Source organism: Saccopteryx bilineata, chromosome 3, assembly GCF_036850765.1.
Source record: "Saccopteryx bilineata isolate mSacBil1 chromosome 3, mSacBil1_pri_phased_curated, whole genome shotgun sequence".
Classification (NCBI taxonomy): Eukaryota; Metazoa; Chordata; class Mammalia; order Chiroptera; family Emballonuridae; genus Saccopteryx; species Saccopteryx bilineata.
The window spans coordinates 254,959,084-255,071,311 of record NC_089492.1 but is presented as its reverse complement, the minus strand read 5'-3'; the positions used below and the strand labels follow the sequence as shown (position 1 = coordinate 255,071,311).

Below are 112,228 nucleotides of genomic sequence, written 5' to 3'. Positions count from 1 at the left end.
TCCAAGAACAAGGAATATTTTTCCATCTCATTGTATCTTTTTCGATTTCCCTTAACAATGCTTTGTAATTTTCATTATATAGGTCCTTTACGTTCTTTGTTATGTTTATTCCTAGGTATTTTATTTTTTTTGTTGCAATCGTGAAGGGGATTATTTTTTTGAGTTCGTTTTCTAATATTTCATTGTTGGCATATAGAAAGGCTATGGACTTTTGTATGTTAATTTTGTATCCTGCGACCTTACTGTATTGGTTTATTGTTTCTAATAATCTTTTTGTGGAGTCCTTCGGGTTTTCGATGTATAGGATCATATCATCAGCAAAAAGTGATAGCTTTACTTCTTCTTTTCCGATATGGATGCCTTTTATTTCTTTGTCTTGTCTGATTGCTCTGGCCAGAACTTCTAGCACCACGTTGAATAAGAGTGGAGAGAGTGGACAACCCTGTCTTGTTCCTGATTTAAGGTAGAAAGTCCTCAGTTTTATGCCGTTTAATAGGATGTTGGCTGATGGTTTATCATATATGGCCTTTATCATGTTGAGATATTTTCCTTCTATACCCATTTTGTTGAGAGTCTTAAACATAAAATTGTGTTGTATTTTATCAAAAGCCTTTTCTGCATCTATTGATAAGATCATGTGGTTTTTGTTCTTTGTTTTGTTGATATGGTGTATTACATTAACTGTTTTGCGTATGTTGAACCATCCTTGAGATTCTGGGATGAATCCCACTTGATCATGATGTATTATTTTTTTAATATGTTGTTGTATTCGGTTTGCCAGTATTTTGTTTAGTATTTTAGCATCTGTATTCATTAGAGATATTGGTCTGTAGTTTTCTTTCTTTGTGCCATCCTTGCCAGGTTTTGGTATGAGGGTTATGTTGGCCTCATAAAATGTGTTTGGAAGTATTGCCTCTTCTTCAATTTTTTGGAAGACTTTGAGTAGAATAGGAACCAAGTCTTCTTTGAATGTTTGATAGAATTCACTAGTATAACCGTCTGGGCCTGGACTTTTATTTTTGGGGAGGTTTTTAATAGTTTTTTCTATTTCCTCCCTGCTGATTGGTCTGTTTAGGCTTTCTGCTTCTTCCTGACTCAGTCTAGGAAGGTTGTATTGTTCTAGGAATTTATCCATTTCTTCTAGATTGTTGTATTTGGTGGCATATAATTTTTCATAGTATTCTACAATAATTCTTTGTATATCTATGATGTCTGTGGTGATCTCTCCTCTTTCATTTTGGATTTTATTTATTTGAGTCCTGTGTCTTTTTTCCTTGGTGAGTCTTGCCAAGGGTTTGTCAATTTTGTTGATCTTTTCAAAGAACCAGCTCTTTGTTTTATTGATTTTTTCTATAGTTTTTCTGTTCTCTATTTCATTTATTTCTGCTCTGATTTTTATTATCTCCTTTTTTCGGCTGGTTTTGGGTTGTCTTTGTTCTTCTTTTTCTAGTTCCTTAAGGTGTGAAGTTAAGTGGTTTACTTCGGCTCTCTCTTGTTTGTTCATATAGGCCTGAAGTGATATGAACTTTCCTCTTATTACTGCTTTTGCTGCATCCCAGAGATTCTGATATGTCATATTTTCATTTTCATTTGTCTGTATATATCTTTTTACCTCTGCGCTTATTTCTTCTTTGACCCATTCATTTTTTAGAAGTATGTTGTTTAGTTTCCACATTTTTGTGGGTTTTTCCCCCTCTTTTTTGCAGTTGAATTCTAGTTTCAAGGCTTTATGATCAGAAAATATGCTTGGTACAATTTCAATTTTTCTAAATTTGCTGATATTGTCTTTGTGGCCCAACATATGGTCAATTCTTGAGAATGTTCCATGTACACTAGAGAAAAATGTATACTCTGTCGCTTTGGGATGAAGTGTCCTGTAGATGTCTATCATATCCAGGTGTTCTAGTATTTTGTTTAAGGCCACTATATCTTTATTGATTCTCTGTTTGGATGACCGATCTAGAGCCGTCAGCGGTGTATTGAGGTCTCCAAGTATGATTGTATTTTTGTTAGTTTTTGTTTTAAGGTCAATAAGTAGCTGTCTTATATATTTTGGTGCTCCTTGGTTTGGTGCATATATATTAAGGATTGTTATGTCTTCTTGATTCAACTTCCCCTTAATCATTATGAAATGACCATTTTTGTCTCTGAGTACTTTTTCTATCTTGTAGTCAGCATTATTAGATATGAGTATTGCTACGCCTGTTTTTTTTTTTGGGTGTTGTTTGCTTGGAGTATTGTTTTCCAGCCTTTCACTTTGAATTTGTTTTTATCCTTGTTGCTTAGATGTGTTTCTTGTAGGCAGCATATAGTTGGATTTTCCTTTTTAATCCATTCTGCTACTCTGTGTCTTTTTATTGGTAAGTTTAATCCATTTACATTTAGTGTAATTATTGACACCTGTGGGTTCCCTACTGCCATTTTATAAATTGCTTTCTGTTAGTTTTGTATCTAGTTTGATTCTTCTCTTTTGTTTTTCTATCATTTGTTTTTGTTTGTTTGTGTTCCATACTTCTTTCCTCTGTTGCTACCTTTTTTAAGTCAAGTGTTTTTGTGGTGGTTTTTTTTAAGGGTGGTTACCATTAAGTAATGAAAAGGGTACCTACCATATTCATTGTAGTACCCTATCTTATGAGTATTTCTGCACTTCATCGTCCTTTGCTACTGTTAATCTTCATCCTCTCCCCCCTTTTTTTCCTTTGTTGTCACAGTTTAAGTTTGGTTTTATTGTGTTCTTGGTGGAGCTGTTACTTGTGGTGTTGTTTTCTTTTGTTCTTTGAATCTGGTTGGAAAACCCCCCTTAGTATTTCCTGGAGTGGGGGCTTTCTGTTGATAAATTCTCTCATCTTTTCTGTATTTGTGAATGTTTTTATATCTCCTTCATACTTGAAGGATAGCTTTGATGGGTATAGTATTCTTGGCTGAAAGTTCCTCTCTTTCAGGGCTTTAAATATTGGGGTCCACTCTCTTCTAGCTTGTAGAGTTTCTGCTGAGAAATCTGATGATAATCCAATAGGCCTTCCTTTATATGTTGTACTCTTCTTTTCCCTGGCTGCCTTGAGAATTTTTTCTTTGTCATTGGTTTGTGTCATCTTTATTATGATGTGCCTTGGAGTGGGTTTGTTGGGGTTAAGAAAACTCGGTGTTCTGTTTGCTTCTTGAATTTGAGGCTTTAGTTCCTTCCACAGGCTTGGGAAGTTCTCGTCTCTTATTTGTTTGAGTATATTCTCCATTCCATTTTCTTTCTCTTCTCCCTCTGATATACCTATTATTCTTATGTTATTCTTTCTGATGGAGTCAGACAATTCCTGTAGAACTTTCTCATTTTTTATTATTTTTGAGTTTCTTTCTTTTTCTCTCTGTTGTGCCTCAAGTTGTTTGTCTTCTATTTCACTAATCCTATCTTCAATCTGGGCTGTTCTGTTAGCTAAGCTTGTTACCTCGTTTTTCAGCTCGTGAATTGAGTTTTTCATTTCTGTTTGATTTGTTTTTATAGTTTCAATTTCCTTGGTAATATATTCTTTGTGTTCATTGAGTTGTTTTCTGATCTCCCTATATTGCCTTTCTGTGTTTTCTTGTATATCTCTGAGTATTTTTAAGATTTCTATTTTAAATTCTCTGTCATTTAGCTCCAAGGCTTCCAATATGTTAAGTCTTTTCTCCATAGATTTTTCCACATCTATTTGTGTTACCTCTCTTTCTTTTGTATCCATAATATTCGATTTCCTCTTTCTTATCGGCATCTGAGGGTGGTCTTATTGATAGCACGCAGGCGCACTCCCTCGCGGCTTGAATGAGCGTCGCTGCTGTGGTAGCTTCCTCCACACCCTCGTCTCTCAGATTCAAGTGATAACAGTCCTTTTGCTTTCAGTTTGTGTGGAACTCTGGAATGCTCCGAGGATAAATTTTTCTGTTTCTAGTTGATAAATTTGTTGTGATTTAGGGGAGAGCTGTCGGACGCGCTGCTCACGGCGCCATTTCCATGACGTCACCGGGAGTTTTTTTGATAACTGTTTCAATTTCATTTGTTGTAATTGGTCTGCTTAGGTTTCCTGATTCTTCTATATTAATTTTTAAAAGATTATATGTTTCAAGGAATTTGTCCATTTCACCTAGGTTGTTTAATTTTTTGGCATACAGTTCTTCATAGTCTTTTCTTACAATATTTGTATTTCTTTTGTGTCAGTTGTTACTTCTCTTCTTTCATTTCTAATTTTATTTATTTGAGTTCTCTCTCTTTTTTCTTGGTGAGTCTAATTAAAGGTTCATCAGTTTTGTTTACCTTTTCAAAGAACCAGCTCTTGGTTTCGTTGATCCTCTGTATTGTTTTTTTAACCTCTATGTCATTTATTTTTCTTTCTGATCTTTATTATTTCCTTCCTTCAAATTCCTCTGGGTGTTACTTGCTGTTCTTTTTCTAGTTCTTTTAGATGCAGGGTTAAGTTGTTTATTTGAGCTTTTTCTAGCTTCTTAAGCTATGCCTGTAGTGCTATGAACTTCCCTCTCTGGACCGCTTTTGCTGTGTCCCATAAATTTTGAGTTACTATATGTTTGTTTTCATTGGTTTCAAGGAAATTTTTAATTTTTTCTTTGCTCTCATTGTTAACCCATTTGTTGTTTAATAACATGCTATTTAGTTTCCAAGGGTTTGAGTGTTTTTTAGTTTTTTCTATTGTAGTTGATTTCTAGTTTCAAGCCATTGTGATCTGAGAAGATACTTTGTATGATTTCAATTTTCTTAAATTTGTTGAGACTCATTTTGTGTCCTAGCATGTAGTCTATCATAGAAAATGTACCATGAGCACTCGAAAAGAATATATATTCTGCTGCTTTAGGGTGAAAGGTTCTGAAGATACCTATTAAATCCATTTGATCTAGTGTGTCCTTTAAATCTATTGTTTCTTTGTTCATTTTCTTTCTTGAGGATCTACCCAGTGATGTTAGTGGGGTATTAAAATCCCCTACTATTATAGTATTGCTGTTGATCTCGCTGTTTATGCCCATCAAAATCTGTTTTATGTATTTAGTGCTCCTATATTAGGTGCATAGATATTTATAATGGTTATATCTTCCTGTTGGATTGCTCCTTTTATCATTATGTAGTGACTTTCTTTATCCTTTACTATAGCCTTTGTTTTAAAGTCTATTTTGTCTGATATAAGTATTGCTACCCCAGCTTTTTTTTTATTTCCATTTGCATGAAATATTTTTTTCCATTCTTTTATCTTCAGTCTATGTGCATCTTTTGTTTTGAGATGTGTCTTTTGTAAACAGCATATGTATGGGTCCTGTTTTCTTATCCACACAGCTACCCTATGTCTTTTGATTGAAGCATTTAATCCATTTATATTTAAGGTTATTATTGATATGTAGTTGTTTATTGCCATTTTATTCTTTAAATCTACATTCCTCTTTTACTAGGTTTTTCCCCCCTTTGTTCTGTTTACAGAAGGCCACTTAACATTTCTTGTAGCATTGGTTTGGTTGTAATAAATTCCTTGGTTTTTTTTGTTTTGTTTTGTTTTGTTTTGTTTTGTTTTTGCCAGAGAAGCTTTTTATTTCTCCTTCAATTTTAAATGATAGCCTTGCTGGATAAAGAAATCTTGGTTGTAGGCTCTTATTTTGCATTACTTTGAATATTTCCTGCCATTCCCTTCTGGCCTCTAATGTTTCTGTTGAGAAGTCAGATGTCATCCTTATGGGGGCTCCTCTGTAGGTAATAGACTGCTTTGCTCTAACAGCTTTTAGTATTCTTTTTTTATCTCTTAGTTTTTATATTTTAATTATGATGTATCTTGGTGTTAGCCTTTTTGGGTTCATCCTTAATGGAACTCTGTGCTTCTTGAACTTGTGTGACTTTTCTTAGGTTTCATTTCTTTAACCCTGCCCGTAAGTCTGTTTCAGGGCTCACAGATGACCAACTGCAAAGGAATGTCTGACAAGCTGAAAAGTCCTGGCAAACTTCCATAAAAGACCCTCCTTTGTTCAGCAGCCAATCAGCTGAATGCCCATGACCCTTCTCACTCCCCCTCCCCAAAACCCTTAAAAAAACCCAGTCCCAGGTTGTGCCTGCCATGCAACTCTCTCTTATAAGTCAGCCCAGCGGGGTTCCTTTCTTCCTTTCAATAAAGCCTGTTACTCTGGTCTTTTCAGATTCCCATGGATTCCAACATTTGGTACTGGAATCCGGGATGGCATATCAGTTGCCTGGATGATCTCTCTTTGCTGTCCAAATAAAGCCTGGACAAGCAAATGTAGGTTGATTGTCCAGCAATCTAACCCTGTCCTGAACCCCTGCTGGACCAGAAGGTAAGCCATTTTCTCCCTTCCCCTTCTCCAGTTGGCTTCTCTTTTTCCACAAAATTTTCTCTGGTCAGACGGTTTTCTCTGACATGCCTCAGCTTTTGAGGAGTTTGACTTTCAGTCTCAGTAGACTGCACGGAAGACTAGGTGCCTAGCCAAACCTCTCCCCTCCCCCTCGTGGAGCTCCCTGACAGGTGGTGACAACCTCTATCAGGGACGACTCACCCATGCAAAGATTTTCTGTTCTTGGGACAGTGACAAAAGGCAGGGACGCCCCCTCTTGCTCACCTGTCTCCACTATGGCCTCTTCAGAGTCTAAGCTTCCAACCAGACCCCTCTAGGATGTCCCATAAAAAAACCTCACCAAGTTGGGCCTCTCTGACCTTAAGCCAAAACAAAACAAAACAAAACAAAACAAAACTCATTTTCTTCTGTAACATGGCATGGCCCCAATACAAATTAGACAATGACTCCCATTGGCCTGAAAATGGGACATTTGATTACACTATCCTAAGAGATCTTGACAATTTCTGCCACCGGATGGGGAGGGCATCAGAAATTCCTTATATGCAGGCTTCCTTCTACCTTCACTCCTGTCTTTAATCTCTGTGCCGCCTGTTCTACACGCAGGCTGTTTTTGGCCAGATAAGCCTCACCTAAAACCTTCACTCCTAATCTTTCCTTCTCCGCAGACTCCCAACTCTCTCCCCCTCCTGCCTGACCCCTGGGGGCACCCCTCTCTCGGGACCCCTCTCTGGTCCTTCTGAAAATGTCTTCCATTTGAGTCTTTTCCCTCCAGAAAGCCCCCTCTCCTCTCTTCGCTGAATCCTCTTTCCCATTCACCTGCAAATACCATTCTCTCTTTCTCCTCCCCTGCTGGCTAGAGGCCCCTCCCTTCTCCACTGTGTTCTTAAACCCTTCCTCCCTCCTTACAGATGGGCGGCTCTGTCTCTTTTTCTTCTTTGACCCATTACCCCCTCCCCACCAGCTTCGGCTGTATTTTACCCATTCCCTCCACCCCATCGGCTTTGGCTATATCTTACCCATTCCTCCCTCCCCACTGGCTCCAGTGGTGCCTGTCTCTCCTTCACCCCAACCCCATCCTCACAAGCTCTGCCTCTTTCTTCTTCAACCCCTCCTCCCTCCTTATAGGCTGCAGCAGGGTGCCTTTCTTTCCCTTGCCCCCTCCCCTCTCCTCAGAGCTCTAAATCTTTTTTACTCCTCTCACCATGTGGCGCCATCACCAGCACTTTAATCTCCTCTTTCTCCTCCTGCAGATTCTGACCCTCCTTCTTCCCTTAAAACAGGGCTTACTCATCGCCACAGACTCTCCCTGCAATACCCACATCCTTCCTGTTCGAAAACCTTCAGGGGCTTATCACTTCACCTCATACAAGATTTACACCTAGTCAATGAGGCAGTAATTCTCCTCCATCCAGTAGTCCCTAATCTCTACAAGTTACTGTCACACACTCCCTCAAACACCACTCACTTCAGGGTCCTAGACCTCAAGAATGCCTTCTTTACCATTCCTCTACACCCTGACTTTTACTTTCTGTTTGCATTCACCTGAACTGACCCAGACACTAATGCAGCCCAGCAACTTACATGAACTGTCTTACCCCAGGGGTTCAGAAACAGCCCACACCTGTTTGGGCAGGCACTAGCTCAAGGTTTAGCAGCATGCAATCTCAAAACTAGTACTCTCTTACAATATGTAAATAACCCCTCCCTCAAAGAGATACACCTCCACCCTCCTTATATTCGTCACCATAAAGGTATATTGTGTCTTCTCTGCTAAGGCTCAACTTCACTCTTAGTCTGTAGTCTATCTGGGCCTCGCCTTAACCCCCACCACCTGAGGTTTCACCCTAAATCAAACTCAGACCCTCCGCAGCCTCCAACCACCTACCACTGCAAATCAAATCCTTTCCTTCCTTGGTCTAATAGGCTTCTTTAGACACTGGATTCCCAATTTTGCTCTTAGTCAAGCCTCTCAGTGAGATCTTCTGAGCATGGCTTTTAAGGTCTATAATGGCCAAGGGAGTAACAGAAAAGGCAAATAAGGCCCAAAAGGAAATACCAGCTTTTGGCATATGCTCTTAAAGGCTCCTGCACCCTAAAGGGCTTCATAGATTCCATCAGGGCCCTGCTTCAAGAGTGGAAAGAAAGGTCATTGAACTGAAGCCTGCCAGGCTTCCTGGCCCCACTGGTTTACACGTCTTTGCTGTGGAAAGAGGGACATGAGAAGGTAAGCTGCCTCCTTGCTCCATGGAGGGAGAGTTCAGTCTCTTCTAGCCCTGCTCCAGCTACCTGTGACCTGACCTCACCCAGTGTTTATGTGCCCAGGTTGCAAGCCTTGGCTGGCCCAGCCTCCACACCTCCCCCAAGGGCAGGTCTGTGCTCATGTGCCTGGGCTGCAAGCCCTGTTCTGCTCCCAGCCTTCACCTTGCCCCCCAGGTGGGACTGCATTCACGTGTTTGGGCTTGAAACCCTGGCTGGCCACCTGCCTCCACCCCACCCCCCAAGAGCAGGATGTGCTCACACACCAGGGCCACAAGCCTTGGCCCTGCAGGCGGGGTTGCGCTCCTGCTTCCAGCCACAGGTCTCAGCTGGTTCCCTGGCTTTCGCCTTGCTCCAGCAGGCAGTACCACAGGCGGGACCACTCTCACTCGCCTGGCCTGCAGTCACGGGTCAACCGCTTTCGTGCGCCCCTTCCCCTGCCACGGCTGTCCTTGGCCTCCCCCTTTCCTGGAGGGACTGTGCTCGCGCTGGGCCTCAGTCACAACTGGCCCCGGCTTTCGCCCCCATGGGCAGGACTGTGCTCGCACCCATGCTGCAGCTATGGTCAGCCTCTGGTTTCTGCCCCTGCTGACGGGACTGCACTTCCACGTCTTACTGCCACCTGCCCTCCAGTGAGCACTAAGCAGTGTGTGTGGGGGAAATGCAGCTCAGACCTTAGCACTCAGTACTGTACCCCTGGTGGCTCCCTCCTTCTAAGCGACTCTGCTCTGAGTGCAGTAAGAGAGTTTCTATTTGTCTGGTGACTTGCTTCCCTTTGCTGGTATTGCTGGTTCCAGGAAAAATATTCACTTCAGATTTTGGGAGTGACTCAGCCCAGGGGTTAGGGTGGCTGTCCCTCAAAGTGTTTCTCCCTGTGCCTCCTAGATTACACTCTCTTCCTGCTACTCTAGTCCTCTCCTCTCTCCCCTTCCCCCAGATACCTGGGTGAGTGGTTGTGAAAGAGGTTTTCTGCACAGTCCCTTTAAGAAGAATCCTGGGTTTGAGAAATCTGTCTCTTTCTCGCAAACAGTATACTGGCTTGTTTTGCAGCTAAATACTGTCCATACACCTCTTCTAGGCTCTGGGGCTGCAGGCTGGGGCTTTGTTCCTGGGACCCAGGACCCTCCCCTCTCTGCGAAACTCAATTCCCACCATGCAAGTCCCTCCAGGCTGCCATTCGCTCCCGGGAGCCGGCCAGCCCTCTCCACATTTCCGCTTTTCCTACCAGTCTCAGTGTGGCTTCCTCAGTGATCCTTGGTTGAAGAGTTCTCTTAGTTTAGTCCAAAGTTGGTTTTTCCAGATGATGGGTCTTAAAATTAAGTTGTAATCCACTTTGGTTCTGGGAGGTGGAAGTTGGTACGTCCGCCTACTCCATCGCCATCTTGCCGCCGCTCTGTTTGTTTCCTATCTTGATTTTTATGTTTCCTGTCTCTTTTTGAAGTTCTCACTAAATTTATTTACTCTGGCCCAAAGTTCATTGAACATCCTTATAATCAGTGCTTTGAACCACATTCACATCTGGTAATTGCTTGTGTTCATTCTGTTTAGTTCTTTTTCTGGTTTTGTTCTGTTCTGTTCTTCATTTGGGACATAATGTTTGTCTTTTCATTTTGGCTGTCTCCCTGTGTTTGTTTCTGTGTTTTCTCCCTGTGTTGTTTCTACTAGGTAGAGTTTCTACATTTTGGCTTCTGTAGAGTGGCCTTACATAGGAGATGTTCCTTAAGCCCTAGTATCTCAGTTTCCCCAGTCACCTGAGCAGGGTTCAGCATTTGCAACTTTTGGGTGGGCTGTGTGCATCCTCCTGTTGTATTTGAGACTTGATTGCTGTTAGTACATTAATGGAAGGGACTAATGTCCAAGCTAATTAGCTACAAGCTGTGACCATGACCCAAGTGGAGGATATTTTGTGAAGGGCTAACCCCACAGAGCAGGACTTGCTTCAGCAGGGCTCTTGCGCTCGATGAGTCCACCCTTGAGTGTGTCACTTGTGGGTGTAGATGGTGGTGCTAAGGAGCAATCTAAAGCTTTCTACTGGATGTGCTGGCTCTGGGGCCTCCTGGAAGGTGCAAAGATTAGCCACTGCCTGTGCCCTGCCCAGGGACACACACTATGAGCTATAAAGCAATATGAAGATGGCCACTCTTTATGCTGATCTTGGAGGTGCTCAGGAGAGGCCAAACCTTGAACCAAAGCCAGATACCACTAGTATGGGGCCTGAGGCCACTTAGTAAGAGGTACTGGGCAAGCCTGACCTGTGTTGGCACAGTGGATAAAGCGTTGACCTGGAAATGCTGAGGTCGCCGGTTCAAAACCCTGGGCTTGTACGGTCAAGGCACATATGGGAGTTGAAGCTTCCTGCTCCTCCCCCCTTCTGTCTGTCTGTCTCTCTCTCTCTCTCAATCTCTCTCTCTCTCCTCTAAAATGAATAAATAAATAATAATAAAAAAAAGAGGTACTGGGCATACCATCACCAGATGAGATTTGTTTGGAGTTTGTGAACCTTTGAGAAATTTTAGGAAAGTTCAGAGTATGAGCCACCACAGACTGTTAATATGGAAAAACCACTGAAGGTTGCACAAGTTAGGTAGGGCAGTGTCCCAGGAAATCATGAAGGGGGTGAGATGAGCAGTATTACTTGGCTGATGGAGACTCAGATATGGCACCTGTCAGCTGGTTCTGTGGGGAGAGGTCTCAGCAAAGGAACATTGGTTTCTGCCAGCATTTGTCTCTGTCAGAAAGCTGCCCCTCCGGCCCTGGTTCTGAAGCCAGACAATGCAGTTCTTTTCTGTAGCTCCCTGGACCTTTTTTTAACTGCTGCATCAGCTCTGAAGCTTAGAGCAAGTGCTACTGAGTATGTCTGTGTGTGGGCTTTTTAAATGGTTCCCTGGGGATCCAATGGCCTTCTGTCTCAATCAGCCACAATCCTTACTGGTTTTCACAGTCAAAATTAATGGGGGCTTCGCGAGCCCCGCGAACCGCCACCGAGAGCGGCCGCCACGAGCCGCCGCACGCGCCCGGTCCGGTTGAGCACCGCTGACGTTCCCAGCGGCCCGCACACTGCGAGTGGGGGTCGCCGGCCACCAGTGCCCGGAGCACCCCATTCGCGCGCGTGCCTTGGGCATTCCACACGCCCAGGGCGCCCTACTGGCCCGCACACCCAGGGGGCTCCATTATCCTGCGCCTGGTGCGGTCCAGCCGCCAGCGGCGGGGCGAGCGGGAGAGGCTTGGGAGATTCTCTCCGTGGGCGGGGCACCTCACCCAGCCATTCAAGCTAACAATCAAGCGTTGGGGGAGGGGCGCACGCAGGCAGCCTAAAATACCTTCGGAAACACAGCTGCGACCCAATCACTGAAATTAGCTTAACCCATAAAATCTGCGCACCCTCGGTTCTAATTGATAAGATCTCTCTCAGTTCAGCGATCCAAGACAAGAGGCGTGATATTTTTTAGTGCCTCTCGCTAAAGGGGCGAGGGCAACTTCTGATTGATAGAGCCTCCATATTCAGGGATAAACGCTAACAAGAAGGACTTGGCAGATAATAAGGTCTATACTACACTAGTCGTAAGCAGAGACTAGTGCCTCTTCTTCCCTGCAAAAACAGGCTACAAAGTGTGGAAAGCCTGGGTTGAGAGGTCCAACTAAATGATAGGCGCTGAACAGTCACCTTGACAACAATTGACTCCCACCCCCGCCTGATTACACTGGAGGCCCTGACTACCAGAGCCTTTCCCAAAGCCTTGCACTGAGTGGGGATAGAGTGGGGATTTCCCAGCTCTTTGAGCCTCTTACTCCCCAGGCAGAAGCAGTTGCAGCCTTATAGCTGGATCACCAGGCTGCTAATTCAGAAAGGGGGGACTAGGAGAGAGAATCCAGGAAAGCAAACTCTCTCATCATTGGACCCTGCAAACACCAACAAGCCTTTACTTCCAGCAAGACTAAAGCCAATTATATGACATTGCCATAGAATCCCATCAACTGCCAATCCCTACCTAAGAGTGACACAGGGGCAGAGCCTGGGGTACAGAGTCACCGACTAGGAAGAGGGAGAGAAAAGAAAAAGGAAGAAGTTAACCTCTCAAAATCAAGAAAAACCCACAGACTTTACAACTTGATCCACTAATTTTTTTTTGTTGTTGTTGTTTGTTTCTTCTATCTTTTTGCCTTTATTTCCTCCACCTCGGTTCTTCTATTCTCTGCCCATCTTATGCTTCCCCTTTCTTGAACTACACTACCCATGAGTGTTGCATTTTATTTTTCTTCTTCATCCTCACCCTCCTTTAAGGTTATACTCCAAAACACTTAACTCTCACTCTCTCCTCTTTTGTTTTTTTTTTTTGTCTTGCTTTATTTTGTTTTTTTCTCCTCCTATTTTATTTCTTTCTTCGTTTTTCTCTTTTTCTTATTTTTTCCTTTCTATTCGTTTTTTCTTTTCTCATTTTACTTTCCTCCCATATAATCCTCAATCACAAACAAATTAGTTAATTTGGGACTCAAGGCTTTTTTTTGGCTTTATTTCTCTTTTTTGCTTTTGTTTTTATTTTTTTTTCTCTTGTTTGTTTATTTTTGTGGCATTTTGGGTCCTCCCAACCCAAGGTCTCCATTGTATTTAGTCTTCGCTCCACTTAATACAACAGATTTTTACTTATTATTTTTATTTTTTCTACTTTATTATTCTTTTTTGGTCCTTTTTTCTGATTCCCTCTTATCCTTCTCATTATATCTCTTAGTTGACCATCACTTACAAGCAAATCATCTTATGCTTGTCTAAGATTTTCTTCCTTTTTTTTTTTTTTTTTTTGCATTTAGTAGGTCCCTACTCCCTTTTTTTGCCCCTTGAACTCTTCACCCCAAATCAGGCCCTCCATTATAGGCACGATATTTCCCTGAGGAGGGGAGAGGAGGGAAAGAGAAGAGAGAAAAAAAGGGGGAAATAATAAATTATTACTGTATTTTTTGTGGGGTGTTTTACCCTTTTTTTTCTTTTCTTTTTACTCTTTATTAATTCTAATTAGTGCTATCAATAAGACCACCCTCAGATGCCGATAAGAAAGAGGAAATCGAATATTATGGATACAAAAGAAAGAGAGGTAACACAAATAGATGTGGAAAAATCTATGGAGAAAAGACTTAACATATTGGAAGCCTTGGAGCTAAATGACAGAGAATTTAAAATAGAAATCTTAAAAATACTCAGAGATATACAAGAAAACACAGAAAGGCAATATAGGGAGATCAGAAAACAACTCAATGAACACAAAGAATATATTACCAAGGAAATTGAAACTATAAAAACAAATCAAACAGAAATGAAAAACTCAATTCACGAGCTGAAAAACAAGGTAACAAGCTTAGCTAACAGAACAGCCCAGATTGAAGATAGGAATAGTGAAATAGAGGACAAACAACTTGAGGCACAACAGAGAGAAGAAGAAAGAGACTCAAAAATAATAAAAAATGAGAAAGCCCTACAGGAATTGTCTGACTCCATCAGAAAGAATAACATAAGAATAATAGGTATATCAGAGGGAGAAGAGAAAGAAAATGGAATGGAGAATATACTCAAACAAATAAGAGACGAGAACTTCCCAAGCCTGTGGAAGGAACTAAAGCCTCAAATTCAAGAAGCAAACAGAACACCAAGTTTTCTTAACCCCAACAAACCCACTCCAAGGCACATCATAATAAAGATGACACAAACCAATGACAAAGAAAAAATTCTCAAGGCAGCCAGGGAAAAGAAGAGTACAACATATAACGGAAGGCCTATTGGATTATCATCAGATTTCTCAGCAGAAACTCTACAAGCTAGAAGAGAGTGGACCCCAATATTTAAAGCCCTGAAAGAGAGGAACTTTCAGCCAAGAATACTATACCCATCAAAGCTATCCTTCAAGTATGAAGGAGATATAAAAACATTCACAAATACAGAAAAGATGAGAGAATTTATCAACAAAAAGCCCCCACTCCAGGAAATACTACAGGGGGTTTTCCAACCAGATTCAAAGAACAAAAGAAAACAACACCACAAGTAACAGCTCCACCAAGAACACAATAAAACCAAACTTAAACTGTGACAACAAAGGAAAAAAAGGGGGGAGAGGATGGAGATTAACAGTAGCAAAAGGATGATGAAGTGCAGAAATACTTATAAGATAGGGTACTACAATGAATATGGTAGGTACCCTTTTCATTACTTAATGGTAACCACCCTTAAAAAAACCACCACAAAAACACTTGACTTAAAAAAGGTAGCAACAGAGGAAAGAAGTATGGAACACAAACAAACAAAAACAAATGATAGAAAAACAAAAGAGAAGAATCAAACTAGATACAAAACTAACAGAAAGCAATTTATAAAATGGCAGTAGGGAACCCACAAGTGTCAATAATTACACTAAATGTAAATGGATTAAACTTACCAATAAAAAGACACAGAGTAGCAAAATGGATTAAAAAGGAAAATCCAACTATATGCTGCCTACAAGAAACACATCTAAGTAACAAGGATAAAAACAAATTCAAAGTGAAAGGCTGGAAAACAATACTCCAAGCAAACAACACCCAAAAAAAAGCAGGCGTAGCAATACTCATATCTAATAATGCTGACTACAAGACAGAAAAAGTACTCAGAGACAAAAATGGTCATTTCATAATGATTAAGGGGAAGTTGAATCAAGAAGACATAACAATCCTTAATATATATGCACCAAACCAAGGAGCACCAAAATATATAAGACAGCTACTTATTGACCTTAAAACAAAAACTAACAAAAATACAATCATACTTGGAGACCTCAATACACCGCTGACGGCTCTAGATCGGTCATCCAAACAGAGAATCAATAAAGATATAGTGGCCTTAAACGAAATACTAGAACACCTGGATATGATAGACATCTACAGGACACTTCATCCTAAAGCGACAGAGTATACATTTTTCTCTAGTGTACATGGAACATTCTCAAGAATTGACCATATGTTGGGCCACAAAGACAATATCAGCAAATTTAGAAAAATTGAAATTGTACCAAGCATATTTTCTGATCATAAAGCCTTGAAACTAGAATTCAACTGCAAAAAAGAGGGGGAAAAACCCACAAAAATGTGGAAACTAAACAACATACTTCTAAAAAATGAATGGGTCAAAGAAGAAATAAGCGCAGAAATCAAAAGATATATACAGACAAATGAAAATGAAAATACGACATATCAGAATCTCTGGGATGCAGCAAAAGCAGTAATAAGAGGAAAGTTCATATCACTTCAGGCCTATATGAACAAACAAGAGAGAGCCGAAGTAAACCACTTAACTTCACACCTTAAGGAACTAGAAAAAGAAGAACAAAGACAACCCAAAACCAGCCGAAGAAAGGAGATAATAAAAATCAGAGCAGAAATAAATGAAATAGAGAACAGAAAAACTATAGAAAAAATCAATAAAACAAGGAGCTGGTTCTTTGAAAAGATCAACAAAATTGACAAACCCTTGGCAAGACTCACCAAGGAAAAAAGACACAGGACTCAAATAAATAAAATCCAAAATGAAAGAGGAGAGATCACCACAGACATCATAGAAATACAAAGAATTATGGTAGAATACTATGAAAAATTATATGCCACCAAATACAACAATCTAGAAGAGATGGATAAATTCCTAGAACAATGCAACCTTCCTAGACTGAGTCATGAAGAAGCAGAAAGCCTAAACAGACCAATCAGCAGGGAGGAAATAGAAAAAACTATTAAAAATCTCCCCAAAAATAAAAGTCCAGGCCCAGACGGTTATACTAGTGAATTCTATCAAACATTCAAAGAAGATTTGGTTCCTATTCTACTCAAAGTCTTCCAAAAAATTGAAGAAGAAGCAATACTTCCAAACACATTTTATGAAGCCAACATAACCCTCATACCAAAACCTGGCAAGGATGGCACAAAGAAAGAAAATTACAGACCAATATCGCTAATGAATACAGATGCTAAAATACTAAACAAAATACTGGCAAACCGAATACAACAACATATTAAAAAAATAATACATCATGATCAAGTGGGATTCATCCCAGAATCTCAAGGATGGTTCAACATACGCAAAACGGTTAACGTAATACACCATATCAACAAAACAAAGAACAAAAACCACATGATCTTATCAATAGATGCAGAAAAGGCTTTTGATAAAATACAACACAATTTTATGTTTAAGACTCTCAACAAAATGGGTATAGAAGGAAAATATCTCAACATGATAAAGGCCATATATGATAAACCATCAGCCAACATCCTATTAAACGGCATAAAACTGAGGACTTTCTACCTTAAATCAGGAACAAGACAGGGTTGTCCACTCTCTCCACTCTTATTCAACGTGGTGCTAGAAGTTCTGGCCAGAGCAATCAGACAAGACAAAGAAATAAAAGGCATCCATATCGGAAAAGAAGAAGTAAAGCTATCACTTTTTGCTGATGATATGATCCTATACATCGAAAACCCGAAGGACTCCACAAAAAGATTATTAGAAACAATAAACCAATACAGTAAGGTCGCAGGATACAAAATTAACATACAAAAGTCCATAGCCTTTCTATATGCCAACAATGAAATATTAGAAAACGAACTCAAAAAAATAATCCCCTTCACGATTGCAACAAAAAAAATAAAATACCTAGGAATAAACATAACAAAGAACGTAAAGGACCTATATAATGAAAATTACAAAGCATTGTTAAGGGAAATCGAAAAAGATACAATGAGATGGAAAAATATTCCTTGTTCTTGGATAGGAAGAATAAATATAATCAAAATGGCCATATTACCCAAAGCAATATACAAATTTAATGCAATTCCCATCAAAATCCCTATGAGATTTTTTAAAGAAATGGAACAAAAAATCATCAGATTTATATGGAACTATAAAAAACCCCGAATAGCCAAAACAATCCTAAGGAAAAAGAATGAAGCTGGGGGCATTACAATACCTGACTTTAAACTATATTATAGGGCCACGATAATCCAAACAGCATGGTATTGGCCAAAAAATAGACACTCAGACCAATGGAACAGAATAGAAAGCCCAGAAATAAAACCACATATATATGGTCAAATAATCTTTGATAAAGGGGCCAACAACACACAATGGAGAAAAGAAAGCCTCTTCAACAAATGGTGTTGGGAAAACTGGAAAGCCACATGCAAAAGAATGAAACTCGACTACAGCCTGTCCCCGTGTACTAAAATTAATTCAAAATGGATCAAAGACCTAAATATAAGACCTGAAACAATAAAGTACATAGAAGAAGACATAGGTACTAAAATCATGGACCTGGGTTTTAAAGAACATTTTATGAACTTGACTCCAATGGCAAGAGAAGTGAAGGCAAAGATAAATGAATGGGACTACATCAGAATTAAAAGTTTTTGCTCAGCAAGAGAAACTGATATCAAAATAAACAGACAGCCAACTATATGGGAACTGATATTTTCAAACGACAGCTCAGATAAGGGCCTAATATCCAAAATTTACAAAGAACTCATAAAACTCAACAACAAACAAACAAACAATCCCATAAAAAAATGGGAAGAGGACATGAACAGACACTTCTCCCAGGAAGAGATACAAATGGCCAACAGATATATGAAAAGATGCTCAGCTTCATTAGTTATTAGAGAAATGCAAATCAAAACTACAATGAGATACCACCTCACTCCTGTTAGATTAGCTATTATCAACAAGACGGGTAATAGCAAATGTTGGAGAGGCTGTGGAGAAAAAGGAACCCTCATTCACTGTTGGTGGGACTGTAAAGTAGTACAACCATTATGGAGGAAAGTATGGTGGTTCCTCAAAAAACTGCAAATAGAACTACCTTATGACCCAGCAATCCCTCTACTGGGTATATACCCCAAAACCTCAGAAACATTGATACGTGAAGACACATGTAGCCCCATGTTCATTGCAGCACTGTTCACAGTGGCCAAGACATGGAAACAACCAAAAAGCCCTTCAATAGAAGACTGGATTAAGAAGATGTGGCACATATACACTATGGAATACTACTCAGCCATAAGAAATGATGACATCAGATCATTTACAGCAAAATGGTGGGATCTTGATAATATTATAAGGAGTGAAATAAGTAAATCAGAAAAAAACAAGAATTACATGATTCCATACATTGGTGGAACATAAAAATGAGACTAAGAGACATGGACAAGAGTGTGGTGGTTACCATGGGTGGGGGGGGAGGGAGGACATGGGAGGGAGGGAGGGAGAGAGTTAGGGGGAGGGGGAGGGGCACAGAGAACTAGATAGAGGGTGACGGAGGACAACCTGACTTTGGGCGAGGGGTTTGCAACATAATTTGATGACAAAATAACCTAGACATGTTTTCTTTGAATATATGTACTCTGATTTATTAATGTCATCCCATTACCATTAATAAAAATTTATTAAAAAAAAAAACAAAAAAAAACTAACAGAAAGCAATTTATAAAATGGCAGTAGGGAACCCACAAGTGTCAATAATTACACTAAATGTAAATGGATTAAACTTACCAATAAAAAGACACAGAGTAGCAAAATGGATTAAAAAAGAAAATCCAACTATATGCTGCCTACAAGAAACACATCTAAGCAACAAGGATAAAAACAAATTCAAAGTGAAAGGCTGGAAAACAATACTCCAAGCAAACAACACCCAAAAAAAAGCAGGTGTAGCAATACTCATCTCTAATAATGCTGACTACAAGACAGAAAAAGTACTCAGAGACAAAAATGGTCATTTCATAATGATTAAGGGGAAGTTGAATCAAGAAGACATAACAATCCTTAATATATATGCACCAAACCAAGGAGCACCAAAATATATAAGACAGCTACTTATTGACCTTAAAACAAAAACTAACAAAAATACAATCATACTTGGAGACCTCAATACACCGCTGACGGCTCTAGATCGGTCATCCAAACAGAGAATCAATAAAGATATAGTGGCCTTAAACGAAATACTAGAACACCTGGATATGATAGACATCTACAGGACACTTCATCCCAAAGCGACAGAGTATACATTTTTCTCTAGTTTACATGGAACATTCTCAAGAATTGGCCATATGTTGGGCCACAAAGACAATATCAGCAAATTTAGAAAAATTGAAATTGTACCAAGCATATTTTCTGATCATAAAGCCTTGAAACTAGAATTCAACTGCAAAAAAGAGGGGGGAAAACCCACAAAAATGTGGAAACTAAACAACATACTTCTAAAAAATGAATGGGTCAAAGAAGAAATAAGCGCAGACATCAAAAGATATATACAGACAAATGAAAATGAAAATACGACATATCAGAATCTCTGGGATGCAGCAAAAGCAGTAATAAGAGGAAAGTTCATATCACTTCAGGCCTATATGAACAAACAAGAGAGAGCCGAAGTAAACCACTTAACTTCACACCTTAAGGAACTAGAAAAAGAAGAACAAAGACAACCCAAAACCAGCCGAAGAAAGGAGATAATAAAAATCAGAGCAGAAATAAATGAAATAGAGAACAGAAAAACTATAGAAAAAAATCAATAAAACAAGGAGCTGGTTCTTTGAAAAGATCAACAAAATTGACAAACCCTTGGCAAGACTCACCAAGGAAAAAAGACACAGGACTCAAATAAATAAAATCCAAAATGAAAGAGGAGAGATCACCACAGACATCATAGATACACAAAGAATTATTGTAGAATACTATGAAAAATTATATGCCACCAAATACAACAATCTAGAAGAAATGGATAAATTCCTAGAACAATACAACCTTCCTAGACTGAGTCAGGAAGAAGCAGAAAGCCTAAACAGACCAATCAGCAGGGAGGAAATAGAAAAAACTATTAAAAATCTCCCCAAAAATAAAAGTCCAGGCCCAGACGGTTATACTAGTGAATTCTATCAAACATTCAAAGAAGACTTGGTTCCTATTCTACTCAAAGTCTTCCAAAAAATTGAAGAAGAAGCAATACTTCCAAACACATTTTATGAGGCCAACATAACCCTCATACCAAAACCTGGCAAGGATGGCACAAAGAAAGAAAACTACAGACCAATATCTCTAATGAATACAGACGCTAAAATACTAAACAAAATACTGGCAAACCGAATACAACAACATATTAAAAAAATAATACATCATGATCAAGTGGGATTCATCCCAGAATCTCAAGGATGGTTCAACATACGCAAAACGGTTAACGTAATACACCATATCAACAAAACAAAGAACAAAAACCACATGATCTTATCAATAGATGCAGAAAAGGCTTTTGATAAAATACAACACAATTTTATGTTTAAGACTCTCAACAAAATGGGTATAGAAGGAAAATATCTCAACATGATAAAGGCCATATATGATAAACCATCAGCCAACATCCTATTAAATGGCATAAAACTGAGGACTTTCTACCTTAAATCAGGAACAAGACAGGGTTGTCCACTCTCTCCACTCTTATTCAACGTGGTGCTAGAAGTTCTGGCCAGAGCAATCAGACAAGACAAAGAAATAAAAGGCATCCATATCGGAAAAGAAGAAGTAAAGCTATCACTTTTTGCTGATGATATGATCCTATACATCGAAAACCCGAAGGACTCCACAAAAAGATTATTAGAAACAATAAACCAATACAGTAAGGTCGCAGGATACAAAATTAACATACAAAAGTCCATAGCCTTTCTATATGCCAACAATGAAATATTAGAAAACGAACTCAAAAAAATAATCCCCTTCACGATTGCAACAAAAAAAATAAAATACCTAGGAATAAACATAACAAAGAACGTAAAGGACCTATATAATGAAAATTACAAAGCATTGTTAAGGGAAATCGAAAAAGATACAATGAGATGGAAAAATATTCCTTGTTCTTGGATAGGAAGAATAAATATAATCAAAATGGCCATATTACCCAAAGCAATATACAAATTTAATGCAATTCCCATCAAAATCCCTATGAGATTTTTTAAAGAAATGGAACAAAAAATCATCAGATTTATATGGAACTATAAAAAACCCCGAATAGCCAAAACAATCCTAAGGAAAAAGAATGAAGCTGGGGGCATTACAATACCTGACTTTAAACTATATTATAGGGCCACGATAATCAAAACAGCATGGTATTGGCCAAAAAATAGACACTCAGACCAATGGAACAGAATAGAAAGCCCAGAAATAAAACCACATATATATGGTCAAATAATCTTTGATAAAGGGGCCAACAACACACAATGGAGAAAAGAAAGCCTCTTCAACAAATGGTGTTGGGAAAACTGGAAAGCCACATGCAAAAGAATGAAACTCGACTACAGCCTGTCCCCGTGTACTAAAATTAATTCAAAATGGATCAAAGACCTAAATATAAGACCTGAAACAATAAAGTACATAGAAGAAGACATAGGTACTAAAATCATGGACCTGGGTTTTAAAGAACATTTTATGAACTTGACTCCAATGGCAAGAGAAGTGAAGGCAAAGATAAATGAATGGGACTACATCAGAATTAAAAGTTTTTGCTCAGCAAGAGAAACTGATATCAAAATAAACAGACAGCCAACTAAATGGGAAATGATATTTTCAAACGACAGCTCAGATAAGGGCCTAATATCCAAAATTTACAAAGAACTCATAAAACTCAACAACAAACAAACAAACAATCCCATAAAAAAATGGGAAGAGGACATGAACAGACACTTCTCCCAGGAAGAGATACAAATGGCCAACAGATATATGAAAAGATGCTCAGTTTCATTAGTTATTAGAGAAATGCAAATCAAAACTACAATGAGATACCACCTCACTCCTGTTAGATTGGCTATTATCAACAAGACGGGTAATAGCAAATGTTGGAGAGGCTGTGGAGAAAAAGGAACCCTCATTCACTGTTGGTGGGACTGTAAAGTAGTACAACCATTATGGAGGAAAGTATGGTGGTTCCTCAAAAAACTGCAAATAGAACTACCTTATGACCCAGCAATCCCTCTACTGGGTATATACCCCAAAACCTCAGAAACATTGATACGTGAAGACACATGTAGCCCCATGTTCATTGCAGCACTGTTCACAGTGGCCAAGACATGGAAACAACCAAAAAGCCCTTCAATAGAAGACTGGATAAAGAAGATGTGGCACATATACACTATGGAATACTACTCAGCCATAAGAAATGATGACATCAGATCATTTACAGCAAAATGGTGGGATCTTGATAACATTATAAGGAGTGAAATAAGCAAATCAGAAAAAAACAAGAACTACATGATTCCATACATTGGTGGAACATAAAAATGAGACTAAGAGACATGGACAAGAGTGTGGTGGTTACCAAGGGTGGGGGTGGGAGGGAGGACATGGGAGCGAGGGAGGGAGAGAGTTAGGGGGAGGGGGAGGGGCACAGAGAACTAGATAGAGGGTGACAGAGGACAATCTGACTTTGGGCGAGGGGTTTGCAACATAATTTGATGACAAAATAACCTAGACATGTTTTCTTTGAATATATGTACCCTGATTTATTAATGTCATCCCATTACCATTAATAAAAATTTATTAAAAAAAAAATTAATGGGGGCTTCTTTTCCCAACATTGGGACTCTGGACTGGACAGTGTAGTGTGGGGCTAGGACCCCTTGCTAATTTCTAAGCACCACTGGTGGGTGTTGGACCAGCTTGTTCTGCATCTCTGCTTTCCTACTAGACTTGATGTGGCTTCTTCTGCACACATCCTTAGTGATAGGACTTCTGCTTGGCTATTCCAGGTGGTTCTGAATGGCAGTTGCTCTATATTTTAGTTGTAATTTTGATGTGGTTATGGGAGGTTGCAAGCACTGTACTCACCTCCTCTACCATCTGGACTAGAAGCCCTGGGTATAGATTTTGAAAAAAAATTTACAAAAGTCTAAAAGTCTTTTTGTCTCCAATGTAAGCCTCTTTATCTGAAAAAAAAAAAGTATTAGTCTTTTACTTAATATTGTTATCTAACTCATTTCTTCATATTTGAACATCTTTTTTTCTCTTAAAAATGTTTTGACTATGTTTTTTAGTTTTTTAGCAGCACATGAAATAATGTTCAGCTTTCAGCCTCATTCTAAGAGAAAGGCCACCCCACTGTTGTCTCAATGCTGGGCTGCTGTAGCTGGTTCATTCAGAGTTTTTGAAAATGTAGGGATTAAGGCATTTATGAAAATATTTGAACCATGGTTAATCATTCACTTAATATACAGTCACTAAGTGGAAATATGTGGTAGATGATTAAGTTGCATGACAGTGTCTCTAGTCGTTTGCATATTTGTTTATTGATGGAATATTTTTATTTACTATACATATTCTTTGTTTTATGTACATTTGTTTATGACTGAATGGTTGAATGACATACCCCTTATTTCACTTCCCTTGGTTTCCCTGGCTGGAGCCCCTGTTTCTCTGGTAATTACAATATTGAATATATGTATGTGCTCACTGCTTCAGCACAGGGCTCAGTGTTATGCATTTGTCACCTCATTGAATTCTCACAATAAGTGATGGTGGTAGGTACTATTGTCATTCTCATTATTTTGTTATTAGGAAAACTGAGGTTTGGAGAAGTTGCCACTTGCTTCAATACCACATGAGTCCAAGGGTTATATTCTATTCACAGAGATAGCACATTGCAGGAAGCTGGTCAGTGGTTTCATTTCTAGGTAGGACTGAAACAAACAGGATAATTTCTGCAGACATTAATCCACATTTCCCTTTCTCCTGCCCCCAATTATTGGCTCCATGATTTCTTGTCTTGGGAAGGTTTCATGCAGGGCAGTTACAGGGCAGAAAAGTCAGTTTTCCCACTGGCTGAGTATATCCAGATTCATATGCTTCCAACTCTGAGCATATTTTTAGGCAAAAGGGTTATAACATCATTTTTGCAATGCAGTTGACAGAGATTTCTTTCTTTCTTTTTTGTATTTGTTTTGTGACAGAGACAGATAGAGATAGAGAGAGGGACAGATAGGGCCAGACAGTTAGGAAGGGAGAGAGATGAGAAGCATCAATTCTTTGTTGTGGCACGTTAGTTGTTCATTGATTGCTTTCTCATGTGCCTTGACCGGGGGGCTACAGTAGACTGAGTGACCCCTTGCTCAAGCCAGTGACTTTAGGCTTAAGCTGGTGAGCCTTGCTCAAACCAGATGAGCCCACACTCAACCTGATGATTCCAGGGTTTCTAACCTGGGTCCTCTGTGTCCCAGTCCAGCACTCTGTCCACTGCTCAACCACCTGGTCAGGTGACAGAGGTTTCTTTTTTTTTTTTTCCTTCTCCCTTTTTTTCTTTCTGAAGCTGGAAATGGGGAGAGACAGACAGACTCCCGCATGCGCCCGACCGGGATCCACCCGGCACGCCCACCAGGGAGCGATGCTCTGCCCCTCCGGGGCATCGCCCTGCCGCGACCAGAGCTACTCCAGCGCCTGGGGCAGAGGCCAAGGAGCCATCCCCAGCACCCGGGCCATCCTCGCTCCAACGGAGCCCCGGCTGCTGGAGGGGAAGAGAGAGACAGAGAGGAAGGAGGGGGTGGGGGTGGAGAAGCAAATGGGCGCCTCTCCTATGTGCCCTGGCCGGGAATCGAACCCGGGTCCCCCGCACGCCAGGCCGACGCTCCACTGCTGAGCCAACCGGCCAGGGCCGACAGAGGTTTCTTAGCAATTATATTTTAAGAACTAAACTTCAGATGCTGGTATACTTGTATTTCTTTCTCCAAACCAGTTATTTCAAGTGGATGAGACACTATTGTAAAAAAAAATATATATATATATATATATATATTGCAAAAAATAAAATCAAGTGACCCATCGGAACTATTACCAATACAATTAAATCTTTAAATAAAATAAGTAAAAATAAAATTGAAATATTAATACTTCTGTAAATCTGCTGAGATCACTATCATAAATGCAATATGAATGCAGTTTTTGCAAGACAGGTTCTTTATTAATTTTATTTTGATAATCCCTATTTTTGTTGTAATAATAAAATGTCTTTCCCTGCTTTGTTTTTTTTCAAGTGAGAGGAGGGGAGCCAGAGAGGCAGACTCCCACATGTGCCCTGAACAGACTTACCCCAGCAGTCTCTGTCTGGGGCCAATGCTCAAATTAAATGAGCTATCCACAGCGCCTGGGACCATTGCTTGGACCAACCAAGATATTCTCAGTGCCTGGGGCTGACATCCAAACCAATCAAGTCACTGGCTTCAAGAGGGGAAGAGAGAGAGTAAGGGGAGAGAGAGTAGAAGAGAAGCAGATGGTTGCTTCTCATGTGTGCCCTGATAGGGGATCAAACCAGGGATGTCTGCATGCTAGGCTGATACTCTATCCACTGAGCAAACTAGCCAGGACCATCTTTCTTTGTTTTAAAAAATAAAAATTGTTAGGTTATACAATGCAATAACAATGCTTAATTAGGCTACTGCTATTTATCATTGGAGTTCAGCAACTGAAAAAAAATACAAGTAGTAACACTTATTTATAATTTTGCTAATGTGAAATCACAAAGAAGTATGTTCAAAGTTTACTAATATTTTAAATGTGCTTGTAAGACAAAGCATTTTCTTTACTTTATTCTTTGCTAAGTTTATTTTAAAGTTTTCAGTTTCCCAACCAAAAAGCCCTTCAATAGAGGACTGGATAAAGAAGATGTGGCACATATACACTATGGAATACTACTCAGCCATAAGAAATGATGACATCAGATCATTTACAACAAAATGGTGGGATCTTGATAACATTATATGGAGTGAAATAAGTAAATCAGAAAATACCAAGAACTACATGATTCCATACATTGGTGGGACATGAAAACGAGACTAAGAGACATGGACAAGAGTGTGATGGTTACCGGGGGTGGGGGGCAGGGGGGGGGCGTGGGAGGGAAGGAGGGAGAGTGGAAGAGGGAGGGGGAGGGGCACAAAGAAAACTAGATAGAGGGTGATGGAGGACAATCTGACTTTGGGTGATGGGTATGCAACATAATTGAATGACAAGATAACCTGGACATGTTTTCTTTGAATATATGTACCCTGATTTATTGATGTCACCCCATTAACATTAATAAAAATTTATTTATAAAAAAAAAGTTTTCAGTTTCCATATTTGTTTATATAAGGTTTTGGTTTTTCAGAATATATATCATTTTATTAATAATAAAATGTCACATGGTATTTATATAGAGAAAAATAGGTTCATTTGTTGTCCATAAAGGAGTTTGGGTCCTGTTTCACATAAATGTAGGACTTGGGTTTATATTTCTGATTATGAGTAAGGTCCAGATTTCATTTTAGTTTGAGTAGATAACTCTCCTCTACCCTTCAGGAGTTTAAATAATTTAAGTAAATATGAGTAGTGGTCATGTGGAAAACTAGATAGAAATAGATTATCTCAATTTGATAATATTGAACATTTCAAACTGTATAATTCAGGCAGGTTATGTTTTGTATTTCCTACCATGGTAAAATGTTAATAGTCAGTAATGAATGCAGATTAATATTATAACATTTTGGTAAATTTATGACTATGTGTGTCTGTGTAATGAGAAGACCTGGCAGGAGAGGGTCTTATAATACCTTGGTGGCACCATGTGATACAAAGACAGACCTAAATCAAGTAATTTAGCTTCCTTAGACTTCAGTGTATTCATCTACAATGTGGGTAAGGTAATGCCGACCTGGAAGAAGGAAGACATATATGTATAGGTTCAATATTATTTTAGTGTTATTATTTTTCCAGATGAGAGCATATCTTAGCAGAGGCTATTATGCCCTATAGTTATGTTACTTATTGATTCTCAGATAAAATTATTTTTAATTGCACCCAATTCAAACAAAAGTGAGAGATTGCTAAAGGCATTTGTTTAACTTACTGTTGAGAATTTGTTTAACCTAATATTGTACAAGTTGAGCAAAGGAGTGAAAAAAAATTAAGTTACTACAGTCAAGCTACTAAATTACTAAAATCAAGTAGTTTAAGGCATGAGGAAATGATTCTACATTTTGCTTGCCTGGGAACTTAAACTTTTGAAATCTAAATATCTAGATCTATCTATTTTTATTTCTATATCTATATGTGTATACATATATCTATATTACCTCTATAGATAACACTCTGATTACCCTTTGAAGGACTAAGGAAAAACGTTCATATTTCCAGACAATCTGACATCCATTATCCAGACCACTGGACATCTGAAAGATTATTATCACAGACAAATCCAGAGGCTAGTAATGCAGGACAGATTATTTCCAAATATGTACTTTTATGAGAACTCTTAGCTTTTCTTTCTTCTTTGGGACATTCTGGGTATTGCCTAGTTGCAGTTCCGGTTTGCAAACCCTAAATCCCTTGAATAAACTTTGCTGTTTATTTCTAGCCCAAGCCTCCTAATTTCTTTATGGTCTATCAATATAGTATATTCTTGACCTGGTGACTTCAATGTACCATTCATTTTAAGTATTTTGAAATGGTACATTTATATTAAAAAGAGAAAGCCTGGATATTGAAGTTGTAAAATTGAGTTAGTGTAATTCACAACTGTCTATGAAAGGAAAATTTTTTAATGGAATTTATATTTTGTGCTGTTCTCTGTTTTGGTACAAAATACCACAAAATGTGAAACAACACCTGCTCAACATTTATTTCTTCCTTCTATAAAAGGCAAAGGACTGCACTGCAGAATCTAACCAAACACATGCTTCAAGAAATGGAAGGGAGAGCGAAAGAGAGAACTTAATTTCCTCTCACACTCAAGTCCCCATCTGGCTAACAGCCTAACTCTTCTTTTTCATAGCCAAACTTTTCAGAGGTGTTCATAGTTTCTCCATAGTTTCAATTAATTGCCATCATTCTCACTTCACAACCAACTTTATTTTGGATTCTATAGCTATTATTTGTACAGTACTTTCTATAGTTACAAATGACCTCCATGTGGCTCATAGGCAACAAGGAGGTAGGGAGAAAGGACATTGAAATTCTCAGTCTAGAGAGAAGAGACTTAGGGCAAGCTGCTTTTATTATTTTGGATTTAATTTTCATATTTGTAAAACAGAACAAGTTCTAATTAATTCATACTGACCCTTCCTATTGTAGCATTCATGGTACTGTATCTCTTTGTTTATCCATCACTCCCTCCACCAGATTGTGAACCGTCCCAGGGCAAAGCTTACCCTCAGACTTTCTTTGTTCCTGGCATCATCCAGCACTGGCCAGTGCACAGGAGGCAGCAGTGAGAGCGGGGCCAGGCTCTGTGCCTCCTTCCTGCACATTTCCATTCTCTTACCTCCAGGCAGTTGAGGAAGAAAATGAAGGAACCATGTGTTCTTGGATGTTTGCATGGAACCTGCTATGTAAATTTCACTGCTTCTTCAATATTTTAACAACTTGCTTGCCAATGCCCTCAGCATTGATTGTAGCAGTTGTTCCAAATCCCTGCTCTGCTCAGGCACTCAATCTTCTCAGCCCCTCCCAGGGCAAAATGTGCTTCAGAATCCTCTAAAACTGAGGGTATACTACATCAGAGACAGAACTGCCCACTGTCCCACTCTCTCCCTTTATCCTGCCTCTTACGCTTCAAACATGTTGGTCTTTCCAGTTAAAACCCTTCAAAACTACAACTGCTGTGTTAATTAAGAGCAGAATAAAGTGATCACTACCCAGCCTCTCTGTCCCATGACACTCTCCCAGTCCAGGCCCCCATCACATCTTATCTGAATTATTGCAAAGAGCATTAGAACTGGTTTCTTAGTTCCAGTCTTATACCCCTTTACATAAATGTTCTCAGAAATGTTAAGATCCTGGGATTCCCCAGACTGCCGGGATACAAATCCTAATCCCATTTCTTACCGTCTGAAGGGCAAATTACATAATCTTTCTGTGTCTCAGTTCCCATACTTCAAATATTCATAATGAGGACTGAGTCACTACATATATATAAATCACTTTAGAATAGTACTTGGCACTTAGCAAGCACAATAAAAATTGACCTATTATTAGTTTCCAAATAGCTGTCAGAGTGATTTACTTACCAACCATGTCACATTTCATCTTAAATCCCTCCAGTGGCTTTTTCATGGCCTTAAATAAAGTCTGAACCTCTACCGTGGGCCTACTATTATCTATGTTCCTGGGGCTTTTGCAGTGTGCCCTATCTGCTGTACTGCAGCAAAGGAAATTCAACTCAGTGGAATACATTTAAAATATATATATTACTCACTTTTAGAAAGCATTGTTCAGAAATAATCATGAATTGCTTAGTTCCTAGATAAACGGTAATAGCTAACATTTACCAAGCACTACTATGAGCTGCATGCTTCCAAATGCTTTCTATGTTTTATGTTTTCATTTTTATATCAGGTCCCTGGCTGGTTGGCTCAGGGGTAGAGCGTTGGTCTGGCGTATGAAAGTCCTGGGTTCAATTTCCGGTCAGGGCACACAGGAGAAGTTTCCATCTGCTTTTCTACCATTCCCTGTCCTTCTCCCTTCTCTCTCTTCTTCTCTCATAGCCATGGTTTGACTAGTTCGAGCAAGTTGGGCCCGGGTAGTGCAGATAGAACCATGGCCTCACCTCAGACACTAAAATAGCTCAGTCTCTAAGCAACGGAGTAGAGGCCCCGGATGGGCAGAGCATCACCCAGTAGGGGGGTTGCCAGGTGGATCCCAGTCCAGGCACATGCAGGAGTCTGTCTCTCCACCACCCCAACTCTCACTTAAGAAAAAAAAACTTTTTTTACATCAGAATTCCCCAAAAGCAGATATAGTTGTTATCTCCATTTTATAGATGAGGAAACCGAACCTTAGAGAAGTTAAATAACACTGGGGAACAATTTTGTTTTCATTTTCTGTTGCATGAGGTTTTAGAACTGTTTCTATATATTTCTGCATCGCTGATTCCAAATCTGAAATTTGTTTTTTGGTACATGCTCTAGTTTTTATGGAATTTTAATTTCTTTTTGTTACAGTTAATGGCATGCATTGGTTTTTAAATTGGAGTTAAAGGGCAACGACTCTTGGATTGAACATAACCACTAGGCAATTAATGTTTTACAAACATCCTTTTGCATAATTGTAGTTGTTTTTTTGTTTTTTTGTTTGTTTGTTTTTTGTTTTTTTTTTAGTTCAGAATAATTTTACATTTACCAAAAAGTTTCAGACAGTACAGAAGAAAGTACAGGGAGTTCTCATACACCCTTTGCCCAGTTTCCTCCAACATTCACATCTTTCATAACCACGGTACACTTGTCAAAAATAAGAAATTGACATTAGCACATTATTATTATCTAAACTTTAAATTCTATTCCGATTTTACCAGTCTTTCTTCTCATGTTCTTTTTCTGTTCTAGGATCCCATCCGGGATCCAACATGATATTTAGTCATCATGTTGCCTTGGTCACCTCTTGTCTACACAACTTTCTTTTTTTTTGTTTTTTTTTTTTGTTTTGTTTTGTTTTTTAATTTTTATTTTAATGGGGTGACATCAATAAATCAGGTTACATACATTCAAAGAAAACATATCCAGGTTATCTTGTCATTTAGTTCTGTTGCATACCCATCACCCGAAGACAGATCATCCTCTGCCACCCTCCATCCAGTTCTCTCTGTACCCCTCCCCCTCCCCCTCTCCCTCCTTCCCTCCCCCCACCCCCATAGCCACCACACTCCTGTCCATGCCTCTTTGTCTCGCTTTTATGTCCCACCAATGTATGGAATCCTGCAGTTCCTGTTTTTTTCTGATTCGCTTATTTTACCCCGCACAATGCTACCAAGACTCCACCATTCCACTGTAAGTGATCCAATGTCATCATTTCTCCTAGCTGAATAGTATACCATGGTGTATATGTGCCCCATCTTCTTCATCCAGTCCTCTATTTTTTTTTACAGTGATTAAAAGCCTTTAAGCAAACTCTTGGCCAATACAGCAAGAATCTCTAAAAGAGTAGTGTCCTTAACATGTTCCCCAAGTCCAAGTTGGCCCCATCACCATGCCAAATCCCTGAAAAATGCAACCCAACCACAGTTCAGTCTTTTAGGAGCTGTCTCAGGGAGCAGGAGTCCAGGAAAGTTCCCCACAGGAAAAGTCCGCATGGCTCTGGAATTGTTGTCACCATTCTATACTTTGCAGCTCATGTCCAAGTCCCAATGACCGCTGCTTCTAGCTGGTAATAATTCAGGTAGATTGGAAAAAGCCATTTGCAGCATGCATGGATATGGAGCTTCTGTTCTCCTCTGCCTGGAGAGTTGAGACCAGGTTGCTTTTCCCTGGAGCTCTGCGACTGTGGCCTGGTAAAGAAAACCTTGGGATACACTAAGCTGGGTGGCAAAGGTAAATTCATAATACAAGTTGGCAAAAGGAGGAAAGAGAGCTCTAAATTAGGAGTAGGTCCCAGCCTGAAATATGAGTGGGGCATTGAGGTAGGAGGGATAAAGGAAACACTATATATTAAGCAAAGCAGCAGAAAATAGGACTATCAACACCCACAACAGAGATCTTTGAGGGAAGAATAAAAAACCTGACTATTCAGGCAAAACATAATTAAGTGGCCCTTGTGCGAATGAGATCAGTTTACCTGCTTCTTGGAAGAAATACCCTAGGCTCGTCCACAGTGTTGTAGATGGGGCCGACAGCCCTGGGCCCCTTCAGCCTTCAGTGGCAAACCCCAGCTTTCTGGGCAAGGTTAGGTCATAGGTGGCTGGAGCAGGGCTGGAAGAGACTGAACCCTCCCTTAGAGGAGCGAGGGGGAAGCCCACCTTACAGTGTCCCTGTTTCCTTGCAGCAGAGGCATGTAAGTCTGGCAGGCTTTAGCTCAATGACCTTCCTTTCCACTATTGAAGCAGGACCCAGATGGCATCCTATGAGACCCCTTTGGGGTGTTGGAGCCTTTAAGGGTGTGTCCTAAAAGCTGGTAGTTCCCCTGATCTCTATTGGGCTTTTTCTGCCTCTAGGTATCTTAAAAGCCATTCTCAGAAGATCTCGCTGAGGGGTTTGAGGATCCCCATCCGCCTATATAAATCTTTTCCATATATCTGGAGCTATTTGGAAAAAAGACAGAATAGTGTTATTAGCTAGATCTAATAAAGAAGGTAGTAGTTTGCAGGAGAAAAAGATTTGGTGTCTCCTGTTCATCAGTAATCAAAAGAAATGTAAATTTTTTTTTTTAAGTAAAAAGCATGATATGGTAGACCTGTCAGAGTCATTGGCCTGGTGTGCAGGATTCCTGGGTTCGATTCCTGGCCAGAACACACAGGAGAAGCGCCCATCTACCTCTCCACTCCTCCCCCTCTCCTTCCTCTTTGTCTCTCTCCTCCTGCCCACAGCCAAGGCTCCACCGGAGCAAATCCACCCTGGGCACTAAGGATGGCCCCATGGTCTCCACCCCAGTCGCTAGAATGGCTCCGGTTGTAACAGAGCAACATCCCAGATGGGCAGAGCATTCCCCCTGGTAGGCATGCCAGGTGGATCCCAGTCAGGCACATGCAGGAGTCTGTCTGACTGCCTCCCCATCCCCATCCTCAGAAATATACAAAAAATAAATAAATAAAAGAAAAAATACTAAAAAAAAGGGGGGGGGAGGGGCATTCCCTTGTGCTAAAGCTCAGGGAGCATGGAGTGAGCTTGAGTATGTCCTATGAACCATGGAGCTCTATGTTTACATACAAGTCTTTGAAGAAGGAGGAACTGCTGAAATAGTTTATCAGCATTTGTCCCTAAGACAGCAGTCTTTATAGTGGGAACACCATACGTAATTATTTGCTGTCTGTCTATAGATTAAGGGGGGAATATGGCAAATGCTGAAAAGCCATGATCTTTGTGCCCCTCCCTTCCCCCAACCCCCTCCCTCTCCTCCCCCCACCCTGTAACCCCAACACTGTTGTTCATGTCTCTGAGTCTCATCTTTATGTCCCACCTATGTATGGAAACATATAGTTCTTAGTTTTTTCTGATTTACTTCTTTCACTCAGTATAATGTTATCAAGGCCCATCCATGTTGTTGTAAAAGATCCTATGTCATCATTTCTTATGGCTGAGTAGTATTCCATAGTATATATATACCAAAGCTTTTTAATCCACTTGTCCTCTGATGGACACTTGGGCTGTTTCCAAATCTTTGCTATTGTGAACAATGCTGCCATAAACATGAGGGTGCATTTCTTCTTTTCAAACGGTGCTATGGTGTTCTTGGGGTATATTCCTAATAGTGGTATAGCTGGGTCAAAAGGCAGTTCGATTTTTAATTTCTTGAGGAATCTCCATACTGTTTTCCACAGTGGCTGCACTAGTCTGCATTCCCACCAGCAGTGCAGGAGGGTTCCCTTTTCTCCACATCCTCGCCAGCACTTATTCTGTGTTGTTTTATTGATGAGCGCCATTCTGACTGGTGTGAGGTGATATCTCATTGTGGTTTTAATTTGCATTTCTCTAATCATTAGTGATGTTGAACATTTTTTCATATGGCTATTGGCCATCTGTGTGTCCTCTTTGGAGAAGTGTCTATTCATTTCTTTTGCCCATTTTTGGATTGGATTGTTTGTCTTCCTGGTATTAAGTTTTACAAGTTCTTTTTTTTTTTTTTTTTTTTTTTTTTTTAATTTTTCTGAAGCTGGAAACAGGGAGAGACAGTCAGACAGACTCCCGCATGCGCCCGACCGGGATCCACCCGGCACGCCCACCAGGGGGCGACGCTCTGCCCACCAGGGGGCGATGCTCTGCCCATCCTGGGCGTCGCCATGTTGCGACCCTCCTGGGTGTCGCCATATTGCGACCAGAGCCACTCTAGCACCTGGGGCAGAGGCCACAGAGCCATCCCCAGCTCCCGGGCCATCTTTTGCTCCAATGGAGCCTTGGCTGCGGGAGGGGAAGAGAGAGACAGAGAGGAAAGCGCGGCGGAGGGGTGGAGAAGCAAATGGGCGCTTCTCCTATGTGCCCTGGCCGGGAATCGAACCCGGGTCCTCCACACGCTAGGCCGATGCTCTACCGCTGAGCCAACTGGCCAGGGCTAAGTTTTACAAGTTCTTTATAAATTTTGGTTATTAACCCCTTGTCAGTCGCTGTGTCAAATATATTCTCCCATTGTGTAGTTTGTCTTTTTATTCTGTTCTTATTGTCTTTAGCTGTGCAGAAGCTTTTTAGTTTGATAAAGTCCCATTTGTTTATCCTGTCTTTGATTTCACTTGCCTGTGGAGACAAATCAGCAAATATATTGCTGCGAGAGATGTCAGAGAGCTTACTGCCTATGTTTTCTTCTAAGATGCTTATGGTTTCACGGTTTACATTCAAGTCTTTTATCCATTTTGAGTTTATTTTTGTGAGTGGTGTAAGTTGGTGGTCTAGTTTCATTTTTTTGCAGGTAGCTGTCCAGTTTTCCCAACACCATTTGTTGAAGAGGCTGTCTTTACTCCATTGTATTATCTTACCTCCTTTGTCAAATATCAGTTGTCCATAGAGCTGTGGGTTTATTTCTGAGCTCTCTGTTCTGTTCCATTGATCTATGTGCCTGTTCTTATGCCAGTACCATGCTGTTTTGAGTACAATGGCCTTATAATATAACTTGGTATCTGGAAGTGTGATACCTCCCACTTTTTTCTTTCTTTTCAGGATTGCTGAGGCTATTCGTGTTCTTTTTTGGTTCCATATAAATTTTTGGAATATGTGTTCTATGTCTTTGAAGTAAGTCATTGGTATTTTCATTGGTATTGCATTGAATTTATAAATTGCTTTGGGTAATATAGACATTTTAATGATGTTTATTCTTCCTAACCATGAGCACGGTATATGCTTCCACTTATTCGTATCTTCCCTGATTTCTTTTATCAATGTTTTATAATTTTCCGAGTACAAGTCTTTAATCTCCTTGGTTAGATTTATTCCTAGGTACTTTATTTTTTGGGTTGCAATGGTAAAGGGGATTGATTCCCTGATTTCTCTTTCTGACAGTTCATTATTAGTGTATAAAAATGCCTCTGATTTCTGAGTATTGATTTTATATCCTGCCACCTTGCCAAATTCTTTGATCAGGTCTAGTAGTTTTTTGACTGAGACTTTAGGGTTTTCTATATACAATATCATGTCATCTGCAAATAATGATAGTTTTACTTCTTCTTTTCCAATTTGGATGCCTTTTATTTCTTTTTCTTGTCTGATTGCTGTGTTGAGGACTTCCAGAACTATGTTGAATAAGAGTGGTGAAAGTGGGCACCCCTGCCTTGTTCCTGATCTTAAGGGGATTGCTTTTAATTTTTGCCCATTGAGTATGATGTTGGCTATGGGTTTGTCATAGATGGCCTTTATCATGTTGAGGTATGTTCCCTGAATTCCCACTTTGCTGAGAGTTTTGATCATGAATGGGTGCTGGACTTTATCAAATGCTTTTTCTGCATCTATTGAAATTATCATGTAGTTTTTCTCCTTTCTTTTGTTTATGTGATGAATCACATTGATTGATTTGCGAATATTGTACCATCCTTGCCTCCCAAGAATAAATCCTACTTGATCATGGTGTATGATTTTTTCCATATATTGCTAGATCCGGTTTGCTAATATTTTATTGAGGATTTTTGCATCTAAGTTCATCAGGGATATTGGCCTATAATTTTCTTTTTTTGTGTTGTCTTTGCCAGGTTTTGGATAGTTGTTTTTAAATGTAAAAAATTATTATCTGATAAAAAACACCCTCTTATTTTGTTTTAAGATTGAATCATGGCTTCTTCAAGTAGGCGTAAATGTAAGAATAATCCTGACATCTTCTGTTATATATGTGGCTGTTACACACTTCAATGTCAAAGGTGCAATATTTCATCATTTGTGACACGTGCATATATTGCCTATTTTCAGCGGTTCCAATTGGTTATTCAACTCATCTGCGAGAAGATTATAATGACATAAAAATTGTCCTTGACTTTCTGAAGTATGAGGAGCATAACTGGATCATTTGTGTGGATCTTAAAATGGTAAATTTCCTGCTAGGACAACAGAGAGGTTTCACGAAGTATCCTTGCTTTCTGTGTTTGTGGGACAGCCAAGCTCGGGAGAAACACTGGACACAGAAGGAGTGGCCGAAACCTGAAGCTCTGGAAGTAGGGATGCAAAATATTGTGAATAAACCTGTAGTTAATCGAGACAGGATCATTTTTCCCCCACTTCACATCAAACTTGGCTTAATAAAGCAGTTTGTTCAGGCTTTGAGTAGAGAAAGTGAATGCTTTCAACATGTTATTTCTACTTTTCCTGCCTTGTCTTTTGAGAAGATAAAAGCAGGTGTATTCAATGGACCTCAAATTCGAACCCTCATAAGTAACAAAGAATTTGTCAGGAAGATGAATAAGGAGGAGAAAGAAGCACGGCAGTCTTTTGTGGCAGTTACAAGGAACTTCCTTGGCAACAAAAAAGCAGAAAACTATGAACTTCTGGTTCAAAGGATACAGTCGGCTTTCTGAGACATTGGATGTAACTAACATGAGCATTAAGATTCACTTCCTGAATAGTCACCTTCATAAGTTTCCCGAAAATCTTGGAGCTGTTAGTGATGAGCAGACTACTGCTGGAGCATCAGACGAGATTGTCCTCAACAAGTACACAAATGCAAGAGCTACAAACACAAACTTTTGCCTGAATAGAATTTAAATAAGTTTTGCGCAAATTTTACAATTAAAATAAGTGTTTTAATATGTTCTATTTTGAAATTGTAGACAAACTCTGATGCAATCATATCTTTTAGTGTATTAGTGTATTTACTGCATTATATAAACTATTATATTTTCACAAAGATGATGCCCAAGAAGACATTCTACTTCATTATGTTAAACTAAATGTTGAAAATTTTACAATAAGATGGAAACCTAATATCTTGAATTGCAAAAAAACTGTAGCTTACAGAGAAAAACTAATGTCAAATTTGAGATCTGCGCACTCAAATTAGGTAAGAACAAGTGTTTTCATGGATGGAACAAAAATTTTGTTCCCCAATATAATCTGTCCAATGTTGTGCAGCTGCAACTAGGTGTAAAGATTCAAATCCAGGTTGAACTCTGGAGCCCAGGTTTTTTACTTTTTAGCTACACACACTTTCCCTTAATTACGTACAACACACTAGGTCCCACACACTGGCTGGGATTCATTGGTCTACTGAATAAGTGTCAATCTACCTGGTTTATTCTTTGTAGTCAATAGATCTGGGAATGAATGAATTTTCTTAGCATCTACTCTGTGTGGATTCAACAAAGTAGGTATTAAGCACCTACTGTGAAGCAAGAACTGGGCTGATAGTGGTGACCTTCCTCTCACAGATTGTGTATTCTAGTGGGGAGGAAGGGAGAATATAGATAGTAAAAGAGTATATAATATGTTGTCAGGGAGTGATAAGTGCTATGATAATAAAAACAGAGGATAGAGAGCATTGGAGGTCCTATTTTAGTTCGAGGGGTCAAGGGCAGGCCTCTCAGAGGAAATGGCATTTGTTCAAAGGCCTGAATAAAGTGCAGGAAGAGCATTCCAACCAAAGAAGAGCATATCCCCAGCCCTGAGGGAGGAATGTGCTGGCACCTTTGAAGAACAGCAAGAAGACCAGCACGACTGGGACAGAGCAAGGAATGAAGTCTCTTATCTTGCAGGGAATTTCCCCTACACACTCATTTCCTTCTGGACCCTAAAATATTTTACAATACAAAATATTTTTATCCTTTTATTTTGACTATCTGAATGATGAATCATCAAAAGGAGCACAAAGAGTTAAAAAAGGTAAATAAGTAGGGTTGATACTACTAGCTAACTCAATATATCAGCCATCTCCAATCTGCAAAACTCATCTTGAGGCCTCTCTAAAGCAGAAAAAGTGATTTATTGATAGTCAAGATGGATATGGACTTTAAACCACCATGGGGGTAATGAACAATCTGAAAAAATAAAGTAAAACCACTCCACTCATGACTATCAAATAGAAGAAAACATTCAGAACAAATTTAACAAAAGAAGTGTAAAACCGAAATTGAGACTCATGGACTCAGACAAGAGTGCAGTGGTTACCAGGGGGAGGGGAAGGGAGGAGAGGGAGGGGGTGGGGGAGGGAAAGGGCCATAAAGAAAACCAAATGAAAGGTGACAGAGGACAATTGTATTGTATACCCATCACTTTGGGTGATGGGTATACAATATAATCAAATGTCAAAATGATCGGGAAATGTTTTCTCTGAATCTATGTACTCTAATTGATCAATGTCACCCCATTAAAATTAATTGTCTAAATAAAATTGAAAAAAAGAAGTGTAAAACATGTACTCTGAAAACCACAAAACCTCATGGAAAGAAATTTAAAAAGACAAGTGGAAAGACATCCATCAAGATCATTTTGACTAGGCCCTGGCCGGTTGGCTCAGTGGTAGAGTGTCGGCCTGGCGTGCAGAAGTCCCGGGTTCGATTCCCGACCAGGGCACACAGGAGAGGCACCCATCTGCTTCTCCACCCCTCCTCCTCTCCTTCCTCTCTGTCTCTCTCTTCCCCTCCCGCAGCGAGTCTCCATTGGAGCAAAGATGGCCCGGGCACTAGGGATGGCTTCTTGGCCTCTGCCCCAGGCGCTAGAGTGTCTCTGGTGGCAACAGAGCAAAGCCCCGGAGGGGCAGAGCATCGCCCCCTGATGGGCAGAGCGTTGCCCCCTGGTGGGCGTGCCGGGTGGATCCCGGTCAGGCACATGCAGGAGTCTGTCTGACTGTCTCTCCCCATTTCCAGCTTCAGAAAAATACAAAAAAAAAATCATTTAGACTACTCTGGATGCTTCCAGCTTCCATATAAACTTGAGCATCAGCTTGTCAATATCTACACAGAAGCCAGCTATAATTCTAATAGGGATTGCATTGATCTGTTGACCAATTTGGGAAATATTGCCTTCTTACTTCATCTCTTAATAGGTCATAAAAAAACCTCATTATTTTCTAACTACTTCACTATACTTTATTATCTATATACTCTTTGGGCATTTATGTCTCCTGTGTTCAGGGCTAGCTTCATGGGCATGGATCCTGAGCAGTCACTCAGGACCCTGCACTCAGAAGGGCTCGTGCATGGTTTAATGCTCTGCTATCGTCATCTTGTTAATATATTTTTAACAAGGAGGCCTGTATTTTCATTTTGCTTCGTGATTTACAAAATACGTTGTGGGTCCTGCTTGTATCTGTGTGGTGGAACTACGATACAACGCTATGCTTCTTAGCTCCTCTTTCCAATTCAGGGTTCAAGGCTCTCTGTTGGCAGCTTGAAATAAGACATGGTGGATGTTAGCAAACACTAGAAATCAGCATGAGCACCAGTTTAAAACATTTACCAGCACACCGCTGGACAGGCCACACTGTACAAATACACTCCCACCACCAGCCCACAGACTACTGTGGGTTTTGGTAGAATTTCAGAATGGGAAAGAAGGTCTTTTTGGATACCAGTTTACCAGTTATTTATGGCAATGAACAAAAATGATGACTTCTACCTTGGCATTCTTTCAAAACCTAAATTCAAACCTCCTTTGATTGAAAACTGCCACACTTGAAATCTGACACTCCAGGAGAGTACAAGAAGTCGTCCTGAAGGCAGGTTTGCATCAATTGATAAAGGGTTAGAAATCCGGAACTTGCTCCTGCCTCCTCTGGCCAAGCTTGAGATTTGGGTTTATTGTTGCCACTCCCACCTCCACCCGTGGAAGGAGGGAGCTTCCCGGAGGGCACAAAGACGCAGTGGGCTGGGTGATCCTCCCCAAGCTCCAAGCTTTTGAAAGCTCACCCTCTCCCTGGGCCCCGGAGACTGTCAGGAGTCGGCAGCGCAGAGTGATGGATTCCTCCTGGCTTGAGATTCTCTGGGCGAGGCCCTTTCATCTGGCATTCGTGTCCTTCCTGACCCTGGGGCTGCTGCAAGCCATCAAGCTCTACCTGCGGAGGCAGAAGCTGCTGCGAGCCCTGCGCGCCTTCCCAGGGCCATCCCCGCACTGGTTTAAAGGGAACCAGCAGGTAGACGGAAGGGAGGGGCGAACGAGGATGCTGGAAACCAGGCGGGCAGAGAGGCTGCTACTTCTTTGCCTTCCTCCCTCCCATCCTCCCATCCTGCACAGACCTCTCTGGGCCAGCCTGTGGCTCTCCTCATCTTTTCATTATTCTAGATTTGCTCCCTACAGCTTTGTTGGCTGGGAGGGCGCTATTTCAAAAGACTGAATCCGGAAAAAGAGAGTGATGTAACTCAGATCTGTGTCTGCTTCACCAATCTCTTGCATCTATGTACAACATTTAAAGAAATCTTCCACATATATTGCTAAAATTATTTAAAAAGTATTATCCTAAATAATATTTATTAATTGCAGAAAATGTGCAAAATTGGACACAATAGTTGCTAACCTTAGTCCATTCCGGCTAGAGAAAGTTAACTGTCTTTTCCTATGATTTTTGTGATGCAGGAACCACCTCCAGCTAAAAAAAAAAAACTGAATGATTTAAAGTTGTAAAGTAGAGGACGCCTGTTTCCTTTTGGTTGCTCCTGTCCTCTATATCCACTCCCACCCCTGATTTCTTGTTTTATTAAAAATGTAAAGTACTAATTCTTTTAAATGCATTATTTTCTAAAATTATATAGAAAACAAAAAAGTGAGGTACAAACCACTATTACAATAATAATACTAGCTTTTGTAATTGCCCATGCATTTACCTTTACTGAGATCTTTATTTCTTCACATGGCTTTGGGTTACTTACCAGTGTCCTTTCACTTCTCCTCTGAGCATTTCTTACAGGGCAGGTCTAATGGGAATAAGCTCCCTCAGCTTTTGTCCATCTGGGAATGTCTTGATTTATCCCTCAATTTTGAAGGACAGTTTTGCTGGATATAGGACTCTTAGCTAAACACTTTTTGTGGTTGATGTGTGTATGTGTGTGTTTAGCACTTTGAATATGTCAGCCCACTGTCTTTTGTCCTTCAAAGTTCCTGATGGGGAATCTGATCATGATCTTATTCAGAATCCCTTGTATATAAAGGGATATTTCTCTCTTTCTGCTTTCAAGGTTCGCTTTTTGTCTTTGTCTTTGAAAAGTTTGAGTATAATATGTCTCAGGATGGATCTCTTTAAGTTCCTCTTACTTGGAGGTCACTGATCTTCTTAGGTGTCTATATTTATGTATTTCATCAAATTTGGAAAGTTTCAGGCCATTACTTTTTCTATCTTTCTTTCTTTCTTTTTTTTTTTAGAGGAGGGGAGACAGAGACAGACTCCTGCATGTGCCCCTACCAAGATCCACCCAGAAAGCCCACTACCAGGTGATGCTCTGCCCATCTGGGACTTTGCTGTGTTGCTGAGCTACTGAGCTATTCTTAGCATCTGAGGCAGAGGCCTCAGAGCCATCCTCAGCAACCAGGGCCAACTTGCTCAAACCAATAGAGCCATGTCATTACTTTTTAAAATATTCTCTTTATCCTTTTCTCTCTCTCTCATCTCCTTCTAGACTGTATGTTTGTCAATTTGATGGCGTTCCATTGGATTTTTTGTTTGTTTTGCTTTGTTTTAGTTGGGTTTTTTTTTGGTGTTTTTTTTTTTTAATTGTTGTAAGCTCTCTCTGTAACAAGGATCATCATGAGGTATAAACTTAAGATCTTCTCGGTGTTTTCTGACTCTACCTTTTCTTGAACATGTGTGGTCAATGTATAATTTTTCTCATATATACAATTGCTTTTGAATGTCCTAGTCTTGAATGTGTGGTTTTCAAATGAGAAAAAAGAGAAAAATGAACAGGAGAAAAAGGCACAGGTCTTTTAAGTTCACTTTAGCTGATGAGAGCAGAGGGGCTTGCAACAATGGAAAGAGGTGTGATAACAATTGCCACTATCATCTTTTTGTGGCCCTCTCTAATCAGAAGAAGTAATCAGTAATTAGAACCCTAATATCCATTATTTGTAAGACAGGATGCTTCTTCCCCCACCCTCACTCCCTAGTACTGTGTCCATGGTATTCCAGGAGCACTTGCAGCTGCTTGCCATGGCACTGGAGATGGGGAATTGGTAGCTACTACTGTGTGAAGAGCTAAAATGGACAAAAATTAACTGAAGTATACAGTCCAAGCTTTCCCCTAGAAGTTGCAAGCCTTCAATAGATTTCAGAGTTCTAAAATAGGTACATCAGACAAATTCTGCAAGTGCAATGGTTGACTAGGAGGAGAGATAGATTACTGGTGCTTCCTAATCCACAATAATTTCAGAATTCTCTCACCTTTCTGATCATTAGTATATTTTACGTACCCCTTTTTCTCCCTCTCGCTAACAGATTTTTACCTCTGGTGTTCTGAAATTCAATTAGGATATATTTAGGTATGGCACTTAAGTTTTTGTTACTGTTTGTGTTTTTAGTTATTATGCCTGATGCTTTGGTTGGCAATCTTTTCAATCTGAAAACGTCTTTATCAGATCTGGGAAATTTTTTGTATACTATTTGTCTTATTTTAGGTTTTCCCAGAAGGCTGTGAGACAAGGATTCAAGAGCATCTCCATTATTTTGGAGATGATGCCAGGAAACTTTGACAAAGGTTTAGGCAGGTGAAATACAGATGAGAAGGCAATCAATGAAGGCTCGGTTCTCCAAGAATTTTCCATTGTGGATAACTGTAGTCCCACAGGTGCATATTCTAGTAGCCAATGTATGTAACACAAAGTTCTGCCTGAAGTGTAAGAGAACTAGGGCATTGTTAGACTAATTTCTGACAGTTGTTGCCGGAAAATCGTTCCTAGGGGGTGTTAAATTTCCACCACTCTAGACTGTTATGCAGGTAGCAAGGGCTCCAGTGGCCAGGGACATCCCTTAGGTTAATAAGGATTCTAGTTATGATATGCATTAAAGTGATAAAGATGAAGAGTTATGGACAAGACACTAATAATGAATTGTACAAATTCTTTCACACCTATTTCCTATCACCCTCTCAATTTTTCTCTTTCTCTTTTTTCTCTCCCATCTTTCCAGAACTCCTGTTGGTTGGATATGGACCTCATGGATGGAGCCTCTATTTAAAAACACATACTTTTTAAAAATTGTATCTTTCTATAATTTTTAAAACTTTGGCTATCATAATTTTAATTTCTAAGTGTTATCTCTTATTCTTCATTTATTCTTGTATCAATAACCTTGTAATGCACTGTAAAAATCCTAAAACTTAGTGGCTTAACAGAACAAGAAAATCCAATTAGATTTTTTTCTTTTGTTATTTGTGCTTTTGTTGTCATATCTTAGAAACCACTGCCAAATTCAAGGTTTTTTCTTCTAAGAGTTTCAGCTCTTTTATTTAGATCTCTGACCTATTTTGGGTTTTGTATATTGTGTGAGGTAGGGTACAACTTCATTCTTTTGCATGTGAATATCCAGTTATCTCAGCACCATTTGTTGAAAAGACTGTTCTTTCCCCCATTTAATTGTTTTGGGGCCTGACTAGGAAAAACCTAGTGTATCATTCTATGTATCTACTTTACTCGCACAAAACTACCACACCCACAACATTTCTGACACTACAGTTCTTACAGTTTTCCCCACACCAAACAGTTCTGTGACACCAATGCATATCATACAAATTAACTCAATCCTGATACTGTCTACCAGAAGATAGTATCAGATATCACAGTTTAAGGGTTCAGTCCTCACCCTGACTTCAGATGCCAATTGCAAGTCCGGGTTGTTACCAGTGCTTCTGACCAATCAGTTATAAATGAAGGTTCCTGTGACCCTCTCCTCAAGTTGGATTAATTTGACAGAAAGCCTCAGAGAACTGAAAAAGCAGTTTACTTGCTGATTACTGGTTTATTATGAAAAGATATAATAAGGGAATCAGTGAACATCCAGACAGAAGAGATGCATAGGACAAGATATGTGGGGCGGGATGCAGAGCTTCCATGTCTTTTCCAGGTGTGTCACCCTCCTAGCTCCTCCGCGTGCTCCCCAGCCAGGAAGGTCTCCAAACTGCACCTTTCAGGTTCTTATGGAGGCTTCATCATATCAGAATGATCAGTCAGTAACTCCTTTTCTCAGCCCTCTGCCCTCTTGGAAGAATGGGAGGTGGGACTGAAAGTTCTACACTTCTAATCATGGCTTAGTCTTTCTGATGACCTGCCTCCATTCAGGAGCCCACAAGAATCACCTCCCTGGGACAAAGACACTGCCATCACCAGGAAAGTGCAAGGGATTAAGAACCCAGTGTCACGAACCAGGCTCAAAGACCAAATGTTAGAACAAAAGATGTTCCTAATACTCTTATCACTTAGAAATTACAAGGGTTCTGGGAGCTCTGTGCTAGGAACTTGGGGAATCTATCTATCTATCTATCTATCTATCTATCTATCTATCTATCTATCTACCTACCTATCTATCTATATTTCTACAATCTCAGAGCACCTTGTAAAAAATAAATGGACTGTAAACTTGAAGTTTTATTTCTGTATTCTCAATTGTAAATAACTGGTCTATGTGTCTATCCTCATGCCATTACCACACTGTTGTACTGTATTTAATTACTGTTGCCTTGTGGTAAGCTCTGAAATCAGGAAGCATAAGTTCTTTTACTTTGTTCTTTTTCGAGATCATTTAGACTACTCTGGATGCTTCCAGCTTCCATATAAACTTGAGCATCAGCTTGTCAATATCTACACAGAAGCCAGCTATAATTCTAATAGGGATTGCATTGATCTGTAGACCAATTTGGGAAATATTGCCTTCGTAACAATATTAAGTCTTCAGATCCATGAACATGGATGTCTTTCCACTTGTCTTTTTAAATTTCTTTCCACTAGGTTTTGTGGTTTTCAGAGTACATGTTTTACACTTCTTTTGTTAAATTTGTTCTGAATGTTTTCTTCTATTTGATAGTCATGAATGAAGTGGTTTTACTTTATTTTTTAAGATTGTTCATTGCCATCATGGTGTTTTAAAGTCATATCCCTCTTGACTATTAATAAATTAATTTTGTATTTTAGAGAGGCTTCTAGCTGGGTTTTGCAGATTTAAGATGACTGATATATCAAGTTGGCTAATATTACCAACCCTACCTATTTACCTTTTTTAAATCCTTTATGTTCCTTTTGATGATTCATACTCAGATAATCACAAGAGAAGAGTGGAAGTATTTTGCTCTTTAAAACAGTTTAGGGTCCAGAAGGAAATGAGTGTGTAGGAGAAATTTCCTACAAAACAACAGACGTCATTCTTTGCTCTGTCCCAGTTGTGCTGGTCTTCTTGCTGTTCTTCAAAGGTGCCAGCACATTCCTCCCTCAGGGCTGGGGATATGCTCTTCTTTGGTTGGAATGCTCTCCCTGCACTTTATTCAGGCCTTTGAACAAATGTCACTTCCTCTGAGAGGCCTGCCCTTGACCCCTCAAACTAAAACAGGACCTCCAATGCTCTCTATCCTCTGTTTTTATTATCATAGCACTTATCATTCTGACAACATACTATATACTTTTTTACTATATTGTCCACTCCTTTCTACTAGAACACAAAATGTGTGAGAGGAAGATCACCACTATCAGCCCAGTTCTTGCTTCACAATAGGTGCTTAGTACCTACTTTGTTGAATCCACAGAGTAGATACTAAATAAATTCATTCATTCCCAGATCTATTGACTACAAAGAATAAAACAGGTAGAGTGACACTTATTCAGTAGACCAAGGAATCCCAACCAGTGTGTGGGAACTTGTATGTTGTACGTAATTAAGGGAAAGTATATGTAGCTAAAAAGTAAGAAACTTGGGCTCCGGAGTTCAACCTGGGTTTGAATATTTCCTGCTAGTTGGAACTATACAACCTCAGACAGGTTATTTAACTTCTCTAAGGTTCAATTTCCTCATCTGTAAAATGCAATTGTATCGCTTCATAGGGTCCCGATGTAGAAATGAAAGAATATAAAACATGAAAACACTTGGAAGCACCCCGCTCATAGTAACGCTTGGTAAATGTCAGCTGTTGGGAAAACACTGCTCATGTTGTCAGTGTTTGCTTAGTCTCCTGGGACTAAACAAATTCCGAATTTCTGAACAATGCTTCCTAAATCTGTGTAATATGAATTTTCAAATGTATTTAATGTTGCTATGGGAGAAAAATATAAATTCATATATTACAGAATTCACAATAACTTCTGTCCTTATTGTCTGGACAAGAGTTACTAAAAGTATAACCAAATGTTTGTGCCTGAGGGTGTCCATGGTCATTTTTAACCTAAAGAGATAATCCTCATACTAGGCTATAATTGCTATAAGGACAGTGACCTTGCCTTTCTTATATTTCTCTGCATCTCTATCACTTGGTGCATATATTAGGCAGTTAGTAGTCATCAATTTTTATTTTGCTAATTTTTGAATATTAGCATTGTTAGAAAACATCACTCATGTTGTCAGTGGGTGTTTGTCACTGGCTTGATTGTCAGAATAACAGCAAATCAGAGTCTGCAGGAACTAATGTCAACAGTCTCAATCTTTTAGGGGTGCTGAACTATCTAGGGAGCACTTCATAAATTAGAGGTGCTAGCTGATAACAGATGAAATTAGGAGCCAAAGTTTTCCACTTCTTCTGAGGGTAAGAACAAATATTTGTCGTGGTCCAGCCACAACAAGTCTGTTACGGGGTCCTCGAACGGGAAAAGGTATGGAATTAAATAAATGATAGACAGAGAATTAAAGATATATACATAAAGATGGGTTCGGGAGGACCACACGGCAAACAGTCTCTACTGCTCCTAAGCAGATGCAATGGCCACCCCCAGAAGCACAACCATCTTAATTCAGGAAAAAAACGTGGTCCATTAGCAATTCAGTTGTTTCCAAGACCACTCAAAGACAACCCCCACCATAACATTTAGATCTAACTTTACACCAATAAGAAACTAGCTTCCAGCCTCCTCCGGAGAACATGGGTGGAACAAGCAATAATCAGGTATAGCTCTTTGTTAACTGGGCAGATGAGATGGGTGGTTAGGTCCAGCACCTGTCCCCTGGATATAAAAACACTCTGTTTATATTTTGGTCCCCAACAGATCCCCTTTTTGTATTTATTAAAACTTCAAATTCACGTGTTGTGATTCATACTCATCTGAATTCCCATGGTCGGTTTTGGAGGCAGACTGGAAAAATATAAAATAAATAACAATATTAAAACAGCCAATGCTAATAGATACTATAACAAGTGTCCTAATACAATGAAGTGATTAAAGCCTATTAGATTATCAAGCAAAGTCTTAATAACTAATACAACAGGATCTAAAATAAAATTCTTAGTCTTAAATGACCTTAACATGTTAATGTAATTTCACCAAGTCCATGTTGACACCATCACCGCTTCATATTATTTGTAAATGTAACCCAATCCTATTTTAGTCTGAGAAATGTCCCAAGGAGCAGGAGTCACACACATTCAGGAAAAGTCCACAAGGCACTGGAGTTGTGGTCACATTTCCATGCTTTGCAGCTAGAGTCCAAGTCCCAATGACCACTGCTTCTAGCTGGTAATGATTTGGGTAGACTGGAAAAGCTGTCTGCAGCACGTATGGAGATGGAGCTTCTGTTTTCTTTAAACTGGAGAGGTGAACCCAGGGTGCCTTTCTCTGGAGCCTTGCAACCATGGCGTGGTGAAGAGAACCTGGGGATACACTATGCTGGGTGGCAAAGGTAAATTCGTCTAAATTAGGAGCAAGCCCCAGCTTAGAATAGGCATGGGGCATTGAGGCAAGCGGAATAAAGGAAACACTAAGTATTAAACAAAGCAGCAGAAAATAAGACTATCAACACCCACAACAGAGACCTTCGAGGGATGAATAAAAACCTGAATATTCAGGCAAGGCATAGTAAGTAGCCCTTGAGTCCATAAGAAATGAGATCAATTTACCTGCTACCTGGAAGAAATAACCAGGCTCATCCACAGCGACGTGAAATGGGGCCGATGGCCCTGGGCACCTTTAGTCTTCAGTGGCAAGCCCCAGTAGGCTGGCAAGGTCAGGTCACAGGTAGCCGGAGCAGGGCTGGAAGAGACTGAACCCTCCCTTGGAGGAGTGAGGGGGCAGCTTACCTTCCAGTGTCCCCTTTTTTTATAGCAAAGGCATGTCCCTGGCAGGGGCAAAGAAGCTCAATGACCTTTCTTTCCACTCTTGAAGCAGGGCCCTGATGTCCTATGAAGCCACTTCGGGGTGTTGGAGCCTTTATGGGTGTATCCTAAGAGCTGGTATTTTGCCTGATCTCTTTTCTGTTCCTCTCTTGGTCATTATAGACCTTAAAAGCCATGCTTAGGAGATCTCTTTGAGGGGTTTGAGGGTCCCCATCTGCCTATATAAACTTTTTCCGTATATCTGGAGCTAATTGGAAAAAAAACAAAAACAGCGTTATCTGGATAACAGATTTGACAGAGAAAGGGATGAGAGCAAAGTAAAACAAGCCTTATACAATTGCTCTTGTGAAGTGAGTCTCTCATCCAGGGTCATGGTGTCTCGCCAACCATTCAGGAACCCACCGAGAAGCTTCAGCAGACCTAGGAAAAACACACACATATCCTCAGCCCTGTAGAGAACAGGATCTGGCCCTTGCCAGATTCCTGTGAGTGGGTCCCTCCATTGCACCTCAGGGAAGGCTTTCCTTGCAGGGTTCCAGAGTCTCTCTGCTGCTGAATGACCCTGTACATCAATATTCAGAAAATTTAAAGTAAAAAGAGCATGACAAAGAAGATTTGCAGGAGTTTGAGGGTATAATTTCCCCTTTTTAATTTTTTCTAATTGATTTTTAAGCGTTTGATGTGCACGCTCTACAGTGCCTTGACCCTGGGGATTGTAGGGAATTCCCGTCTTTAGGTCAATTCCAAAAGTCTGACAAAATGTAGTAAATGCTTTTCCTACATATGCAGGAGTATTATCAGTTTTAATCAGTTTAGGAAATCCAATAATAGAAAATGCATACAGACAATGAGCTATAACATGCTTAGCAGCCTCTCCTGTTCTGGCAGAGGCTACTATAAATCCAGAATAAGTATCCACTGTAACGTGGACAAAGGATTGTTTGCCAAATGAAGGTATATGAGTAACATTCATTTGCCAAAGCTGTCCTGGTAGGAGACCTCGAGGGTTAACTCCAAATGAAAGGACAGATTGTAGTATAGGACATCTTGGGCAGGATTTAACAATCTGCCATGCTGCTTCCCAAGAAAGTTGAAACTATTTACACAGGGCTGCAGCGTTCTGGTGATGAATAGTATAAAACTGAATTGCTTGATCTGTCATGGTTACTCCAATAATTTTCTTTTGGGTAACTTGATCGACAAGGGCATTCCCTTGTGCTAAAGCTCCAGGGAGCATGGAGTGAGCTCGAATATGTCCTATAAAACATGGAGCTCTATGTTGACATACAAGTCTTTGAAGTAGGAAAAATTACTGAAATAGTTCCTCATTAGCAGTTGTCCCTAAGACAACAGTCTCTATAGTGGAAATAACCATAAGTAAATATTTGCTGTCTATGTACAGATTAAAGGAGGAACATGGTAAATGCTGAAAAGCCATAATAACGGCATGTAATTCTACTCTTTGAGCTGATTTTAAGGCAATGGTTTCAGTATAAACTTGTCCATCGATTATTAAGCCTGCTATTCCTGAGCAGGACTCATCAGTAAAAACTGTAGATACTTCAGGAATGGGCTTATTAACAATTGTCTTAGGAAATACAAATGTAGTAATTAATGAAAATTGAACTATTTTATCAGCTGGGTAGTGAGAATCAATCTGGCCTGTAAAATTTGCAAAAGCAATTTGCCATTTAGTGGAAGTTTCCCAAAGCCATTGTTGTTGATCCTTTGAAAAAGGAACAAAAATAATTTGAGGCTCAAAACCTATAAGTTGTAAAAGTCGCCTACACCCCTTGATAATCAAGGAGGCAACAAGATCAAAATATGGAGATAAAACTTTTTTAGGAGTAACAGCCAAATGAATCCATTCAATAGGACCTGAAGCTTGCCACAATAGTCCCGTTGGAGTGTAACTCGAGGGACAAATTAATAAGGCAACTGATTCTTCAGGATTTATGCGTTTTAGTTGTGCTTGTTGCAAGGCTTTTTCTACAAGCTTTAAAGCTTGCTGTCCCACAGCTGTAAGTAACCGAGAAGCTGGTTCAGCCGAGCCTCTAAGAATATCAAAAAGTGGCTTCAGTTCTCCAGTAGTTAATTTCAAGGAAGGTCTAAGCCAATTAATATCTCCTAATAATTACTGGAAATCATTCAAATTTTACAAATGATCTGTCCTGATTTCTAATTTTTGTGGACGAATTTGTTGTCCCTTAATAATTTATCCTAAATAAGAGAAAGGCAAAGATTGCTGTACCTTTTCAGGAGCTATATAAAGTCCTGATTCTTTCAAAGAATATTCTAGTTGTTGTAGAATAGTCAGCACAGTGTCTTTATCTGGATGAGCAGTAAGAATATCATCCATATAATGAATTATGTATGCCTTAGGGTGCTGCCTTCGTACTGGAGAGATAGCTTGAGCAACATATTTTTGGCACAAGGTAGGACTATTAGCCCTACCTTGAGGCAAAACTCTTTACTGGTATCGCTCCATTGGAGCCTGAAAATTAAGTGAAGGAACACTGAATGCAAAATGCTTGCAATCATGAGGGCTTAAAGAAATAGTAAAAAAGCAATCCTTCAAGTCAATAATTACAAGGTGAAAATTCCATGGAATGGCAGTAGGAGAAGGGAGTCCTAGCTAGAGAGGACCCATAATTTCCATAGTCTTATTTATTTCTCTCAAATCTTATATTAGCCTCCAGTTTCCTGATTTCTTTTTTAATTTTATTTTTTTAATGGGGCGACATCAATAAACCAGGTTACATATATTCAAAGATCAACAAGTCCAGGTAATCTTGTCTTTCAATTATGTTGCATACCCATCACCCAAAGTCAGATTGTCCTCTGTCACCTTCTATCTAGTTTTCTTTGTGCCCCTCCCCCTCCCCCTTTCTCTCTCTCTTTCCCTCCTCCCCCTGTAACCACCACACTCTTATCAATGTCTCTTAGTTTCACTTTTATGTCCCACCTACGTATGGAATAATGCAGTTCCTGTTTTTTTCTGATTTACTTATTTCACTTCATATAATGTTATCACGATCCCACCATTTTGCTGTAAATGATCCGATGTCATCATTTCTTATGGCTGAGTAGTATTCCATAGTGTATATGTGCCACATCTTCTTTATCCAGTTATCTATTGACGGGCTTTTTGGTTGTTTCCATGTCCTGGCCACTGTGAACAATGCTGCAATGAACATGGGGCTGCATGTGTCTTTACGTATCAATGTTTCTGAGTATATACCCAGTAGAGGGATTGCTGGGTCATAAGGTAGTTCTATTTTCAGTTTTTTGAGGAACCACCATACTTTCTTCCATAATGGTTGTACTACTTTACATTCCCACCAACAGTGTATGAGGGTTCCTTTTTCTCCACAGCCTCTCCAACATTTGCTATTACCTGTCTTATTAATAATAGCTAATCTAACAGGTGTGAGGTGGTATCTCATTGCAGTTTTGATTTGCATTTCTCTAATAACTAAATAAGATGAGCATCTTTTCATATATCTGTTGGCTATTTGTACTTCCTCCTGGGAGAAGTGTCTGTTCATGTCCTCTTCCCATTTTTTTATTGGATTGTTTGTTTGTTTGTTGTTGAGTTTTATGAGTTCTTTGTATATTTTGGATATTAGGCCCTTATCTGAGCTGTTGTTTGAAAATATCATTTCTCATTTAGTTGGCTTTCTGTTTATTTTGTTATCAGTTTCTCTTGCTGAGCAAAAACTTCTTAGTCTGATGTAGTCCCATTCATTAATTTTTGCCTTCACTTCTCTTGCCATTGGAGTCAAATTCATAAAATGCTCTTTAATACCCAGGTCCATGAGTTTAGTACCTATGTCTTCTTCTATGTACTTTATTGTTTCAGGTCTTATGTTTAGATCTTTGATCCATTTTGAGTTAATTTTAGTACAGGGGGACAAACTGAAGTCCAGTTTCATTCTTTTGCATGTGGCTTTCCAGTTTTCCCAGCACCATTTAATGAAGACGCTTTCTTTTCTCCATTGTATGTTCTTGGCCCCTTTATCAAAAATTATTTGACTATATATATGTGGTTTTATTTCTGGACTTTCTATTCTGTTCCATTGGTCTGAGTGTCTATTTTTCTGCCAATACCATGCTGTTTTGATTGTTGTGGCCCTATAATATAGTTTGAAGTCAGGTATTGTAATGCCCCCAGCTTCATTCTTTTTCTTTAGGATTGCTTTGGCTATTTGGGGTTTTTTATAGTTCCATATAAATCTGATGATTTTTTGCTCTATTTCTTTAAAAAATGTCATTGGAATTTTGATGGGAATTGCATTAAATTTGTATATTGCTTTGGGTAATATAGCTATCTTGATTATATTTATTCTTCCTAATCAAGAACAAGGAATATTCTTCCATCTCATTATATCTTTCTCGGTTTCTCTTAACAATGGTTTATAGTTTTCATTATATAAGTCCTTTACATTCTTTGTTATGTTTATTCCTAAGTATTTCATTTTTTTGTTGCAATTGTGAAGGGGATTATTCTTTTGAGTTCGTTCTCAGTTGTTTCATTGTTGGCATATAAAAAGGCTATTGACTTCTGTATGTTAATTTTGTATCCTGCGACCTTACTGTATTGGCTTATTGTTTCTAGTAGTCTTTTTGTGGATTCTTTGGGGTTTTAGATGTATAGGATCATATCAACTGCAAAAAATGATACCTTTACTTCTTCTATTCCGATATGGATGCCATTTATTTCTTTGTCTTGTCTGATTGCTTTGGCTAGAACCTCTAGTACCACATTAAATAAGAGTGGAGAGAGTGGACAACCCTGTCTTGTTCCTGATTTAAGGGGGAAAGCCTTCAGTTTAGTGCCATTTAATATGATGTTAGCTGATGGTTTATCATATATGGCCTTTATCATGTTGAGATATTTTCCTTCTATACCCATTTTGTTGAGAGTCTTAAACATAAAATTGTGTTGTATTTTATCGAAAGCCTTTTCTACGTCTATTGATAAGATCATGTGGTTTTTGTTCTTTGTTTTGTTGATATGGTGTATTACATTAACCATTTTACGTATGTTGAACCATCCTTGAGATTCTGGGATGAATCCCACTTGATCATGATGTATTATTTTTTTTAATATGTTGTTGTATTCGATTTGCTAGTATTTTGTTTAGTATTTTAGCATCTGTATTCATTAGAGATATTGGTCTGTAGTTTTCTTTTTTTGTGCCATCCTTGCCTGGTTTTGGTATAAGGGTTATGTTGGCCTCATAAAATGTGTTTGGAAGTATTGCTTCTTCTTCAATTTTTTGGAAGACTTTGAGTAGAATAGGAACCAAGTCTTCTTTGAATGTTTGATAAAATTCGCTGGTATAACTGTCAGGGCCTGGACTTTTATTTTGGGGGAGGTTTTTAATGTTTTTTTTTATTTCTTCTCTACTAATAGGTCTGTTTAGGCTTTCTGCTTCTTCTTGACTCAGTCTAGGAAGTTGTATTGTTCTAGGAATTTATCCATTTCTTCTAGGTTGTTGAATTTAGTGGCATAAAGTTTTTCATAGTATTCTACAATAATTCTTTGTATATCTACGGTGTCCGTGGTGATTTCATTTTGGATTTTGTTTATATGAGTTCTTTCTCTTTTTTTCTTGGTAAGTCTTGCCAAGGGTTTGTCAATTTTGTTGATCTTTTCAAAGAACCAGCTCTTTGTTCTATTAATTTTTTCTATACTTTTACTGTTCTCTATTTCATTTATTTCTGCTCTGATTTTTATTATCTCCTTTCTTTGGCTGGTTTTGGGTTTTCTTTGTTCTTCTTTTTCTAGTTCCTTAAGGTGGGAAGTTAAGTGGTTCACTTGGGCTCTCTCTTGTTTGTTCATATATGCCTGAAGTGATATGAACTTCCCTCTTATCACTGCTTTTGCTGCATCCCATAGATTCGGATATGTCATATTGTCATTTTCATTAGTCTGTATATATCTTTTGATCTCTGCACTTATTTCTTCTTTGACCCATTCATTTTTTAAAAGTATGTTGTTTAGTTTCCACATTTTTGTGGGATTTTTTTCCTCCTTTTTGCAGTTGAATTCTAGTTTCAAGGCTTTATGATCAGAAAATATGCTTGGTACAACTTCGATTTTTCTGAATTTGCTGATGTTGTTTTTGTGGCCCAACATATGGTCAATTCTTGAGAATGATCCATGTACACTGGAGAAAAATGTATACTCAGTCACTTTGGGATGAAATGTCCTGTAGATGTCTATCATATCCAGGTGCTCTAGTGTTTTGTTTAAGGCCACTATATCTTTGTTGATTCTCTGTTTGGATGACCGATCTAGAGCCGTCAGCAGTGTATTGAGGTCTCCAAGTATGATTGTATTTTTGTCAGTTTTTGTTTTAAGGTCAATAAGTAGCTGTCTTATATATTTTGGTGCTCCTTGGTTTGGTGCATATATATTAAGACTTGTTATGTCTTCTTGATTCAGTGTCCCCTTAGCCATTATGAAATGGCCATTTTTGTCTCTGAGTACTTTTGTTGTCTTGTAGTCAGCATTATCAGATATGAGTATTGCTACACGGGTTTTTTTTTTTTTTTTTTTGGATGTTCTTTGCTTGGAGTATTGTTTTCCAGCCTTTCACTTTGAATTTGTTTTTATCCTTGTTACTTAGATGAGTTTCTTGTAGGCAGCATACAGTTGGATTTTCTTTTTTAATCCATTCTGCTACTCTGTGTCTTTTTATTGGTGAGTTTAATCCATTTACATTTAGTGTAATTATTGACACTTGTGAGTTCCCTATTGCCATTTTATAGATTGCTTTCTGTTAGTTTTGTGTCTTGTTTGATCCTTCTCTTTCATTTTTCTATCTTTTGTTTTTATTTGGTTTTATTCCATACATCTTTCCACTGTTGCTATCTTTTTTATCTCATGTGCTTCTGTGGTGGTTTTTTCAATGGTTGTTACCTTTAAGTAATGAAAAGGGTTCCTACCCTGTTCATTGTAGCGAACTATTTTGTGAGTACTTTTGCACTCCATCGTCCTTTGCTACTGTTAATCTCCATCTTCTCCCCCCTTTCTTTTTGTTGTTGTCACAGTTTAAATTTAGTTTTATTGTGTTCTTCTTGGAGCTTTTACTTGTGGCTTTATTTTTTTTTTTGTTCTTTGTATCTGATTGGAGAACCCCCTTTAGTAATTCCTGGAGTGGGGGTTTTCTGATGATAAATTCCCTCATCTTTTCTGTATCTGTGAATGTTTTTATTTCTCCTTCATATTTGAAGGATAGCTTTGATGGGTATAGTATTTGTGGCTGAGAGTTCCTCTGTTTCAAGACTTTAAATATTGGGGTCTACTCTCTTCTAGCTTGTAGAGTTTCTGCTGAGAAATCTGATGATAATCTAATGGGCCTTCCTTTATATGTTGTATTCTTCTTTTCCCTGGCTGCCTTGAGAATTTTTTCTTTGCCGTTGGTTTGTGCCAATTTCATTATGATGTGCCTTGGAGTAGGTTTGTTGGGGTTAAGAAAACTCGGAGTTCTGTTTGCTTCATGAATTTGAGGCTTTAGTTCTTTCCACAGGCTTGGGAAGTTCTCACCTATTATTTGTTTGAGTATGTTCTCCATTCCATTTTCTCTCTTTTCTCCCTCTGATATACCTATTATTCTTATGTTATTCTTTCTGATGGAGTCAGATAATTCTTGTAGGGCTATCTCATTTTTTTAAATTTTTGAGTCTCTTTCTTCTTCTCTCTGTTGTGCCTCAAGTTGCTTGTCTTCTATTTCACTAATCCTCTCTTCTATCTGGCCTGTTCTATTAGCTAAGCTTGTGACCTCATTTTTCAGCTCGTGAATTGAGTTTTTCATCTCTGTTTGATTTGTTTTTATAGTTTCAATTTCCTTGGACATATATTCTTTGTGTTCATTGAGTTGTTTTCTGAGCTCCCTAAATTGCCTTTTTGTGTTTTCTTGTATATCTCTGAGTATTTTTAGGATTTCTATCTTGAATTCTCTGTCATTTAGCTCCAAGGTTTCCAATATATTAAATTTTTTCTCCATAGATTTTTCCTCATCTATCTGTGTTACCTCTCTTTCTTTTGTATCCATGATATTCAACTTTCTCTTCCTTAATGACATCTGAGGGTGGTTTTGTTGATAGTATTAATGAGATTTAATAAAAAATAAAAAGTTAAAAAAATAAAAAATTGAAAAAAGTTGTTTTTTTAATTAATAATGAAATAAAGAAAAATAAAATAAAATTAAAATTAAAAAAAAGGAAATTATTCCCCCCCTCCTTTTTTCCTCTCCTCTCCTCTCCCCTCTTTCTTGAGAAAATCTTGTGGTGAACTGTGAATTATATTGTATTTAATAGAACAAACAATGCCTGCAATGGAGGGCCTGAATTGGGGAAAAGTAATAAAGAGGCAAGAAAAAAAAATAAAATAAAAAATAAAAAAGGGGTGTATGGACCCACAAAAAGCAAATAATGAAAAAATTTGGATCAAGAATAAAATGATTTGCGTTTAGGTGTTGGTTGACTAAGAGTTATGATGAGAGGAGTAAGAGGGAAACAGGAAAATGGGGGGACAAATTAAAAAATTACTATTGTATTTAGTGGAACAAGAGCTTGATAAAATGGAGAGCCAGGGATGGGAGCACTGCTAGTGAGTTAAAAAGGTGAAGTAAAAAAAAACCAAAATGCCACAAACATAAGTTTGAGTTCCAGATAAAATAATTTGTTTGTTATTGAGGTTTGAATGAGAGGAGACGTAAAGGAGAAAGGAAGAAAGTAATATAGAGGGAGAAAAGAAAGAGAGAGAGAAAAAAAAAGAGGGAACCACTAAAAGAAGAAAAAAGAAAAAAGAGGAGAGAGAGAGTTAAGGGTTTTGGAGTGCAACCCTCACAGAGAGAAAGGAAGAGGAAAGAAAAGATAATGGGAGATGTAACACTTATGGGTAGTGTAGTTCAAGGAGAGGAGAGAGTAAGACCGGTAGAGAGTTAAACGACCAAATTGGAGGAGGAAAAAAAAAATCAAGGATGAAGATAAGAGAAACAAACGAACAAATATAATAAAATGGGATAGGTTATAAAGTCTGCGGATTATTCTTGATTTTAAGAGGTTATCTTCTTGCTTTTTCTTTTCTCTCCCTCTTCCTGGTCGGTGACTCTGTACCCCGGGTTCTGCCCCTTTGGCATGCTCAGGTAGAGGTTTGCAGTTGATAAGTCTCTATGGCAATGTCATGTATTGTGCTTCAGTCTCGTTGGCAGTCGAGGCTCATTAGCATTTATAGGCTCCGACAGTGAGAGAGTCCGTGTTCCTGGAGCCTTTCTCCTAGTCTTTCCTTCCTCAATTAGTAGCCTGATAATCCAGCTATGGGGTTGCTGCTGCCTCTGCCTGGATAGTAAGAGGCTCAAAGAGTTGGCAATTCCCCACTCTATTCCCACTCAGCACAGGGCTCTGGGTAAGGCTCAGTCAGTCAGAGCCGCTAGCATAATCAGCCAGGGCTTCCGCCCACTCAAAGACTTCTGACTCTGCTACTCTGTCTGGTAACACGGGTGGGCACCCACTACCAGGGTGCTTGGAGGAAACTCTCGTTCACTATCTGCGCGCGCAGACCAGGATGTTAGACCGGAAGTCTCGCCCTCTGAGTGAAACCCCCCGCCCGCACTAAAAAGTTCCAGCGTTGGAATTGGCCCTCACTCCGTCCCCGTGTGCGGCTTTTTCAAGGTGCTGGGGCGGCCTGAGACTCCGCCCTCGGCCCACACAAAGGCCCCCGACTCTGCCCCTCCATGGGACAACATGGGCTCCCACTCCCAAGGTGCTGTGAGGAGTCTCCTGCCCACTCTCCATGCACGCAGACCAGGATGTGAGGCCGGAGTCTTGCCCTCTGAGTGAAACCTCCCGCCCGCACTGAAAAGTTCCAGTGTTGGAATTACCTCTCACTCCCTCCCTGTGTGCAGCTCTCCCAGGGCGCTGGGGTGGCCCAGAGGCTTTCGGCCCACACAAAGGCCTCTGACTCTGCCTCTCTGTGGTACAACACGGGCGCACCCTCCCGGGGCTTTGGAAGGAATCTCTCACCCACTATCTGCGCGCGCCGACTAGGAGATCAGGTAAAATGGCTGCCCCGCTTGTCTTTCTTTGTCTGGGTTTGGCGCGAGTGTTAGCTGTATTGCCCGGGTTGTCATAGGAACAGTTTTTCCTCGGCTTGGATCTCCGTGCCACAGCCTGGTTCAGCCATTTGTGCCACGGCCTGGATCTATTCACCCCCTTTGCCCGCCTTAGTTTCTATATTCTCAGTTTTCAGTGAAAACTGCCCTGTTTAGGTTAGTGAGGAAGGCGGAGCATTTCTTACTTTCTATTTCCTTCGGGGTTTGGTTATATATTTAGCCAATTTTTCGCTCGATCATACCTTTGGGTGTATTGTGAAACATCTGGAGGCTCCAAGGATAGGTTTTTCTGTTTCTGGTTGAAGAACTTGTTGAGTTTTGGGGGAGATTTATCGGTATCACTTCCTACCCCGCCATTACTCTGACGTCATCTCCTGATTTCTTTTTAATGACAAATATAGGCGTATTCCATGAACTATTATGGTTCAATGTGCCCAAGCTCTTGTACCAATCGAGCAGCTGCCTTAAGTTTCCCCTGAGAAAGGGGCCATTGGTCTACCCATACAGGATTTCCAAGTAATTGGGTCTGCACAATGCATTATTGGGGTAGCAGGAGCTACCAAGGCCCCTATGCTAAATTTTGATATTCTAACCCTTAGTGGGCAAAAATTCCTGGTCAAGCATCTGAGTACTAACTAAACTATTAGGACTGACAAGCAACACTCCTATATTTTTTAAAACATCTCTACCTCACAAATTAACTGGTAATCCAGGGAGCACATAAGGCTGAAAAAGTCCAGAATGACCTTCTTTATCTTTCCATTGTAAATAACTAGAGCTTTGTTCAGGGGATTTACTCTGCCCTATACCTTGTAATTCTGTGGTTGATGCATGAGTGGGCCAGGAAGGAGGCCAATGTAGCTTAGCAATAACAGATACATCAGCTCCAGTATCTAAAAGTCCTTTAAATTTACATCCTTGTATTATTAGTTCCATTTCAGGGCGTTCCTGACCTATTTTTCTAATCCAATAGGCAGCATCAGTGGAACCAAATCCTCAATTCTTTCAGGGTTTCTTTTGCAGGGTTTGGCCCTGTCTTAAAAGAGGTAAAAGGATTAATTGAGCAATTTTCATGTCAGGGGAAATAGTGATTATATTCCTCAGAGTGTGAGCCATTACTTTAATTTCCCCTGTATAACCTGAATCAATTACTCCAGGGAGAACAAAAAATTCTCTCATAGTTAAACTACTTTTGCCTAATAAGAGTCCTACTGTGTTACTGGGAAGTGGCCCAAAAATTCCAGTGGGTATGGCTTGAGGTCCCATTTCTGGAGTTAATACGAATTGGGAGGTGGGACTGAGGTCCAGTCCCGCACTGCCTGTTGCTGCCCAGGACAGTTGGGCAATGTTTGGCCTGCTGGAATCAGAATTTGCTGAGGAAACACCGGCATCGTCCCTATTGTTTGATGGGGCTGGGGAGGGCCCCACTGTCCATTTCCCTGAATCACTTGCCCTTCGGCAGTATATTTAGACTTACATTCATTTGCCCAATGTTTCCCTCTCCTACAGAGTGGGCAGAGGTCTGGAGTTTTAGGAACTGGCTGCCCACAAATAGGAGGCTGAGGCTGATATCCAGGGGGGTAGGGCAACTTTTAGCAAAATGTCCCACACCCCTGCATTGGAAACAAGGTCCATGAGCAGCAGTACTTTCCTGGCTTTCCTTTTTTCGTTTGTTTTGCCTTTTATCAAAATATTCTGGAATTCTTGCCTTAGCGTCTGTGGTAAAAGCAAGACCTTGCATGTGTGAAGTCCCAACATCGGCGCATATTCTGATATAGTCCTCTCTATCTCCCCTCTTGCGGTGAGGCCGAAGTGCAGCCTGACAAGCCGAATCGGCATTCTCATACGCTAACTGCTTTATTAGAATCTTTCCTACATTTTTATCCTCTACTATTCTTTCGACTGCTTGAATTAGCCATGAAAGAAATTCTTGAAATCGCTCGTCTGCGCTTTGTCTAATTTTACTAAATTCTTCCGTTTTTGCCCCTGGAGTAGGCGGGCATTTCCATGCCTTTGTGGCTATCTGATTAATTATATCATAAGTAGTTAATTGATACTCTAATTGAGTTGCCATATGGGCATACTGTCCTTCTCCAGTTAACATCTCTATAGTAAAAGCAACCTCCTCTTGCTGGTTTTACTTATCCTGCTCCACAGCCTTTTCATGAAAGTCTGACTTCCACAGCAAATAATCACCTCCAAGAGACAAGCACAAGCAATCGCCTTCCAGTCATTTGGCCGAAGAGCCTTTGCACTAATAGTATCTAATAAACCAAGTGTAAAAGGGGAAGTAGGCCCATACTGAGCACAAGCAAGTTTAAGTTCTTTCAGAGTTTTAAAATGTACAGGTTCATGTTCTCGCACTAATTTTCCTTCATCATTCTGTCTTTCTACAACAGGAAAACAGGTAAAGCCATTTATTGTTTCCCCTGTATTTCAAGCCTGGTCTATAGATAGTTGGAGTGGGGATTTTCCAGATTTTGAGCTATAGACTCTGGAATTAACCCGATAAGGGTACGGAGGAGAAGAGGGTTGAATGTAGGAAGGAGCAGAGGGTGGCAGAGACTTCGCAGTTAAGGCAGCCATAGCCACAAAATTTTTATCCGCCTGGTCATCCTCAGACTCCAAGTTGTTCTCATATTCACATTCCTCTGTGTCCGGCTCGCCCTGATACTCTTCAGACGTCGATTCATCCTCATATGGAAACATTTCTACAAAAAGGTCCCTTATTTTTTATCCTAGTATTCCCATAGTTATTTACTCCCAAATTATTACTATACTCTCCCCCCACACTGTACTTAAAAGCTCCACTCTAAAAGCTTTAACTCACTTTGTGTGCTCACTTCTGGGGGAGTTCCATTACATCTCCTCTTTCCCTTTTTCGATGGCCACACGTATGGGCGCCAATTGTCGCAGTCCAGCCACGACAAGTCTGTTACGGGGTCCTCGAACGGGAAAAGGTATGGAATTAAATAAATGATAGACAGAGAATTAAAGATATATACCATAAAGATGGGTTTGGGAGGACCACACGGCAAGCAGTCTCTACTGCTCCTAAGCAGATGCAACGACTGTCCCCAGAAGCACAACCATCTTTATTCAGGGAAAAAAACGTGATCTATTAGCAATTCAATTGTTTCCAAGACAACTCAAAGACAACCCCCACCATACCATTTAGATCTAACTTTACACCAATAAGAAACTAGCTTCCAGCCTCCTCCGGAGAACATTGGTGGGACAAGCAATAATCAGGTATAGCTCTTTGTTAACTGGGCAGGTGAGATGGGTGGTTAGGCCCAACACCTGTCACCTGGATATAAAAACACCCTCTATATATTTTGGTCCCCAACAAATATTTACATGGCAAATTCTGTATGTTTGTTCGCACAGAAAGAATTTCCAGCCTTAGGGTTTATCACAGGTCAGGATCCCTGCGATTACACTTAAATGAGCAGACAGGCACACACAGAGACACACACATAGGTTGCACCAACTTCTCCAACCCCACGTTATCCAAGAAGCTGATATAAATTAAACTTATTGTCAGCGATTTAGTGGAACTATTTAAATAATCCATTAATCTGCTTATCAGGAAAAATGTTCATTTCTAATGGTAGTACTTGTAGTCTGATTTATAAATATTGGTAGCTGAGAAGACTTTATGTTTATATATGTTTTAGTTTTTTGCATATGAGTTTGTTCTTTATTGCTATAATGCAAAAAATAATTATTTGTTTCTTGTTTTTACACTACTGAGAGCCATATTTTGGGGCATCAAGAAGGCCTAGATGGCAAATTTTTTTTTGTGACAGAGACAGAGAGAGGGTCAGATAGGGACAGACAGACAAGAAGGGAGAGAGAAGAGAAGCATCAATTCTTCATTGCGGCACCTTAGTTGTTCATTGATTGATTTCTCATATGTGCCTTGACCAGGGGGCTACAGCAGACCAAGTGACCCCCTGCTCAAGCCAGCGACCTTGGTCCCGAGCTGGTGAGCCTTGCTCAAACCAGATGAGCCAGTGCTGAAACCAACAACCTCAGGGTTTCAAACCTGGTTCCCAGTCTGACACTCTATCCACTGTGTCACCGCCTGGTCAGGCTAATGGCAATTTAACAGACATTAGAAGTAGACAAATTTGTTCGAAAAGAAGACTTCATATTCAGGAAAAGCAGTGGTATATTTTAGATATATTCCCTACATCATGTCAGCACACAGCTGACACAGTTATCTGAACTAGAGTGAGAACACAAATTACATGCGTCACGACACAGGAAATCCTGTATTTCATTTTAGACAGTAGAATTGACTTCTTCCTTTTTGAAACCTTTCACTAGTGTAAACTCACATCAAACACATGAGTCTTTCATACGAGACTGAGGCATCCGGGCTGACTTACGGCAGATAGGAATCACTGGCTAAAAGGAATGTTGTCAGTTGTCAGCATCGGGGAGAGATCAGATTGGCCATGACGCAGTTATTTCAAACACTCTGCTTCCCTAGCTTTCTACTGATCAGCAGGGCAGCACAGTCATGGTTTGGCAGTTTATTTAGCGTGAGGAGGTGATGCTTGAATAAGGGCTGCACAGGGGCAGGTGGAGCAGCGTATGGGAAGAGATAGTGGTAGCTGACATGTTTGCTGTTAGGTTTGCTTCACGATTTACACACCTGTTTAAATGAAACTTCTCCTATTAGAAGAATTGGCTTTTTTTTTTTTTTTTTTTTTGTAGATGAAGTTTGCAGGTTTTTAGAGAGAAGTATTCACTATTAAGTTACTAGAGGGAAAAATTAGAGGGAATGTTGAACTGGATGGTGGGTATTACTCACCCCACTAAATGTTAGTTAGCTTTTTACACAGGATGCCACTCCTAATCCCAGTGTGTGACCCTGGCAGATGAGGCTGGTTGTGAATTACCTCCCTTCACTCTCTCAATTGGGAAAACAGCTCAGAGTACATATCATTTGAAAGTGACTTGATTTGGGGATACAATATATATTTATATTGAGAAAACAAATACCCTATTCTTCTGTAAAATATTATACCCCAAGCTTATAAATCCTACAGAAAGCATGTCCACTCATTTCCAAAAAAAACTCATGCCCCTTTGCATGGTGACCTTATGCAGGCCCTGAATTCAGCTCAGGTCGGTATGAGGGATGAGTCTAGACTGGCTGGCATCTCTAAATTCCTTCACTTTTTCATTGCAGTTACTTCAGGATGGTGATTTGGAGAAACTTGAGGAAGTTATGGAAAAACACCCATGTGCCTTTCCTGCCTGGATTGGGCCCTTTCAAGCATTTTTCTTCATCTATGACCCAGACTATGCCAAGACATTTCTGAACAGAACAGGTAAGGAAAGGAATGACTCTCAGGAACCTCATTTCCTAGGGGTGACATGCACAACCCACAGGCACGGCTCTAAAGGAATTCTGAAGCGAAGACGGGTCTTTGAGACACTGGAGGAGGTGTGAAGAGGCTTCCCTTCAGTCCTGAAGGGAATTTCCCCCCACACACACCTGTCTAGTTCAGTCCTCTATGGCCCTTTTAGGTCACTGTATCTTTTTTTTTTTTAATATATATTTTTTTTATTGATTGATTTTTTAGAGAGAGAGGAGTGAGAGAGAGAGACAGAGAGAGAGAGACAGAGAGAGAAGGGGGAGGAGCAGGAAGCATCAACTCCCATATGTGCCTTGACCAGGCAAGCCCAAGTTTTCGAACCGGCGACCTCAGTGTTCCAGGTTGACGCTTTATCCCACTGCACCACCACAGGTCAGGCCTAGGTCACTGTATCTTAAAGCCCATTGGCACCACCAGATCACCAGGCCCTTTCTTTGCCTCTTTTGTTTTGTGAGTGCAGGGTCAGTGACACTCCCCACGCCAGCCCCTTTCCTGAGTGGAGTCTTCAGAGGGATTCAGAAGTAGCTGTGCCTGTGTGGGTTCAGTGTGTAACCTGAAGACTAGATCATTCCTTTACCCAGTCTGACCTCTTCACTGTGGCCCAAATTATGTTTTTGTCTTTTGCACACTTCTCACCTGAGCTTCCATTTGGGGATTGAGTTCTGTGACTCCCCATCAAATCTTTGTCAAGGCTTCCATGGTACATTATCTCATAGCACAAATTAAAATGTCCAGTTTTAACTCTATCAACTTTGTAAATTAAGGTCTGATTCTCAAATCTTTTTAAAATTTAACTTATTGAGGTGACATTGGTTCATAAAACTACAAAAGTTTCATCTGTACCGTTCTATGACAAATCAACCGTATTTTATATTGTGTGTTCGCCACCCAAGTCAAGTCTCCATCCTCACCATTTACCCCCTTACCCTTTCCTGCCTCTGCCCATCCCCCTTTCCCTCCTGTAATCACCATGCTGTTGTCTGTGTCTATAAGTTTTCTTTTTCTTTGCTTCTAAATTCTGGCTATTGTAAATAAAGCTGCAATGATCATAGGGGTATATTTTTTCAAATTAGTGTTTTAGGTTTGGGGGGGATATATTCCCAGAAGTCAGATCACAAGGTCAAAATGCAGTTCTATTCTAAGTTATTTGAGGTAACTCCATACTGCTTTCCACAGTGGCTGCATGAATCTGCATTCCCACCAACAGTGCACAAGGGTTCCTGCTACTTCCCCACCCTCATCAACAGCTGTTTTTGGTTGATTTTTTTCAGGACAGCCATACTCACACTGAAAGGCATGATGTGATATCTCACTGTTTTGGTTTTTTTGTTTTGTTTTGCTTTGCTTTTGTATTTTTCCGAAGTTAGAAGTGGGGAGGCAGTCAGACAGACTCTCGCATGTGCCTGACCAGGATCCACCTAGCATGCCCACCAGGGGGCGATGCTCTGTTGCAGTCAGAGCCATTCTAGTGCCTGAGGCGGAGGCCATGGAGCCATCCTCAGCGCCCAGGCCAACTTTGCTCCAATGGAGCCTTGGCTACTGGAGGGGAAGAGATAGATAGAGAGGAAGGAGAGGGAAAGGGTGGAGAAGCAGAGAGCTGCTTCTCCTGTGTGCCCTGACCAGGAATCGAACCCAGGACTTCCACACGCCAGGCTGATGCTCTACCACTGAGCCAACCTGGCCCGGGCCTGGTTTTGTTTTTGTTTTTTTAGGTTAGAGGAGGGGATAGTGAGGCAGACTCCTGTATATGCCCCAACCAGGATCCACCTGGCAATCCCATCTGGGGCTAATGCTTGAGTTCAGAGCTATTTTTAGCACCTGAGGCCAACACTCTCAGACCAATAGAGCCATCATCAGCACACTGGAACCAATTAAGCTACTGGCTATGGGAGGGGAAGAGGGAGAAAAGAAGGTTAAGAAGGGGAGAGAAGCAGATGGCCACTTTTCTTGTGTGCCTTCATTGGAAATTAAACCTGGGACATCCATATGCTGGGCAAACACTCTATCCCTGATCCACCAACCAGGGCCTCATTGTTGTTTTAATTTGCATTTCTATGATGACTAGTGACATTGAGCATCTTTTCATATGTTATGTTGGCCACCTGTATGTCCTCTTTGGAGATGTGTCTATTCTGGTCCTTTGCCCATTTCTTAATTGGATTATTTTTGGTGTTGATTTTAATGAGTTCCTTATAAATTTTGGATATAACCTCTTAAATGCATCAATGAATCTGCTCTTCCTTTCAGTCATTTGTCTTTTCATTTTGTTGATGGTTTCCTTTGCTATGCAAAAACATTTTAGTTGGATGTAATCCCATTTGTTTATCTTGTGTTTTCCTTGCCCAATGTGATATATTAGAAAACAATATGGTTCCAAAAAGTGAGATATTTTTGCTATGTTTTCTTCTACAATTATTATGCTTATATATCTAATATTTAAGTCTTTAATCCATTTTGAGTGTATTCTTTTTTTGTGGTATAATAAGGTGGTCTAGTTTTGTTTTTGATTTTTTGCATGTCTCTGTCCAATTTTTCCAGCACCATTTATTGAATAGACTGTCTTTACATCATTGTATGTTTTTGCCTCCTTTGTCAAATATTAATTGGCTCTGAAAAGCATGGGTTTACTTCTTGGCTCTTTCTTCTGTTCCATTGATCTATATGTCTGTTTTTATGCCAGTATCATGTTCTTTTGATTACTATGGCCTTGGAGTATAGTTTGATATCAGGTAGCAAGATTTCTCCAAACTTTATTCTTCTTTCTCAAGATTGCTGCAGGTATTCAGAGTCTTTTGTGGTTTCATAAAAATTTTTGGAATATTTGTTTTACTTTTGTGAAATATGCCCTTGTTACCTTGATAAGAGTTGTGTTGACTCTATAAATTGCTTTGGGTTAATATGGGCATTATAATGATGTTCATTCTTTCTATCCATGAACACAATATATGCATTCACTCCACTTAATTGTATCTTGTTCATTTATTTCCTCAGTGACATAAAATTTTTTGAGTACAGGTCATTTACATCTTATTCCTAAATATTTCATTATTTTTGAAGTAATTGTGAATGGTATTTCATTAGTTTCTGTTTCTGATAGTTCATTGTTAGTGTATAAAAATGCAAATGATTTCTGGATGTTTAGTTTGTATCTTGCTACTTTACTAAATCCATTTATCAGGGGTTTTTTTGTTTGTTTGTTTGTTTGTTTTTTGTATTTTTCTGAAGCTGGAAACGGGGAGAGACAGTCAGACTCCCGCATGCGCCCGACCGGGATCCACCCGGCACGCCCACCAGGGGCGACGCTCTGCCCACCAGGGGGCGATGCTCTGCCCCTCAGGGGCGTCGCTCTGCCAAGACCAGAGCCACTCCAGCGCCTGGGGCAGAGGCCAAGGAGCCATCCCCAACGCCCGGGCCATCTTTGCTCCAGTGGAGCCTTGGCTGCGGGAGGGGAAGAGAGAGACAGAGAGGAAGGGGGGGGTGGAGAAGCAAATGGGCGCCTCTCCTATGTGCCCTGGCCGGGAATTGAACCCGGTCCCCCGCACACCAGGCCGACGCTCTACCGCTGAGCCAACCGGCAAGGTCCAATCCATTTATCAGTTTTATTGTTTTCTTGGTGGAGACTGTGGTTCTCAATATTCAGTATCATGTAATTTTCAAGTAATGACAGTTTTACTTCTTTCTTTTTAATTTAAATGTCTTTTATTTCTATTTCTTGTCAGATTCCTATGGCAAAACTTCCAATACTATGTTGCCTAAGAGTAGTGATAGCAGACATCCTTGTCTTCTTCCTGATCTTAAAGGAAACACTTGTAATTTTTGCCCACTGAGTATGATATTGGCTGTGGGTTTGTCATATATGGCTTTATTATGTTGAAGTATGTTTCCTTTATTTTCACTTTGCTGAGAGTTATTATCATAAATAGGTACAGAATTTTATCAAATACTTTCCTACATTCATTGATATGGTCATATCATTTTTATCCTTCATTTTGTTTATGTGATATATCATGTTAATTGATTTGCAGATATTGTACCAACCTTGCATCACTTGATCATGGTGTATGACCTTTTGTAGTGCTGGATCAGGTTGGTAATATTTTGTTTTGGATTTCAGCATCTATGTTCATCAGAAATATTAGCATATAATTTTCATCCTTTGCAGTGTCTTCATCTGGTTTAGAAATTGGGATAATTCTGGCCTTGTAAATTGAGCTTGGGAGTCTTCTCTACTCTTGAATTTTTGAAAGATTTTGAGTAGGATAAGTGTTAGTTCTTTGAGTGTTTGCTAAAATTCACCTGGGAAGCCATCCAATCTAGGACTTTTGTTTGATTAGAGATTCTTTATTGCTACTTCAGTTTTACTAGTTGTACTCTTTATATTGAGATTCTCTGATTCTTCTTGATTCAGTTTTAGATGCTTGTGTGTTTCTAGGAATCTTCATCCAGTTTTTCCAGTTTGTTGGCATAGATTGTCAGATCTTTCTTCTGTGTGCCATTGTCTCTGTTACTCTTAGCAAAACCGAATAAAAGAAAACAGACTTTCCTGTGTTTCCCATTTCCCCAGTTCTCTCAGAACTGGGGAAATGGGTCATGTTCACCTCTTAAAAGACAAGAGCTGTAAAACAGCTCCACGTTACGGTTAACGAGAACCTCAACAGGCATTTGTACCTTGCTTTTTTATGTCTCCCCAACTTCTGTTGTAATAAATAGTTTCCTCCTCATAAAGTATATAACATGTTGTCCCAAATCCTGTTCTCAAAACTTTCTAACCTGTGGTAATCTCTGTGTCTGATGTAAGAAGTGGAAACAGGGAAAGAATCTGGGTTTGTGTGCATGTCCGCCTCATAGAGCTTGCTGTTCTCTTAATCCTGAACCAAGACTTGTGCTATCCCCCACAATGCCCACAACTGCCAAGGGCTGCAGCAAATGACCTCTGGGCTCCCTTTTGCTGACTGTTTGTGGTTAATGCAGGCAAATAAGAGAACCTCCACCAACTGTGATAATGTTGTGTTTTGTTTCCTTTGCTTGACTCTGCAGATCCCAAGTCCAACCTCTTTTACAAGTTCTTGATTCCAGTTATTGGTATGTATGTGCAAATGAGAGGGGAGTCCAACTTTCTTTCTAGGAGAGCCTTTTCTATAGTAGAACATTACAAAGAAACACAAATCAGAGTTAAAATAATTAAGCCTATGGTAGACATACACTGCAGTTTTTCTGGAGAGAAGACCAAGAGGAATGCTAAGCATAACACAGCACAAATTCTTAAGAACCCTCATTGTCCATTTCTCTCTCAAGGTAGGATATGTGTGTATTTGTCTCATCTCTGTCTTTAAAATTTCAGCATTGCCATTCATATTCTTTATTTTGTTCTTACCTCATTTTCTTTGCTCTTTCCCTTCATTTTTGGAATTCCTCTATTTCCATATGGAAATCAGTAAAATTTTGCCCCAGAGTACAGCTTGGAAATAGTCCATGGACACATAAATTAAGGCTGTTAGTCACATATTGGTATTTACATTAGACAATGGAGGAATTAAATGAAAGAATATAGGTTTGGGGTTTATAACTACTTGTATTTGAATTCTTCCCCACTCTAAGTTGTTGAGGGTGGCCTTGGGGAAGTTAATTAATCTCTTTAAGCCTCTGTTTTGTCATCTTTGAAAGGAGGAAGAGAGTTATATTTCTAGACTGTTGTGAGGATTACATGAAACACATCATTTCAGTGCTGAGTGCAATGGTTGGCACTGTACAAGTGCCCAGCCATGCATTGCAAGCCTGGTATGTAAGCCCTCCATGATTGAAGGCAAATTATATATTGATGAGCTTAAGGTTCTTTTAAAAACAAATCATTAATGATCTCCTTGGTAACAGAAGGTTGGAGCCATTACCCTTGATGAATGTTTCCAATTTGTAACATTTGTGACTGGAAGCACAGAGTAGGGCTCCAGGAGGGGATATGTGGGGACATAATGGACATTCTTGTCTAGTGCCTTGTGAATTCTGTGTTGCGGTTTAGTTCATGGATTAGTTTAGAATGAGATAAGATGAATATTTGCTGTATTTCGACTGTCAGCTAGAGACCAAGCCGGGTGCCTTATATATACACCTTGACTTAGTCTGTACAATGACACAGTGAAGTAGATACTTATCACACTTGATCATTGAGGAAACCAAGCCTCAAGAAGTTTAAGTGACTTACTCAATTATTACACAGGAAGTAACTGATAATTTCAGGGTAAGCTCTCTCATAAGGCTATCTAAAGTGGGTTTTTTCAGACAATACTAAATACATTCATCCCAGATGTAAGCATCAAAACTCTCCTTGATCTTAATATATGAGCACTACTTTCTTATTCCCCTATGTCATGACTGTGTCGCAGTCACTCCAGGGTGTCTGTTTCTACCTCTCTTTTATCATCTCATATAATCAAATGCTTTTGGGCCTCTTATTTTTTAAGGAGAAGGACTACTGAGTCTAAATGGACCCAAGTGGTTCCAGCACCGACGCCTAATAACTCCCATGTTCCATTTTAATATCTTGAAATCCTACATCAATGTGATGGCCCAGTCTGTGAATGTAATGCTGGTAAGTGAAGGGATAAAATATTCTGATGTGTTGCAAAATACTTCCAACAGTGAATGGATCATACATATGTTTAGTAGGTAGTGAAAGTCAAACAGGGATCATTTCTAGAAATTAACTAATGTACAAATACCTAAGCTATAGGTATCTATGTGAGCCTTCACTATGTGTTTTGGGGGGTGATAAAAATGATGAAGATCTGGTTGTCTTATTTTTTTTTAATTTTTTTTATTTATTCATTTTAGAGAGGAGAGGGAGAGACAGAGAGAGAAAGAGAGAGAGAGAGAGGAGAGACAGAGAGAGAGAAGGGGGGGAGGAGCTGGAAGCATCAACTCCCCTATGTGCCTTGACCAGGCAAGCCCAGGGTTTCGAACCGGTGACCTCAGCATTTCCAGGTCGACGCTTTATCCACTGCGCCACCACAGGTCAGGCCAGAAGATCTGGTTGTCTTAGATATACTTTGTGACCCTATGGCAGTAAATCCAAGAAGTAAGATTCAAATGGTAAATGTTATATGTGAGGTAAGGAAACCTGGAGCAGCTTTCATAGATTCAGATTCAGAGGAGACTCAAATCATGAAATCTAAGCTGGACTTGAATGTGTGGATAATATGGATGAAGAAATTTAGGCAGATTGAGTTAGCATGAAGAAAGGTTTGAAGGTTGAAATGGATTTGCTGATGGCCTTAAATGACCTGGCTAATGAAAAGTGTCTACATTAAAGTTGCAGATGTGAGCTTCCTCATGTAGATAATGGAGGATCATTAGGAGCCAACCACTCTTCCAAAGGGGCAGGAGAAGCTTGCAGAGAAATATCCCCAGAGGCAGTACCTGATTTATAAACATGTTCTATTCTAAAATTCCACTTGTAAATGATAAGTTTTTTATTTTATTTTATTATTATTTTGTGCAGAGACAGAGAGAGTCAGAGAGAGAGAGAGACAGTTAAGGACAGATAGACAGGAAGGGAGAGAGATGAGAAACATCAATTCTTCGTTGCGGTTCCTTAGTTGTTCATTGAATAATTTCTTATATGTACCTTGACGGTGGGGCTACAGCAGACCGAGTGACCCCTTGCTCAAATCAGCAACCTTGGGCTCAAGCTGGTGAGCCCTGCTCAAACCAGATGAACCTACGCTCAAGCTGGCTACATCGCAGTCTCGAACTGGGTCCTCCACATCCCAGTCTGACGCTCTATCCACTGCACCACCACCTGGTCAAGCCATGATAAGTTTTAAATGGTTCATATTTAAAAATCAAACAAGTAATGCACTAATACAGTTTAGTTATAAACACTTCCAGCACTACAAACAAAGCCAAAGTTTTTTTTCCAACTTTATCTGCAAGCCTATCCTTTCCCCAAGAGAGAATTCTCACTGACTGGTTGGGTTCTCAACCAGGCTCAGAGAGGCGATTTTAACCTCAAGTCTGCTGCTACTCCGTTAAAGTAAGTACTGGTGCGAGTCATGGAGGCAGAGAGCTTGCGGTGCAGGTTAGAGTGAAAGGGGGCATGCTCTTCTGATTGTGGAGCTGTGCAGCTTTACATACAGTTGCCTATCAGCCAGTGGTGCTATTTGAGTTTATCATCATGTCAATAAACCATTTCTGTCTCCCTCACTTCTCGGTCCCACATTTCCCTGAGATTCCCCTCACAGCTCTTCCCACTGCTGAATTGTGCCAAAGTGCCTGCAGCTTTAAGCTTCCTTCCCCTTTGCTCTCATTTCTTCTAAACTCAGTTTTATACTCAGTAATACTTACATAATTCAGGATGAAAGCAATTGAATAAATGGTTGACACTTTAAAAACATCTCTTTGACTTTTAATTCACGGCCTCCAAATCCTTAGCACCTAGCTATGTTGGCAGAGGTGCTCAACAAATGTCAGTGATCTGAACTGAAACATTTGGATTCATTTGTATTTTTATTCTTAATGTTCCAAGTTTATTTTAAGTGTAGTTACGATGGTTGAGAGTAGTGATTGGGTAGGGTGTCTAACAGTTTGGGAACTGAATATGGAGAAAGCCTTAGTGACACCTCAAGTAATTATGGGTTTTGTATCAGATTATCTATTTTTCTGGAACTCTGATCTGTTTTAAAGCAGTTATGGTAATAACTAAAAGGTCAACAATACTTAATTGAGTCATTTACTGGGTACCTGGTTTGCTCTATGCTCTTTGTCTAACAGTTGGGTGCATTTCTTCCCTTTCTGATGCCTAGTAAACATTTGATTTATTTGCTTGCACACATTTTGGCTGCTGTTAACTCAGGATTTTCTCCCCAACATCATAAGGGCAGGGTCAAGGAAACCTCACTAAAGACACTTCGATGGTGATGTTGTTGATCTTGACTTCCTGTGCAGGGTAAATGGGAGCAGATTTGCAGCACTCAGGATACACCTATGGAGGTCTCTGAGGACACCACCTTGATGAGCCTGGACACACTCATGAAATGTATTTTTAGCCGGGAGACCAATTGTCAGATAAACAGGTCAGTGACAGGAGGGCAAAAAATGCTTTATTTTTTTTGTGTTATCTATGTCACTTATTGACATATTATCCCCACTTCTCTCTAGCACCCATGATCATTACGTAAAAATGTTGTCTGAAGCCGTCAAAATAATTATTTCCCGCGCATACAGTTTCTTATTTCATCATGACATAATTTTCAAGTTGAGCCCTGCAGGCCGCCGCTTACAGAAGATAAGCAACAATCTGAATCAGTATGGAGGTATTTCTTGGGTTTGGGTTGCCAGAATGCATACATTGTCTTAACTGTATTGTATCTGTGTAGAAGAGTAAGCCTCAATGTGAAGGAGAAAGAATTATTGTTCTTAGTGGAGCTTTTATATAGACACTGGTCAAATGAAATGCAAGTTCTTTGAAGAGTCTGCTACATACATAGTAGTGGTCTTATGAGAAGTGTTCAACATATATAATTTTTATTATACATAATTTTACTAGTACAAATGTAAAATAAGAGGGTACTTAATATTTCTTTTTTGTGACAGAGATAGAGAGAGACAAAAAGAGGAACAGATAGGAAAAGAACAGACAGACAGGAAGGGAGAGAGATGAGAAACATCAGTTCTTCGTTGTGGCATCTTAGCTGTTCATTGATTGCTTTCTCATATGTGCCTTGACTCATATGGGCTACAGCAGACTGAGTGGCCCCTTGCTCAAGCCAGCAACCTTGGGCTCAAGCTTGTGAGCCTTGCTCAAACCATATGAGTCTGTGCTCAAGACGGTGACCCTGGGGTTTCGAACCTGGATCCTCCATGTCCTAGTCTGACGTTCTATCCACTGCACCACCACCTGGTCAGGCAATACTTAATATTTCAAAGCATAAATGTCATTTGGCTTTTCATACCATGATTGCAGTAATAATGACAACTGAAAAATATTCATACTAAATAAAAATGACTAGGGAATAGAGTAAATGTGGGCATACACTCAAAAAAAGGAGGAAATGAAATGGAGAGTTGTCCAATGGCTATAAAGTTTTAGTTATACATGATGAATAAGTTCTAGTAGGCTGCTCTACAACATAGTGCCTACAGTTAACAACGTTGTATTGGACACTTAAAAATGTGTTATATAAGTAATTCTCAGGTTGAGTGCCCTTACCAGAACAACAAAATAAATAAATTTAAAGTAGAAACTTTTGGTTCAGAAATAAATATTTTTAATAAAATATAAATGTAAAAGTTGAAATAGATTAAGCTTTCTAACTAATTAAACATTACTTCTAATGAACCACAAATTAGAGAATGTTTATTAATTGGTTAGTTAATCCCCCTTTTGCTCCACTACTTAGTATTGGTATGACATTGGACAAATTACTAAATAGCTTTATCTTATTTTCATCTGTAAAACAGGGATAAAAAAGCACCCAACTCATAAGTTTGCGGTAATGATTAATATCTTAATGTATGTAAAACACTTCAAATAGTTTTTGTAACTGAATAAATGTTAAATATAAAATATCTTTGCCCTCTAGGAAATTTGCAAGACACACTTATGCATGCACACCCACACACACATATATATATACACACACACACACACATACACACACACACACATGAGCATAGGTATTGCTAAGAGGACACAGATAAGCAGATAGAAGCAATTTAAGAAGTGATATCAGGGCAGTGGTGGAGTAAGACATTACCTTCATCTCTTCCCTTGAACTTCTACAATTTGAACAGCTATACCTCAGCAAAAGAACTTTAGCTGAGTGCACAAAGACAACTGAAATGACTGTGCATTGAAACATCTAAAGGTGGACATAGAGGGCCCGGGGGTGCAAAAGTTAAAGACACAACCCCATAACATAGCTCTAGAGTGATGAGAAACTAGTGTGTCTGCATTTCCTCTAGCCCAGAGGAGCCAAGAGATTTGGGAGGCACTCTCAGAAGTTGAAAACCAGAGTAGTAGCTAAGTGCAGGGACAAGGCAGAACCAGGGGTACTGCTGGCACTCCCATGATCAGCCTATAGCCCACATTAGAGACAGAGAAAGGAAATCACAAGCTGCTGTGAACCCCCAACCTCCCAGATACTGCCCCTCTTTGTTCTTAGTGTCAGGGTGCAGAGAATACCTTAGAACTACCTCTGCAGAACCATTGTTTCCTCTGAAGAATAAGAATACTCTTTGCCTCGTTACCAGTCTGTCAGGAGACAGGGAAGAACATGCAGCATCTGAGATTGCCACTACAGTACTGGGAAAAAGAAACAAGAAGGCAATAAAGCCTTCTCAGCTCACCCAGCCCCCATCACAGCTGCAGCATCACAGCAGAGGTCAGTCAGGGGATTTCACAAAGCTAAAATTTATAATCCAATGCCACCTACTGGAAAATGATGGTGATGATGATGATGATGATGATAATAATAATAATAAACCTCTTGTAAATACACAATTAAGAAAGAGCCATTCAAAAGTGTCTGCTAGATAGAGAAGGAATACATCAAATACCATGAATTACCTAGAAAAAATACAGTACAAAAAGGAAATGGAATCTCCAAAAAGCAATCTCAATCACATGGAAACTAGGGATTTGAATTACAGATAATTCAAAATTGATGTTCTAAAAATATTCAATGAGATATAAAAAAAACCACTGATAGACAATTTAATGCACTCAACAGACAAATTAATGAACAAACAAGTACTTTACCAAAGAGATTGAAACCTTAAAAAGAACCAAACAGAAATTCTGGAGATGAAGAATCTAATATGTGAACTGAAAAATGAACTTACAAGAATAGCTAACAGAACTGGCCAAAGAGAGGGTAGAATCAGTAACATCGAAGACAGGTAACTAGAGATGATGCAGTAGGAAATAAACAGGGACTCAAGAATCAAACAAAATAATGATAGAATCTACAAGAATTATCTGATTCCATCAGAAAGAGCAATATAAGAATAATAAGTGTGCCAGAAGAAGAGTGGAAAAAGAGAGTGGAAAGCCAGCCTATTCAAACAAATAATTGATGAGAACTTTCTAAACCTATAGTAAGAGTTACATTTTCAAATCTAAGAAGCAAACAGAACACCCAAAGAGAGCTTCTCCAAAGCACATTGCATTAAAACTTTCAAAATTTCACGACAAAGAAAGGATACTCAAGGCAGTCAGGGAAAAGACAAAAGTAACATATATGAAGTAATGTATGGCAGTTCCTCAAAAAATTAAGAATACAATTACTACTATATGACCCAGCAATCCCTCTCCTGTGTATCTGTCCCCAAAACTTGAAAACATTGGTACAGAAAGACACATGTACCCCCATGTTCATCAAAGCATTATTCACAGTGGCCAAAACATGGAAACGACCAAAGTGTCCCTCAATAGAGGATTGGATAAAGAAATTATGGAACGTATATATACAATGGAACTACTCAGCCATAAGAAATGATATCATAGTGACATTTATGAGAACATGGATTGACTTTGAGAACATTATGCTGAGTGAAATAAGTAAATCAGAAAAAGTTAAGAACTGTATGATTTCACACATAGGTGGGCTATAAAACTGAGACTTATGGACATAGATAAAAGTGAAGTGGTTTCTTGAGGGAAGGGAATGTGGAGGAGGGGGAAGGGGACTTGAGTGAATGGGTGTGGGGGAGGGGGTGGGGAGAAGTGTGTAAAGAGGGACAAATATAAGATGACAGAAAATGATTTGACTTTGGGTAATGGGCATACAACATAATCAACAGTTCATATGCTACAGAAATATTCATCTGACACCTATGTACCCTTATTGACCACTGTCACCCTGTTAGAGTTAATTTTCTATATAAAAAATTTTTAAAAAGTAACGTATAAAGGAAAGCCATTCAGGGTATCATTGGACTTCTCAACAGAAACTCTATAAGCCAGAAGAAAGTGAACCCAACCATGCAAAGTACTGAAAGAAAGAAAATGTCAGCCAAGAATAATATACCCATCAAAGTTATTCTTTAAATATGAAGGACAAATAGAAACTTTTCCATATATACAAAAGCTAAGGATATTTATCACCGGAAATTCCCCGCTACAGGAAATACTCAAGGGGGTCATTATACCTGCTACAAAACCCCAAAATGTCACAAAACAACATGTAAAACCTTCAAAAAGCTTACAGTATAAACAGGAATAATTTGTGACAACAAAAACATTAAATGGGAGAGGATAAAGGTCTCAATTAACAAAGAAGGATGGTGGACAGAAGCAATCATAAGACAAAAGACTATTGTATTTTTGAAAAAATGTTTTAAGCAGTCTAGTGGTAAGAACTCACAAAAAACTAAAACTGAATACATAGCTTAGGAAGAAAGGAAACAGAGGAAATAAGCATGGAATACCACCAAACAAAAACAACTCAGAAACACAAAAGAAAAGAACCAAAAGAGATACAGAACTACCAGAAAACAAAAGATGAAATAGCTATAAGAAATCATCATACATCAATAATTAACCTACATATAAATGGACTGAACTCACCAATAAAGAGGCACAGAGTAGCAGATTGGGTCAAAAAACAAAACTCAACCATATGCTGCCTTCAAGAGACACATCTCAGCAGCAAGCACAACAGTAGACTCAAAGTGAAAGGCTGGAAAGCAATTCTCTAAGCAAATATTACCCAAAGAAAAGCAGAGTAGCCTAGACATACACATATCTGAGAATGCTGACTTCAAGAAAATAAAGGTAACCAGAGATGAAGATAGACATTTCATAATAAGAGGACATTGTATCAAGAAGTTTTAACACTTCTTAATATATATGTACCAAATCAAGAAGCACCAAAATATATAAAAATAGAGTTGGAGATCTCAGTACTCCATTGACAGCTCTAGATGGATCATCCAAACAGTAAATCAGAAAAGAAAAATTGGCCTTAAATGACACACTAGACCAAATGGACAATTGACATCTACATAGCGTCTTACTCCAGAATATCAGATTATACATTTTCTCCTGTGCACATGGAACAGTCTTAAAGATAGACCATATGCTGGGCCACAAAACTAGCCTAGGCAAATTTAAGAATATTAAAATTATACCAAGCCTAATTTCTGGCCATAATGCTCTGAAATTAGAATTCAGCTGCAAAAGAAAAGAAAAGAAATCCACAACAATGCGGAATTAAACAACATACTTAAAAAAAAAAGACTGGGTCAAAGAAAAAATAAAAGCATAGATTAAAAGATAATATGGAGACAAATGAAAATGACATCATGACATATCAAAACTTCTGGAATGCAGCAAAAGCAGTATTAAGAAGGAAGTTTCTTCTATTACAGGCCTATCTCAAGAAACAAAAGAGATCCCAAATAATCTAATGCAGTGGTCGGCAAACTCATTAGTCAACAGAGCCAAATATCAGCAGTACAACGATTGAAATTTCTTTTGAGAGCCAAATTTTTTAAACTTAAACTATATAGGTAGGTACTTTGTTATTAATTTAATTAGGGTACTCCTAAACTGGCCTTTGCTAAAAACGTCCTCAATCTGATTGAGCCGCATGTGGCTCGCAAGCCACAGTTTGCCAACCACTGACCTAATGTTACATCTTAAAGAACTAGAAGAGGAAGAACAAAGGCAACCCAAAGTTAATAGAAGAAAAGAAATAATTAAAATTAGAGCAGAACTGAATAAAAGAGAAAACAAAAAACTATAGGAAAAAAATAATACAACAAAAAGTCGGTTTTTTAAAAAGATTAATAAAATTGAGAAATCCCTGGCTAGACTCACTAAGGAAAAAAAGAAAAGTTGTATATAAACAAAACCCAAAATGAAAGAGGAAAAGTTACTGCAGACTTCATAGATATAGAAAAGATCATACTAGAATACTATATTCCTTTTAGCAACTTATAAAAAGTGGATAAGTTCCTAGAACTATACAATCTTTCTAGATTGAATCGTGAGGAAATAGAAAACCTAAATAGATCAATAAAGAGTAAGAAAATAGAAACACCTGTCAAAAACCTCCCCCAAAATGAAGGTCCAGGACCTGATGGCTTTACCAATGAATTCTATCAAATATTTAAAGATGATTTGGTACCTATCCTTCTCAAAGTCTTCCAAAATACTGGAGAAGAGGCAATACTTTCTAACACATTTTATGAAGTCAACATAACCTGATACCAAAACCTGGCAAGGACAACACAAAAAAAGAAAACTACAGATCAATATCTCTAATGAATACAGATGCAAAAATTCTAAACAAAATACTAGCAAATGAAATACAACAATATACTTTAAGAAAACATATCACAAGCAAGTGAGATTTATTTCAAGAGCACAAGATGGTTCAACCTAAGCAAATTGACAATTAATTAATGTGTAACACATTAACACAAGAAAGGGAAAATAACATTATCATATCAATACATTCAGAAGAGGAATTCAATATGATACAAAACCCATTTATTATTAAAAACTCTAGAAAATAGATATAACAGGAAAATACCTCAATATAATAAATGCCATATAAGACAAACCTCAAGCAATAATATATTCAATGGTGAAAAACTGAAAGCTTTTCCTCTAAAATCAGAAACAAGACATGGATGAGCTCTCTCACTGCTCTTATTCAACATAGTTCTTGAAGTGCTAGCCAGAGCCACCTGGAAAGAGAAAGAAATAAAAGGCATCTATATTGGGAAGAAGAAGTCAAGGTATCACATTTTGCAGATGGCATAATTCTGTAAATAAAAACCCAAAGATTTCATAAAAAACTATTAAAAACAAAAAATACAGTAAAGTCATAAGATAAAAAAAACTACTGCTCTCCTATATCCTAACAATGAAATATCAGAAAATAAATTGAAAAAAAATTACTCTCACAATTGCAAAAATAAATAAATAAAATACTTAGAAATAAACTTAACAAAAGATGTGAAGAAACTATATACTGAAAACTACAAAGCATTATTAAGAAGAAATTGAAAAAGACACTATGAAATGAGAAAATATTCTGTTCATTGATTGGAAGAATCTACTTAGTTAAAATGGTTATATTATTTAAAATAATTTACAGATTTAATGCAATCACCATTAAAATAAAATGTATTTTTTAAATAAATAGAACATTGAATTTATAAATTGCTTTGGGTAATATAGTCATTTTAATGATGTTTATTCTTCCTATCCATGAGCATGATATATGCTTCCACTTTTTTGTATCATTCTTGATTTTTTTTTATCAATGTTTTATAATTTTCTGAGTACAAGTCTTTAACCTCCTTGGTTCAATTTACTCCTAGGTAATTTATTTATTTTTTTGCAATAGTAAAGGAGATTTTTTTCTCAATTTCTCTTCAGAGAGTTTATTGTTGGAGTACAAAAATGCCTCTGATTTCTAAATATTAATTTTATATCCTGCCACCTTGCCAAATTCATTTATCAGGTCCAGTAGTTTTTTGACTGAGACTTTAGGGTTTCCTTTGTACAGTATCATATCATCGACAAATAATGATAGTTTTACCTCTCTTTTTCAATTTCAATGCCTTTTATTACTTCTTGTCTGATTGCTGTGGCTAGGACTTCGATCAACGATCGAAATGCAAGATCAGAAACAATAAATTACACAGAAGAAAACATAGATACTAAACTTATGGACCTTAGCCATAGGGAACATTTTATGAATTTGACCCCAAAGTCAAGAAAATTAAAGGCAAAAATAAATGAATGGGATTATATCAAACTAAAAAGCTTCTATACAGCAAAAGAAACTGGCAACAAAACAGAAAGTCAGCCAACCAAATGGGAGATGATATTCACAAACAACAGCTCTGACAAAGGGTTAATATCCAAAAATATATAAAGAACTCACAAAGCTCAGCAACAGTCTAATTTCAAAATTGGGGAAAGGACCTGAACAGATGCTTCCCTCATGAAGATAAATACCAACAGATATATGGGTAAAAAATGCTCATTTTTGCTAGCTATTAGAGAAATATAAATCAAAACTACAATGAGATACCACCTCCCACCTGTTAGATTGGCTATCAACAAGGCAGGTAATAACAAGTGTTGGAGAGATTGTAGAGAAAAAGGAGCCCTCACTGTTGCTGGAGATGTAAACTGTTAAAGCCACTATGGAAGATATTATGGTGGTCTCTCAAGAAATTAAGACTAGAGTTACCATATGACCCAGCAATCTTTCTACTGGGTATCTACCCCCCAAAAAATAACTCAAAAACACTTGTACACAAGGACACATGCGCCCCCATGTTCATCACAGCCTTATTCATGGTGGCCAAGACATGAAAACAACCAAAGTCTCCCTACATAGAGGATTGGATAAAGAAGATTTGGCATATATATATTATACAATGAAATACTCCTCAGCTATAAGAAATGAAATATTGCCATTTGCAACAACATAACTGAACCCTGAGAATATTATGCTAAGCAAAATAAGTAAATCAGAAAAAGCTAAGAGCTATATGATTTCACACTTGGATGGGATATAAAACTAAGACTCATGGGCATAGATAAAAGTAAAGTGATTACCAGAGGGCAGGGTAAGGGGCAGGAGAGTAAAAGGGGCCAATTATACAGTGACAGAAAGTGTTTTGATTTTGGGTGATAGGCACACAATGCAATGAATAGTTAACATGCTATGGAGACGTATAATTGAAACCTATGTGTTCTTATGACCAATTTCACCTTATTAAATTTAATATCGAAATAATAAAAGAGAAACAATTTAAGACAAAATAGACATTATACATAGCAGTAGTTTTCAAACTTGTTTCCACCATGGCCCACACAGAAAATGTTAACATTTGTATGTTTTAGTGGACTAAACAACAGTGGACTTTTGGCATCTACATAGGACTTGGTGAAAAAACATTTTTACATTTTTTTCTATTTAATAATTTTGATTAAAAACCAAAATTAATAGGGAAAAGATAAAATGTTAAATTAAAATTTTTTAATTAGCCTGACCAGGAGGTGGCGCAGTGGATAGAGCATTGGACTGGGATGTGGAAGACCCAGGTTCGAGACCCCGAGGTCTCCAATTTGAGCACAGACTCATCTGGTTGGAGCAAAAGCTCACTGGCTTGAGCTCAAGGTCGCTGGCTCGAGCAAGGGGTTACTCAGTCTGCTGAATGCCTGCGGTCAAGGCATATATGAGAAAGCAATCAATGAATAGCTAAGGTGTTGCAACATGCAACGAAAAACTAATGATTGATGCTTCTCATCTCTCCATTTCTGTCTGTCTGTCTCTGTTTGTCCCTCTCTCTGACTCTCTCTCTTTAAAAAAATAATTTAAATTATAGTTGACACTCAATATTATATTATTTTCAGGTGTACAGCATTCTGGTCGACATTTACATGACTTACAGAGTAATCTCCCTGATAAGTCTAGAGCAGGGGTAGTCAGCCTTTTTATACCTACCACCCACTTTTGTATTTCTGCTAGTAGTAAAATTTTCTAACCGCCCACTGATTCCACAGTAATGATGATTTATAAAGCAGGGAAGTAACTTTACTTTATAAAATTTATAAAGCAGAGTTACAGCAAGTTAAAGCATATAATAATAATTACTTACCAAGTACTTTATGTCGGATTTTCGCTAAGTTTGGCAGAATAAATCTTTATACAACAACTTACTATAGTTAAATCTATTTATTTATACTTTGCTTGCCCCACTACTGCCCACCTTGAAAGCTGGATTGCCCAGTAGAGGGCAGTAGGGACCAGGTTGACTACCACTGGTCTAGAACCTACATAACACCATACATACTTATTACAGTATTATTGATTATATTCCCTAGGCTGTACTTTACATCCATGTGACTATTTTGTAACTACCAATTTGTAATTCTTAATCCCATCATCTTTTTCACTCAGCCCTTTCCAATCTGGAAACTGATAGTGCTATCTCTATATATTAGTCTGCTACTACTTCATTTATTCATTTCTTTCCAGTCTGATTTTTATTTTTTTCTTCTACTGATTTTTGAGCATTTTTTCTTTTTTCTAATTCCTTTTAGGTGTAAGGTTGGGTTGGTTATTTGAGATTTTTCTTGTTTTGTTTGTTTGTTTGTTTGTTTTGACAAAAGCCAGTATGCTATGAATTTTCCTCTTAGAAGTGCTTTGCTTGTGCCCCATAGATTTGAGGTTGTTGTGATTATCTTATTATTTATCTCAAGGTACCTTTTGATTTCATCTTTTTGTTAACCCATTTATTGTCTTGTAGTATATATTTAGCTTCCATGTGTTTGTGTGTCTTTTAGTTTCTTGTAATTGATTTCTAGATTCATACCATTGTGTTTTGAGAAAAATACTCAATATGATTTTAACCTTCTTAAATTTATTAGGATTTTTTTTTTTTGTGGCCGAGCATGTGTTTTATCCTGGAAAAAATTCTACATGCAGTTAAAAAAGAATATATATTCTGCTACTTTGGGGTGAAATGTTCTAAAAATATTTGTTAAATCCATCTGATCTAATGTGTCACTAAGGTCACTGTTTCCTTGTTGATTTTTTGTCTAGATTATGTATCCACTGATGTCAATGGGTGTTCAAGTTATCTAATGAAACTGTATCATTGTTCATGTCTCACTTTACATTCATTATTATTTGCTTTATATTTAGTTACTCCTGCATTGGGTGTATAAATGTTAACAAGGGTTATATCCTCTTGTTGGACTGATACTTTACTATTATAAAATGTTCTACTTTGTGTCTTGTTATAGCCTTTGTTTTAAATTCTGTTTTGTCTTATATAAGTATTGCTATCTCAGCTTTTCTTTTGTTTTCATTTGCATGAAGTGCCTTTTTTCATTCCTTTACTTTCAGACCACGTGTATTTTTCGATCTGAGGTACATTTCTTTTAGGCAGCAATATATATATGGGGTCCTCGGATTACAATACAGTTTTGTTCTTTCAACAGTGATGTAACCCGAATTTTGGTGTAAGCTGAACACTCCCTATCCTAAGTCACTTACCTACCCTAACACAGATGTAAAATCAAAATCTATAACATAAAAACACAACTAAGCCACAAGAAAAAAAAAGGACATAAATATATTGTACTTTAGGAACAGTAAAAATTACAAAAAATGAGTGTAAAAAATACTCTTACCTTTATTCTTGTGTTTGGCTTGCACACTGGAAGGGGCATTGCAAAATGGGAGAAAGCGACCAATTAAGAAGAAGAAGCAAGAAAGGCAGGAGAACCTGCAGAAGTGCTGGAGATACTGGGTCAGGTGAATCAGGATTGCCTAAGAAACATACAGGAGATGCTGGAGATTATTTTTCCTCTACTACAGGCATTTCATCTCGAGAAGCAGCTGATGCAGATGGTACAGGATCTGTTGCAGGCCTCTCTACCTTCTTAAAGAATTGTTCCAGGCTAGTCTGGAAGGTTGATTACTTCTCTTCCAAAATCTGCCTACACCATTGCAAGGCATCCATGACAGCTCTGTAGATCTTACTGAATCTGTCATCACTGGGATCCTCAGCCTGAAATTTTTCCACCCCATTCTCTACCATAGAACAACCTTTTGCCAAACTGTTGGTAATAAATTTCTTGGGTTCTGGGATTTCTATCTCTTCCTCTTCAATCAGCTGCTTCTTCAGCTGAATGAGGTCCTCAGAAGACAGCTCCTCTCCTCGTGATGCCAGTAGCTCTATGTCATCCATCGTGATGGCTGTCCTCTTCTTCAAAACACTACCATTTGAAGACTCTGACTTTCATTTAGGAGCCATGATAAGGGCCAAAAAGTCACCAAACAAAGCAACAGAAACCAAACACACGTTTTTAACTGTCCAAAATGGCATAGGTAAATGTACTGTAGGACGCCAACTCCCTCATTCATATCCCATGTTTCTGCATATTCTTCTGCCGCATGCAACAAAACTAGTTTGCCCACATAGTCCATAAGTATGACAATTGCGGTGTAAGCCTAAACACTTCTATCTCAATTTTTTAAATTTTTAATGGGAGTGAATACTGTAAACTCAATACGTTGTATGTCGAGGCTGTCATAACCCAAGGGCTCCCTGTACATGTCTTGTTGCTTATCCTTTCAACTACCTTCTACTTTTGCATTGGAGCACATGGTCCATCTACATTTCAAGTAACTACAGTTAGAAACATATGTAATGTTATTTTATTCAATATAACTATGTTCTTTTTCCTCTTTCTCTCGCTCTCTCTCTCTCTCTTTCTTTCTTTCTTTCTTTCTTTCTTTATTTATTTATTTCTTCTTAAAAAAGACCTTTTAGCATTTCTTGTAATACTGTTTCAAAGGTAATGAACTCCTTATCTTTTTCTTGTCAGGGAAGCTCTTTATTTCTTTTTCAGTTTTAAATGATAGCCTTACTGGGTTTAGTAGTCTTAGATGTAGGTCTTTGCTTTTCATCACTTTTAGAATTTTATGCCAATCTCTTCTGGTCTGAAGTGTTTTTGTTGAAATATAAACTGACAGGTGCTCAGCCAGATGGGACTAGAGGTGCTTCTGGGGCAACATCATCATGGCCCCCCAAGGAGAACCCCAAGTTCAGTTCAAACATGTATTGCTTGGTGATGGTGAAATTAGAAAAACTACATTTGTGAAACATCAACTGCCTGGAGAATTTGAGAAGTATACAGCTACCCTAGGTGTTGAGATCCATTCTCTCAAGTTGCATCCAACATAGAGCCTATTAAGTTCAATGCCAGGAGAAGTTTGGTAGACTGAGACACAGCTATAACTTTTAAGTGCAGGGTGCCATTATAATTTTAGATGTAACTACAAGAGTTACTTATAAGAATGTGTCTAACTGGCATAGAGATCTGGTACAAATGTGTGATAATATCCTCATCATGCTGTGTGACAACCAAGTGGATAGTAAAGACAGGAAAATTAAAGCAAAGTCAATTGTCTGCCACTGGGGGGAAAATCTTTAGTACTATAGCATTTCTGCCAAAAGTAACTACAACTTTAAAAAGCCCTTCTTCCAGCTTGTTAGAAAACTAATTTCAGACCCTAACTTGGAGTTTGTTGCCATGCCTGCTATTGCCTTACCAGAAATTGTCAGGGGCCAAGCTTTGGAAGCACAGTATGAGCATGGTGTAGAGATTGCTCAGATCATCATTCTCCTGGGTGAATATGACGACGTATAAAAAATGGAAGCTGGAGCCCAGCATCAGAAGTTCAGTTTAATAGGCAACTGTCCTGTGATATCAGTGGTCCAGCATGTTTACCACTTTATTATATAGCTAAACAGAACATGTGCTTTATCTTTGGGAAGTTGAAAGAGGTGAATGGGCTTCAGAGTGAATGTGGCAGTTAAAAAGTACTTTCATTCTTTGGATCTGCATATTTAGCTGTTTGCAAATGCAATTATTTCCGTATTAAGTTTCAAATATAAGACTGTTGCAGTAGCATTACAATATTCAGTAGAGAAAGCTTGTTTCTTATTGTAATTCCTATTCCCTTTCATTTATAATCATAATAAAGTTGTATTTTGCCTGATTCATGGTAGCACAGTGGCTAGAGCACTGACCTGTGATGCTGAGGTCCAAAGTTCAAAACTCTGAGGTCACAAGCTTAAACATAATCTCAACTAGCTTGAATGCAAGTTTGCCAGCTTGAGGGCAAGGTTGCTGGTCTGAGCATGGGATCATAGACATGATCCCATGATCACTGGCTTAAACCCAAATGTCACTGGCTTGAAGCCCAAGGTCACTGGCTTGATCCCAACATCACTGGCTTGAGCAAGGGGTTACTGGCACATCTGTACCTCCCTTGCCCCATTCAAGGCACATATGAGAAGCCAGCAGGGAACAACTAAAGTGCCAGAACTATGACTTGATTCTTCTCAATTATCTCCTATCTTCTATCTATCTCCCTCCCTCTCTCTCAAAAAAGTTTTATTTCATATATCTAAAAAGAAGAAGAAAAAGTAAGAAGTAGAGTAAGGAGGAGAAAGAAGAAGGAGGAGGAGGAAGGAGAAAGAGAAGAAAAAGGTGGAGAGAAAGGAAGAAGAAGAAGAAGAAGAAGAAGAAGAAGAAGAAGAAGAAGAAGAAGAAGAAGAAGAAGGAGGAGGAGTTGGAGGAGGAGAGGGAGGAGGAGGAGAAGGAGGAAGGAGAAAGAGGAAAAGAAGGCGGAGAGGAAGAAGAAGAGGAAGAGGAAGAAGCAGATGAAGAAGAAGAAAGAAAAGAAGAAGAAGAAGAGGAAGAAAGAAAAGAAGGAGAAGAGAAATCAGCCAACAGCCTATAGAAAGAGAAGAGAAATCACCTGACAACCTTATGGGTGCACCCTTGTATGTAACTAACTGTCTTTTCTTGCTGTTCTTAAGATTCTCACTTTGCCATCAACCTTTGCCATTTTAGTTGTGATGTATCTTGATGTGGAACTTTTTGGGTTCATTTTAATTGGGACTCTGTGCTTCATCAACAGATGTCTTCTTTTTCTTAACCAGATTAAGGAAATTTTCAGCCAGTATTTCATCAAATGGGTTCTCAACAACTTGCTCTCTTTTCTCCTTCTGGTAACCCTATGATACAAATGTTGTTATGCTTGATGTTCCAGATGGCCCTTAGATTTTCTTGATTTTTAAATTCTTTTTTTTCTTTTTGTTACTCTGCTTGAGTGTTTTTAATTATCCAGCCATTATTTCCTCAGATAAATTCTTGACCCTTTAATACAAATATTTGTTGTGCTTGTGTTGTCCCAGATGACCCTTAGACTTTCCTCATTTAAAACTTTTTTTGTTGTTGCTCTACTTGGGTGTTTCTACTATTACCTTTTCCTCTAAATTGCTGATTCAGTCCTCTGTTTCATTAAACCTGCTATTGATTCTTTCTGGGGTGTTCTTCATTTCAGATATTATGTTCTTCATTTCTGACTGGTTCTTGGTTATGATTTCTATGTCCTTTTTAATTCTTACTCTTTGTACATTTCAATTCTCACTAAGATCTTGCATTCTTCTTCTAAGTTCCTTGAACATCCTGATAACCATTATTTTTTAACTCTGAATCTAGTAGTTTGGTTACTTCAATTTTGTTTAGTTTCTGGGGATCTCTTGTTCTTTAATTTAGGGCATGTTTCTTTGTCTCCCACTTTTCCATTTTGTGTTTGTCTCTGCGTGTTAGGTAGATCTGCTATGTCTTTCAATGTTTTTAGTGTGGTCTTATAAAGTAGTTGTCTTGTGGGGCTCAGTGGCACACTCATCGTAATCATGAGAGCTAGGTGCTCCACCACTGTCTCTTGTGTGGATTGTGTGAGCCCTCATGTTGTCATTGAGTCTTGGTTGCTGTTAGCCTATCTGTGTTCCTTCTGGTGCTGTGGGCGTGGAACCAGCTCATTTTGCTTCTCCACCCCTCCAACCAGTCTCAATGTGGCTTTTTAAAAATATGATATATATATATATCTTTGGCTATAGTTGTGTTCAGCAAGTGTTCAGGTGGTCCTCAAAGACAATTTAGCAGTTTTTCTACAATTTAGCAGTAATTTTGAGGTGGTCATGGGAAGAGATGAGCACAGCATTTATTTATTCTGCCATATTGATGCAAAGCCTATGTCTTCAGTGCTTTGATCAATAATTGTCATTTGATGGGAAAATAAATATCTGCAAAAAAATAAATCTATTTAAAGGTGTATACCCACTCTGACCTCAAGTTATTAGGCAATATTTGAAGCTATTTATGGGCCATGACTTGCTCTGTAATTTATTTTACTTTGACTTACATTGTTTTAACTTTAATTATGGTGATTATTAATCTACCACAGAGCAGGTAATCCAGGAGAGAAGGAAATCTCTCAAGGATGAGAAGGAGCAGAGTAATGCTCAGAAGAGGAAATATCAAGATTTTCTGGATATTATTCTTTCTGCCCAGGTAAATTTTTCAAATTTATGAACCTGCTCGTATTATATATCTAGTTAATTGTGTGGGTAGGTAGATGAGTGAAAGTAGAGGAGATAAAAGCAAAGCTATTCAATTAAATTTAACACTACTTTTGAATTGAGGGGTTCGCTCCATACAATTTGAAGTAAAGATAGAATTCTGCAACTTTGTCACTAGAGAAATTTAGATGACATTAAAAATTTTACTTATTTCCCAGGATTTGGTGACTCTCCCAAAGATACATGATAGTTCAGGAAAATAAGACAATAGGTCACAATTAAGCTGACAAACCATTGATACCGAGGTGTTGGAAAATCTGGCAGGATGACTGGAGGAACTCTTGCAAGGCCTGTTTTCCTTATCTAAATTTGGTCCTCCTTTATGCTCTGGACAATGTGTGGCTCACACTATATATTTATTGAACTGAATAAAAATTCAGTGAAACCCACATTGCAAAGGCTCATTTTTTCTTTAAATCCATTATTTTGATTGGGGATCCAAACATCTATAAACTGAAATTGCATAAAAATATCTCTATTGTGCTTTCTAGGCTGAAAATGGTGACAGCTTCTCTGATGCTGACCTGCAGTCTGAGGTGAACACATTCATGGCGGCAGGGCAAGACACCGTAGGAGGGGGCCTTGCCTGGCTCCTCTACCACTTGGCTCAGAACCCTGAGCATCAGGAGAGGTGCCGGGAGGAGATCAGGGGCATCCTGGAAAATGGGTCTTCTATCACCTGGTAAGATCTACATCCCTACACGTTTTATCTTAGTTTCCCTACTGGGATTGTTTTCTTCTTTCTTCTTTTGGCCCTTTGATGACTCTAGTGATTCAAAAGATGTGTATGTGGAAGCAGAAGGGGCAGGCTACCATTTTGCACTTTTTCTAGAGGACCCAGAGTTATCCCTTTGCCATTTGCAAAAGAGGTTCACACATCCATAAGTTATCTATGTCATTGTTTTTCTAATCAGTGGCATATAAAATGTCTTATTTCTTTCTTCTACTCAGTCTTTACTGAATTGGAAATGGAGACTTGATTATTAGACTTTTATTTAGAGTTTGAGGGTAGGGCTTCATTAGGGCTCTTCTTCTGAAAGAAATGAGTGAGCATCTGTGTCATTTAAACATCATTGTAGACATGCCCATCTCCTTGTTCATGCCTCAGGGGTGGCTTTAAACTTTGAACATAGTAAATGATGTAATCTGAATTTGAGTTTAGCAAATATGGGCTGAGGACTTTTTAAGTACTAAAGCATTAAAAATGTATGCAATATTTGGCGGGGGACGATCCTCAATGAGCTCATACATTAATACAGGAGACAACCCCCACACCACCACTTACAGATAATTGCAGAATAACATGGTAAGGGTGGGAGGTGTACCCTACTACATCAGTGACTTAGAATACAGGTACTTAAGCTGGTGTGGGAATCTCAAGGAGACTTTCTGAGAGACCTGATGTTGAAGGTGCTTAAAGTTAGGAGTTAGCCATGTGGAAAACTTCAACTGCATTTTGCCAGACTTTGAGCATAACTTGCTGTTAATAAAACCCAAGTTATAAATTTCCACCTTGAACATGCTGTTTTCAAAGAACACATATGTCACCTGACCTGTGGTGGTGCAGTGGATAAAGCATTGACCTGGAAATGCTGAGGTCGCCGGTTCGAAACCCTGGGCTTACCTGGTCAAGGCACATATGGGAGTTGATGCTTCCAGCTCCTCCCCCGTCTCTCTCTCCTCTCTCTCTCTCTCTCTGTCTCTCTCTCTCTGTCTCTCTCTCTCTCTGTCTCTCTCTCTCTGTCTCTCTCTCCCTCTCTCTCTCCTCTCTAAAATGAATAAATAAATAAAACTTAAAAAAAAAAAAGAACACATATGTCCCTGATAAAAAACCACACTCTTCCTCCTGGCTAGATATTTCAAATACCATTGTTTGCTGCTCAGAGAGGCATAAAAATAGAAATGCTAAGAGAAGCCCATGGTTAGGCAGAAACATCATATTTCAAATGCAAAGGTCAGCTCAATGAAAACATTTGTAAAGGAAAATTTAAATTTATATGGCTATAGTACAGGTATTATATTTTATATAAGAAAGTAGCAGTCATTTTCTAATATAAATTAATGGTCTAATCTATATAACACAAAATGCAGTATTGATTAGTCACTTTTTATTCATTCATTGAATTTGGAAAGAGTATATAATATTTTCCACCATTAGATACTGTATTTTAACCTTGTATATGGTGGATATATACAGCTTACAAAACTTAGGGGATATTTCAAAATTAATATGAAGCAATAAAGAAAAGAAACATTTGATTTTTTATTAAACAAGAACATCAGCCTGACCAGGTGGTGGTGCAGTGGATAGAGCGTCGGACTGGGATGCGGAAGGACCCAGGTTCGAGACCCCGAGGTCGCCAGCTTGAGCGTGGGCTCATCTGGCTTGAGCAAAGAGCTCACCAGCTTGGACCCAAGGTTGCTGGCTCCAGCAGGGGGTTTCTCGGTCTGCTGAAGGCCCACGGTCAAGGCACATGTGAGAAAGCAATCAATGAACAACTAAGAAGTCGCAATGCGCAACGAGAAACTGATGATTGATGCTTCTCATCTCTCTCCGTTCCTGTCTGTCTGTCCCTGTCTATCTCTGCTGCTGTAAAAAAAAAGAACATCAGAAAAGCAAATGACAAGTCAAAGGAAGTTGTTTGATTATGCAGATGAGATGCAATACCAACTTTTATTTCATTGGTGAAAATGCACTATACAAAAGCCTGAAAGTACTGGAGTATCTACATGTTCTCTGATCCCCTAATTTTTTGTGAGCAGTATAGATACAACTCAAATAGTACTCTTTCTTGTTCTTGTTTGTCTTATGTGAAATGTAGAGACAATAAATAAATCTTAGCCAGGTGAGAAAACAGAATTCAGAGGACCTTTTAACTACAGTTTAATTTAATGAAAGTAATGGCACCAATACAATAGGTAATAAAATATGTTTTATTCTATAATATAGCCGTATAGTTATGTTTGATAAAATTTCACACAGCGCCTGACCTGTGGTGGTGCAGTGGATAAAGCATCGACCTGGAAATGCTGAGGTCGCCGGTTCAAAACCCTGGGCTTGCCTGGTCAAGGCACATATGGGAGTTGATGCTTCCAGCTCCTCCCCCCTTTCTCTCTCTGTCTCTCTCTCTCTCCTCTCTAAAAATGAATTTAAAAAATTTTTAAAAAAATTTCACATAGCATTCTGAAAATTGATCATTCCTTTAGACAGATAATAGAACCACACTGCAAAATCAATTTCTGGAAATCTGTTCAGTGTCTCCCTTTGACTCCTTATCAGCCTATTTCTGCTTTGAGCCAAAATTCCTCTCTTTTTTTTGTCCCAGGGCTAAGATGAAAAAGATTGTTTTTCTTATATATGCAAAACTGCAAATTAAACACGTGACTCTTGTATTTTGGGTTCAAGGAGGAAAGACTTCAAAATTAAAATTTCACATTACCACATGTCAAAGCCTGCATTCAAAACAAGTACTTAGAAAAGCAACTAGAAACACAATAAAGCAAATAGACTAAATACTACATGCAATCATTTTATTGAACTAACCTGACTAGCTAGGGTGCAAATTAAAAACTTTGCTCTTCTCACCAGACTGGTGGTGACACAATGGATAGAGCATCATCCTGGAATGCTGAGATCCCTGGTTCGAAACTCCAAGGTTGCCAACTTGAGCATGGGCTGGTTGGCTTGAGTGCACTTCACCAGTTTGAGAGTAGGGTGGCTGGCCTGAGTGCAGGGTCACCAGCTTGAGTGCGAGGTTACCGACTTGAATGCAAGATCACCAACATGATCCCAAGTTCACTGGATTTGAGCCCAAAGGTCACTGGCTTGAAGTCCAAGGTCATTGGTTTGATCAAGAGGTCACTGGTTTAGCTTGTGGTTCCTGGTCAAGGCACTTATGAGAAGCAATCAAAACATAGCTAAAGTGAAGCAACTATGTGTTGATCCTTCTTATCTTTCTCTTTTCTTACTCTCTCCCTCCCTATGTCTCTTTAAAAAAAAAAAACTTAATTTTTTCCTGCCAACATTACAAACTTGCTGTGTGAGGTAGGTTCTACCAGTGCAATATTCTGATTGACTTAAATCACAATAGTAGTCTCATTCCAGTAATAAAGCTCTGTAACTCAGTGTAATATTAAAGACTTATCACTTAAAGCATCTCCCTCTATCCCAGCTCAGTACTCCTTGGGGTCTGGAAGTCTATGGTAGGTAAGGAGCTGTGATTGGTTTCTTTTTATTGACCAGTTCCTCTCCTAGCCTGCTATTTCTGACCCTTCCAAAAATGGTCCCAAGAAAGAGAGTGGGTAAAAAAAAAAGTGGCTGATACTATTGTGATCCTGCCCTCTGAACTTGGTGGATATTCAAAAACTTCCTTTTCTTCTCAATGAGTGCATCTGTGGGTTTCCTGGAGATTCTCTCACTGGGACTTTGCAATGTTGATTATGGGGTTTCGGGCACCACTTGCTGCGGACAAGCGCAGCTCCTAATAATGGTGTGGAATTGAGGAAACACACTTGTCAAAACAAAAACGATGGGACCGGGAGGACTCTTCAACATGCCTGACAGTATCTGAGTGCCTCATAGCCCCAGTTCACTTTATTATATAGACATATGCAAATCAAGGACCCTGATACAAAGTTGCACATCAAAGGCTAAGACAGGAACTCTCCCAAGGCAAAAACAGGATACATTAGTAAAATCTACAAACATCTGAAACAAACAAAGAGTCAGAGGAAGGGCATGTATATTGCTTCCAGCAACCCAAGAAAGCAAGTAGAGTGGGTGCAAATACTCAGCATCAAAGCCAAATATGGAGATGGAGGGGGGAGAACTTAGCATTTTGCTAAACCTTGACTCTATAATGGCTTTTTGCCATTTATGATCCACAACAATGGGGCAAGGGAATTCCTGTTCTTAGAGTTCCCTTCAAGATGGTTCCAGAGCTCTCCCTCTGGCCAGTTAATTGACCCACAGGACACAGGGTAGCATCCTTGCTTTTCACTTTACTTGCTCCTTCCTCTCTACTTTTTCTGAGTTATAGCTTTTCCTGTCAGTCCTATGCTTCCCAAATTCTAGGGAGCACATGTCAGATCACCTCACTGTTCCTCATCAAGCCTTCCTTGCTTAACATGGGAGAGAACACCATCCACCATTCCTCATGGCACTCTGACATTCCAACAATTCTCTTTAAAGAATTTTATTTTCCTACCAAAACTCTTAATCCTTCTCCCTTTAACTCTTAGCCATTTCTTATGCATTCTTGACATGTATGATGACCTAAGGGTTGGAAAATTGGTTTCAGAAATCTCCTTAACAAATCCTTTGCCAGTCTTAGCACCTCACTTTATAATAAGAATATTTGGCACCTGTTTGGTTCTTCTTCATCTGGGACCTCAGCTGACCCTATGAAAGAAGGAGTCTCATTTTAACATGGTGTTACATAACCAATTGAAAAATAGCATTAACCTGAGGATGATATTTACCAGGACAAACCTCAAGTAGAAAAAAATCAATATTTACAAACTGGACATGGTGTCTGAGTTCTTTTCCCTCCTTCCATTGTATTCACAGGGACCAGCTGGGTGAGATGTCATACACAACAATGTGTATCAAGGAGTCTCTTCGATTGACCCCTACAGTCGTATCCATGTCCAGAGAACTCAGCAAGCCCATTACCTTCCCAGATGGACGCTCCTTGCCTGCAGGTCTTTGCATTCTTTTCCTAAGAGTTTCTAGAGACTGTGGGATATCAGGGGCCACAGTAACAGACCAGTGGTTTTCTCAGCTCTTGGAGATGTCAAAAGACAATTCTAAAGACGCTTGGCTTAAGGTTAGGCACCTACAGAGTGAGAGCTCAGTGTGCAATGTCTTGATCAGATGTGGGTTTCAGAGACCTTCCCAAAATTCATAACCATTTTTAGCAAAGCTAAGCCCTGAAACTATGTTGCCAAAATCTGAACTCATGGCTTCATCCATTGTGGGACATTATTTTTTAAATAATCTTTGTTGGGCTGAGCTTGAGACCCAAGTGAGACATCATGGGAGATGAGCACCATTATCTTTACCTCAAAGACCCAAGGAAAGCTCTGGGCTCCATCATCATAATATTATCTTAATAAGTGAGCAGCACTTAATGTTTTACATAGAGCCTTCAAACATTTTATCTCATTTTCCCTTGGAACATGATCTTAGCAAACACTTCTATGGTGCTTTGCAGTTTAAAAGCACTTTCAAATACTTTTAGTGTAGCCAAAACCCACTGGGGGACTCCAGCGTGCAGTGAACAGAACTAGAAATCACACAGAGGTCTCATGCCCAGAGCTCTTCAGAACAATGCAGGTTTCTTAGCAGAGTGAGTGAGAGGCAGAGAGCTCACATGAAACACCCTTCACATAGCTGCTTCAATGTTCTATTTATTCTTGCCCTTGAAAATAAGCCAACAGAATTGCTTGTAGCAAACATCACCAAACTGGCACTTACTGTGACATTGTTGACAGATCAAGAATTAACTTACCAAAATTATTTCTGGTTACCAAATGACACAAAATTCTCTCCCTTCTATCTTTTTATAAATCCCCAAACTATGTGGATATTTGCCAAAATTGCCCGCAGTGCATAAGGAATAGGACTGGATTTCCATAATGGAATTATGGTTCTGTTCCTATGTCCTCAAAGTGTCTTCAGTGGGTGCTTTATAGTCAGTCCATTAATAGACATACAGTAGTCCTTCCTTATCCATGGATTTATTTATCTGCAGTCTTCTGGAGCCCTAAACCCTTATTTTACTTAATAATGACCCAAAGAACATGAAATGTGATGCTGGCATTTGAATATAACAAAGCAAAGTTGTACAATACTTTTTAAAAAAGAGAAAAGGTAGAAGTTTTCATATCCTGAGCTTTCTCTGATTTACAGTAAAAACAAATTTTCTATTTGTAAAGGTGTGAAGAGGAAAAAAATTTGTGCTAGTTCTGTCTAACCTCAATATGCAAAAGTTATGGCCATAGTGTACAATTAGTGTTTGGTTAAGATGAAAAAATGCATAAGTTTGTATGTGAAAGACACAAGCAGAAAACACATTATGATGGACACAGCATGTTGTGCCAGAAAGCACGGAACCTATACAAAGATTTCAGCAAGGTGTTCCCTTTAATCAATGACACCCAGCCATCTCCTGAAAGTAAGGCTTGGTTACACAGATTCAGGAATAGGTTTGGTTTTTATCATCTCACATCATCAAAAGAAGTGTGAATACACTACAATAGAATATACTGAAATAGAGAAATCACATTCCCATAATTTTATTATAGTATATTGTTATAATTGTCTTATTTTATTATTAGTTGTTGTTAATCTCTTACTGTGTCTTATTTATAAATTAAACTTGATCGTAGGTATATATATATATATATATATATATATATATATATATATATATTTAGGTAAAGATATAGTATATATAGGGTTTGTACCATCTGCAGTTTCAGGGTTTCACTGGAGGTCTTGGAATATGACCCCATGGATAAGGAGGGACTACTGTATAGGTAAGTTCCAGAGGTAGAGGAAAACATATGCATGTTTTGACATGATATCAATAGCTTTTTAAGACAAAATCATGTATAAAATAGATCATTGCTTTGAAAACTGGGTTCCACCAGGCCTCATCTTCCCATGGGTCCTTCAGTGCTGGTATTAGCGACAGCACACAGAGCTCTGCCAGCAGCCAGCTCTTTCCCTTCTAGAAGAAAATTCTTAATGAAGAATGGAATGACAGTAGTTCCCTGCTTTCTCTTTCTCTTACAATCTCTATTATCTCATTTCTTTCTCAGGAATAGTCGTGGTTCTTCATATTTTGGGTCTTCACCACAATCCTGACATTTGGGAAAACCCCAAGGTATGACTAATGCTGTGCAATTCACTTTTAATTAGATATACATGGAAGTGTCAAAGAATACAGCAAATAAAATGGTCATTTCCCTCTATTCCTACTTTATCTTTACTTTGAATGAATAAATTGGCACAATGTCATACGGGCTTCTCTAAATTGCCACAGCCATTTGTCTAACAAGCTCTACCAAGTATTTACCCAGATATCTGCAAGAGTACAGACGATCAGGAGTAATTCAGGTAACTCAAACTCCCTTCTGTTGAATGTAGCAATCAGGATTCTGGTAGGTAATTAATGATCTGCTCAAGTTGGGCAATTTGAAGATAGTTTTATGTAAGAGCAATTGATAAAGATATGGGTCAGGGCTTAGGAAAATCAGAATGGAGCAAATAACCGCCAAAGTGCTTACTACTGATGAGCTACTGGAGTGAGGGTTACATTCCTGAAGAAAGAGGGCTCCTGGAAAAGGCCATCACCCAGGCATGTGTCGGGAGAGCGTGCAGCCAACCTGAGAGAGCCTGTAGGGAGGGGCCAGTGAATAAATACCCCGAATGCTCTCTCTTCCCACCCTCCAGATCTCCTAACAATGCCTTTTCTTACCCAAACCCAACAAAACATGTGGGCCAGCTTCTTAGAGCCCAGAGCAGGGGGAGAGAGGAGTGGAAAGGCAAACAGAATATGTGTAGCCTAAGTTCCCTGATTTTATGTTCTCAAAACTTTAAATACAATGTGTATGAATGCTTTCTTTTATAAAGCTCCTAGAGTTAAAAACTGGTTACATGCAATGAGCAGTGGGACAATTTATCTCATTAACAACTGATCATGTAATCATTTTCACTTGACTTCTAATTGAAAATAATATACTGGCCATGATGGTTCTGCTTTCCCCTTAGTCTGGGTAGCAGATCAATCAATTGGGAAGCCAGACAAGGACATAGGTCTAAAGTTGCATTTTTCAGGGTGGTAGCCATTAGCACTTGTGGCTACTGAGCCCTTGCAATGTGGCGAATTGAAGCTAAGATGGAAATCATTCACACTGGATTTTGAACATGTACCAAAAAATATGAAATATTTTCTTAGTAGTTGTTTATATTGGGTGGGTTTGGAATGATAATATTTTTTATTAAATAAATCTCATCGTTGATATTCATTTCACCCTTTGAAAATGTGACTACTAGAACATTTGAAATCCTATATGTAGTTAACAGTTGATCAAAACCTTAAGAAATGTGGTGATGGCCTGACCTGTGGTGGCGCAGTGGATAAAGCGTCGACCTGGAAATGCTGAGGTCGCCGGTTCGAAACCCTGGGCTTGCCTGGTCAAGGCACATATGGGAGTTGATGCTTCCTGCTTCTCCCCCCTGTCTCTCTCTCCTCTCTCTCTCTCTCTCTCTCTCCTCTCTAAAGTGAATAAATAAAAGTAAAAAAAAAAAAAAAAAAAAAAAAAAAAGAAATGTGGTGATGGGGTATGCCTTCTCATTTCAGGTCTTTGACCCCTTGAGGTTCTCTCAGGAGAATTTTAAGAAAAGACACTCCCATTCCTACTTACCATTCTCAGCTGGACCACGGTGAGAACAATTTGAAACTGTTGAAAATATACAAAAATATTTACTTGAGGACAGCATTTTTCCTTTAGCCCACTGCTGTGTAAATTCTTCCATGGAACCACATCCTCTCACCTGATCTTGACCCCAGACCCTACCAGGCCCAGTGCCTAGTTGAACCTCGGAGAGGGCCAGTTAGTTTCACAAACAACAGTGCCCTTCTCTATCACGTCCTATGTAAACATGCTTCAGAGAGCTGTCCCGTGATACGCTGTTGATTCATAGGCTCAGTGCAGTCCACATCCAACACAGGTTGGATGCAATTTTTTTCTAAGAATAAGAAAAGTTTTTATTTAATTTCAACTTTATTGAGTTATAATTGCTGTATAACATAAGTAAGATCTTTAAGGAGAGCATCGTAATGATTTCATAAAATATGCATTGTGAAGATTCCTTCCTATCCAGTTAATTAACACATTCTTTACATCACGTATTTATCTTTTGTGTGTGTCGTGTGTGAAATGTATACTATTGTATAATAGTGATTTACCTCCTTAGAAAATTACAATTATACAATACAGTGTTATCAACTTTAGTCACTGTGCTTTGTATCATATTTGCACAGGAGAAACATTTCTATGAGCAACTCCAAGTGCCACCTTGTTTTTTTTTTAATTTTTTTTAAAAAAATTTTTTATTCATTTTTTTAGAGAGGAGAGAGGGAGAGAGACAGAGAGAGAGACAGAGAGAGAGAGAGAGAGAGAGAGAGGAGAGACAGAGAGAGAGAAGGGGGGAGGAGCTGGAAGCATCAACTCCCATATGTGCCTTGACCAGGCAAGCCCAGGGTTTTGAACTGGCGACCTCAGCATTTCCAGGTCGACGCTTTATCCACTGCACCACCACAGGTCAGGCCCTCCACCTTGTTTTTTGAGAGGGGAGTCGCATTGGGACCTGCCAGCTCACTTTTTTACAGGAGACAATGTAAAACCAAGCAGAAAAATTTGGATGGCATTAACAATGAAAATGTTGCTTTACTGTGCTTATCAGACTTGTTATTCTAGTATCTTATTGAGGAGTCAGGAGAAACGCCATTTCTTCAAGCATCTCTGATTTTCTCTCGTGTCTACAGGAACTGCATCGGGCAGCACTTCGCCATGCTTGAGCTAAAGGTGGCCATTGCCTTGATTCTGCTCCGCTTCAAGATGACTCCAGACCCTGCCAGGCCTCCTTCCCTCTTAAACCGTATTTCTCTAAAATCCAGGAATGGGATCCACTTGTACCTGAAAAAAATTTCCTAAAGTTAGAGCCCATGGTACAACGATTATATAAATTTTGTTTTAAAGTTGAACTACAAATAATGGTCCAAGAATATGGAGAGTAATTAAAGTATAATGGGAAGTTTATGGGTAGGTGCAGTTCGGGTCTCTGTGGAGCTGCATATTACCCAAAAACATTCCATGGTGACATTCCATGGAATGTTTATCTAAATATCTGACATGTAGTAAGCATTTCAACATCTAATGAGTGATGAATCTGAAAATCATTCATTCATTCCATGGAATGTCACCTAGATCAGTTTCTGTATGACTTTGGGAGAGTTTCAGATCTTCTCTGTTTGATTTTGGCTTCTCTTAATGCTATATTCCAAAAACATTTCTATACATGTTCTTGTTGTTTTCTTAAGAAAAAGTTTTCAGAATTACACAGAAATGGATGACTTCTCACTATAAAAGATTTCCAACACTAGAAAATCATGTGGAGTGAAAAGTAAAAATCCCACTTCAAAGAGCACAACCCTACCTGCCCTGACTAATCTACTGCTTTTCCTAAAAACAAAATAGTTTGGTGAGCATTCTTTCAGACTTTTTCCTATACATTTCATAGTTCACATGTATGCATGTATTTTTATACATGGGATCACATCCATATTGTTCTTGCTTTCTTTCACTCAATAAAAATAATCTCATTCCTCATCTTGGCTCATGATATTTTGTATTATGAATATAGCACAATTTATTTAACCATTTTTATTATTGGATATTTAGTTCATTTGTAGCTTTAAAAACATGCTTATTAGCCATTTGTATTTATTTTAGTTTTGTTTTATATGCTTTGTACATCATCTATGTTTATTTTTCATGTAGTTGTTTGTCTTTTCCTTATTGATTCATATTTGATTATATATTGTGAATAATTTTTTATTGTAACTTTTCTTTGTATTTTTCCCATTCTTTTCCTTTTTAAAACAGTATTTATGGTGTCAGTTACCATACAGAACTTCTAAATTGTGATGAAGTAAGATATATAAATGTTTCTTACTGGTTTCTGGGTTTTGAGTCTCGGCTAACAAAGCCTTCATTTGGAATATTATCAAGATAATTTTACATACTTTCCTAGTGCTAGCAACTCTTGTGAATCCTGAACAGGAATTTCTTAATGATTTTCAGATTCATCACTCATTAGATGTTGAAATGCTTACTACATGTCAGATATTTAGATAAACATTAGAGGTTCAGTGTATTAATAAACATGATCCCTGCTCTCATGGAGCTGATATCGTGAAATGGAAGATGGATAACAATAGTTACAAATTGTACTAAGTACCACAAAGGAAATGAGTAGGCTGAGCTGGACATTAATCAAGGGAACCTACTTTGAATTGGGTTATCTAGAAAATCCTCTTTAGGAAGGTGGTAGATAAGATGAGACCTGAAAGATGCAAATGAAAGCTACCCTCGCTTTTTCTCATGGGTCTCCAGGCAACAAAATTATGGCACTTTGAAAGAGCAGACCTGAAACCATGTGTCACTGCTGCCCATCTAAGAGGGAGAAATGGACTGGGAAACGGGGTCGGTGGTTCCATTTTGAACACATCGCATGGCAGCTGCCTGGCAGATCTCAACACAACAGATGTCTAGAAGGCAATGAAAACCCATGAGAAAGACCTGAGCTGGAGAAGATGTAACCAAGTCACTTATAGTGTCAGACTCAATGCTGCTAAAATATTTTGAACAAATACCTTTGTAAATTTGTTTGAATGTTTTGTAGGATAAATCTTAGAAGCCCAATTTCTGAATTCAAGTTAATGAGAGCCCTTCCCTGAATCTTCAATATAAGAATATGACATTGGCCATGGCCGGTTGGCTCAGTAGTAGAGCATCGGCCTGGCGTGCGGGGGAACTGGGTTCGATTCCCGGCCAGGGCACATAGGAGAAGCGCCCATTTGCTTCTCCACCCCCACCCCCTCCTTCCTCTCTGTCTCTCTCTTCCCCTCCCGCAGCCAAGGCTCCATTGGAGCAAAGATGGCCCAGGCGCTGGGGATGACTCCTTGGCCGCTGCCCCAGGCGCTAGAGTGGCTCTGGTCGCGGCAGAGCGATGCCCTGGATGGGCAGAGCATCGCCACTGGTGGGCGTGCCGGGTGGATCCCGGTCGGGCGCATGCAGGAGTCTGTCTGTCTCTCCCCGTTTCCAGCTTCATAAAAATCCAAAAAAAAAAAAAGAATATGAAATTATAGGTGCACAGATTTAAACTCCTTGTGCTACCAAAGTAGGTAACATACCCCCACAAGAAGTCAACAATCTTGTGTTTATGTTGTCATCTAATCAAGTGCCCCCAAATATTTATTTTTCTTTAATGGTGGCAGTGATAATGGCTACTGTTAGTAACTGGGCACTGGGGTAAGCACTTTGTGTTTGTAATCTCACTTAATTTCCACAACACCCCAATGAGGTAGGAGCTATTAATTATTCATTAAAATATTTAAATGAATCATATCCTATCTTTTTTTTTTGACATGTGAATTAACATTTTATTTTATTTTTTAATAAATTTTTATTAATGGTAATGGGATGACATTAATAAATCAGGGTACATATATTCAAAAAAAACATGTCTAGGTTATTTTGTCATCAAATTATGTTGCAAACCCCTCGCCCAAAGTCAGATTGTCCTCCGTCACCCTCTATCTAGTTCTCTGTGACCCTCCCCCTCCCCCTAACTCTCTCCCTCCCTCCCTCCCATGTCCTCCCTCCCCCCCCCACCCTTGGTAACCACCACACTCTTGTCCATGTCTCTTAGTCTCATTTTTATGTTCCACCAATGTATGGAATCATGTAGTTCTTGTTTTTTTCTGATTTACTTATTTCACTCCTTATAATGTTATCAAGATCCCACCATTTTGCTGTAAATGATCTGATGTCATCACTTCTTATGGCTGAGTAGTATTCCATAGTGTATATGTGCCACATCTTCTTTATCCAGTCTTCTATTGAAGGGCTTTTTGGTTGTTTCCATGTCTTGGCCACTGTGAACAGTGCTGCAATGAACATGGGGCTACATGTGTCTTCACGTATCAATGTTTCTGAGGTTTTGGGGTATATACCCAGTAGAGGGATTGCTGGGTCATAAGGTAGTTCTATTTGCAGTTTTTTGAGGAATCACCATACTTTCCTCCATAATGGTTGTACTACTTTACAGTCCCACCAACAGTGAATGAGGGTTCCTTTTTCTCCACAGCCTCTCCAACATTTGCTATTACCCGTCTTGTTGATAATAGCTAATCTAACAGGAGTGAGGTGGTATCTCATTGTAGTTTTGATTTGCATTTCTCTAATAACTAATGAAGCTGAGCATTTTTTCATATATCTGTTGGCCATTTGTATCTCTTCCTGGGAGAAGTGTCTGTTCATGTCCTCTTCCCATTTTTTTATTGGATTGTTTGTTTGTTTGTTTGTTTGTTGTTGAGTTTTATGAGTTCATATCCTATCTTACCATATATTGTTGAACATATTGTTTGGTGATATTTTTATACCAATTTCCCACTTGTACTTACAGATATGGAGAACAGTATACCAAAATAGAGATTTCATATGTGAATACAGATATATATACACCCAAATGCACCTATACATATACATACACACATACAGACCCAGATGAATTATATTTTATCCCAAAAATGCATAATTATTAAAAATTAATTAGCAGATTAGAGAATGAAAAATAAAAATGATATTAGTAAATGCTGAGGCACACTGAAGAAGAATCAACATTTAATCTTGACTTCAAAACGTTTTAGAAACTAGTGGTTGAAGAAATGTTTCTAAGTGTTATAATTTAGAACCCTACAAACCTATGGCCTTCATACTTAGCAGTGACTACCTCAAAGCCTGCCTCCAAAGTCAGAACAGAGGCAAGGATGGTCTGGGTACCACCAAAGGTTTTAGGAAAATAAAGGCATACATATTTAAGAGGAAAAACAAAAACTGTCATTTTTTAAAAGATTTTATTTATTCATTATAGAGAAGGGAGAGAGAGAGAGAGAGAGAGAAGGGGGGAGGAGCAGGAAACATCAATTCCCATATGTGCCTTGAACAGGCAAGCCCAGGGTTTTGAACCAGCAACCTCAGCATTTCTAGGTTGATGCTTTATCCACTGCGCCACCACTGGTCAGGCCAAAACTGTCATTATTAAAGCCAAGAGGGAGTAAAATTAAAATAGGCTAAAATATGTGTATTTATTTGAGGGGCTATAGGGTTAAGATACCCAATAATTCAGACTTTGTCAAATATGCAAAAGAAGTGGTTACCAAGAGGATAGGATTATGGGCAAAGGAGGTAAAGAGGAGCCAATATACAGTGATGGAAAATGATTTGACTTCGGGTGATGAGCACCCAACACAATCAACCATTCAAATGCTATTGAAAAGTTTACCTGAAACATATGTACCCTTATTGATCAATGTCACCCTGTTAAATTTAATTTCCTAAATTAAGAAAAATAAAAGCAAAATATTTGCTGATTTTCCAGATTCTAATCCATGATTAGATGGGAGGCTATCTCCTAAGAAATAGGCAAATGGAAAGGAAAGGAAAACTCACACTGTAGACTCCTGCTTCATAAAAGCATAAATTTTATATCTTCACTGAAAATGTCACCCCATTAAATTTAATTTTCTAAATAAAATTTTTAATTAAAAGAGAGAGTAAGAAGAAAAAAAGAAAGTAAAAAGATGGTAAATATATGAAAATATATCTCTCACACAGCCTCCCTGACCCCCTGATAGCTGTCAGCCTGCTCTCTATGTGTGAGTCTGTCTTTACTTTGCTTCAGTTCATTTTGTTCATTGGATTCCACACACAAATGAAATCATATGGAATCTGTCTTTCTCTGACCGGTTTATTTCACTTACCATAATGCTCTTCAGGTTCATCAATGCTGTCACAAAATGTAAGCTTTCTTTCTTTTTTTGTCCACATAGTATTGTATAAATGTACCAGAGCTTTATTTCATGATATTTTTTAAAGTTATTTTGAAATCAAATGTAATGGGATGACATTAATCAATAAATGTTTATAGATTTCTGGTGAACATCTCTATAGCATTTGAGCTGTTGATCTCATTGTGTGTCCGTCAACCAGAGTCAATCATTTTCCTGGCATCATATATTTGTCCCTATTTTATCCTCTTTCAACCACCTCCTCCCCCAGGTAACCATTTTACTTTGAGCTATGTCCATGAATCTCAGTTTTCTATACCACTTATGTGTGAAATTTTATCATTCTCAGCTTTTTTTGATTTACTTATTTCTCTCAGGATAACATTCTCAAAGTTCATCCATGTTGTCATAAATGGCAATATATCATCATTTCTTATGGCTGAGTAGTATTCCATTGTATATATGTACCACCTCTTCTTTATGCAATCCTCCATCGGGGGACACTTTGGTTGTTTCCATGTCTTGACCACTATGAATGATGCTGCAATAAACATGGTAGTGCATGTGTCTTTCAGTCCCAATGTTTTTGAGTTTTTTGGATAGATACCCAGTAAAGGGATTTCTGGGTAGTATGGTAACCTTATTCTTAATTTTTTGAGGTACCACCATATTATCTTCCACAATGGCTATACCAGTTTACATTCTTTCCAGCAATGAATGAGGGTTCCTTTTCCTCCACAGCTTATCTAATACTGTTATTACCTGTCTTGTTGATAACAGCCAATCTAACAGGTGTGAGGTGGTATCTCATTGCAGTTTTAATTTGCATATCTCTAATTGCTAGTGAAGATGAGCATCTTTTCATATACCTGTGGGCCATTTGAATGTCTTCTTGGGAGAAGTGTCTGTTCAGGTCCTCTCTCCATTTTGTAATTGGATTGTTTGCTTGTTTGTTGTTGAGTTTTGTGACTTCTTTATAATATATTTTGGAATGTCACGTTGTCATTTTCATTTGTCTGTGTGTATCTTTTGACCTCTGCTTTGTTTTCTTCTTTGACCCAGTCATTTTTTTTAGAAGTATGTTGTTTAATTTTCACATTTTTGTAGGTTTCTTTACTTCTTTTTGCAGTTGAATTCTAATTTCAAAGCCTTATGGTCAGAGAATATGTTTGGTATAATTTCAATCATTCTGAATTTGTTGATTTTTATTTTGTGGCCTAAAATATGGTCTATTCTTGAGAATGTTCCATGTACACTGGAGAAATATGTATACTCTGAAGTTCTGAGATGAAATGTCCTGTAAATGTCTATTATGTCCATTTAGTCCTTTTTTTTTAATCTTGTTCTTTTTATTAATTTTAAAGGGGTGACATTGATAAATCAGGGTACATATGTTCAGAGAAAACATCTACAGGTTATTTTGACATTTGATTATGCTGCATTCTCATCACCCAAAGTCCAATTGTCTTCCATCACTTTCTAAGTGGTTTTCCTTTTGCCCATCCCCTCCCCCAACACTCTCTCTCTCCTCTCCTTTGTGTCCATTTAGTCTTGTGTGTTGTGTAAGGCCAGTATTTCTTTTTTTTTTTTAATAATTTTATTTTTTTAATAGGGTGACATCAATAAATCAGGATACATATATTCAAAGATAACAAGTCCAGGGTATCTTGTCGTTCAATTATGATGCATACCCATCACCCAAAGTCAGATTGTCCTCTGTCACCTTCTATCTTGTTTTCTTTGTGCCCCTCCCCCTCCCCCTTTCCCTCTCCCATTCCCCCCTCCCCCCCATAACCACCACACTCTTATCAATGTTTCTTAGTTTCACTTTTATGTCCCACCTACGTATGGAATAATGCAGTTCCTGGTTTTTTCTGATTTACTTATTTCGCTTCGTATCATGTTATTAAGATCCCACCATTTTGCTGTAAATGTTCCAATGTCATCATTTCTTATGGCTGAGTAGTATTCCATAGTGTATATGTGCCACATCTTCTTTATCCAGTCATCTATTGACGGGCTTTTTGGTTGTTTCCATGTCCTGGCCACTGTGAACAATGCTGCAATAAACATGGGGCTGCATGTGTCTTTACGTATCAATGTTTCTGAGTTTTTGGGGTATATACCCAGTAGAGGGATTGCTGGGTCATAAGGTAGTTCTATTTTCAGTTTTTTGAGGAACCACCATACTTTCTTCCATAATGGTTGTACTACTTTACATTCCCACCAACAGTGTATGAGGGTTCCTTTTTCTCCACAGCCTCTCCAACATTTGCTATTACCTGTCTTGCTAATAATAGCTAATCGAACAGGTGTGAGGTGGTATCTCATTGCTGTTTTGATTTGCATTTCTCTAATAGCTAAAGAAGATGAGCATCTTTTCATATATCTGTTGGCCATTTGTATTTCTTCCTGGGAGAAGTGTCTGTTCATATCCTCTTCCCATTTTTTTATGGGATTGTTTGTTTGTTTGTTGTTGAGTTTTATGAGTTCTTTGTATATTTTGGATATTAGGCCCTTATCTGAGCTGTTGTTTGAAAATATCATTTCCCATTTAGTTGGCTGTCTGTTTATTTTGTTATCAGTTTCTCTTGCTGAGCAAAAACTTCTTAGTCTGATGTAGTCCCATTCATTAATTTTTGCCTTCACTTCTCTTGCCTGTGGAGTCAAATTCATAAAATGCTCTTTAAAACCCAGGTCCATGAGTTGAGTACCTATGTCTTCTTCTATGTACTTAATTGTTTCAGGTCTTATGTTTAGATCTTTGATCCATTTTGAGTTAATTTTTGTACAGGGGGAGAGACTGTAGTCCAGTTTCATTCTTTTGCATGTGGCTTTCCAGTTTTCCCAGCACCATTTATTGAAGAGGCTTTCTCTTCTCCATTGTGTGTTGTTGGCTCCTTTATCAAAAATTATTTGACTATATATATGTGGTTTTATTTCTGGACTTTCTATTCTGTTCCATTGGTCTGAGTGTCTATTTTTCTAAGGCCAGTATTTCTTTACTGATTTTCTTTTGGATGATCTATCTAAACTGTCAATGATGTGTTGAAATTTCCATATATGATTGTGTTTTTTTCTGTTTCTATTTTTAGATCAGTTAGTAGATTTTGTGTATATTTTGGTTTTCCCTGGTTTCGTGCATATGTATTAAGATGTATTTTGCCTTCTTGATACAATGTCCCCTTTATCGTTATGAAATGACCATCGTTGTCTCTGGTTACCTTTGTTGTCTTGAAGTTAGCATTGTCAGATATGAGTATGACTACAAGTGCTTTTCTTTAGGTATTATTTGGTTGGAGAATTATTTTCCAATGTTTCACTTTGAGTCTACCTTTGTCCTTGAGGCTTATATATGTTCTTGAAGGCAGCGTACAGTTGGGTTTTGATTTTAATTCAATCTGCTACTCTGTGTCTCTTTATTGGTGAATTCAATTTATTTTTGATTAGGGTAATTATTGACACTTGAGGATTTCCTGTAGCCATTTTATGTATTTCTTTCTAATACCTCTGTGTCTCGTTTGGTTTTTCTGGGTTTTGGTTGGGGTTTGTTTTGCATATTTTCTTGTCACTTTTTTAGTTTGGTGGTATTCCATACTTCTTTCCCATTTCTTCTTTTTTTAAAGTTATGTGTTTCAGTTGTGGCATTTTCGTGAGTGGTTACCATTAGGGTATTAAAAGAAAAATTGTCATATTTACAAGAGTCCATTATCTTATGAGTGCTTCTGCACTCCATCCTCCTTTGCTACTGCTGATCTTTATCCTCTCCTCTTTTATGTTATTGTTGCCACAGATTATTCTTGTTTTTATTGTGAACTTGTTGAAGCTATTACTTGTAGTTTTGAATTGTTTTATTCTTTGTATCTAGTCAGATAACCCCCTTTTGTATTTCCTGCAGTGGGGGTTTTCTGGTCATAAATTCCCTCAGCTTCTCTATGCCTGTAAAAGTTTTTATTTCTTCTTCATATTTGAAAGATAGCTTTGATGGATATAATATTCTCAGCTGGATATGCCTCTCTTTCAATACTTTTAAATGTTTGCATCCATTCTCTTCTGGCTTCTAGAGTTCCTGCTGAGAAATTTGATGATAACACAATGAGCCTTCCTTTGTATATCATAATCTTTTCTTCCTTAGCTGCCTTGAGAATTCTTTCTTTGTCATTGATTTGTGACAGTTTTATTACAATGTGCCTTGGAATATGTCTGTTTGGGTTGCGGTAACTCATCATTATTTTTGCTTCTTAAATTCGAGGCTCTCATTTTTTCCACAGGCTTGGGAAGTTCTCATCAGTTATTCATTTTAATTGGCTCTCCATTTCCTTTTCCGTCTCTTCTTCTTCTCTTATACCCATTATTTTTATATTGCTCTTCCTGATTGAGTCAGACAATTATTGTAGAGCTCTCTTTTTTTAAATTCATGAGTATTTCTCTCTTCTTCTCCCTGTAGCATTTCTAGTTGCCTGTCTTTAATGTCACTGAATCTCACCTCTATCCAGCCTGTTCTATTGGCTAAACTTGCTACCTCATTTTTCAGCTCATGGATTGAGTTCTTTATTTCTGTTTTGTTTTTATTTTTTTATTTCAATCTCCTTGCTGAAGTATTCTTTTAGTTCATTATTTTGTTTTGTGAGCTCATTATTGAATTTCCCATCAGTGTTTTTCTCATTGAGTACTTTTAGAACTTCAAATTTGAATTCTATGTCATTTAAGTCAGAGTTTTTCATTTAATTGAAATTGTTTTCTGGAGAATTTTCATTATCTAGCTGAACTACATCTCTGTTTTGTGTGTTCATATTTGATTTCTTCTTCCTTGATAGCATTTGAGAGTGGTATTATTAAGAACTCCAACAAGAGACAACTAAAAAATGAAAATTAAAAATTGAAAAACTACAGTGTAAAAAATAAAATTCTAGAAATAATTATAAGTAGAAAAGAAAAACTATAGAAAACAAAGAGCAAGAACCAAGAAAAAAAAGGGAGGGAGAAAATGAAATTTAAAAACAGACAAAACATCACAAAAAATAAGGGTAAGATAGTAAAATTTGAAGAGAAATGAAATTCATTTGATTAAAAAATGGGGAAAAGAAAGAAAGAAGAGTTTAAGAGAAAGACAAGATGGCAATGGAGTAGGTGGACGTACCAATTTCCACATCCCAGAGCCAAAGTGGATTACCAACTAATTGTAAGTACCATCATCTGGAAAAACCAACTTTGGACTAAACTAAGAGGACTCTTCAACCAAGGAACACTGAAGAAGCCACACTGAGACTGGTAAGAAAAGCGGAAATGTGGAGAGGGCTGCCCAGCTCCCCGGAGTGAATGGCAGCCAGCAGAGACTCGTGTGGTAGGAAGTGAGTTTAGCAGAGAGGGGAGGGTCCTGAGTCCCAGGAACAAAGCCCCAGCCTGCAGCCTCAGAACCTGGAAAAGGCATATGGACAGTATTTAGCTGGAAACAAGACAGAATACTGTTTGTGAGAAAGACACTGATTTCTCAGACCCAGGATTCTTCTTAAAGGGACCACTCAGAACACTTCTCTCACACCACTCACCTGAGGCTCCAGGAAATGGGGAGAGAGGAGAGGTCCAGAGTAGCAGGAAGAGAATTTAATCTAGGAGGCACGCCCTGGCTGGTTGGCTCAGTGGTAGTGCTTCAGTCTGGCATGCGGGAGTCCCGGGTTTGATTCCCAGCCATGGCACACAGGAGAAGCGCCCATCTGCTTCTCCACTCCTCTCCTTCTTCTCTGTCTCTCTCTTCCCCTCCCACAGACAAGGCTCCATTGGAACAAAGTTTGCCCGGGCACTGAGGATGGCTCTGTGGCCTCTGCCTCAGGTGCTAGAATGGCTCTGATTGTAGCAGAGCAACACCCCAAGATGGGCAGAGCATCGCCCCTGGTGGGCATGAGGGAGTCTGTCTGACTGCCTCCCCATTTCCAACTTCTGAAAAAGAAAATAATAATAATAATCTAGGAGGCACAGGGAGAAACATTTTGAGAGACGGCCACCCTAAAATCTGGGAGGAGTCACTCCCTAAATCTGAGGTGAATATTTCCCCTGGACACAGCAATACCAGCAAAGGGAAAAAGAACATCAGCCAAACGAGCTCTCCTGCGACACTCAGAGCAGAGTCACTTAGAAGGAGGGAGCTTTTGGGACTACAGTAGTGAGTCTTAAGGTCTGAGCTGCAGCACCTTCACCCACATGGCTGAGGGCTCACCCGAGGGCAGGCAGCAGCGGGACAGGAAAGCGTGGTTCTGTTGGCAAGGGTGGAAGCTGGCTGGCCACCACAGAGGCCCAGGTGTGAGCTCAGTCTTGCCCAGCTGGGGAGGAGGGGATGTGCAAAAGTGGTCAAGCTGTCCCTGGCCAGTTGGCTCAGTGGTAGAGCATCGGCCTGGCATGCAGGGTTCGATTCCCAGCCATGGCACACAGGAGAAGCGCCCATCTACTTTTCCACCCCTCCCCCTCTCCTTCCTCTCTGTCTCTAACTTCCCCTCCTGCCACCAAGGCTCCATTGGAGCAAGGTTGGCCCGGGCACTGGGGATGGCTCTGTGGCCTCTTCCTCAGGTGCTAGAATGGCTCTGGATGCAAGAGAGCAACACCCTAGATTGGCAGAGCATCGCCCCCTGGTGGGTGTACCAGGTGGACCATGGTCAAGCGCATGCGGGAGTCTGTCTGACTGCCTCCCTGTTTCCAACTTCAGAAAAATACAAAAGAAACAAAAAAGAAAAAAAAAGTGGTCAAGCCCAGCCTGCAATCCAGACTGCGGGGGAAGGGCAGGAGCCCCAGAAAGGGCAGAGACCCACCCTTGAGCAATGGTGCAGGTGCACAACATAGCCCTGCTCACGGAACCAAGTCTTGTGGCCTGACTTAGGAGCCAGCTCCTCCCCTGGAGGTGGAGCCAAAAGCCCAGGTCAGGTGGAGTCCCACTACTGATCATGGGCACGCAGTCCCACCCAACCTGTGGAGACAAGGCTTGCAGCCATCCCACAAGTGGGCACCTCCTGCAGGGGCGGGGCAAAAGCCCAGAATCAGGTGGAGACATGCAGCTGAGCAAAGGTGCTCACCCCTGCCCTCAGGGCCAAGCATAATGCCACCCACAGGGGCAGGGCAAAGGCCAAGGCCAACGAGACCTGTACACCCGAGCACATCATCACAGCCACTCCCCATGAAGGAGAGGTGGAAACCACAACAACAGTCCCAGTGGGCAAGCACTGGCAACGTCCATACCCGAATGCCCTAGGCAGCAACAGCAGAAGGGCTGGTGGGCCTGCAGTCAGACCACACCTAGGAAACAGAGGCCACACCCAGTGAACTCCAGTGGCCAAAACCTCCTTTTACACAGACAAAATGTGAAGGCAGAGAAATGCAACACAAAT

The 112,228-nt window shown here is 39.1% G+C and overlaps 1 protein-coding gene and 1 pseudogene across 1 annotated transcript; both read left to right on the top strand.

Annotated features, from left to right (window-relative positions):
* The first annotated feature begins 40,406 nt into the window (after positions 1–40,406).
* LOC136329071 (cytochrome P450 4X1-like) lies at positions 40,407–100,085 on the top strand. The gene is made up of 12 exons (XM_066265019.1): positions 40,407–40,609; positions 64,038–64,179; positions 69,265–69,309; positions 70,686–70,813; positions 73,168–73,295; positions 73,381–73,535; positions 89,034–89,140; positions 89,700–89,890; positions 94,778–94,911; positions 97,036–97,100; positions 98,580–98,662; positions 99,768–100,085. Exons 1-12 carry the CDS (start codon positions 40,433–40,435, stop codon positions 99,934–99,936), a joined length of 1,524 nt encoding a protein of 507 aa, XP_066121116.1. The 5' UTR covers positions 40,407–40,432; the 3' UTR covers positions 99,937–100,085.
* Positions 85,792–86,422, top strand: LOC136328730 (GTP-binding nuclear protein Ran-like; annotated as a pseudogene).
* Positions 100,086–112,228: the final 12,143 nt, after the last annotated feature.

Coding starts and splice junctions, on each gene's coding strand:
- LOC136329071 (XM_066265019.1), top strand. CDS start 40,433: ATGGATTCCTCCTGGCTTGAGATTCTCTGGGCGAGGCCCTTTCATCTG. Junction 64,180..69,264: donor GACATTTCTGAACAGAACAG/GTAAGGAAAGGA, acceptor TTGACTCTGCAG/ATCCCAAGTCCAACCTCTTT. Junction 94,912..97,035: donor TGGACGCTCCTTGCCTGCAG/GTCTTTGCATTC, acceptor TTTCTTTCTCAG/GAATAGTCGTGGTTCTTCAT.